This window comes from Chiloscyllium plagiosum, unplaced genomic scaffold (assembly GCF_037043375.1).
Source record: "Chiloscyllium plagiosum isolate Xiang-an unplaced genomic scaffold, Cpla_swu_hap1 HiC_scaffold_36, whole genome shotgun sequence".
In the NCBI taxonomy this organism is placed as follows: domain Eukaryota; kingdom Metazoa; phylum Chordata; class Chondrichthyes; order Orectolobiformes; family Hemiscylliidae; genus Chiloscyllium; species Chiloscyllium plagiosum.
In genome coordinates this window covers 38,654,290-38,798,468 of record NW_028270174.1, presented here as the reverse complement: position 1 = coordinate 38,798,468, position 144,179 = coordinate 38,654,290, and the positions used below count along the sequence as shown (strand labels likewise).

Below are 144,179 nucleotides of genomic sequence, written 5' to 3'. Positions count from 1 at the left end.
ATGAACCCATTTACGACACAAATTAGAAAAGTGCAAATGTGGCAGAACATAATAAAGCTTTCAATTCTCTCCTGGATCTTGAATATTGAGGATAAAGACTGAAGGACTTGATTGCTTTTGAGACACTTTAATTCTCTGGATTGTGAGGATTAGATATATTTTATTTGGAAATATAAACTGGGAAATAGAAGTTTAGATTGCTTGTTGTCTATTTTACACTCAAAGGAAAAGTGGATTTGGGTTATGTTCACTTACTGTTTTCACAAGATCCGGTAACTTTTGGAGAAGCTGGATTTGATTGTCCTGTGAAGCTTACACAAAGTGTCTTTGGGTTGGAAACAAAACAGATGAGCAACAGCTTCTGGACTGACGTCTGGTTGATATTTGCCAAAGACCTGAAGGGTAACTGCACTCAGACCTTCAAAAGCCTGCAAGCCAGCCAAACCGCACTCTCTCCTGTAAGTGCATGAAGGCCGGCAGTAAAAGACCCACAAACGAAGCATTTCTAACTCAAGCCAAAACTTAAGTCAAATTGACAGACTATTGAATTGGGGAAACATTGTGGATGATATTTAATCATCACGAGAAAGGCATCTCATTCCATACTTATGATTTGGAGTTTTAATTGACAGCATTTATTCTTTTTCTTCCATCCCTAATATTTCTAAAAGCTTTCTGTCTTGCGTATCTTGTCCATCCAATTTGTCAAAAAATGTAGGTGTTTGAATTTAAAGGGGTATACGTTAAGTTTGCATATTTGTAATGAATAATCAGTCTTTGCCATTTGTCAAAGAACATATAGCACAGGAAAGGACCCTTCGGCCCACAGTGTGGACACTGAATTTAATCTCTTCAGCCTGCCCTTGGTCCATATCCCTCCATTCCTTGCATATTCACGTGCTTATCTAAAAGTCTCCTAAAGGCCCCTATAGTATCTGCCTCTACCACCATCCTTGGCAGTGTGCTCCAGACTCCTACCACTCTCTGTGTAAAAAAAACTGCCCCTCACATCTCCTTTGAACTTTCACCTCTCACTGTAAGTGCATGCCCCCTGGTATTAGATATTTCAACTCTGGGAAAAAGATTCTGACCATCAGTCCTATTTATGTATCTCATTATGTTATAGACTTCTATCAAGTCTCCCCGTTAGCCTCCGCCACTCCAGAGAAAGCAACCTGAGTTTTTCTAGCCTCCTCTTATAGCTCATACCCTCTAATCCAGGCATCATCCTGGTAAACTTCTTCTGCATCCTCTCCAAAGCCTCCAAATCCTTCTTGTAATGCGGCAACAAGAATCTCTGAACAATAAAGGCAAATATGCCACACACTTTCTTTACTTGAAACCCAAGAGCCTTCTGTACATCAAAGCTGTTCAGAGCCCTGCCATTAACTGTATACTTTTCCTTAACACCTGATCTCACAAATTGCAGCACCTCACACTTACTCAAATTAAACTCTATCTGTCATTTCTCTACCCATATCTGCAACTGATCTATATCCCACTTTATCCTTTGACAACCTTCTTCACTGTCCACCAATCTTTGTATCAGCTGCAAATTTGCTAACGCACTCATCCACATTTTCATCCAAGTTATTTATATATTTACAAACAGCAGAGATCCCAGTACAGATCCCTGCAGAATACCACTAGTCACAGACCACCAGCCTGAAAATCACCTTTCACCACTACCCTCTGCCTTCTATGGTCAAACCAATTTTGAATTCATGTGGCCAACTCACCATGGACCCCATGCATTTTAATCTTCTGCTTGACCTGACTATGAGGGAACTTGTCGAATGCTTTACTAGAATTCGTGTAAACGATATCCACTGCTCTAGCTTCATCGATCACCTTCGTCACCCCCTCAAAAATTTCAGTCAGGTTAGTAAGACATGAACTGTCCAGCACAAAGCCATGCCGACTGTCCCTTGGCTTTTCCAGATGTGTGTAAATCCTATCTATAAGAATGCTGTCCAATAGCTTCCCAACCACCGATGTTAGGAACAGAGGAACAACATTAGCGACTGGCCAGTCCTCCAGAACCTCTCCAGTGGCAAGGCTATAAAGATCTTGGTCAAGACCCCAGCAATCTCCTCTCTTGCCTCTCCCAATAACCTCTCTCGTGCCTTGGGGACTTATCCACTTCAATGCTCTTCAAGACATCTAACACCACTTCTTTCTTGATCTCAAAATGCAGAAATATATTAACATGCCCCGCATAAATCTCACTATCTTTCATATCTGTCTCCTGGGTGAATGCCTATGCAAAATACTCATCTCACCCACATCCTCTGCCTCCAAGCACATGTTCCCAAATTTATCTTTGAGTGGTCGTACCTTCTCCCTAATTATCCTCTTGTTTTTAGTGTATGTTTAGAATGCCTTGGAATTCATTTTAACGCAACTTGCCAAGGTCAAGGTCATTTCATGGCCTCTTCTTGCTCTCTTAATTTCCTGCTTGATATCTTTCTTGCTTTCTTATATTCCTTACGGTCTCTGTCTGATTTTAGCTTCCTAAACCTCATATATGCTTCTTTTTCCCTTTTGACAAAATTCACAACCTCCCTCATTATCCAAGGGTCCCTTACTTTGCCATCCATGTCCTTCCTCCTTACTGGAACGTGCTGGTCCTGAACTCTAATCAGCAGGTCTTTAAACAATTCCCACATGGCAAATGTGAACTTGTCTGGTAAAAACTCCTCGCAATTAACACTCCCTAGCTCTTGCCTAATACTGATGTAATTTGCCTTCCCCCAAATTAGAGTTGAAGAGAATAGTGCTGAAAAAGCACAGCTAGTCAGGCGGCATTAGAGGAGTAGGAGAGTAGACATTTCGATCATAAGGAACAGGAGGGGTGGCCCAAAGGGACTGAGAGATAAATGGGAGGGGTGTGGGGCTGGGGGGAAGGTAGCTGGGAATGTGATAGGTAGATGAAGGTGGGGCGGGGGGGGGTGAAAGTGATAGGTCGGAGAGGAGGGTGGAGCTGATAAATAGGAAAGAAGATGGCCAGGTCAAGAGAATTGGAAGGTTGGATTTGGGATAAGGTGGGGAAAGGGGAAATGAGGAAACTGATGAAATCCACACTGATCCCGTGTGGTTGGAGGGTCCCAAGGCAGAAGATGAGGCATTCTTCCTTCAGGCTTCGGGTGCCTAGAGTTTGGCAGTGGAAGAGGCCCAGTACCTGCATGTCCTTGGTGGAAAGGGAGGGGGAGTTAAAGTGTTTGGCCACGGGGCAGTGCCGTGTTCAGAGATGTTCTCTGAAATGTTTCACAAGTTGGTGTCTTGTCTCTCCCAATCTACAGAAGACCACATTGGGAAGAACGGGTACAGTAGATGACGTGGGTGGAAGTTACAGGTAAATTTCTGTTGCATATGGAAGGATCCTTTGGAGCTTTGGACAGAGGTGAGGCTGGAGGTGTGAGCACAAGTTTTGCACTTCTTGCTGTTGCAGGGGAAGGTGCTGGGAGTGGAGGGTGGGTTAGTGGCAGATGTGGACCTAACAAGGGAGTCGCAGAGGGAATGGTCTCTGGGGAATGCAGATAGTGGTGGGGAGGGAAATATATCTCTGGTGGTGGGGTCTGTTAATAGGTGGCAGAAATGGTAGAGGATGGTGTGATGTTGGTGGGGTGGAAGGTGAGGACCAGGGGGCTTTTGTCCTTTTGTGATTGGAGGGGTAGGATTTAAGGGTGGAGGTGTAGGAGGTGGAGAAGACATGTTGGAGGGCATTGTTGATCATGTGAGAGGGAAATTTGTATGATTTGAAGAAGGATCTGTGATCCTTGCCTTCACAATCACTGCCAAGACAACTGTCTCCGCGATTGTCAGCAAGATCCACCGCCGCTGAAAACACCACAAAGCCTACCCAGCACATGGTCTACTTCTGCTGCCCCCCCACCCCATCGTTGCCTCAGCCACTTCTGCTCCCAACGACATTACTCATCGGGACACCGTTGACAACATTGCGAACGTCATGTATTACGTCACTTCCGCCCCCACGGATGCCACCAAAGGCACCACTTCCGCCCCCCGACCCTCAGGGTGCGTGTCACTTCCATTGGTAATGACACTCCCGAACCCATAGCCACTCCTACTCTAGTAACAGTCTTCGCCCCCCACTCCCAGCTCCAGCCCCACACCAGGTCCTAGCTCCCAGCCCTGCCATGTTTTTACCATCATCACCGCCCCCCCCAGACCTGCCCTTCACTGAGGATGAACGATCAGACTTCAGTAAAGGCTTCACCTTCATCCCTCTATGTTGCTGATCAATGAATTCAACATGCCTTGTGGCATTGAACTTTTCTTCCGCTGCTTGCTTTTTCCATCAGGACCCCCACCCACCTGGACACCCCTTGTTGATCTGTTACCTGCCCTTAATCTCTTCATTTCCAATTGCTGCAGTGACATTGACCACCTCAATCTGTCCACCCCCTCACCCACTCCAACCTCTCACCCTCACAACGTGCAGCCCTCCACTCCCACCAGACCAACCCCTCACCTCACCATCAAACCAGCGGACGGGGTGGGGTGGGCACAGTGTTAGTTTGGTGCACTGACCTCTACACCGCTAATGCAAGGCGGCAACTTGAGGACACCTCCTCCTACTGCCCCCTCGACCACGGCCTCACCTCCCATCACCAAATCACCATCTCCCAGTGCATCCACAACCTCATCACCAACATGGGGATCTCCCACCAACAGCCTCCAACCTCATAGTCCGGGTTGGTCAGTGAAAGCAGAGTGTAGACTTAGGTACTGGTTCACGGAGCATCTGGGCTCTACACGCATTAACCAATCCGACCTTCTGGTTACCATCCACTTACAGCCCAATGGCCTCACTGTGGCCTCCTTCTTCCTCTAGCCTTATCCCATGTCTAGCCCCACCCCTCCTCCTCGCCTACCTGACCCAACCTGCCCATCTTCCTACTCACCTATCTACTCCATCCTTCCTACTGACCAATCACAATAACATCCTACCTGCATCCGCTTATTACCATCCCACCCATGCTACCCACCCCAACCCTCTCCCTCTGCATACTTCTGGGCACCCTCCCCCTCCCCACTCCTGGGTGAAGGGTTTCAGCCTGAAAGGTTGACTCTCCTGCTGCTCGGATGCTGCCTGACCTGCTACACTCTTCCACATTATACACACGTGTGATGGATTATGGAGTAGTGGAGCTTGATTTCTGGTGCATTCTTCCAACCAGGGTCATGACAGGAGCTGGTTAATCAGGATCACACATATACAGAGGAAGACAATCACTATCCTCATCAGTAACAATACACTGCGTTGGCATCAGCTCTTACACAAGGGAGAAGAGGAGAGGAGCTGACATGACAGGAGGGGTTACCCATGTTACATGAGCCTCAGATGTGAACCCCGCTTCCTTAACAACTGACAAGAGCAGTGCTTCAACAGACTGAGATTGTCACATTAGGTAATGACTGACATACTTTCTCTTGACTCTATTGAAAGCCATTTTATCGGTTTCCCATTCTTGTTCCATATCATTACATGCCCACTTCGCGATCCATTTTATTTCATCCATTTATAACCTGGTCTTTTTTATTGGTCATGTTATTCTGAATAATTACTTAAATACCATTATATTATGTCCACTGTTCTCCTGCTTTTATATTGACACCAGAATATAAGAGCAGGAGAGGCCATTTAATCTTTAAGCCTGTTTTACAATTCAATCACATCATAGCTGATCCGTGGCCTAATTGCCCCGTACCTATTAATATCTTCATCGAATAACAATCAATCATTCTCAGATTTAAAATTAAGCACCACCTAATGCGATGATGTAATATGAACTTGGGTGACAAAAGAACTAAGATTTCGAAGGAGATAGATGTGGCCTCTAGGTTTCCCTCATCATCTTAATAACAATGCGCATCAAATCAATGTAATTTATATCTGTTTGCCATTATGCTGGAAACAATGCCATATTTAAGTCAAAAGCCTTTTCTCATTAAATTACCAAGTGTTTATCTGATAATGGATTCGGCAGTCAGGCTTATTAGAACCCAACATAAAAGGAGGCTGGTGGTAATAAACTGGCTCGATGTACCTTTTACCAAGTGACTGTGTTTCGATCCATGCGCAAGCATGACCCTGACCTTCCCGCAGCCAGTCATTTTAACACAGTGCCCTGCTCACATGCCCATGTATCTGACCTTGGCTTGCTGCAGTGCTCCAGTGAATGACAGCACAAACTGGAGGAACGAAATCTCATCTTCAGACTGGGCACTTTACAGCCTTCTGAACTCGACATTGAGTTCAACACCTTCAGATTGTGAACTCACTCCCATTTCTCTTCTTTCCTTTAGTTTGACTTGGTGCATCCTCTGTCACCATGTCCTCCCTCCCCTCCCCCAACTCCAGGGGGATTATCTGTTCTTTCTGCTCTTGCAGTTTTTGCCATTCTCACATTCTGATCGCTTAACCTGCACTATCAGCAGCCTTTCTCTCCCAGCATTCCACCCTCCCACTATTGCAAAAACGCTGCTCCCTCCATATTTCATATCAGCTCTGATGAACAGTCATCTGGACTCAAAATGTTAGCTTGCTTGCTCTCCACAGATGCTGCCTGACTCACTATAATTTTCAGCACTTTTTGTTTCCAGTGACTGTTGTGGACCCAGCAAACAACGTGGTGAGCAGAGATAAGGACTTGTTTGGACTGGCCATCCAACATGGTGAGTGTTGGTGCAGATTCCAAAGGCACAACTTTAAGAATGTAACTTGTGTTGGCAGTCAAAACTGGAAAGCTGAATATTCACTCTGACATTGGGATACAACTCAGCCAATGTCTTAACCAGATCAAAATCTGCCTTCAATTCCATGACGTCTAGCTTTAGCAACTGTTCTCTTTTCAGGAGCCTTAGTAATTGCTTTCTGAAAGGCAATAATGTAACATTTCCTCTCAAATCTTGATCTCTCCTTTCCTACTGCTAGATTCAGTAGTTGATCATCCTTTATTGCTCAAAGGAGTCCTGTGCATTTTCTAAACTCCGTCTCCTGAAGAGGTCCGCATCACTTGTCTCTACAGTATGAGATAATTCCTATGATGTGTTCTGTCCCATGCCATTCCCCAGTCTGAACTTGTTTTTTTGAGGCATTCAGCTCAGAAAGGGTTTCACAATACTTAATTAGCAAAGTAATCTGCTTATTTCCAAGAAGTACAATAGAATTGTAGTAGAGGTTAACTTTAACTCAGCTTTATGAGGACAATCAGTTTTAGGGAGGCTACTTGGTCGTACAAATACAAAGATTGCAAATCCTTCAGTTGGCATAGTAGGTAAACGTAGAGAGCACGAAAGGAAGAAAGACACAGGTTTGAGCTAATCTGTGGAATGTGGAGCCACTGCTCGGGTCTCATTATCTTCACAAGCATTTGTTTTCACTTCTGGCATACAGCAGTTCCTGCAAAATATTCCCAACGTTTGTTATACGCTGACTCTGACTTCAGTGTGTCTTGTCCTGCCAAGTGTTTGGAAAATATAACTTCTCAGTGAATGTCTTGTAGCTTGTGTACAGGTGATAACAGCTGCCTCACCATGTGAACATTTAGATTAGATTGCTTACAGTGTGGATACAGGCCCTTCTGCCCAACAAGTCCACACCGCCCCGCCAAAGCATAACCCACCCATTCCCGTACTTTTACCCCTTTACCTAACACTACGGGCAATTTAGCATGGCCAATTCACCTGACGTGCACATCTTTGGACTGTGGGAGAAAACCGGAGCACCCGGAGGAAACCCACGCAGACACGGGGAGAATGTGCAAACTCCACACAGTCAGTCGCCTGAGGCGGGAATTGAACCCGGGTCTCTAGCGCTGTGAGGCAGCAGTGCTAACCACTGTGCCACTGTGCCGCCCACATGGTGAGAACATGTGAGACCAGTGGAAGAAGAGTGATTGGCTGTTTGAAATGGGGAAGTAAACCAGATAAGATTTATTTTGTTAATGCTGCTTAACACTGAAGAACAGTAAGAATGGTGAACATTATCTACAATTTAGAGCTAACACAGAATTCAAATGTTTTTCCTTTGGTTAACTTATAGTTGATGATAACATGTAGATTTAGTTCAATGAAAATATATCATAGGATCAAAAGCACAATGATCACTAAAGGCTATAGTTTAGTGGGATATTTTCTTTGGGAAATTTGTTTGGCTAGGCACTTATTGGATGGCCACTTAACTCCATCTCTTTTGCTACTCTTTTCAAGTGCGATGATGCCTTGCTGTGGGTTTTGACTCTTCACTTGGATTTCCATCTGTTTCAGAAAGAAGCAGGGCCAGGAAAGTTAAGAAAACAACATTGGGTTATTTTTGTCTCGCTGTTGGTGCTGTTACATTGCATTGCGACTTAGAGTCATAGAGTCATAGAGATGTACAGCACGGAAACAGACCCTTCAGTCCAACCCGTCCATGCCGACCACATATCCCAACCCAATCTAGTCCCACCTGCCAGCACCCGGCCCATATCCCTCCAAACCCTTCCTATTCATATACCCATCTAAATGCCTTTTAAATGTTGCAATTGTCCCAGCCTCCACCACTTCCTCTGGCTGCTCATTCCATGCATGTGAAAAATATTGCTTCTTAGATCTCTTTTTATATCTTTCCCCTCTCACCCTAAACCAATGCCCTCTAGTTCTGGACTTCCCCCACTCCAGGGAAAGGACCTTGTCTATTTATCCTATCCATGTTCCTCATGATTTTATAAACCTCTATAAGGTCACCCCTCAGTTCCAGGGAAAACAGCCCCAACCTGTTCAGCCTTTCCCTAAAGCTCAAATCCTCTAACCCTGGTAACATACATGCAAAACTTTTTCTGAACCCTTTCAAGATTCACAGCATCCCTCCAATAGAAAGGAGACCAGAGTTGCACATGATATTCCAAACGTGACCTGACCAATGTCTTGTATAACCAGAAAATGACCTCCCAACTCCTATACTTCTACTATGATGTTAGAGCAGTTCACAAGAGAAGTGTGCCAAACATTTTTGAATATAGTACCAGTTTTGCTAAAACAGCAACGATATATTCCAAAAATCCCAAATCTGCTGCTGTCCCTATACTTACAAATAATGAATTGTTGCATGAATTGGAAGAGTCCCCCAGTATGAGTCAGTATCAAGAGGTAAGAAGGTCTAAGGACAAACACTTTCAAAAAAAGCTTAAATAGAAGAAAAATATTTTGGATGCAGGAAACTTGCGAGAAAAGCAGAAAGTTCCGAAGACTGTTTGGAAGGAGAGTCATATTAAAATCATAGGGGCATTTGTGGAGCTCTTGAGAAATGGAAATAAATCTGAAGGGATATTTATTAGAGTCAAACAAAAACGTGAGCTTCCCGACAATGGAATGAAAGTTGCTTATTAAGTTGGTGACAGGTGGCAGGTGGATTGAACTTCCCATTATCAAGCAGTGACAAACTATCTTTAATATACTAGAAGTTTCAGTAAAATGCAACTCTTTCAGATGAGTTTCAATCTTTGGAGTTAAGAATCCAGCAAATGGTAAACATGTCTTCAGATTCATGACTGGTTAAAGGTGGTGTGCAGCAGGTGAGGTAGTTTTCCTGGTGGATTTGGACTGAGTATGAATTGCTTTGCTTTCATATTGAACCAGGGAAGAGGAGACATTGACGTATGATGTTGGCTGGCAGCTGTGAAAGGAGAACAAGTGATAATGGACTGAGAAAGGAAGGGAGATAGGAGTCCTTTGAAGGCTCTTGGTCGGATAGGGGAAGATGCTGGACTGAACAGGGAAGATCAATGTCTACGGCTGTTAGATCAAGCATGATTGTGGGGAGATTGATTGAATTGTAAACTCCATTTCTCTCTCTACAGATATTACCAGACCTTCTGTGTTTCTCCATTAAGTTTTGTTTATATTTCAAATCTGCAGCCTCTGCAATATTTTGCTTTTACATAAAAGAAGTGCAGCGTTGCAGTGCCTTCACCATCACTTGGTCAGACTCATGTGAGTAACTGAGCTTGTATTGACACTCTCTAGATTTTAGAGACTTTATCTGATGAATCATCAATGAGTGACAATTCACTGGGACACAAGTGCACAGGACCCTGAAGTGCACTGGACCAGGGCATGTTTGGTATAATGAGAAACCTACCAGAAAGATTGCACGTAAGGGTGAAGTTTCTTTTCAACTTGCCTCAAGGTTTTGCATACAACATGCTGACCATTCATTCCAATATAAACCAAATGGTCCATCAGCACTGTAGTGAAACTCTCTATAATAGAATATCTTATGACTTAACTGCAAGTTGGCGTTCAGCTCTGGTCTTACAAAAAAGAACTACAGTCTGGTCATTGACTGTGATTAATGTCGAATGCAGTTAGTACTATGTTAATCTAAAAAGAATGGGTATGAGTTTTATTCAGTCATAACCATTCAAAATGCGAATTAATATCCTTAAAGCCACACTCTTAATTTTTTAAGCAACTGAAAATATCGCAAACAATATAAGCTCCAGAATGTATGGTGTTACAGAATCTAAAGAGTTAAAGGAGGTACAGTTATACACAAGAGCTGGATGATTGCTTATCATATTCAGTGAGGTGATTGTTATATATCTCATGCCTCAACACTTACATTAAGCAGCCCTCTAATGTATGACCATTAATAATTCATCCTCTTCCATCTCCCTCCTCACTCTGGGTTTGTTTTCAACATTCCTCAGCTGAGCCTAGAAAAGCACAACTGAGTTTTACACCTGCTGCAGCTCATACCGTCTGAGGACTGGAGTATGTCATGGACAGTGGAAGGGAGGAGAGAGAGAGTGTGGGGTGGGGGGGGGGGGGGGGGGGGGTTGGGGGGGATGCTGTGTCAGGGTCAGAATCTCTGTTCTGGAGATTTATTCGGCACTGTTGCTTCCTATGTTTACGTTTAATTGGCAATTTGTTAATCTCAAATATGCTTCCCACTGCTTTAAAGGCAAGACATTAGTTGTCAGGTTCTGAATATGAAAAGCCCAAAGGATTAGGGAGCAAGGTTAAATTCTGGATCTGTGACACGTTCCAACAGGATAAGGGATAAGAGAAATTTTGCCATGGTACTGGGGTATTCAAGCTCACCTCTCTATTACTTGGGTGGCTAACCAGTAATTTAGACTGTTGAGTGGATTATAAGGTTAGCAATTCGGGGATCTGAAAAAATAATCAAGCTTCGGGGTCCTCTTGAGTGGTAGTGTCCCCACCTCATGGATTAGGAGGCTCAAGTTCAATTAGGCAGAAGTGGGTACTGGAGATGCTGGAGATTAAAGTCACGATTAGAGTGGTGCTAGAAAAGCACAGCAGGTCAGGCAGCACTCAAGGAGCAGGAAACCTGATTCCTGATGAAGGGCTTTTGCCCAAAACATCAATTTTCCTACGCATCGGATACTGCCTGACCTACTGTGCTTTTCCAGCACCACTCTAATCCAGGCTCAAGTTCAAGTCCACCTGGTCATGATTTGGAGATGCAGGTGTTGGACCGGGGTGTACAAAGTTAAAAATCACACAACACCAGGTTATAGTCTAACAGGTTTAGTGGGGTGTACTTGCAGAGTTACATTGCACTTTGCTCAAAAACTGCATGAATCCATAAAAGATTCTGTTAACTCATATTTGAGATTAGAATCGGTCTAAACATTATGGCACAGACAGCAGCACACAGGGAGCTAACACCTTCAACACATTATCTGGGCTGACACCAATTATTAAAGTTACCCTGAGAATGTAACTTTTAAAAAAAAGTTTTGTGATTTACATATGAAAGTAATGAAACTAACATGATGAGTGACTTAACAAACAGTCAAGGTAATTTTCAATGTATAAGTTTGGTTACATCACACTGTAAACTTTTGCTATAAATTCTGTCTCTTACAATTGTGTCCTCCACAACCACCTGATGAAGGAGCGTCGCTCCGAAAGCTAGTGCTTCCAATTAAACCTGTTGGACTATAAGCCGGTGTTGTGTGATTTTTAACTTTGCTCCAGAGGTGCATGATAATATCCCTGAACAAGTTGCTTAGAAAAAAATAGGTTAATAAAGTGTAAATAAATAAACATTTGGAGTTTCAGATATGGCATAATTGCCCCATTAAGCAGTTTGACTGTTTTTTCAGCAATTCTCTGCAGAATTGCTGCCTCAAAGTCTCTTCGCCACTTTCACAAGCACTGGGCTTTTGACACAGCACATCTCAAGGGATTCTATAGCATTACCCCTCACCCCACCATATCTACCCAAGTCACTCTCTATTCCAACCAGCTCCATTAATTGCCTCCCATCATTTTAAGCGATGACCTTTCATAAAGGATATATTATGCTGCTGGACAGAAGTCATCAAGTAGTGTGAAGGAGATAGAGGAGACAGATATTAAAAATGTAGTGCTTATGGATGGTGACATTGTAAAGGACAATGACGTCAAGGAATTCCTGAAATGAATCCAAGAGAATTTTTGTTTGATCGGTATACAATATTTCTAAACAGAGACGGAATGAAAATGTGCAGGATCCAGTTCCAAGGAATGAAATGGAGCAAACAGAACATATTTCAGTCAGACAGAATATGTAGAGCAATGAACATAATACCATTGTATTTAGACTAATGTTACAAAATGATACATAGATTAAAATGGGAAGTGATAATTCAATTCAGCGTGTGAATTTGTTGGTTAAGAACATGTCTAAATCTTTAATTTTTACAAACTTACTTCAGCCTAATTTAGTTTGTAATTTGCATTTGGGATTAAAGTAAAAATCTGTAGTTTAAAATTCTGTAGTTGTAGGCTTTGAGCAGGTTTATTTTCTAAGTAGTATATTACAACAGCAATCTACTTAAGAACTGGCTAAAACTGGATCCAAATTAAATGAGGGAGATAGGCCCATTGTTTTGGAAGCATATAAATTCAGTGAGCAATTTCAATTTTGCCTTCGTCTAAGTGAGTGCATTTAGAGTCATAGAGTCATAGCTGGGGCTGTTTTCCCTGGAGTGTCAGAGGCTGAGGGGGGACCTGATAGAGGTTTATAAAAGCATGAGGGATATGAGTAGGATAAATAGACCAGGTCTTTTCCCTGGGATGGGGGAGTGCAGAACTAGAGGGCGTAGGATTAGGGTGAGAGGGGAATGATATAAAAGCGACCTCAGGGGCTACTTTTTCATACAGAGGGTGGTGTGTGTATGGAATGAACTGCCAGAGGAAATGGTGGAGACTGGTACAATTACAACATTTAAAAGGCATCTGGATGGATATATGAATAGGAAGGGTTTGGAGGGATATAGGCCATGTGCTGACAAATGGGACTAAATTGGTTTGGGATATTTGGTTGGCATGGATGAGTTGGCTTGGTAATAATTTTCCAGATCTTAAATCTTGCAAACCTAATTTAGATTTATTTAGATTGTAACTTGTAATTGCCATTAGAATGAAATCTCTAGTTTAAAATTCTGTATATTATGGGATTTATGCAGATTTATTTTCGAAAGGTATGTTGAAAGAGCAGCATAATTAAAAATTGACAGAAACTGGATATTCTTTAACTGATTGATCTAGGCTCTTTCTGTTGGGAGTGTATGTAAATAGCCAATTTAGTGAGACTTAGCATATGAACATGACTTATAATAGGATGACAGAGTTAAGCAATTCAAGAACTTCAGTGGAGGCATGAGAGTAGTGTTTGGTTGCTTTTGTCTAAACACAGCAGCTAGTTGGTGAGTATTTCTAGTTTTAATAAAAACAGCTGGTTAAGTAAGATAAAGTCATCATAGTCTTACCAGATCATTGACCATTAAAGAGACAGACAACTGATTGTGGTTTAACTTGAAGGTCACCATGTCTCGGGTGAGGAGAGCAGTTGCGAAGGATAGTCTTTCATGGTAACGTCAGTTGGTGTGGGAATTGTCTCACACTGTTGGCATCACCTTCACTACAAACCAGTCATCTAGCCAACTGAGCTAACCAGTTCTTTGTTAGGTAAATGATTTATACTAATATGTAAAAAGGAAGTAAAAATATGCAAGCTATTTAGTGCGTGAATTCTTTGAGAGTACATGAGTGAAAAAAAAACAAGGATAAAAGATGATTTTATTAATAAATTAAATAAGAAATGATGCAGTTGACAGGGAATGTGATGTTTTCCAGCACATGGGAGCTGCTGCACATTAAAGTCATCCACAATGAACACAACTGTGGTAAGTGTTTTTAAGCTCGAGCAACTTTGAATCCGAGTTGAAGAACTGGAACTCAAACCGTGGAGATTGTGCCACATCAGGGAAGGGGAACATCTCCTGGACACTTTGCTCCAGAGGTAGTCATGCTTTTTGATTAGGGAATTTAAATTTGGTCTGTTATCAAGGACAGGAGGGAGTGGTGGTAGCGGAGGCCAATCTGGGGATTCTGGGGGCAGCTCTCAAGAAACCGCAATTATCCAGCAGTTCCGAGGGTCTTACAAAAGGTATGGATGCGAATAGGGACTGCTGGGAAGATGAGTGAACTGGCCATTGCGCTATGATATTGGGAACCATTCATATAGGTGGAGGAAATAGGAATTTAGCAGTAGCTGATGACAGTATTAATTACTGGGATAGGTACTGTTGTTTGTAGCTGTGAGTGTGAGTCCCAAAAACTATGTTGTCTGTCTCATATCAGATTAAGGATGTCCCCTCAAGACTGGAGAAGAACTTTATTGTTATTCATTTATGGGATGTGGGCATCGCTGGCTGGCCAGCACTGATTTGCACATGGCTAGTTGCTCTTCAGATGGTGGTGGTGAACTGCCTTCTTGAACCAATGCAGTTCAACTTTGATAAAAGAACACGATTAGATTACTTACAGCGTGGAAACAGGTCCTTCAGCCCAACAAGTCCACACCGAACCTCCGAAGAGCAACCCACCCAGACCCATTCCCCTACATCTAACACTACAGGCAATTTAGTGTAGCCAATTCATCTAACCTGTGGGAGAAGACCAGAGCATCCAGAGGAAAACCCGGGGAGAATGTGCAAACTCCACACAGACAGTTGCCGAGGTGGGAATTGAACGCTGTGAGACAGCAGTGCTAACCACTATGCCAGCCTGCCGCCCCAAAGCCTACCTATTGCCATCATATTGGCATTAATGACATTCATAGGATTGAAAAGGTGGTGCTGCTGAAAGATTTTGTTTATTTAGAAGCTAAAGGAAAGCATAGAACTTCAAATGTAAGAAACTCAGGATTACTACTTGTACCTGAGCAAACTGTCACAGGGTAAATCAAGTCAATGAATTAAACGCGTGGTTAAAGAGTCCTGTGGTAGGAATGGGTTTTACTTTATATGGCAAAGGTAGCAGTACTGGGAAAGAAGAGAGCTGTTCTAGTGTGACAGGTTTTGTTTGAATTGTGTTGGCAACAGTGTCCTGGTTAATTGAATATGTCAGCAATGAGGGAGTCACAATTGCAAGATGGTGAGCAAGAGAACAAGGAGTAAGATGAGGAGAAACTTCTGTACACAGAGAGTTGTTTAGGATTTGGAATATGTTGCCTGGGAGAGTGGTGGAGGTAGTTTCCATAGGTTTCAAAGCTGGATATATATTTGAAAGTGAAGTTTGAGTGCTACAGGTATGGGGCCAGAGAGTGACACTAGCTGGGTAGCTTTTTCGGGAGCTGGTACAGACATGATGGGTCGAATGGCCTTCATCTGGACTGTAAAATTCTATGATTCTCTATTATCCAGGGCTGGTGAGAAGGCTTTAAACTAATTACTGGGGGAGACGGTTCAGGAGGGCAGATACTTAGATTTACAAAACAAAAAGATATGGTGGCACTGCAGGGCAACTAGTTTGATGATGACAACCAGAGTGGGACAGGAAGAGACAGCGTGTACAAACAGTTAAACATGTAGCATGTAGGGTCAAAAGGGAAGAAAAAAACAGGAAAAAAAGGCAAAAATTTAGTGACTTAAATTATGGAGTGTTTGAAACAAAACAAATGAATTAGCACCACAAATGCAGGCTAATTGGTATGATCTAAGTCGGTGACTGAATATCCACTGGTATCAAATTTTTCAAAAGGATAAGCAGGAGGGGTAAGATGGTTGTGTCGCTATGTTAATATTAAATATATAAATACAATTGCAAGAAATGATCTTGGATCGGTTGGCGTTGAATAAATATCGATGGAGCTAAGAAATAATAGAGGCAAGACGACACTGGTGGGGCTTGTCTTTAGGCCCCCTAACAGTAGCTGTTCTGTAGGACAGAGAATAAATCAGGATACAATGAGGGCATGTAAAGTGTCAGTGCATGGATCATGGGTGACTTTAACCTTCATGTATATTGAAAAAAAATCAAATTGGCAAAGTTTGCCTCAAGGAAGAAATCATAGAGTATGTTCAGGACAGTTTCCTAGAGTAATATGTTGTGGGTCCAAACAGGGACCAGGCTATTTTAGATCGGGAAATGTGTAGAGAGGCAGGTTTAATAAACTAATTCAGATTAAAAAGTCTCCTGGGGAACAGTAAAATATAACATGATAGAATTTAGAATTCAGTTTGAGAGTGAAAATCTTGAGTCAGAAACAACCATGCTAATGCTAAGTAAGGATAATTATGAAGTGATGAGAGCAGATTTGGCTGAAGTTGACTGGAAAACAAAATGGTTAGCAGAAAAGAGGAGGTGGAGGAACAATTGCATATGTTTAAGCAAAGATATATCCCGGTGAAAAAGAATGATCCATGGATCAATTGATCATGGTTGACCAATGAAGTTAAGGATAGTATCAAATTTAAAGAAAAAACAATGTGGAAAATATTAATGGGAAACCCGAAGATTCGGGATGTTTTAAAAGTAAAATAAAATTGACCAACAAAAATTAAAGAGGGAGAAATAAACTGAGGGCAAATAGTAAATAACAAAAACATACAGTAAGAGCTTCTTTTCATTTATAAAGAGCAAGAGAGAGGTCAAAATAAACATAGGAATGTGAGAAAATGAGTTGAACTAATTTGATAGTAAAGGCACTAATAATATTTCAAAAATGCTAAATAATTAAGGGGTAAAGAAGGGGGTGAAATAAAGGCCATAACAATCACTAGTGAAAAAGTATAATAATAATAAATGTGACTAAAAAGCAGTAACTACCCTAAACCAGATGAGTTGCATCCTAGAATGTTAGAAGTAATAACTATAGAGGTCGTGTAATCTTCCCAAGAATCCTTTGATTCTGGAGAGGTTCCAGATAATAGGAAAAATGAAGGAGATAAAACAAAAACAAATTCAGCCCATAATAGAGAAAACAAATGGCCTTTTTCCAAAGGGCATTGAGTGTAAAAACCAGGAAGTCTTACTAAAACTGTACATCAGAATTGTCAGACTATGAATAGTTTTGGACCCCTTATCCAAGGAAAAATATTCTGACGTTGTAAGAAGTCCAACCATGATTCACTAGGTTGCTTTTGAAAGTGGAGAGATGTTGCTCTGAGGAGAACTTGCATAGCTCGGCCTTGAACCCACTGGAATTTAGAAGAACCAGAGAGGACTCTGAGCATGCTTCACAGGGTAAATGTGGTGAGGCTGTTTCCGCTTGTGGGAGAGTCCAGAACCAAAAGGGATCATTTCAGAGTAAGGGGCTCCCATTGAAAACAGATGAGGATACATTTCTTCTTTCACGGCATAGTGAATGGCAGAGTACACTCCATGGTCTGAATGGCCTACCTTCCCCTTATGTTTTATGATAAAATGAAGCTTCTGAATTCACTGGAGGGCAAAGGTGAATGCAAAAAGCACAATTAAGAATTGAGAAATGAAATAAGAGTGGTAAAGAAGGTCCATGTGAATAGATTAGTGAGTAGCATGGCCTGTTAGAACATAGAACATAGACATAGAACATAGACGAATACAGCGCAGTACAGGCCCTTTGGCCCTCGATGTTGCGCCGATCCAAGCCCACCTAACCTACACTAGCCCACTATCCTCCATATGCCTATCCAATGCCCGTTTAAATGCCCATAAAGAGGGAGAGTCCACCACTGCTACTGGCAGGGCATTCCATGAACTCTCGACTCGCTGAGTAAAGAACCTACCCCTAACATCTGTCCTATACCTACCACCCCTTAATTTAAAGCTATGCCCCCTCGTAATAGCTGACTCCATACATGGAAAAAGGTTCTCATGGTCAACCCTATCTAAACCCCTAATCATCTTGTACACCTCTATCAAGTCACCCCTAAACCTTCTTTTCTCCAATGAAAACAGCCCCAAGTGCCTCAGCCTTTCCTCATACAATCTTCCTACCATACCAGGTAACATCCTGGTAAAGCTCCTCTGCACCCGTTCCAGTGCCTCCACATCCTTCCTATAGTATGGTGACCTTTTGGGCGGCACGGTGGCACAGTGGTTAGCACTGCTGCCTCACAGCGCCAGAGACCCGGGTTCAATTCCCGACTCAGGTGACTGACTGTGTGGAGTTTGCACATTCTCCCCGTGTCTGTGTGGGTTTCCTCCGGGTGCTCCGGTTTCCTCCCACAGTCCAGAGATGTGCAGGTCAGGTGAATTGGCCATGCTAAATTGCCCGTAGTGTTAGGTAAAGGGGTAAATGTAGGGGAATGGGTGGGTTACGCTTCGGCGGGTCGGTGTGGACTTGTTGGGCCGAAGGGCCTGTTTCCACACTGGAAGTAATCTAATCTAATCTAAAACTGCACACAATACTCCGGATGCGGCCGCACCAGAGTCTTATACAACTGCAACATGATTAGAGTTCCAATGAAATGTAATACAGGCTTGAGTTAACACCATTTTTCCTCATCTTTTGACACAGCTCTCTGCAGCCTTCTGGACTCATTACAGAGTTAACTAATTTTAGAATATTACCCCACTTCCATTTTGATTTTAGTTGGTGGCTTGTTTCTCCATCTATTTCTTTATTTCTTTTCATTGAGTCAACTGCTAACCTGCGATCGACACCTCACTTGGAAATTTTTGTTTCTTTACTTTATCCATTGCAACTATGCTTGGCTTTTGTCACAACCCATTTTATATTTACAAAGCCACATGTATTTGAATTGGTAAATAACAGAGAGTGAGGCTTTGAAAGCACAAGGAATACGTTTATTGTTAGTTTTCAGTTGAAACTTTCGTCACGTGAGAAGTTGAATTAAAATAAACAGTTTTATCAAGTTCAATAGCTTGATTAAAATCAGGTAGGTGACTTTTTTTGCAAATTGAAGTGAGGGAACAAAAGATCTCTAATGTTTGTGAATTTTAATCAGATGTATCAAACAATCAGTGCAGAATTGAGCATCCAAAGTGCTTTATTTAGGCAGAGAGAGACATTTTCTCTGCATCAATCTGATTTTTCTCAATGCCGGTCGTCATTGTAGCATTCTAAATGTTGCACATGGTTGGGTTTTGCAGTTTGGGTCAAAATTGAGTTAGCAACATTGAACATGCACTGCTCCAGTGGGTTCAAGGCCAACTTATGCAAGTTCTCCTCAGAGCAACATCTCTCCACTTTCAAAGGATGGGATTTCCATCCCAACAGTTTGCATTCGGCTTGAATCAAGCTCACTGAGGTGAAATGACACTGGTAATCCACTGTGCCACCCAATCATTCGTCTTGTACTAGTTTATATTTAACTAAGGATTATTGATGCTTTGGGAAAAGGACAGCCAAGTAGCGTTCACTATCATTTATCATAATATTGTGTACATGTGACACATTGCCGGTTTCACAGTGCTATAACCCTTTTAGGATATGAATAACTGGCAAAAAAAGAAACACAGATTGGAGGGTAGTTAATGTACCCTCACTATTTATGAAAGGAAGGTAGAGTGAAAATAGGAATTATAGTCCAGTGAATCTGCTGTCAGCAGCGGGGAAGAGGTTAAAGTCCATTATCAAGAATTTTATAGCTGAGCACTTGGTAAACATTGGTAGAATCAGGCAGATCTAACATGAATTTCACAAAAGTGAAATAGTGCTTGACAAATGTATGATGTTTTTCAAGGATGTAACTATTATAGAGTGACTACTGGGGGAGCCAGTGGATGTGGTTTATTTGGACTTTCAGAAGGCTTTCAACAAAGTCCCACATAAGAGATTAATTAGTTAAATTAAGGCACATGGGATTAGGATAGTACTTTGAGATGGATAGAAAATCAGTTCGCAGACAGGAAACAAAGAGTAGGAATAAATGTCTCTCTTTCTGAAAGGCAGGCACTGACTCGTGGAGTATCACAGGAATCAGTACTGGGACCCCAACTATTTAGATGAGGGGACTAAACATAAGATTTCAAAATTTGTAGGTGATATAAAGCTGGGTGGAAGGGCGAGCTGTGATGAGATGCAGATATGTTGCAGTGTGAGCTGGACAGGCTGCGTGAGTGGGTAAAGAAACGTTGTATAACATGGATAAATGCGAGGTTAAGCCATTTGGTAGCAAAAATAAGAAGGCAGATTATCACTAGAATGGCTGTAAATTGAGAGAGAGAAATGTTCAACAAGACCTGAGTGTCTTGTGCATCACTCACTGGAAGTAATTCTCCAGGTGCAGTAGGCAAAAAAGAAATCAAATTGAATGTTCCCGCGAGAATTTGAGTATAGGAACAAGGATGTCTTGCTGCAATTATATAGGACATTGGTGAGGCCATGCCTGGAGTATTATGTGCAGTTATGTCTACTTATTTGAGAGAGGATTTTCTAGCTATGCAGGGAGTGCAACAAAGGTTTACCAGACTGATCTCTGGTTTGACAAAATGACCTATGAAGAGAGACAGGATTAGTTAGGACAATATTCACTGAGGTTGAAAAGAATGTGGGGGATCTCATAGAAACTCAAAATTCTAACAGGACTAGACAGGGCTTGCAGGAAAGATGTTCCTGATGGTGGGGGAGTCCAGACCCAGGGGTCATAGTTTAAGGATAAGGGATAAACCTTTTAGGACTGAGCTGGGGAGAAATCTTTCACCCGGAGAGTGGTGAGTCTGCGGAATTCATTACCACAGAAAGTGGTTGTGGTCAAACATTTTCAAGGAGGTAGATTTAGCTCTTGTACCTAAAGACATCGGGAAAATGGGGGAGGGCAGGATTGATGATCAGCTGTGGTCATATTGGGTAGTGGAGCAGGTTGGAGGGGGAGGGGTGTCGAATAGCATACTCCTGCTTCTGTCTCTTAAAGCGACTTCACCAACTGTGCAAAGGGATAACTTCCCCTGAAAGAAAATGAATAATAATATTTTTGGAAAACTCTTCTCAAAACATCGTCATACATCCATCCTGAAACAAATAGAAGCATACTAAATATGCTCATGCATACATAATAGATGCATACATGAACAGAGAAGTAGCATCATGTTATTTCCCTATGAAAGCGTATTGTTGTCTCGTGGGAAAGCACTTCCAAGAATTTCAATATCAGTGTCCACTGCCGTAGCAAGCATTCCTGAACTTTCTCAAAGTGGACTATTCTTTTGCAGAAACATTGGAGGTGCTGTCTTTTGGATGACATTTTAAACATTCTATTTGAATGAAATAATAAACCTTATGTCTGCACTAGTAATGCAAATGATCCCATAGCACTATTTTGAAGAAGAGCAGATTACAATGGGATCTTGACTAGATGGGCCAATGGGCTGAGAAGTGGCAGATGGAGTTTAATTTAGATAAATGTAAACTGCTGCATTTTGGGAAAGCAGATCTTAGCAGGACTTATACACTTAATGGTAAGGTCCTAGGGAGTGTTGCTGAACAAAGACACCTTGGAGTGCAGGTTCGTAGCTCCTTGATAGTGGAATCGTAGGTAGATAGGATAGTGAAGAAGGCATTTGGTATGCTTTCCTTTATTGATCAGAGTGTTGAGTACAGGATTTGGGAGGTCATGTTGAGGCTGTACAGGACATTGGTTAGGCCATTGTTGGAATATTACGTGCAATTCTAATCTCCTTCTTTTTGGAAGGATGCTGTGAAACTTGAAAGGGTTCAGAAAAGATTTACAAGAATATTGCCAGGATTGGAGGATTTGAGCTATAGGGAGAGGCTGAACAGATATCCCAACCCAATCTAGAACCACCTACCAGTGCCCGGCCCTTATCCCTCCAAACCCTTCCAATTCATATGCCCATCCAGATGCCTTTTAAATGTTGCAATTGTACCAGCTTCCACCACTTCCTCTGGCAGCTCATTCCATACATGTACCACCCTCTGCGTGAAAAAGTTGCCTCTTCAGTTCCTTTTATATCTTTCCCCTCTCACCCTTAACCTATGCCCTCTAGTTCTGGACTCTCCCACCCCAGGGAAAAGAATTTGTCTATTTACCCTATCCATGCCCCTCATGATTTTATAAACCTCTATAAGGTCACCCCTCAGCCTCCGACGCTCCAGGGAAAACAACCCCAGCCTGTTCAGCCTCTCTGTATAGCTCAAATCCTCCAACCCTGGCAACATCCTTTGAAATCCGAGGAGGGGACATGAATAGGATAGGATCAAGGAAATCTCTAAGGCTTTCTATAGGTATTTCAGGAATAAAAGAATGACTAGAGTAAGATTAGGGCCAATCAAGGATAGTAGTGGGAAGTTGTGTGTAGAGTCAGAGGAGATAGAGGAAGTGCTAAATGAATACGTTTGTCAGTATTCACACAAGAAAAAGACAATGCTATCGAGGAGAATACTGAGATACAGGCCACTAGACTAGATGGGATTGAGGTGCATAATGTGGAGGGAATAGCAATTCTGGAAAGTTTAAAAATAGATAAGTCCCCTGGGCCGGATGGGAATTATCCTAGGATTCTCTGGGAAGCCAGGGAGGAGATAGCCGAGCCTTTGGCTTTGATCTTTATGTCATCATTGTGTATAGGAATAATGTCAGAAGACTGGAGGATAGTAAATGTTGTTCCCTTTTTCAAGAAGGGGAGTAGAGACAACCCTGGTAATTATAGACATGTGAGCCTTACTTCGGTTGTGGGTAAAGTGTTGGAAAAGGTTATAAGATTTAGAATTTATAAACATCTAGAAAGGAATAAGTTGATTAGGGATAGCCAACACGGTTTTGTGAAGGGTAGATCTTCCCTCACAAACCCTATTGAGTTCTTTGAGAAGGTGCCCAAACAGGTGGATGAGGGTAAAGCAGTTGATGTGGTATATATGGAATCCAGTAAAGCATTTGATAAGGTTCCACATGGTAGACTATTGCACAAAATACAGAGGCATGGAGTTGAGGGTAATTTAGCGGTTGGATCAGAAATTGGCTAGCTGAAAGAAAACAGAGGGTGGTTGTTGATGGGAAATACGCATCCTGGAGTTCAGTTACTCGGGGTGTACCGCAAGGATCTGTTTTGGGTCCACTGTTATTTGTCATTTTTATAAATGACTTGGATAAGGGCACAGAAGGATAGGTTAGTAAATTTGCGGTTGACGCTAAGGTTGCTGGAGTGATGAAGGATATCGTAGGTTACAGACAGACATCGATAAGCTGCAGAGCCAGGCTGAGAGATGGCAAATGGAGTTTAATATGGAAATGTGTGGGGATTCACTGTGGAAGGGGTAACAGGAATACAGAGTACTTGACTAATGGTAAGATTCTTGGTAGATGAGCAGAGAGATCTTGGTGTCCAGGTACATAGATTCCTGAAAGTTGCCATCCAGGTTGATAGGGTTGTTATGAAGACATATGGTGTGTTGGCTTTTATTGGTAGAAGGATTGAGTTTCGGAACCATGAGGTCATGCTGCAGCTATACAAAACTCTGGTGCGGCCACATTTGGAGTATTGCACACAGTTCTGGTCACTGCATTAGAGGAAGGATGTGGAAGTTTCGGAAAGGGTTCAGAGGAGATTTACCAGGATGTGACACAGTATGGAGGGAAGATCTTCTGAGGAAAGGCTGGGGTTTAGCGAGAAGAAGGTTGAGAGGTGACTTAATTGAGACATATAAGATAATCAGAGGGTTAGGTAGGGTGGACAGTGAGAGCCTTTTTCCTTGGATGGTGATGGCTAGCATGAGGGGACATAGCTTTAAATTAAGGGGTGAGAGAGATAGGACAGATGTCAGAGATAGTTTATTTATTTGAAAGTAGTAAGGGTATGGAATGCCCTGCCTGCAACAGTAGTAGACTCGCCAAGTTTAAGGGCATTTAAATGGTCATTAGAGAAACACATGGATGAATGTGGAATAGTGTAGGTTAGATTGGCTTCTGATTGGTTTCACAGGTCGGTGCAACATTGAGGGCTGAAGGACCTGTGCTATGCTGCAATGTTCTATGTTCTTTGTTCTAAATCTTTTCTGAATCCTTTCAAGTTTCACAACATCCTTCCGATAGGAAGGACACCAGAATTGCACATCGTATTCCAAAAGTGGCCTAACCAACATTCTGTACAGCCACAACATGACCTCCCAACTCCTATACTCAATGTTCTGACCAATAAAAGAAAGCATAGCAAATGCTTTCTTCACTATCTTATCTACTTGCGACTCTGCTTTCAAGGAACTGTGAACCTGCACTCCAAGGTCTCTTTGTTCAGCAACACCTCCCAGGGCCTTACCATTAAATGTATAAGGGAGTAAAAGTCCAGTCCTAATTTGCTTTTCTAAAATGCAGCACCTCGTGTTGATCTAAATTAAACTCCATTAAGTGTTTTAGTCCTGCTAAGATTTGCTTTCCCAAAATGCAGCACCTCGCTTTTATCTAAATGAAACTCCATCAGCCAATTCTCAGCCCATTGGCCCATCTGATCAAGATCTCATTGTAGTCTGAGGTAGCCTTCTTTGCTCTCCACTACATGTCCAATTTTGGTCTCATCTGCAAGTTACTAACTATACATCCAAATAATTTATGTAAATGACAAGAAGCAGTGGACCCAACACCGACCCTTGTGGCACACCACTGATCACAGGCCTCCAGCCTGAAAAGCAACCCTCCACCACCACCCTCTGTCATGATTAATGGTTAACAATATTGCTGTGGGTCTGAAGCTTCATGTCGGTCGGACCAAGTAAGGATGTTAGATTTCCTTTCTGAACCAGATGGATTATTATGAGAATTGACAGTGGTTACATTGTCACCATTGGATTAGCTTTTTATTCCAGGTTTTAATCGAATTAAAATTTTTCCCGTAGTGGGATTCAAACCTTAGAGCAATAATTTCAGATTGGTGGATTACTAGTCCTGATCTTTGGTGTGAAGCCTTCTGAGAGGAGCCACTCAGTTCATCTCTTTGCCATCTTACTGAAAAAACCCTTTCGGTACCCTGCATGTGAACTGGCAAAGAGACTGATACAGTCATTCTCCTGGGAAGTTTTCAGAAGACTTTCTCTCAACATTCCCTGAACAAACTGCTGCTGGAAAGATCTCTGTGACAACTGCATGTGTCGAGTGATCTATTCACAGGGTGCCTGACTGAAAACCATTTGGAACATTTTATCTTATCCTTTACTCCTTCAAGAAAAAATAATTATTAAGCCAGTGTCTTTTCTCCTAAAGTTGCAAAATGTTTCTTTTGTTTTATTTACTGAGACTGCACATAGGTGTTAAGCTATTTAATATATAAATATATGATTTTTTGACGTCATATTTAAAGCTCTATATTATAATATTAATCTTTATTGAAAAATTGATTTGTTGTTTATCTGGTGGACAGAACTTTTTTCTTTTTTTTTTCTTTTCTTTTTTTCCTTTTTCTTTTTTCCTTTATCATTTTTCCTTTATTTCTTCCATAACATAGAGACAGGCCCTTTGGCTCAAACTGATCCATGCCGACCAAAATGTCCATCAACGCTAACCCTATTTCCCTGCACTTGGCCCATGTCCTTCTAAACCTTTCCTTCTAAATCCATGTATTTGTTCAAATGCCTTTTAAGTGTTGTTGACGTACCCGCCTCAACCACTTCCACTGGCAGCTCATTCCATATGCGTATTACCCTCTGTGTAAAAAAAGATGCCCCTCGAGTTCTCTTTTATTCTTTCCCTTTTAACCTTAAACTGATGCCCTCTAGTCTCCCAAACCTCAGAAAAAGACTGTGTGCATTCACCCTATCTATGCTCCTCATGATCTTATACATTTCTATAAGTTTCTCTCTCAGTCTCCTACGCTCTAAAGAAAAAGTCCTAGCTTGTCCAACCTCTCCCTATAACTCAGACGCTTGAGTCCTGGCAACATCCATGTAAATTTCTTCCGCACTGTTCCCAGTTTAATAACATCCTTCCTATAGCAAGGTGACCAAAACTGAAAACAATACTCCAAGTGCGGCCTCACCAATGTCCTGTACAACTGCAACATAGCTTCTCAACTTTCATACTCAATGCTTTGACTGATGAAGGTCAGTGTGCCAAAAGCGTTCTTCACTGACCTGTCTCCCTGTGACTCCACTTTCAGAGAACCGTGCACCTGAACTCCAAGGTCCCTCCATTCCACTATACTCCTTAAGGCCCTACCATTCACTATGAAACTCCTACCTTGATTTGACTTTCCAAAATGCAAGACCTCTCTATCTATATTTCTTGGCCCACTTCCCCAGATGACCAAGGTCCTGCTGCAATTTCTAATAACTTTCCTCACTGTTCACTAGGCCTTCTATTTTAGTGTCACCTGCAAACTTACTATTCATGCCTTGTACATTCTCATCCAAATTATTGATATAGATAACAAATGGCAATGGGCCCAGCACTAACCTCCTGAGGCACCCCACTAGTCACAGGCCTCCAGTTCTAACAAGCATCCTTCTACTATTACCCTCTGCTTCCTACTATCAAGCCAATTGTGTATCCAACTTGCCAACTCCTCATGTATTCCATGTGATCTTTCCTTCCAGAGCAGCCTACCATGTGGAACCTTATCAAAGGCCTTAATGAAATCCAAATAGACTACATCTGCTGCCCTGCCCTCATCAAACGTCCTGGTCACTCCATCAAAGAACTTTAACAAATTTGTGAGGCATGATCTCCCACACACAAGGTCTACTAATCAAACCCTGTCTTTCCAAATACATGCATTTCTTATCTCTTAGGATTTTCTCGAGTAACTTTCCTACCACAGATGTTAAGCTTACTGGTCTATAGTTCCCAGGTTTTTCTTTGCAGCCCTTCTTGAATAAGGGCACAACATCCAATACCCTCCAGTCTCCCTGGACCTCACCCGTGGTGAAGGATGGTGCAAAAGTATCAGCCAGGACCCCTGCAGTTTCTTCGCTAGCCTCTTGCAGTGTTCTTGGATATATCTGGTCAGGACCAGGAGATTTATCCAACTTCATACATTCTAATACATATAACACTTCCTCTTCTGTGATAAGGACTGCCCCCAAGATATGACCACTAACTTCCCCAAGTTCCCAAGTCTTCATGTCTTTCTCCACGGTTAACACAGAGGAGAAATATTCATTGAGTACCTCGCCCATCTCCTGTGGTTCTACATGTACATGTCCACTTTGGTTCTGGAGGGTTTATATTGTCCCTCTAGCTATTCTTTTACCTTAAAATACTTAAAGAACCTCTTTGGATTTACCCTAATCTTCTCAGCCATGGCTATCTTGTGCCACTTTTCACCGTCCTAATTTCCTTCTTCAGTAAACCCCTGTATTTCTTGTACACCTTCAGGGATTCCCTTGATCCCAGCTGCCTGTGCCTGAGCCATACCTCCTTTTTTCTGGTCTTCTTGTCATCCAGGGTTCCCTATTCCTGCCAACCTTGCCTTTCACCCTCGCAGGAACATAGAGACCTTGAACTCCAGCTATCTCACTTTTAAAGGTCTCCCACTTGCTGGAGGTCCCTTTGCCTGCAAACAAACTACTCCAATCAACCCATGCAAGCTCATGTCTAATTCCATCAAAATTCACCTTTCCTCACTTTAGAACTTGACCTTGTGGACCAGTTTTGTGCCTCTCCGTAGCAATTCTAAAATTTGTATTCTGAAACTGATTATTGGCCATATTGATAGCTGGTAAACCATTTTCTCACACATGTATTATGACCAGTGGATGAATGTGTCTGTAGAAAGAGAAAGCGGCACAGTGGCTCAGTGGTTAGCACTGCTGCCTCACAATACCAGGGCCCCAGGTTCAATTCCAACCTTGGGCGACTCTCTGTGTGGAGTTTGCACATTCTCCCCGTGTCTGCGTGGGTTTCCTCCGGGTGCTCCGCTTTCCTCCCACAGTCCAAAAGATGTGCAGGCCAGGTGAATTGGCCATGTTAAATTGCCTATAGTGTTAGGTGCATTAGTCAGAGGGAAATGGGTCTGGGTGGGTTTCGTCTTTGGAGGGTTGGTGTGGACTTGTTGGGCCGAAGGGCCAGTTTCCACACTGTAGGTAATCTAAAGCACTCATCCCACCTCCATTGTCACACTCCACAACACGTATATTGGCACAGTGCCATCTAGCACAATATGGAAATAAATAGTCAGAAATATTAGACAAGGACAGTTTCCATGTTAACTTGGTTTAAGTTTAAACAAAGCTACATTGCCATTTGAGGTGTTCCTAAAAATATTGGTGTTCCGAAAAACATTGGTGTGTAACAATGTGAAGGACATTGTGGTAGTTAGCAGCCTGGATTGGGATAGGGATAAAGTGAAAATAACAGTAACTTCAGAAAAGGTAGCAGCTAGTTGATAAAAGAGGTGAGTATGAATGAGATGGACATGCCATGAATAGATCTATCACCCAAAATGTTTAGTTTCTCTTTGAGTTAGTCCATAATAAAGATTTGCCTACTCCATAAATAAAACATTTTGTCCCAGAAGGTGATTGCAACTCCTACTCTGTTGCATTTAAAAGGTTGCACTATGAACTGCTATCTGATAGAATTTGCAACAGGAAGTGCTGTCTCTAGACACAGGGCCTCATTTATTCTTTGGCTGTCTGTTTTCTGTGTGTTTGTTTGTCTGACAGTCTAATGACAGCTCATTGGCGCCAGTTTCCTTCCATTTTTAGCTTGAATCAGCTGTAGGATCCTAAGACTCCATAGAAGAGCATCAATCATGAAGTCAGAACAAACACTGGGAGAAAGAGAAAGAGAATTGGAGGTACTGTGGACGTGTAACTGTTCTGTCGCGTTGTTGTTTTGATGACCCCTGTGAGTAACTGGATATTTGAACATGCAGATAACAGCCTGCACTGATAGAGCAAAAGCAGGTAATATTATGGATAGCTGAAAGCCTCAGTGCAGGAGAAACAAGTATTAGAAGCTCATTGTTAAACTCTCTCTAGCCTTATCAAGATGGTGATTCACACCCTGTTGAAAGTGCACCATTAAACCTGGATTTGTTACAGAGCAGCAGTGATTCATAATTAAACAAAAATCCAGAATAATCAGTACAGAAGTTATTTATTCCGGTGTTAAATTCGTTTACACGGCCCATTACAGCTGAATCACTTTCACATTCCTTCTACGTTCGAGATTGTTTACATGATAAGTGCAGAAACTGATGGAACAAATGGAGTTGTGCATATGTAAAGGGGATAGAGGGGAGATTCCAAGAGCAATTACAGCAAGTGCTAATTTTTGAGGTCTGCTGCCCATGATATTCTGATCCTCTTAGTTTTGTTGAGTACCTTGCTGCATACAAGGTGTTAGTTTTTCAGATTATTACATTTTGCTACGTTGAAAGCAGATGTTGGTAGAATCCTTGGGCTATAGTTTTCCCTTTTTGTAGACTATTTCACAGAGCCTGCTGGGAGTGACATGCAAGTGTGACAAAATAGAGGAATTTTAATCACAACATCTGTTGCCATAGGATATCCGGATTAGAAAGAGCTTCATTTTCTCCTGGATGCAAAGAAATGCCAAAATGACAGAAGAAGTTTAAAAAATGACCATAACTTTCCATAAATCTTTGGAAACTGGTATTGTGCCAGAAGTCTGGAGACTGGGTACGTTTTGGAAAGGGAAAGATACAAGTCCAGAAATTGTAGCCATTTTATTGAACTATCTTCATTCCTTCATTCATTACCCTCATAACACCACAGAAGTGGTGCATGGTGGCACAGTGGTTAGCACTGCTGCCTCACAGCGCAAGAGACCGGGTTCAATTCCCACCTCAGGCTACTGACTGTGTGGAGTTTGCACATTCTCCTCGTGTCTGCATGGGTTTCCTCCAGGTGCTTGGTTTCCTTCCACAGTCCAAAAATGTGCAGGCTAGGTGAATTGGCCATGCTAAAAAAAAATTGCCCATAGTGTTAGGTGAAGGGGTAAATGTAGGGGAATGGGTCTGGCTGGGTTGTGCTTCGGTGAGTCGGTGTGGACTTGTTGGGCCGAAGGGCCTGTTTCCACACTGTAAATAATCTAACTCTAAAGTCTGAATTAAAATTGCCATCAGACAATGGGGGACTGGAGACCCGACTGAAGTAGATGTCTGGTGGCGAAACCTGCAGACTTACCTTGCAATTATTCTGCTCTGTAAACCACAGTAAGCATCACATGCACTAAAGAGAATCTGAGGAACATTGAGAGAACTCCAAACAGTTCAACACTAGCCTTAGGGTTTGGTTATTCACTGACAGAGAGGTCGCTGGATCTAAAGCGGATGCTTTGACCACATCACTTCAGGCTTTATGAGAGATTAATGGAAAATATCTTCTGAGGGGTAACATGGGGTAATCATCTCTAATCATTAGAAGTTTCACTACACACGAGGCCATTTAAAAAAACAAATAAAGCACAAGGTTTTATTTCAAGAGGGGATACTGGGGAAAAGTAGGAAAATTATGGCAAGCTCATATTGAACCTTGATTCGACCACATTTCAAGTAGTGTGCACAGTTCTGATTGCTAAATTATAGAACGAGTGTAAAGGCAATGTTGATGATGTAGAGTGGGTTTAAAATATCGTCCTAGAGATAAGTGGGTATAGGTACAGGCTATACTTATTCTCTCTTGGGAAGACAGGATCACAGAGTGACCAAATAGAGTGTGTTAAAATTATGTTAGAATTTTGATAGAATGGATATGGAAATAATGTTTCCACATGTGGGGAACAGCATGCCTGGAGCCCATTAATATAAAATATTCAACAAGAAATCCGATTGAGAATTCAGAATACATTTCTTCATCCAAAGATGTGGAACATAATTTCATCGAGAATAAATGAAGTGAAAAGTTGCATGATTCACAGAGATACTGCACTGGAAATGAAGCCCACTGTGCCTGGAGTTATCACTAATGTGAAAAGAATTCATGAAACTATCCAAAGTCCCCAATTTACTTGACCGATGAACTCAAATTTAAAGAAAATGCTCACCAGTTTCTGTGTTTAACAATTATATAACTGTTTATCATGAACAAATTGTCTTTAACTAACTGCAATAAGGAAATATGAACTGGTAATTTATAATTCTATGACTTAAACACTACCTGTTTTAAATTCTCAATTCCGCTTCCCCCACACAAACAAACATACAAAGACAGATAAGGCATGGTTATTAAGGTTAGAAAAGGAAAAAGATCAGAGAACCACAGTTCAATAGCATTGATCTAGACCACAAGATTTAATGAGTAATTTTCAATATCTTCCTTTCAATTCTTTCTACATCTTTGGCATGGATACAAGGTTGTTTGCACCTGATTCTCTTTACTATTCACTTTATTAGTTATTTCACTGTCTTTTCAGGTGCTTTATTCCCCATTTAATGGATATTTGCAGAGGAATGTGAGTGGAAGACAGCTAGCTGTTACTGGAGACTTCCTGACATATCCACAGAGAGCGCAATAGAAAGAGATGGAAATGCAGAGTGAGGGGGAGAAAGAGACACAGAGAGAGAGAGAGAGAGACAGAAAGATGAAGAAGGAGAGAGATTTTTATGATGCTTTCTCTTTGCAGGTTACGTGGTTCTCAACAGCAATAGCTCCCCACAAGCCAAGGACACCTGGTCAGAAGCCAATTAAAACATTATTGTCAAGTAACTGTGCCTTAGTTCACAACCCATCAGCTCTGTGGCATCTGCTTTTGTTATCACCATTCCAAAAAAATACACAACATTGTGCACAACATGTGCTCCAATAAATGTGAAACCTGAATTGTCCAAAGGCTTCTGAAGCCTAGATTGGAGATCCGCATGGGAACCTCGCATATCCTCAGTGTATTGAAGATTCTGCTGGGCAATTCCCTTATGTCTCTGAAAGTATCCCTTCAAACAAAGTGCTTGTTTATGTAAACATTACTAGGAAAAGTTGAACTATTAAATACCTTGTCTTGAGTAGCTATTCAACTGACCCCAACTTTGATCATACATCTTCAACCACACCTGTCCCAGACCCGTTACACTCCTAAGACTCTGACCCGACACCTTTCTCTCTTTCCTTGGGACTAAACAACCTGTTCCTGAAGTCAGAGCCAACACTAGTGCCTCACACCCAACCCCTCACACCCCGTCACTCTGGAGCAGGCATCTCCTGTCACTCCTTGGCACCTGACACCCCACTTTACTGCTGTCAGCTCCGATGATATCCCTTGTTCCACTCCTCTTGCACCCAACACTGCATGCCCACCCCAGACCAGGCTCAACCCCCATCATGACTAGACACAACCTTCCTTCCACTCCATCAGATCTGACATACTTTAAACACTCCAATACTTACAATGGCCTCTTTTTTGCCTTGTGCCCTGGCACTATATTCACCTGACAACTACTATTCTATTACCCTACCCCGGCACCTTATTCTCTGCCTACATGGAACCATACTCACTGAGCACACCTCTTACCTCCTGCCCAGCTGGTACCCTGCACCTCCCCAATGCCCTACCTCTCCTGGTACTGTATCCTTTAGTCATCCTACCTGCCTGGCACACTAAATAGCTGGCACCCAATTTACCTGGCACTCTGTCCCACCTGGCATATTATCTACCTGGTGCCCTATCTGCACCGACCTGGCACCCTATTTTACTGGCACTTTGTTCCTTACCCAACTGGCACCACAGCCTCCTGACAGCCTAACCTCATACTTAGCTTGCACCCTTACCCTTTCATAAGAGCTGGCAAAGTCGCTGTTGGTGATGCTGCACCTTAAACTGCCGGAGTAAGGGAAATGCCTGCTGTGAAAAGGGGTTTGATGAGAATGTGTACTGAGGAAACTATCAGAATGAAGGTACCGCTCCACATTTCTGAAGGAATGATTGAAATTTCCTGTCAGGAATGTGAAGCTCTTTTGTTGGATAAGAAAAGAGTAGAGTGGCAATCTGTGCGTGTGATTGCCACCCCTTGGTTAACTTGGCCTATGGCTTTTATAGTGGCATAGACCTCTTTGCACAGTCTCCTTTTTTTAAGGCAATATTAATCCACATGTTAAAAAAAAGTTAAAGAAAATTTTAAAATGTGGTCTTTACGATAATATGGATGCATTTAAAGGGAACCTAGACAAACATGCAAGGGTGAATGGAATAAAGGGTTAACATCATAGATTTAGATAAGGCCAAATGTGTGGAATCTTGAGTGGAGCAAAAATGCTGGAATAGATTGGCAGCATGAGGCAGAATGGTCTCTTTCTGGGCTGTATATTTGATGTGTGCGCTCCCTCTGATCACCTATACATAGGACCCACCACACAATCGGACACATCCCTGCAATGCATATTTAGGTTTTATAGCCAGCTCCCACAAATGCCAGCACTCAAAAGTCACAGGGTTATCTGACTAGGATTTCCATAGTGTGGCATTGCAACTTCCTGGAATTCAGAAGCTCTGAACTCAGGCCCATGTCTGCCTCAAAAGTCTGATTATACCAGAATCGTCAAAAATCGCTGGTGTCCTTGGTCACAAGCATTGCCTTGATACTGTAAAACAAACTACAGAGAGAAGCAAACAACATTAAACAGCACATTGTCAATATTTACGAGAACAATCAAACTATTTCACTCTTTGTGCTTGCCAGGATGTTTGGAAGTCAGTTTACAGTCATGTTATAATCGCCATGGAGACCAATAAACTAAAATAACTGAATTTACAGAACAACCCCAATGAGAAAACAATTGGAAAAATGTCCACGTTTTATAACTGGTAGTTTAACAATCAAACCAGAATCAACACTTATTAAACATGAGTTGACATGTAAATTGCAGATAATATAATCTATAAATTACATTTCAAACAAGGATAGATCTCACAGATTCACAAAGTAATCTACTTCAATATATAACATAATTTCCAGTGACACAGCCCATCAAAAATCTAAACCTCTTCTGGCCATATTCCAACTCCTATCCTTTATGCAATTTTCACCATCAATTCCATTCCGACATCAGCTTTACTCTGTAGCTATTGTTTTACACATTGTCTCAGATCTGCTCTTGGATTCAGCTCCCTTGGGTCTTCTTTCCAGCTATACCACAAAGCTCCAGGCCTTTCTGTGCTGAACCACCTGGATCATCTCATGCCTCTGTCTTTGTCCTTGTTTCAACCTATTTCCAGTTCCCTAGCAATGAAGTTACAGTGCATTCATCAAAAAACCAATCTTCACTACCAGGATGAGTAGCTCAAGTTGGGAAGTTTCCCTGACTGGAAGAACTTGGTATCCAGAGAGAAGAAACAGGAAAAGTTATCAGGAATACTTGGAAATGAATAGACTGCCTGTACAGAAGGTCCATTTAAAAGATACGAGAAGAGTTGGACGAGGATGTATAATTCCCAAGGTTTGGTTTTCCCTTTTTGGTAGAATTCATCCTGTTACATATCATTTCAGCTCTTATGAATATATTGGGGAGAAGTGGGAGCACATTGAATTGGGTTTGTCAATCTTGGAAGTAGATTAGAAGTAGTCCCTGATGAGGAGGATTGATCTCCCCCAGACCCAATATAAAGGACTGCCCAAAACGCTGTTCCCGCTGTGAGGGAGGAAGTTGGTCGAGTATTGCAGGTTTATGGGATGAGACATCTGTTTGTAATTAGGTGGTTGAGAGTTGTTCTTGCGGTTAGTTACCCTGGAAAGGATGGCCCTCCAGGATCCTGCTAAAGGAAACTGTCATGTTTAATGCTGCCTATTGACTTGGCTTAATGAAGGACCGCACAGTTATAACTTAATGTTAGCAACACTTTCCGAGGTTCAGGCATGCAAAGGCTGCATCTCGGCAGGATCATCAGGTCCAGGCATACTACAGTAAGTGATATTATCATATGCCTCAAGGTCTGATGATTAGATACTCCAAGCGGGACCTTTGCCTTTCATATTCTCCTTTCACTATCTGTCATGAACAGAGGATAATGGCATAAGACGTCTTTTAAAAAAAAATCTGACCCTCACCAGCAGAACAGAGTAAAATGAAATGGCTGCAAAAGTCACCTGGCTATACAGCTACAATGTCTAAGTGGATTTTAACCAGACTCTTGAAATTTCAAGGATTTGCAAGAGACAGTGGAGATGTGAGAGTCCCAGTTTTGGAGAAAAGCAGCCAATGGTAGGAAGAGCCTCAAAAGGACGCAACATAATTGACTTATTTGCTTTGTGGGACATTTAATTTACAAAATCAACAATTCAATTTTGACCTTTTGAACTTTGTACTGAATATTGACTAAGAAAGGCACAGTGTGCAGAACTCTAATATGATGACTTTGAGAATCACTCTCAGAAGAGAGTTGAGATCAGAGGTGGACAAAGAGAAAAAGATATACAGGAACCTGATAGTGTTCTGTTGAAGGAAAGGTAGGAAGTGTAAAACAACCCAAACCACACAAGAAGGAGACAATTAGACATTAAAACTATAACTTATAGAATCAGGTGAGGTCATTCAGCAGTTGAGTTTGTTCTGCCATTCGATCATGGCAGATAGGTTTTTCGAACTCATTCCCCTGCCTTCTCCCCATAATCCTTGAACCCCTTACTAATCAAGAACCTAGCTATCTTTATCTTAAATGCACTCAATGACTTGGCCTCCACAGCCCTCTACAGCAATGAGCTCCACAGACTCACCATCCTCTGGAGGAAGAAATTCCTTCTCATTTCAGTTCTGAAGTGTCTTCCCTTCACCCTGAGGCTATGCCTCCAGATCTTAGTCTCGCTGACTCGTAGAAATATCTTCTCCACATCCATTCTATCTTAGTATCGCGAAGATTTTAATCAGATTCCTCTCATTCTTCTAAACTCTGCATATGGACCCAGAGTCCTTCACCGCTCCTCATCTGACAACACCTTCATTCCGAGGATCACTTGTAAACCTCCGCTGGATCCCCTATAATGTCAGTATATCTTTCCTTAGATACGGGGCTCAAAATTGCTCACATAATTCCAAATGTAGTCTGACCAGCGCCTTATACTGCCTCAGCAGCATATCTCTGCTCTTGTATTCTAGCCCCTTTGAAATGAATGCCAACATTACATTTGCCTTCCTAACTGCCAACTGAACCCGGATGTTAACCTTAACAATTTCCTGAACTAGGATTCCTAAGTCCATTTGTCCCTCAGATTTCTGAAGCCTCTCCCTGTTTAGAAAATAAACTCTGAATCTACTCTTCCTCTCATTTTGTCACATTGTATTCCATCTGCCATTCCTTTGCCCACTTATCCAGCATGTCCAGTCCTCCCCACTGCCTGTCGCTCCTACTATCATTTAGTCTTCTGCAAACCTAACAGCAATTCTTTCAAGCAGATTGTTAATGTATAACATGAATAGTTGTGGTCATAACACTGATCCTTGCAGAACTCCACCAGTCTCTGATTGCCATCCTGAAAAGGCTGTCATCCCTTTTATATCTACTCTCTGCCTTTTGCCAGTTTGCCAATTCTCTATCCATGCCAGTACCTTGCCCCTAACACCATGGCCTCTTATTATATTTAGCAGCCTCCTGTGTAGCATCTTATCAAAGGCTGTCTGGAAATCCAAATAGATACTGTTAACTGGCTCTCCTTAGTCTAACTTACTTGTTACTTCCTCAAAGAACTCAAACAGATTTGTCAGGCATGACCTCCCTTGACAAGGTCATGCTGATTCTGCCCTATTTTATTATGTACTTCCAAATATCCTGCAATCTTGTCCTAAATGCAGACTAAAATCTTACCAAAATTAAGATCAGGCCAACCAGCCTATAGTTTTCTGCCTTCCTCCCTCCCTCCTTAAACAAGGGTGTTACATTTTCCATTTCCCAGTCCTCTGAGACTGTCTCTGACTCCAGTGATTCCTTAAAGATTTCAATCAACACCTCCACAATCTCTGAGGAGAAAGTGAGGTCTGCAGATGCTGGAGATCAGAGCTGAAAATGTGTTGCTGGAAAAGCGCAGCAGGTCAGGCAGCATCCAGGGAACAGGAGAATAGACGTTTCGGGCATTCCTGAAGAAGGGCTTATGCCCGAAACGTCGATTCTCCTGTTCCCTGGATGCTGCCTGACCTGCTGCGCTTTTCCAGAAACACATTTTCACCTCTACAATCTCCTCAACTATCTCCTTGAGAACTCTGGAATGTAATCCATCTGGCCCAGGTACTTTATCTACCTTGAGACCTTTCAGCTTCCCCAGCACCTTCTCCTTAGTGATTGCCAATGCTCACACCTCTGTCCCCTGGCTGTCTTAAAGTTCTAGTATGCTGCTGGTATCTTCCACTAGGAAAACTGATGCAAAGTATCTATTCAGTTCCTCCACCATTTCCTTATTCCCCATTACTATGTCTCCAGACTCATTTTCCAGTGGTCCAATGTTTATACATGCTTCTCCCTTACATTTTAGATATCTAAAAAATAACTCTTGCAATCTTCTTTGATATTACTAGCTAGCCTACTCTCATTTCATCTTCTCCCCTCTTATTGCTTTCTTTTGGTTATCCTAAGTTGTTTTTTAAAGGCTTCTCACTCCTCCGGCATCCTACTAATCTTCACCACATTGTCTGTTTTTTCTTTTGCTTTTATGCTGTCCCTGATTTCCCTTTTCAGCCATGTTTGGCTCATCCTCCCCTTAATGTGCTTTTCCTTCCTTGGGATGCATTTCTACTGTGCATCCTGAATTATCCATAGAAATTTCTGCTATTATTGCTCCACCATCTTCCTTGCTAGGCTCCCCTTCCAAGTACCTCTGGTCAGATCTTTCTTCATGTCTTTGTAGCTACCTTTACTCAATTCAAACTTTTCCTCAGATCTAATACTGTTACACCTGATTCAAGTGTCTCCCACACAAACTGCAGGGTGAATTCTCTCATATTATGGTCATTGCCCTCGGGAGTTCTTTCCCTTAAGCCTTCTAATCACGTCTGCCTCATTACACATCACCAAATCCAGAATTGTCAGTTCTCTAATAGACCCTACCACAAGTTGCTCTAAAAGACCAGCTCGTTGACTTGACACAAATCTTGGGTTCTGCTATCAACCTGGCTTTCCAAGTCCACCTGCATATTGAAGTCCCCCATGATTATTTTAATAATGCAATTCCGACACACCTTTTCTATCTCTTGATGTATTTCCTTCCTCACATCTTGACTACTGCTTGGAGGCTTGCCCACAACTCTCATCTTCTTTGCAATTCCTCAACCCTACCCTCACAAATTCTATGCCTTTTGAATCTATATCACTTCTTGCTATTGATTTAATTTCATTCTTACTAACAGGGCAATCCTGCTCCCTCGATAGCAGGATTCCTGGATATTCCTGGATATTTAGTTCTCAGCCCTTATCCCCTTGCAGCCCTGTCTCTGTGATACCCACAACATCATAGCTGCCTTCTCTCTCTCTCAATATCTACTGGTTTACTGGTGTACTTTAACAGAAAACACCAAGGATCAGACTTTAAGTTCTCGTTTCTTTGTGGGCAACACAAGCAATGGCCACAGAACTTTATTGGGGCTCTTCTGAGTGTATTATTTTCATTTAACTGCTTTTAATTTTGGTAGCTGCAATTTCTTGTTCCAAACATTATCTTTTTAGCATTAAGGAACCTACAGTAATTAACATGATAATTTAACTCATAACCTGTTTCAATAAGAGCTTGACTGCTCATTTATTTTAACTTGAATAATTACAAATTAAGAGGGAACATGTTATCTATTACTTTATATCTATCAGTAGTATATTAATCTATAGTTCATTGACCACAGAGTGGACTTACCAGGTGACGTTGACACCATCCATTTATCAAGGTGTGGATAACCAAATTTGAATGATCTATTATCCTCACAGCAACACACTGTCATTGCAGGAGCATGACCTGTTGCAGCAGCTCAATCACCTGGGCTCAATTCATAACAGAATGTGCGATCTCACGAAGTGTATAAGGACTCCATATTTTCATGTTATTTTTGATTGTGGAGAAAGGAACTGAGGAAAGGATTGTTGTACTTTTAAAAAGCACGTTACTGAAACTAACTGTGAGTTGTGTTCATACAATTGCTTTGAAACAATGGGGTAAAGTGGAAATAGCAGATCCTTGGGGTATATATACAAAGTGACAATTGAGTTGCAAAACGTACCTGCATGGTTTGCCCAGTTATGGATGCCAAAGGTAATCGGCCTGATGGCAACTCGCTGCTTGATCCCTGGGTAGCAGAACAGCTTGTGAATGCAATATTGCAGGAGGAAACCTTTGGACCTCTGGAAGAGAAGCTGGTGTGTCTCTGCAATAAAAATACCTGCAAGTGAAAGAAAGGGCCATCTGTTTCCTCCCACCAGTTTCAAATGTTGTGTTTAGTAATAAGTCAGAGACTTTATAATTTGCAAACCAATTACTCTGTGCCTGTTGTAGAGAAGTGAAAGAACCTGAAGGAAAAGCTCAGAAACCTGAAGGACTTGGGGAACAAAAGGAACACCTCCATTGCATTTTTGTGCAATCGAACTGTTTCCCCAAATATTTTCTCCTCCATCCACAACACCGATGTTTTATTGTCTTTCTTTGTTTCTCTGTGTGTGTGTGTGTGTGTGTGTGTGCATGTAGGATTTTTGAAGGGGGTTAGAAATTAGCTAGTAGTGTTAAGAGTTGAGTATTTATAATTTGTTTATTTCTGCCTCGAATCTATTTATTTGTAACAATGGTAGTTCTTGTTACCTTGCTGAAACCTGGTCCACGTCTTCTGTTAATGTGAGTCTGTGTGAGAGGTAAACTTGGAAATTTGTGTACTTTAATAAACTTGTGAATTTTTGTGATGGGAAGAGTGGAGCTTGATTTTCATTGTGCTGCCCTAGTGAAGTTTAACAAGAGGCGCATGCAGCATCATAGTGAAGCCCTGCAAAGATATCACTCAGGGGATGCTGTTCAGGCTATTCAAAGTTTCATTTCCACAGAGTACATGAGAATCTAGGTCCCCGTAACAGGATGTCTATGGTGACTAGAAGAGCCACCTATTTCACTAGACCAGAATTTCACCTGTGTAATCCAATCTAGTTCTATTGAGGTGGGTGAGAGCATGAGGGGTCAGTAAACATTAGCAGCCTCATCTCCCACTACCATGCGCAACCCCTCCAACAAAACCATCCATTTTGGTACCATCCATTCCCAATGATATGAGAAGTGCACAGCCTGCAGACTCAGGTAAGTCCCCACCAGTTTTAAGCAACAATGAGAGCTGGCCACCATGTGCCTCAATGTGCAGGCAGAAAGGTGAACATGCTGCTACCACCTCCCTGAGACAACACCAGGACCATTACATAGGAACATTCAAAAGCACAGTGCACCATGTTGCTTCAATCATTAAAGGGTTCTCTGTTGTGAAATTTACTATCACTCTGTAAATAGTTACATTATCACGTGTTGTAAGTAAACTACGTACTCTGTAATAGAAGTGATGATCTGCCATTTTATTTTAGTAATAAGGAGCAGCAAGTTCTTACTGGTGACAGTGGAGATTGCAGCCAGTGGTCCATCTATCAGTGATGGTCTCAGTGTTGCAGCCAGTGGTCCATCTATCAGTGATGGTCTCAGTGTGAAGACTCTGGCCGTGCATGTTCTGCAATGGAAAATAGGATCATCATTCAGATGGTTCAGAAAAGGTACTACTCCACCAAAAGGGTGTGGATGTCCTGAACCATCCCAACGTTTTGGTAGACTTCATTGGAGCTGTTGTGGAGGTCATGATGATTCAACGTCCAGTCTACCTGGAGTGGTAGCATCCTGAGTCGTGTGCGGAAAATGCTGAAGTGTTCCACAGTGATGGTACAAATGTTCCTCATCAGATCAGGATATTATGCATCGTTGAGTGAAGCATGGGAACTCCCAAACAATTAAAGCTTTGTCCTTATCAGTGGCAGGAGCTGTGAGTTGTCAGGGAGTTGCAGAATTGCATGTTGTAGAAGTTTCGCACTGCTGTTACTGTGCACCATTGGTAGATGGTGAATGTTGAAGGAAGTGGCTGGTATAGCCATCACATCTGTGGCTTTGTCCTGCAGTCTCCAGTCTCTGCCGTTCTATTGGTTTATACACTCTTACCTGCAAGTCCTGTGTCTCAGCTTGCCCTGCATAAATACCCTGGTGGTCAGCATGGCATTGTCTTCAGTCATCTGACAGCTTCTAACAAAAAAATTTCAGGGACAGTTTTAAAAGAAAACATTAACATAAGCAGGTATTTAGTGTGATTTGTAATAACGTCTTCAACTGTTTATGAAAGATACCTTGCTGTGTGCAAGTTGTAAGATTAATAAAATTAAGAGTGTTAGTGAAAGCTGTGTAAAGAGATTGGATAAAAAGATAAAATTACATAATCTTCAGCATTGTCATGGTGCTTTCAAACTGAAAGCTGGATGTGCAGCAACTTATATTCATTTACTAAAAAACCTCTTGCTATGATTAAAGATATTCACTCAACCCTCAAAGTCAGATGATGCCTGTTTGCAGTAACTATGTATAACATTGTTCCCCGACACAAACCAGTGTAGGATGAAATAATTTTCGGGTAATTATGGGCTTGGCAAAAGACAGCAGCAGTGAACCAAACAGACTAGCTGAGTTGAACCTACTGTAATGCTTAGCAGATGGAGCTATGTGAATTGTGATTCACAGAGTATGCCAACAAATGGGTGTCAGTTTGACCAGTTATAAGTCAAAGTTAGCCCCGGACATGTTTTACCTATCTTGCAACACACTGCAAATGTGGTACATTATCTGGAACAGTTCCTTTTGCAGAGATATAAACAATGGGGATAAAAGGTCAATAGCTTCCTTCTGTGTCTGTAGCTTGTCTTCCAATTGTATCCTTCCCTTATTTTGGTGTTATTGGCAGTCTCTCCATCTTACAAAATTTGTTTATTCTGTAGATGCAGAGATAACAGTAAATAAATGATCTTGAACCACGAATGTATCAAATTAATAACTGGTTTTGATTGATTCTGTCAGCTTGACTGAGGCAAGCGCATTGAAAAGTAACAGCACCGATGTTGAGTTCGTAACCTAAGGATCCTCTCCTTTTTTTTAATGTCTGCTTTACAAATATTGGGAATGAAGAGAAAACCAATGGCAAACTCATTCCTCTGCTGTTTTTAATCTTGGCAGTATATAAATTATTGTGTCTGTAACCACATCAAAAGGGGAGTTAACAAAACAGTGCTGAAGAGGATTTGCTGTTTGTTATTTAGGTTTTGGATGAAAAAAAAATCAACAGTGGATGAGTTTCTGTTTCATAGCAGCATGACTCCTTCTCATTTGAAGCCAAAGCTCTCTGAGTCATTGCAATGTGCCTTGGCAAGGGTACAACACTGATAAATAGTTACATCCTCATGACCATCCACAAAGAAACAGACCATTCTGTTGGCACAGCTACCCTTAGAGCCATTTTGAATACAGCTCTATATACAAAGATTGTGAATGAGAAGTAATTGATCCATGAACAGTGGGGCCTTTTTCTTCGAGGAGGTTGCAGCTGCGCAGATGGCTGGTCTGCATAATCCATCCTGTTTGTCTCCCTTCGCCTCTTCACACGAGCTTGATTTGTTTCTCAAGTACCCTAGAGATCCTGACAGTTGCGGAGCAATATGCGCCCAACTGGGCATGTCTGAGGATGTAAAAGCAGAATGTTAATGAGAGCCTTCTGCCTATCTTCAAGCTTGTAGTCACAGGATGCAACAAATTAGTAAAAGCATCAACTTATTACTAGGTGCAGTCAGTTCCACCTTCGTATTATCAGCCAGAATTGAAAATCAAAATGAAATTATGGTTAGGTTAGATGTTAATTATATTACATGATTAATACATTATATTACATTTAAAGCAAATGCAAATCACTAAGCTGACTTTCGTTTCCTATTGAGTTATTAGTTAATGAGAAGGAAGGAGTACTGCTTGGAGAACACAGATCAAAGAATTCACAGATCTTCAGAAAGGGAGAGAAGAGCTAGTAAAAAGTTATGAAAAATAGTTCAAATTTTCGTGTTAATCTATAGCTAAATGTCATTAGCAACACATTTGCAGAACGTTCCTCAGTTGCAGAGTCAAATTTAAAATAATCATTTTACTTCAGTCTTAACCAAAGAAGATATTGATCCAATACCATCATAGTGGAAGGAGAGATCAGCACAGAGCAGTGCCTTTAGCAGTGAGGTTGGAAATTGTGACTCGTGGTAAATATATTGCATTGGAGCAGGAAGTGGTGGCTCAAAGTGGAAACAAAAGGTGCCTGATCTGTATCAGGCTTTGAGGAGTTGGTGTTCTGTAGAGTCACCTATCTGTCATGGTAGAGGATGAGTATATTCGGAGGTTCAGGATCATCAGGAAGTCTGTAACAGATATATTTATGAAGAACAGCAGTGAAGTTAACCTATGGAAAGAAAGACACAAATTGATGGAGAAACTCAGCAGGTCTGGTAGCATATGTGCAAAGAAAACAGAGTTAACTATCTGGTCCGGTGACCTTTCTTCAGAACACCTGTTAAACCGTGGCCTTGGTGTAATTGCAGCTACGACTGTCCAGTTGACAACAGGCAAATTTCAGGAGTCACTTTGCCAACTTAAATTTGGACATCTGAGACCTCTGAAATGTGAGTGATCACCAACTGGAGTGAATTGTTCTGTATACTGCAAAGGTCGTGGTCCATGTGTAGATTTGCAATGATTGCCCAAGTTTCTTGTTCAGGTTTATAATATTCTTTTAATATTCCACATGTCGTTTTCTTTTCTTGTGGTATGGTCCTTTGGATCTTCACATTTATTTGGACCAGACTTTTAGGTTACTTTTAAGCAATGCTTTATAACTGTCTGTACGTATTTGTTGTTCTTTAGAGAAGCATGCTCTGATGTTGTAAAGGTTCCAGTCTTCTAGCAGAGAACTAGCACATGACTGCAGAAGTCATAGTTACATCACACCTTACCTCAGAGGCTTATCTACATCGGCATTTAACCTCACCTCTGCAGTTTATAGAATAATTCCCCAAAATGAATGGACTTAAACGAAAAGGAGAGGAATGGATTTCAAGGAGAAATCTAAGAATTTTCTAAAACAGACTGCACCTAGGTAGCAAGGAATGAAGGTAATAAAGATTATTAAGGAAGTACAGAATTATTATTAGTAACTAAATCAGAATAACAAGAACTTGCTACTTTGTATATGCAAAACTTAAAATAAGTTCTGGCTTGTCCTTAGAAACATAAGCGTAAAAATTCCCTTCACATATTTCATAGTACTTTGATGGAAACCAAGAGGGACATTGTTGGAAAATGTCAGTGGGAGGTCATTTCACACTGTTGAGGTTCATCATAATTGAAGAAGAGTATCATCTATCATCAGAAACCAACATAGATGACGAAAAAATGTGGCGAAGCAAGTAAAGAAGCAAACATAATGACGACATATTTAGCCATTGAGTCTGACACATATTGGAGTTGGTGCAGAGAAAAAAAACCTTGATTCATGAACTTAAAAGAAAGAGAAGCTTAGGTTCTGTAGTTTTAAAGTAAGATGTGTCTGAATTCTGGTTTCTGTCATCGGTGTTCTGATGGGTATTAATAATTTTTACAAGTGATTTGAGTTCTAACATTTTGGGGATAAATCCATATTAAAGTATCAAAGGTTACCTCAGATTACAAAAGGATTGTGACCAGATGGGCTAATGACTGAGAAGTGGCAGATGGAGTTTAATTCAGATAAATGTGAGGTGCTGCATTTTGGGAAAGCAAATCTTAGCAGGACTTATACACGTAATGGTAAGGTCCTAGGGAGTGTTGCTGAACAAAGAGACCTTGGAGTGCAGGTTTATGACAACCGACTTGACACCGACATTTTTTACAAACCCACTGGCTCCCACAGCTACCTGGATTACACCTTTTCCCACCCTACCTCCTGAAAAAATGCCATCCCGTATTCCCAATTCCTCCGCCTCCACCGTATCTGCTCCCAGGAGGACCAGTTCCACCACAGAACACACCAATTGGCCTCCTTGTTTAGAGACCGCAATTTCCCTTCCCACGTGGTTAAAGATGCCCTCCAACGCATCTCATCCACATCCCGCACCTCCGCCCTCAGACCCCACCCCTCCAACCGTAACAAGGACACAGCCCCCTGGTGCTCACCTTCCACCCTACCAACCTTCGCATAAACCAAATCATCCGCCGACATTTCCGCCACCTCCAAACGGACCCCACCACCAGGAATATATTTCCCTCCCCACCGCTTTCTGCCTTCCACAAAGACCGTTCCCTCCATGACTACCTGGTCAGGTCCACGGCCCCCTACAATCTCCCATCCTGGCACTTTCCCCTGCCACCGCAGGAATTACAAAACCTGTGCCCACACCTCCTCCCTCACCTCCATCCAAGGCCCTAAAGGAGCCTTCCACATCCATCAAAGTTTTACCTGCACATCCACCAATATCATTTATTGTATCTGTTGTTCCCGATGTGGTCTCCTCTACATTGGGGAGACTGGACGCCTCCTAGCAGAGCGCTTTAGGGAACATCTCTGGGACACCCGCACCAATCAACCACACTGCCCTGTGGCCCAACATTTCAACTCCCCCTCCCACTCAGCTGAGGACATGGAGGTCCTGGGCCTCCTTCACTGCCGCTCCCTCACCACCCAACGTCTGGAGGAAGAACGCCTCATCTTCCGCCTCAGAACACTTCAACCCCAGGGCATCAATGTGGACTTCAACAGTTTCCTCATTTCCCCTTCACCCACCTCACCCCAGTTCCAAACTTCCAGCTCAGCACTGTCCCCATGACTTGTCTTACCTGCCTATCTTCCTTTCCACCTATCCACTCCATCCTCTTCTCTGACCGATCACCTTCATCCCCACCCCCACTCACATATTGTACCTTATGCTACTTTCTCCCCACCCCCACCCTCCTCTCATTTATCTCTCCACCCTTCAGGCACTCTGCCTGTATTCCTGATGAAGGGCTTTTGCCCGCAACATCGATTTTACTGCTCCTCGGAAGCTGCCTGAACTGCTGTGCTTTTCCAGCACCACTCTAATCCAGAATCTGGTTTCCAGAATCTGCAGTCATTGTTTTTATCTAGTGCAGGTTCATAGCTCCTTGAAAGTGGAGTTGCAGGTTGATAGGATAGTGAAGAAGGCATTTGGTATGCTTTCCTTTATTGGTCAGAATATTGAGTACAGGAGTTGCAGCTGTACAGAACATTGGTTAGGTCACTGTTGGAATATTGTCTGCAATTCTGGTCTTTTTCATATCGGAAAGATGTTGTGAAACTTGAAAGGGTTCTGAAAATATTTACAAGGATGTTGCCAGGGTTGGAGGGTTTGAGCTATAGGGAGAGGCTGAATAGGCTGGGGCTGTTTTCTCTGGAGCATCGGAGGCTGAGGGGTGACCTTATAGAGGTTTATAAAATCATGAGGGGAATGGATAGGGTAAATAGACAAAGTCTTTTCCCTGGGGTCGGGGAGTCCAGACCTAGAGGGCATAGGCTTCAGGTGAGAGGGGAAGATATAGAAGAGACCTAAGGGGCAATGTTTCCAAAGAGAGGGTGGTACGTGTATGGAATGAGCTGCCAGAGGAAGTTGTGGAGACTAGTACAATTGCAACATTCAAAAGGCATCTGGATGGGTATATGAATAGGAAGAGTTTGGAGGGATATGGGCCAGGTGCTGGCAGGTGGGACGAGATTGGGTTGGGATATCTGGTCGGCATGGACAAGTTGGACCCAAGGGTCTGTTTCCGTGCTGTACAACTCTATAACTTGATGACTCTAATTTAATATTATTGTTATAAATTTCACTATATGAAACATAACATCCAGGGATAACAATGGTACTCCAGTGGGATTTGGACCTGCATTGTTATGGATGCAAGTTTGCTTGGTGCTAATCTTATTCTGATGTAACTTCAGTAAAGGGGTCCCAATATCCATGGTTGAGGGCAGTGGAAGGAGTAATGAATAACAAGCCTGGAATTATAAGACAATGTCTCACTTTTTTAAAATTATAAGATACATTTTATTGTTTTTCCCAGGTTTCCGACTTGACAACCATCGCATTTTTCTAAATTCTGTCTGATACATGCCCAATCAGTTTAAAAAAAAGGTTACAATACAATGCACGGAGCGGTGAAATCTTCACATGTAAGGAGCAGGAATGTTCAAGTAATTGCTTACGGAATTAAATGAAATCATCATCATTCATCATTGGTGGTCCCTCGCAGATGAGGATAGCTGTCCTCTACTCTCAGGGTGATTCCACCAGATGAGTCTACAAACTGATGCGGTTACCACAGTTTCGGTTACGTTTGGGGCTGTTGGTGGTCATGGGAAGGGCTGGGTGGGGTGTTGGTGTGGCAGCGTGTTCCATATGCTGTTTTTGCCTGTCTTCCACTTTTCCCCGACAGCAAGTGTCGAGGTGCTCGAACCCTTCCTGGATGCTCCTCCTCCACTTTGGAAGGCCTCGAGCCAGAGTTTCCCAGGTGTCTGTGGGAATGCTGCACTTTTCCACTGAAGTCTTGAGGGTATCTCTGAAACATTTTTTCTGTCTACCTGGGGCTCGCCTGCCGTTTCAGAGCTGGGTATAGAGTAACTGTAACAATAGAGTAGCTGGGAATAAGTGAAATATGGTATTGGTGGCAGCACAGGTGATGTGTTGCTGCTGCAGCATGTGGCAGCTACTGAATGCCAAAGTGTTTTGAACAAACATATCTGCAGCTTTGCATTTGAATTGAACAGTTTGTGGCTGAACTGCAAACATTGCACCATATCACAGAGGGGGCAAGTTACCTGGAAACATTACTACAGGAGGTGGTCGCTCCCCCCCACCTCAAATTAGGCAATTTAAATTTGTTTGTTGTTCAAGGATAAGAGAGTGGGTATGCAGGTGAGGTTGTTATGATACCCACAGGATCATGTTCAAGGAGCTTCAGCCATTACAATTGTCTGACAGTTGTGAACCTCTGAAAGCTATGTCAATGAGAACAGCAAGTATGAGCAAGCTGACCACAGCATGATGTTATAGGTCGCTGTTTAAGTTGGATGGGTGGGGTGGGGGTGGTGGGGGAGGAAATAGGAATGGAAATTGGAATGTAGTTATTGTAGGGGGCAGTATAATTGGGGCATAGAAACTGTTTTCACCTGACTCACAGGAAATGACATCACCAACCCAAGGAAACCCAAACTCATAAATAGAAAGTGGGTCATAACACCAGCGCTTCACCGGAGGCTCACTGATGATGTTACCTCGTCATGGTGACGAACCTTTTAAAAAGAACCTTCCAGCTCAGCGAGCAAACTTAATACCAGAACCTCCACCGGAGCGACAAATCTTCTCAAAACTTGCAAATTGTTTTCACCTGTTATCAGTGTGAATTCCAAAGCCTGTGTTGCTTGTCCAGTGTCAGGGCTCCTTAGCACTGGAGAGGAAGTTAGAGTGGGAGGGGAGGGATCCAGTTGTCACCATCTATGTTGGTATCAACGACATTGATGGGATTTGAAAGAAGATTCTGTTGAAAGAATTTGAACAGTTGAAGCTAGACTGAAGAACATGGGCATGGTCGAATTTATCATTCAGTTTGAGAATAAGGAACCTGGGGTGATGACAATTATGAGAGACTTAAATAAGGGTAATTATGAAGGAGTTGATTGAGAGAGGAGTTTAACCCAACAAATGATTGATGAGCAATAGCAAACGTTTAAGAAAATAGATCATGACTCATCACAAAGATGCATCTCAGTGAGAAAGAGGGATTCTAAGACATGGATAAACCTAACATGGTTAACCAAGGAAGTTAAAGATAGTATCAAATTGAAAGAATAAATATACACTGTGGCAAAACTTCGTGGTAAGCCAGAGGATTGGGGAAGCTTTAAAACCCAAGCAGAGATGACAAAGCAAGGGAGAAAATAAACTATAATGGAAAACCAGTAAGTAGCATAAAAATTGACAGTAGCGGCTTTTCTAACACATATAAAAAAGAAGACAGAGTCCAAAATGAACATAAGTCCCATGGAGTATGAGGATGGGGAAATAATAATGTGGAACCATAAAATATCAGAGAAGTTGAATCAATATTTTGCATCCATCTTTACAGTACAAGACATGAATAGCCTTTTAAAAATTCTAAATAATCAAGGCATAAGGAAATAGTTACATTAAATGTCACTGAAGAAAATATACTCAGACAACTAATGGAGAATTTATTTCCCTCTTTGCTGATCATCAACAATCCCTTTGTTTACCTCCTCTGTTTTCACTTTTTCTCTGGATACCATCTGCATGTATTCTACTCATTTGTTCCCCTCCCATTCAAACCCTATCCTATGTCAGTAGCATAAATACTACCATTTGCCAGCTTCTTTCAGTTCTGCCAAAGTGTCACTGAACCAGAGATGTTAACCCTGGTTTTGTTTCATTACGCCAGCATCTGCAGCTCTTTGTTTTCTGCATGTTCAGTGATAACTTGCTAACTGGCACCTAGCTTGAGTTCTGCCATCTCCACTCAACTCCTGACCTCATTACAACTTTGGCTCAAACAAGAACCAAAGAGCTGAATTCTAGAGGTGAGCTGAGAGTGATTGGCATTGACATTATGGCAGCATTTGACTAAAGTAGTCCGAGGAAATCTAGAGTTAATGTGAATAAGGCAGAAAACTCTCTCCGGTTGGAGTTATACATGACACAAAGGAAAATGGTTGTCATTGTCAGAGGTTGATTATTTCAGTTCCAGGAAATTTCTACAGGAGTTCCTTAGGGTAGTATTCTAGGCTCATCCATCTTCATCAATGACCTTCCCTCTATCAGAAGATCAGAAATGGGGATGTTCACTGATAATTATGCAATGTTCAGCACCATTTATGACTCCTCAGATACTGAAGGGGTCCATGTTCAAATAAAACTAGATCAGGAAGGTATCCAGGCTTGGATTGAAGGGTGGCAAGTAACATTGATGCCACATGAATGTCAGGCAATGACCATCTCCATTATTAGACAATCTAACCATCCAATGGTATTATCATCACTGAATTCCCCATTATCAATATCCTGAGGGTTAACACTGACTAGAAACTGAAATAGATCCGCTATATAAATACAGCACTTATAAGAGCAGGTCAGAGGTGAGGAATACTGCAACGGGTAACTCAACTCATGACTCCCCAAAGCCTGTCCAAAACCCATAAGGCACAAGACAGGAGTGTGATGGAACTCCCTTCTTGCTAGGATGGGTGGAGCTCCAACAACACTCATGAAGCTTGACACCATCCAGCAAAAAGCAGCCCACTTGATTAGCACCACTCCCTCCACCATTGACACTTAGTGTGTATCATTTATGAAATGCACTATAAAAATTCACTACTGTTCTTTAGACAATGCCTTCCAAACACAACTACCAGCAAATTCCTCTCCAAGCCACTTGCCACCCTGACTCGGAAATACATTGCCACTCCTTAAATGTCACTGGGTCAATATCCTGGAACTGCCTCCTTAACAGCATTATGGGGTTTACCTCCAGCACACGGACTGCAGGGTTTCAAAAAGGCAGCTCACCATTACCTTCTTAAGGGCAATGCAGGATGGTCAATGTGTGCTGGCCCAATCCACGAATGAATTTAATATAAAAGGAACCAGTAGGAAAAAAGTAGTGGATTTGTTCCTTTTATTCTCGTCACAAATCTCGAGAACCTGGTTTTTCTGGTTCTGACTCATTGCCCAACTAATAAACAATTCCTGTTGATTATCTTCACTTTGGTGGATATAACTAAACACCATAAATATTATAAAGATAATAATTAATTAATATTTTTTTGTCTATTCATTTCCACAAATTTCAAATAGGCAAGTGTTGAATAATATGCTATTCAAACAATTGGTTTCAGACCCTGTAGTTCAAAGCAGTATGACATGACAATGTCATTGATAATGTTTTGCTATCTTTTCACACCAGATTTTGAGATAATCAACTACACCACCACAGTAGGATGGTTATCTAACAATGAGGAGTCAAAATACAAGAGGGTGAGAGAGGGCTTGGTGACGTGGTGCACAACCTCGCTCTCAATGTCGACAAAACTAATGAACTGATCATTGGCTTCAGAAAGAAAGGAGGAAAACACACCCCCATCTACGACAATGGAGCTGCGTTTGAGAGGGTGGAGAACGTCAAGTTCCTCAGAGTGACAATAACCGACAACCTGTCCTGAACTTTCCACGTGGATGTGACAGTCAAGAAGGCACAACAACGCATCTTCTTCCTCAGGCGGTTCAGGAAATTTGGCATGTCCATAAGGACCCTGAAAAACTTCCCCATTTAAAGCGCACTGTCTGGGTGCATACCGGCCTGGTATGGCAACTGCGCTGCCCAGGACCATAAGAAACTGCAGAAGACCAGACCATCATAGAAGCCAACCTTTCATCCATGGACTCCATTTACATGGCTCACTGCAGAATGGCTGCCAACATTATCAAAGACCCATCACAACCCAGTAATGATCTCCTACAACTTCTTTCACCAGGAAGATGATACAGAAGCTTGAACAAATGCATCAGCAGGTTCAGAAACAGCTTCTTCCCAGCCATTATTAGACTGATGAATAGACTCTCTAGCCTCAGTAAACAATGTAATCTCTATACCTCTGTTTAAGTAGTTTTGATCTGTACATCCTTGCTTACTATAATCTGACTGAACTGCTCGTAAACAAAGATTTTCAGTGTAGTTCAGTACATGTGACAAGAAATAAATCAATCAGTCAAAATGGAAATGGTACAATCCTGCTGCTAAACTGCAGATGAATAAATGGTATACTTAATGCCCATCTGCATTTGCTGTTAGGGATAAATGGCTGGAATGCTCCCTTTTTCAGACTAAATATGGGGGAGGGGGTAATAGGCATTCATTAACTCACTGTCCTCATGACTGTCCAAGCTTGCTGGATCACATGCTGATCAGCTTGTGGACAGCTGACCGCCAAGTTTTGCCATGTCTCTTGCTAAATTACAGGCTGCAACAGTAACTCATCAGTTCACCTAAAGTTACCAGATAATCATAAATTGGCAGTTTCTTAATCCTAAAGCCTAGCAATCAAGGTTTACCCTTCTGGGGGTCCAGTGGTGACAAAATCATTTTTTTTGCATTGGTTCTCACATGGGAAGGGGAGCAGTGAGGGGAATGGAGGCATGGTCAGTGGCAAGGGCAAGGCTGAGCTTTCAAAGTTCAACACCTTGTTCCCCTATCCATTCCTCTGATTACCCTCAGATTGAGTCAAATGGAGGGTCCCTCATAATTTGGCAGATAGCCATTCCTTGTTACTGAATTAGATAACCTGCTTTCTTGCTGGGAGCACCTTTTTTGCCCAACATTTAATTGCGAGGTGGCAAGATATGGGTAAGGGGCTTTCCAGGGCCACCTTGCCCAATGAGTTTCCATACTCACCATAACTCTCAGCACTTTCAGGAAGATTGTGTGCTATATTTTGAAACATGTTATTTCTTAACAAGACCCTAATCCAATTACAGTCAGTTGTTATTTCTTTGTTCATTCATTTAGGTAAGGCCAAGGGCCGAAGGGCCTGTACTGCACTGGAATGTTCTATGTTCTATTTTCATCCCAAGAATAGTCTTGCTGTACAGTATAATAATTCATGGGAGCTTTTAACTCCCTTACCCATACACCAACAGTATACTGGGGAAATATCTTTATTAACTCACTCAACCTTAGAATGTTTGTAAACTTAATTAAAACATCAAATTTCTTTATAGTTAAATTGTGGATATTTTATGGGGTTGATCAGATGTTTCAGCATTTGGACGCCATGATGCCAGGCCATGTGTTCCATGTGTCTGCTTGAGTAATTTAAAAGTAATGTCAGTCCTGGCGTTTGAATGTATGATGGCAGGCTATTGGAGAACGTAAGAAGATAGAATCAAACAAATGGCATTCACTTCATCCGATATGCTTGAATCACAATTCAGGACCTTCTCAGAACATCTCAGCTCCCTCGCAGTTGGATGAATGGGTGAGTGGGAAAGTACAAGATATTGCAGAGGCTGAAAACTTGGAAGTAAAATCTGAAAAAGCTGGAATTTATGTTTTTGATACTCAATGGAAATGTTTTGCATATGGTTAGATTGGGTTTTCATATTCAGTTTGGTGTTATATTAGCATCTTGTGAACTTCTCTTAAAATTGACTCTTAAAAGTACAGAAGTTATTTTCCTATATGCTTGTATTTGGGAACATTTATGCAGTGGGAATTTATTTCATGGGGGATGGCAAAATACCTCAAATGGATTCACTATAAATTGATGTATTCTTAGTTTGTCCAGGCCAGACGTAATGTGAATTTGCTATCAGACAGTTAATATTTAATTTGCAGAAAATTGCTGAGCATGTGTTACGGCCCATGTTCAAATGCTGTGCAGAATTCTTTTTTCAATCCTGTGTTCTGAACAAGGATAGAAAAATGAGAAATGGTTAGGTTCATTTTATAAGTTTTTCTTTGGCTGTCAGCACAAAGGAAGTTAATCTTACATTTAATGCAATTCAGGGATTAATGATGTTTTCTTTTCCTACTAGCGCAATGTTTTCTGTTGGCTGATTTCTGATTTCCTTCTCTTGAACAGTAGAATTTAATATTTAAAATGTTAACCCATTAGAAATTGTGACTTTTCTTAAGTGTGTTGGTAACATTTTTAGCATCAGGAATCTATGTGGTTTTTACTTATGAAGTCTTATCTGCAGAAACATAACAGTTCAGGAAAAATAGACCTTTCCTAAACCATACAGCTCACATCAGTGACTGAGCTACATTATAGATACGGTGCCAAAGCTTGACCTGAAGTTGCAATGAAGAGTCAGTGTCCCTGAAATTTGCACTATTCCTTCTAAGTCAACTTAGGCATTTGACACTTAGTTCATGCTCTGACCTTAGTGTTGGTACAAAGTCCCTTTGGCATTTCATCAAACTTGTGGAGGGTTAGTACTAAGTTCGTGAAGTGCTGTCCACTGGACCCTCTGGTTTGGTGCAGCAAACTTATTGGTCTGCAAATAATGCTTCTAGCTCGACTGATGTCACTAGTGAATGATGATATGCAACATCCTCGGGAGGGAAACATTCCAAGTAGTAGGGGTGGTCTCATTGCATCATCAGGAAGTCATGGTAACCAACCTGTTAAAGCATTCCCAGCTGGTTTATATTCAGTGTTGGCTATGCTGCCAAGTTGCTGTGTGTGATGCTGCTCACTGCAGCTGAACTTGAGCAGATTTGTGTCGTGGGCACTTGCTGGATAGACAATGAGTTTGAGAATGTCCAAACCATTTTCAGAATGGATCATTGCAATAAGCCGAGGGGATATAACCTTTTGTCTTTTTTTGCAGTTATCAGAAACAACGTCACACTTACTCAGAAAGATCATGTTGCCAATTTCAGTGTTAAATTGATTAATCTGCATGCTTTCGAACCATATTTCACTTTTTGACTTAATGTACTTCTGATGAGGGAAGGCAATGGCCCAGTAGTAATCTGATTGGACTAGTAATGGAGAGGGCCAGGACTTGAGGACAATAATTGAAATCCCACCATGGCAGCTGGTTGAAATTAAATTCAGTCAATAAATCAGGGTGTTAAACCTAATCTCAGTGGTAGTGACATGAAGCTCCCATCAATCGACACAAAAATAAAACTTCATCCATTATGTCCTTCAAAGGTAGAATTTGACATCTTTGTTTGGTCTACATGGGACTCCAGTCCCACAGCAATATGATTAATACTTAATTACCTGCACAAAGAGGTCTTTTACAATACAAAAATAGCAAAAATAGCAAAAATAGCAAATAGTGCATGACAAGGTCTCACAAACAGCAATAGAATCATGAACAGCTAACCTGTTCTAGTCATGTTGATTGGGTGTTAAATATTGCTCAGTGCACTTGGGCAAACTTCCCTATGTTACTTTGAAATACAGCAATGGGAGTATTTACGTCCACCTGATGCTGCATTCTTTGCCTCAATTTGAAGAGTTAACCAACTGCTGATTCCTTGTTGCTTAATTCCACAGAGTACACCTTTAACCACGGAATTGAGACTTACACCAAAAAGGGTTAAATTATGAGAGCACAATATGGGAAGTAGCCTTATTTTCCTTTGCATGTAGGAGATTAAGAGGTGATCTAATTGATGTGCTTAAGATGATTGGAGGATTTGTGTAGCATATTGGAGGAATTTCTTTGGTGGGAACAAAGTGGATAACTTTAAAATAAAGATGAGGTCATTTGGATTTCGTGTCAGGATGCATTCCTTCAGAGAAAAAGGAGTGAAATCATGAAACCCTCACCCTGACAAAGCTGTTGAGCTGAATCAATTGAAAGTTTCAAACTTGTGTCTGATTTTCTTTAAAGCAAGCTTATTGAAGGATATGGGGCCAGCGTCAGTGGAGCTAACATGCAGATCAGCCATGACCTAGTGAAATGGTGGAAGAGGCTCAAAGGCTGGGCTTATCATCTGAGGAAGCCCGCAGCTTAATGATTTAGGTGTTCGACCAATCACGTCAAGGTTGACACTCATGATCCAAAATATTGTGGTAATACTTTGATTTTAAGGTGTTAATAATGTCAAAAAACAATTATTGCTTACAAATGAAAACAAAGCATAGCGACAGATTGCAAGTGAGTCATAGATGTTGCGGAGTACACACTTTCTGTATGTTTCTGTGAGGAATCAGCTTCTATATATTCTTATGGCACGCAGCTCGACCTCTCCACCACTCCTTTTTACTTCTTCTTGGTCTTTGTGTTTTCAGAACATAATAGGAGGTGGAGTTTCCCCCAGTAAACCTTGTCTTTGCACACCTGCACCTCTGTTATAATCTCTGAAATCACCAAATCTCTACTGGCCACTTCTTAGTCTGAGTGAGATTGTTAACATCCTGGCTCTTCTACTTGAGACCACATATGGAATTAAAAGCATGCTAAAGCAAATCCCTGTATATCCTCCTGAGTCATCCTTGAAGGTTGGTGAGAAACCCTGTATAACCACCATCTGATTTCTCCCGGTCAACCAGTGACATGGTCCATTTAAAAATATTTTGACTTTTCCTACTTTCCTTATTTTCAGAAGCTGGTTTTCCAGAGGATATTTCTGAAATACAAGAGCATCACATCCATTGTCTTACCCCGACAAACTCTTTGTCATTATTGAAAGCGTACCATTGTTAGTTAATGTTTTGGTTATGGAGCTAACTTAGTTATTTTTTATACTGGTAATGCTATCCAGGTGCTTCATGATCTTGTCTTTTATAACGTTTTCCTGAACTGTACCCACCATGGACAACAATTGTATTCATCTTGAGATCTCTGGATAATTTTTATTAAAAGAAATAGGACAACATTTGCCTTGATCAGCCCTATATATCTTTGAAGTATGCAATGATTTCTGGGCATTTGTTGAACCATATTCATAAAAATTTGAATCTTTTAAACAATGAATATAAGTATGTATCCGTCTCTATTCCATTGATTTCAATCATTCAACAATGACTCTGTGGTGAGAATTACCTCGAATCTGTTAATAACTTCAAGATCTTCCATTTTCCATGTTTTATTTGACAGATTTTATGGATTAGAGCATAAGAAGATCAGAGTTGGAGTATTCAGCCCATGATGCTTGCTCCACCATTCAATGTCATCATGACTGATCTTTGGTTTCAACTCTATTTTTCTACCACTGCTTAGATCTTTGATTCCCAGAAAGACCAAGATTCTGTCTATCACAGCCTACAAGATATTCAATGATGGTAGTTCCAGAACTCTCTGTGCTCAAGAAACTCAAAGATTCCCAACTCCCTGAGTGAAGAAGTTTCACTTCACTTGGTACTTAATGACCTTCTTTAATAAGGTGCTGTTTGGCTTGAGTCTTGACTACTAGAAAAGATCAGAATGTGCACTGATTCTATTGGTTGGACTGTGAGCTCATGTGTCTGAGCTACAGTCCAATGATATCAAATATGACAATTCATCCTACTGCCACCCATGTTCTTTTAATGTAATCCGAGTTCTAAACGCTCAATATTACAGGCTTTTATAAGGTAATGTATACAAAGAATAGCTTTATAAAACTGATGAGCAATCCAGCGCCGACGAACCATTCAAGTTTTTGATCAGAAGTCAATTTACATTGTTTTATTCTAACGTACAAATGTTTTTAATATTTTGGCAGCAAGTAAATTCTGGATTGTAATGTAGTTCTGAATTGTGGTGCACTACCTTGATAACAGGAAATCGTTGATATATCTGATAACACATGTGCAAGAAAGAAATTCATATTCTAATACTTTAAAAAAAGGAAAAAATGGCAAGTTCAACAGAATTTTGCAAACATGAGATAAAGTGAAAAAATAAACCCATTCAAAATCTGTGCATTGTATGAAAGGTGGTTATCGCATTCTATTTCCTTTTAAATCATTAATCACCTATTTTTATTCAAACATAACTTAAACACCAAACTTGAAACATGACATGAAGTGAATAAGCTCTCAAAGCAATAATTAAGACCCATTTCTACAATGGACGGTGAGTTTATACAGGATGCTCCTTAGTTGCAACATCTAATCAAAGCAAGTGAGTTAGCGTCAACACTATTGCACATTATCCTTTATGTGGATACAAGTGACTCCTTGGTTTTTTTGCCGTGCAACGCTTGTCTGGTTGAATGTAAGTTGTTAAGCCATCAATCACAATGACAGAGTGCAGATGAAAGAAGGAAATGCAGGAAGTCAGTTGTGACTTTACCTTTCCATTCCTGTGCCTTTGCTACTCAGCAGACAGACAATAATCCCGGTGGGCCTACAGATCGAATGACTTGCTGCTGATGGATTAGGAGCAACTCTATCCCCTTGGCACAGCCTTTGGAATTTTCATTACAATGACCTTGGGTGTGGTGATAAAGGAATTTTATGTGCATTATTGATCAGGAGCATAGGAGCCTGACAAAAATGCTGAACTCTTGCAGACACACATCTCTTGAACTATAACCTTGTAACGACACTTCAATGTTACACAAATAATTTAATGTTAATTTTCGCCTAATTGATATGACTTGGAAACACCTTTCCTATTGTATCACTGATTCTGAGAAAGACTTAGCCATACCCCTGAAGTTACATATGGAACACAATTTAAGTGCCACTTACTTTTCAACAACAAAGACGCCACTGTTCAGGCATCTGTTTGGCTGGAAGAAACACAGTCAGTTGCCATACTGAAAGGACATTTCTTCCAACAATAACTGGACATGACAGCTTTCGAAATAAGCCGCAGCATTTCACTCTCCACTCGGTTTTAACCATAGTTAGCAATGAGCCGTCAGAGTGGATTGTCACCTCGACTAAAGGTCTTTTCTTAATCTGCAGCTTGGAAAATCACACAGGCCAGAGGTTCACTGGGAGAAAAGCAGACAGCAATGGAGGCTGGAAGGGCCATAAAATCCCGTGAATTGGCGTCAGATTGGGCCCCAACATCGTCTTGCTGGAACACAATTTCACGAGCAGCAGATGGCAAGCTGTGCGGTGACTTTGCTAGTGTTTTGAAAACAAGCAATTAAGAGGTCATTTGGATGAGTAAGAAGGCAATTGAAGTGGATTTTATAGGCCACAATGAATTTTTGAGTACTGTATTGGAGAGGGAGGAAGGAGAGAGGAGCCTCGACAGCTTTTAAAGGGTGGCAGTGGAGCCTGGAATTAGGATGAGAATTAGATTTTATTGTGACATGTACTCAAATATAGAAATACTGGAAAGTGTACAAAGTCACCATTCCCTGGCTCCATCTTGATTTCAAAATTGGAATTAAACATAGAGAAATAAAGGAAACAAAGCCGAAAGGAATGAGAAATGCACAGAAATTAAAGTCGTATTTAAGACTTATCTCCAGGCAGGGGCCTAGGCCAAGCCACAGCCTGAAGTCTTAGGACAGGCTGAGTGCTTGCTGCTTCTGGCACTCCTGCTGCCTACACTGCCGACTCTATAATGACTGGTGCTGCAAGCGGGTCCTGGAACATGATAGAGAAGGGTCTGCTTGCAACTTCCGATTGCTGGATCTCGGAATAGACTCGGGCAGGGCCTGTTTGCAACCTCTGAGCGTCGGATCCCGGAATAGACTTGGGCAGGGCCTGTTCACAACCGCCGAGCATTGGATAGGCTCAGGTTGGGCCTGCTCACAATTCCTGATCACCAGATTCTGGAATATACTAGGGCAGGGTCTGCTCACAATCCCCAATTGCCAGATTCCAGAATATGCTAGGGCAGGGCCCACTCACCATTGTCAAATTCCGGAATATGCTGGTGCAGGGACCGATTGCTGGATCCCCCACTGGATTCTGGAACACGCTTGGGCAGAGTCCACTCACAGACTGGGATCACTGGATCCTTCGCTGGATCCCAAACACACTTGGGCAGAGCCTGCTCCCAGTCTCCATTCGCCGGGATTCCTCTCCAGATCCCAGAGCATGTTTGGGTAAGGCCCATCACCAATGTCTCGCCGAAGCAAAAGTCTTTCAGGAAAAGGAAAAAAAAACTGGTAAAATTAAAAAGAAAGAGAAAGAAAGGAAGAAGAGTAGATGGAAGTGAATGAGATCAGGAGCTTGAATACAGCGCTGCTACTCTACTGCCATCTTTAATCTTGGCAACGGTGCAGTGACGTTTTTCAAGTTTATTACAAGGAACAAGCAGGGAGACCATTTTCTTGGGGTCATCACCTTCTTGAGGAGTTATTTCTCCTGGCAGGGTCTCATTGGAGTATGCCCTACAGGGTGCAGTCATTTCAGTTCCCAAAGGAAGAGATCCCCATTATAGCAGCAATGCCCAGGTAGTATAGGCGTCATGCATTACAGAGTCATAGAGTCACGGAAACAGATCCTTCAGTCCATGCCAACCAAGTTTCCCAAACTGAACTAATCCCACTTGCCTGCATTTGTTCTATATCCGCCTAAACCTTCCCTATTCATCTACCTGTCCAAATGTCTTTTAAACTGTACCTGCACCCACCACTTCCTCTGGAGGTTCATTCCATGTATAAACCACCTTCTTTGTGAGAAAGTTACCCCTCAGGTCCCTTTTAAATCTTTCTCTTCTTACCTTAAAAATTTGTCCCTCTGGTTTTGAACTCACCCACCCTCGGGAAATGACCTTTGCTAGTCACCTTATCTACGCTACTGATGATTTTATAAACCTCAATAAGGTCACCCCTCAACCCCTAATACACCAATGGACAAAGTCCTTGCCTATCCGGTTTATCCTGCATATAATTCCTGACCGTTTGTCAAACCCAGGGCAGCGGCCCTCCGGTGGGGTCCAAGTTTGGTCATCCCTCTACGGATCCCTGGGATGACTGTTTCGGTTCCTTGGTGGGATCACTGGGATTACTGCTGGCATCTTGAATGAATTCCTGGAGTCTTATTCATCTGATGACTTCTTCCATGTTTGTTGCAAGACCCATGGGGTCCATTTTGGTGGTGGGGCAGAAATTGAGAGCCCTGCTAAGAACTTCAATATCTTCCAGTCTTTCCTTATAACAATCAGATTCAGGCTCTGAGATCATTCAGGTGCAGCACTTCAATATTTGTCAACACCAGTTTCCAGGCTGCACTCTACACAACCTAGTCCTGCAAAACAGTTTGCCCTGGTTGTTGAAGACAACAGAATGAGATCCCGTCAGACTAAGAGGAAGATGTGGAAACTGATGGAGAACCATAGAATCCTAGGTAAAAGCAAGGACTCCAGATGCTGGAAACCAGAGTCTAGATGAAGGGCTTTTGCCCGAAACGTCGATTTTCCTGCTCCTTGGATGCTGCCTGACCTGCTGCGCTTTTCCAGCTCCACTCTAATCTAAACCATAGAATCCTGTCAGAAATGAAGATCCAGTTGGAGGATGCAAAGGAACAGAGAAAGGGAGACTGCGGAGGGACTTCTATTCATGCCAATCAACGTGGAAGTGAAAGCCTTCATAACTGTAGAACACGACTGGCTGTTCTCTCAGTACAGAGAGATGACTGGTACTGGGTTTAGCCTGACTGTCATCACTTCTCACATAACGGCGAGCGCTGAGAAGCTGATCACACCAAAGCCACTCACCTCTGCTGGAAGTCCAGGTACCTTCAGCTACCAGCGTCTGACACTGCTGCTACATGTGGGTGATGATCATACCAGTCATGCTGCTCCTATTTAGCCCCTGGGTAAATGCACAAGTGCCAGGCAACAAGAAAGAAGCTAACCATTGCCTTCGATGTTCAATGCCATTGCCATTACCAAATCCCCCACTGTCAACATTCTGGAGGAAGTCACACGTGAAGACCACAGGAAATTCACAGCAATCCTCCATTACTTGAGGCAGGGTGCTGATACCCTCCGTCATCTCCTCCATCATATCGTCCCCAGCCCACACTGGAATTCTGGCCTTTGCCACCTCCAAGACAACTGGGGATGGAGTGAGGTTCACAATGGCCCTGACTACCCTATGCTGGTCAGGTACTGACACCAACTTGTAACTCTGAATCCACTTGCAAGCTTATTCTGGAGCTGGTGGCGGGTCGGGGGCATTTGTGTGATATCACATTCTTGGAGTTTCCCTCCTACCCCTCCAAAGTGGCAAAGGAGATGGTAAATCTTTGCTTCTGGTAGAGAGAACAACAGGCTCACTCCTGTCACAAGATCTGCTTGTCACTCCAGCCAGGTACCTACTGAATTGTCTGCAGCTTAAACTGTTGTCTGTCCATGCAAGGACACAACCATCCTTGCAATGACCAATCTCCATGTCGGAAACCAGGCATCAAAACCTAAGGGTACATTCCATGCACATCACCCATACGCATGCACATCCACAGGCATTGGTATCTAACATGTGCCAGCCTCTATGAATCCTTGTGGCACATCTCCCATCTTCTTACAGGAACATTCTGCCCTTCAGTGCTTGATATAGAATTGCTATGGGAACTATCATTGTAATGTTTCAACAAGGGCACTGTGTGCTCAGAGATAAACACCCAGCTCATGGACTGGACCAGGCTATACCTCTGGGTTCTTCATCGCTGCCATAATCCTCATTAACTCTGAGCCTACCAGGGTGCTCACAGCATCTCGGCTGTACATTGCTTTGCCTTGCCTATTTGTGCTTTGATACCAGTGGAGATACCAGGCTCATTTAACTGCTGTCTTGCCTTGCTGTTTCGCACAGACACAAGGCCAGGAAACTTGGCATGGTTGTCAACGGGCCTCATACACATGCAGATAGACACACAGACAGACAGACACACACATACGCACTCACACACACAAACTTTCTCACACACAAACATGCAGATACAGACAGACACACACATGCACTTTCTTTCTCACACACATACAGACACACAAACACACAGACAGACACAAACAGGTACAGATACATGCACACAGATACACACGCAAACACACAGACACAAGAACACGCACACACAGAGATGCACACAGACACATGCACGTATACACACTCACGCTCACAAACTCTCTCACACAGACACATGTAAACACATGGGCAAAAGTACATACACACAGACAGACAGACAGACAGACACCCACTCATACATATGCACGCGGCACACAAACACACTCACACACAAACTGTTCTCCTATGCCTGTTTCTTTGCTATATTCCTCCCATTTGCAAACTCTGTAATTTCCTTTTTCGTCCTCCAATCTATCTTTCACTTCTGCTGTCTCTCCTGACCCACATGCACACATATATTTTGTGGGGTGAATTTGTATTTTCAGGGTTACATTGTACTTTGCTCAAAAACTGCATGCATTCATGTAAACCCCTGTTATCTCACTTTTTAGATTAGAATCAATCTAAACATCATAGCATAGACAGAGAACATAGGGAGCTAACACCTTCAACATATTGTCTAGCTATCACCATTGTTACAGCTAACCTGAGAATGCAACTTTTAAAAAAAGGTTTTGTGATTTACACATGAAAGAAGTGAAACTATCATGGTATTCAAACAGATGAAAGACTTAACAATCAATTTTCAATGTATAATTTCAGTTACATCACATTGTAAATTTTTGCTATAAATTCTGTGTGTTAGGTTTGAGCCCTCCACTACCACCTGATGAAGGAGCGGCGCTCCGAAAGCTAGTGTGCTTCCAACTAAACCTGTTGGACTATAACCTGGTGTTGTGTGATTTTTAACTTTGTCCACCCCAGTCCAACACCGGCATCTCCAAGTCATGTCTCTACTTGGTCGCCTTTGTGTTTGATTCAATATGCCTCTTCTCTCCTTTGTGTATCCTTTACTGTATTCATCACATCTCATTAAGATGATCTGAAATTCTGCTTATATAGTCAGTGGGCCATTAGGATCTTAGATAAACAACACATTTTCCAATAAACAAAGAAACATTGCCAAAGAACATTACAATGGAGAGATAAATATTTATTCTCTGGAAACCATTGCACACAATGACTCTCATGCTAGGTTAATCATTGCTCTGTCTCAGATCGGATTCCGTTCCCCCATACCTGCCAATGTATGCTCTCGCCACAGTACTCTACCCACTTAAAAGGTTCAAGACGTCTTAAAACTTCCGAAAGCATTGACATGATGCAGAGATAATGGAAATGATCCAATGCTTAAAGTTGTAATACTGCCTACATTGCAATCAATGTATATGTGTTATTAACTATATTTATTGTTAGCTTGGTTCATATTTCCTGGTGCTATCCAAGTTCATTGTGTCACATAGCACAATAGGAGATCTTTGGGAGGTGGAGAATATTGAGAGAGTAGTGTTATAAGTGTTTCAATTCAATTAAAGGGAGGATTTAGTAATGACGAACGTCTTTAAGTGTAACTTGAAAAATTATATTGCATTATAAAATGTCATGATCAAGATTACACATTTCAAACTTCACATCCTTCAAACAATAAGAAAAGCCTGGAGTTGATGTCAATGCTTTCTGTGAAGCTTAATGCCAGTAAAATTGAAAGTACTGCACTTGCTCCAGGGAAAGTCCATTGTACCAGTGAAAAAAAACATTGAGTCTTCATTTCTGGGATCTGAATTTGAATACATCTCATTTAGGGATTAAGACTTTGTTTATTTTAAGGCTGTGAGGGAATGCTGCAAAATTCATTTTGACAGCCTCTATCCCCATGGCAAGCAGCCATCGTAAAAAGTTACTTATAATTCTGTTTGATTAACAATCTCACTTCCAAGCAAAGGATGACAATTGTGAGTGAACCAGGACAAGTGAATACAAAGCAGCCTTGCATTATACCTTACCCCACAATTCCAGGTACCACAGACTGCACTTCCATTGACCTGCACACTCCCCCACCACTATATTGATATCTCTCTAAGGAGAAAAAGTTCTAATCCCTTCATGGCTATTTATTTGTTGCCATGGGCACATCAAGCAGATCTGTGCCTGACTTTCTGATGATTATTGTCCATTCATCCTGCACCTATGCACTGTCGATGTTTCCAGTTTCAGGCCTGTTTGTGAGAAACTTTATAATCAAGCCATGACTGAGTATTCAGATTTGTGTTTTTTTGTTACATATTGCAATGGTCTCTGTGAATCCCAGACACAAACTAAAGCTTGAAGGATGCTCTGAGGAAAATGCACGTGCGTTCTCTGACGGGATCTGAGTTGGCCTAATCTTACCTGGTTTATGTCGATCAGCTTTTAGTTTTGGTAGTCTCTTGCTGGCCTTGAAGTCTGCGTTAGAGTCCTCTGCAGCAGTTCTAGTCTCTGATCTCACCCTCGAGGGAACTAGAACCCATGGCTTCTGATTCCCCGACCCAGCTCATGCATGCTTTTACCTGGGAACATATGACAGGAAAATTCCCTCTTCTAACCGAGTCTATGCATAGTGTCAGTGTCTGATCTGGCGTTTGCTAGGATCTGATTCCTTTGCATGAGAACCGAAGAGTACATTTTAGCAATAGAATTGCAAATCTTACTTTGAGTTCACACATATTTATTATTTAAAAAATGATTAGCAGTAGAAATATTAATTCTGCTTAAATCCAAACATATAGTTCATCCTGTGACAGCCGTATTATTTCTCAGCTAACATCACGCTTGGTGTAATGTATTACCATGATAAAAGTATTAATTCAAGTCTGGCAGAACACACTGTTGTTCTTATTGTGATTATTCACATTACATTTTCAAGTTTAAAAAATAACAGATGCTGTCTAAGATGTGCACAGATACAGTTGTCTTCATTGAAGTCCAGATGTATACAGCTGCCCATCCATTCAGCACAAAAATGAGAATCATTTCCACTGCAAGATGTTTGTTGCTGATTGCAAAATTCACTGAATCAGACCAAACAGCAGGACAGGGCAAGGTCAACACAGCAACAGAAGACTGCTTTATACCAAACTTCTGTTTTATTTCATTAATACTACTTTGGTGTTAGGTTTGTTTTGAAAGGGGCTGGCCTTCATTTGTTTATCCCCTTCTTTCTGAAAAGAATTGCAGCCAGAAAAATGATTAAGTTAATCAGCCATGAGTGACACAAATGCACCAGCTTTAATGTGATTGAGCTGAGAAACTGTTCATGAGTTTCTTTCAGTTCAGCTCCATTCTGATCTTCTTGTTCAGGCAATCGTTCGTGGTATGGCCATTGTGAATGGCTCGTTATCACATCTATTGGAAATGGATTGAATTTGGGCTAAGAGTTTATGTTCACTTCCTGAAGTTAAAGCATGACGGATAATCTAACCAATCTGCATCATACAGGTCAGGCCCACTTATCAGTTGGGGGGACTTGTCATGGACTACTAGCTACATATGATCTCAATTTCTCAAAGACAATTTGGTGAATGAGGCTCCTGCTAACATCCTGGACCTATAAACTTAGTGCTTCAATATTAACTAAAGTTAAGATTCTTGGAAAATATTTTTGCACAGCCTGCCCGTGGCACATTTGAAAAAAATGGACTCGATCCCTGTCGGCCAGCACAGCTCCAATGTCTGGTCCTTGTGTTACTGACAAATTTCAGTTAGAACTGGGGTTGAGGACAGCACGTTTGATTTCCTTAACCATTATGAAAAGGCAGAAGAAACTCAGCCATTGATATTTTCATTGATACCTGAAGAGTTTTGAATTTAAGAACACCCATGTGGGTAAAGCCCTGAAGGGACTAGTTTATTCTAGTTTTCAGGAGAGAAATCCCCTCTTTCATTTTTCATAATCTTTGTGCACAACATCTAGCTGGCAGAGTAGGTTGGTTTAAGGCTCAATGTCACACTTCTCCTTATTGAGCTGCTACATGATTGTTGTTCCTTGTGGAGTAGTATCTATGTTTCTGCTCGGTACCACTGTCAGATGTCAAAACTGGAGGATCACATGCAAACTCAATTCCTACTCAACCCAAGTGTAACATGTACACTTACAAGATTCTGTGTCTCTGAGTTGCCGTGGTTTTAAATGAATTCAAATCATGTCATGCTTGTGTGCAAAATAGCTACATTCAAATCGTGCTTCTTCACATTGCAAAAGTCCTTTTTAAAGAGCAAGAGCCACATTTGATATATAATTCCATAACATATAATACACAACTTGCAAAATTTAATCTGAACCAGCATTTTACAATAATATTTACAAAGATAAAAATAAATTGAAAGAATGAAACACATTTGTTCTTATCTAGCAACGTTGTGGAGAAATCCACACAGTTTAAGCCAGGCAAAATGCACAGTTTACCAAAAATTGGAGCCGGAATCATAAATATTATTCGTTTTGGTTTAACCTGAAGTTGCAGTATCCTCTAATACAACATGTTCATTTACTTGTAAATTAATGTCACAAACACATGGCCTGGTTTAGTGCATGATACAGCCTAACAGGACGATGGGCAGTTCGATAGATTTTATGGGTTCTGGTCAGTGAAATTAAAAGTTACTTCCAAACCTGAAGTTGCTTGTTTCATTGACTTTATCACCGCAGTGTCCTTTTACTTTGTGGCTTTTTACAGACAGAACGGTCAGCACATTTGTATTCCCTGGTATGGGAATTGTTGTGTTGGTGAGCCATTGGAAACCAAACAGAAGTGGATCATCAGATTTGTATTAAATTGTATCGGTTTGAGGTGGGGATGGAGGAAAAGTGGCTGGCTTTCACCATGAATCCAACAAAATAGTTTACAGTGTGGGACTGTTAGGGGAGGTAAGTTCCGAGAGATATCGAGTTGTTAAATAGCATTATCCAAGCGGTGTAAATAAAAATTGTTTTAGGTGGGGACGGAGGGGGTACTGGTACCTGGTCAAGCTTGTCCACATCCAGATTAGAAACTCCTGGAGCAATGTTTGTACCGAGCTCAGGACATTCCTTTTACATGAGTTAGAGTCAAAGGATTTACACACAGCAAACTCAAACCAGGAGAAACGTTTGTCTCTCCTGGACTGAGAGGCAGCTAATTATTGAAGACCATAGCCCAATGAGCTGGAACTTGCACTGTCTCTGTCTCTATCTCTCTCTCTCTCCAGAGATACTGCCTGACCTGATGAGAATTTGCAGCACCCACATACAGATTTTTTCTTACTGCTGCACGTTCTTGTGTCTGTTGCAGGGACTGCTCCCAGACCCCAGTCTCGCATCTCAGCTGGGTTAGTTAAAGAGGTGGCATGGTGGCTCAGTGGTTAGCACTGCTGCCTCACAGCGCCAGCGACCCGGTTTTGAATCCAGCCTCAGGTGACTGTCTGTGTGGAGTTTGCACATTCTCCCTGTGGGTTTCCCCTGGGTACTCCTCCCACAGTGCAAAGATGTCCATGCTAAATTGTCCATAATGTACAGGTATGTGTAGGTTAGGTGCATTAGTCACAAGTAAATGTAGGGGAATGGGTCTGAGTAGGTTACTCTTCAGAGGATTGGTGTTGGCTGAAGGGCCTGTTTCCACACTGTAAGGATTCTATTCCAAAACCATCAGTATCAGAACAGTCTATCAGGATAATTTGCCTCATTTTTTTGTTCATGGGCTTGGCTGCTTACTGCTCTGTTTCCTAACCAATGAACAGTAGACTGCATTTCCTAGGTAATACACGAGCTGTGAAATATTTTGGCATGCCCTGAAGATGATATTGCTGCTATATGAATGCATTTGTTTTTATATATGTAAGTGATACAGACAACAGGTAACAGAATTCTCTGGTGCTGGTGAAGCCTCATTTGGAGTATTGTGTACAGTTCTGGTCACCCTGTTATAAGAAGAATAATATTAAATTGGACAGAGTTCAGCAAAGATTTATCAGGATGTTGCCAGGATTGGAGGGTTAGAGTTATAACAAAAGTCTGGTTGACTGGAAGATTTTTCATTGGAGCATAGGAGGTTGACCTTATAGAAGTTGATAAAATCATAAGGGGCATAGATAAGGTGAATAAAAAAGATATTTTCCCTAGAATAAAGGAGTTCAAACTTAAGGGCATAATTTTCCAGTGAGAGGAGAAAGATTTGAAAGGGGCTTTTGGAGTAATCTTAACACACAGAGGGTGGTTCGTATCTGGAATGAACTGCCAGAGGAAGTGGTGGAGGAGACGACAATTGCAACATTTAAAAGACATCTGGATAGGTGCATGAATAGACAAGGTTTAAAGGAATGTGGGCCAAACACAAGCAAATAGGACTAGTTTAGTTTGGAATGTGTGGACAGCATGGACAAGTTGGACTGAAGGGTCTGTTTCCATGCTGTATGACTCTGTGATTCTATGACCATATGACAGCTAAATGCCAGAAGCCATATATAGATACCCAAACACACTAGGAGCCTTTCTGCTTTAAGCCACAGAAAATTGATAATGTGTAATCCTTAGATCCATGGAATGTGTAATTCTGTGCTCTGGATCTTTAGATACGTGGAATGTGTAATTCTGTGCTCTGGATCCTGAGAATCGTGGAATGCAATGTGCTGTAAGATGATCCATCACTCTTGAAGTAATAATATATTTTACAGGACTTGTAGACAAACTAAATTATTCAATTTCATCGTAAACGTTGATACAAATAGGATGACATGGGCATTAGTATGCCCCTCAGTAAAGTTGCTAGCTGCAGTGCTTTAACAGTGTCAAACCAATAGCATTGATTGCTAGATAAAAACAGAATTGAATTCACGGATGTTTTCTCGAGAGGGAAATCGATCACCTTTACTTGACTGCAATATGTGTGACTCCAGACTTACAACAATATGGTTGATCGTTCTCAAGGACAAGGAGTAATGGACAACAAATGCTGGCCTTGGCTTTGATGGCCACGTCACATCAACAAATATAGAAACAACATCCATTTGTTTTTAATGCTGGTGTCTTGAAGTTAAACATAGAGAAACAAAATAAGAGTGAGAGGTCAGTAAACAAAATGAACCATAATTTGATATTTGAGCTACCAATCGGACAAAAGATTCCTTATTAGTTTTCGCTGTTTGTATGCACAATGTGTTAAAAACTGGATGTGGAGAATCATATTGGATCCAATAGTTTACATAGAACAATGTTAATCCTTCTCTCTATTCTTCTTTAAAGGCTAGTAAACCATCGATTGAAAGAGAGATTAAGCAATGTCATGCATCTCTGTGCCTGTTAAATTGACATCAACTGCCTGAGTGACATTTCATCGAAGCATGCCTTTCCCTGCTCTAACTCACATTCATAGATTATCTGTTATTTGCGTGACACAGAATACAAGACCACATAATAGAAAGGATTATCATAACAAACAATTTTTGCTTTATTTTTAGTATCTTTGTGTGGGATAAAAACACCAAATCAGATTCAGCTGGATATGTGCTCACAGTAATCCACCCTAAACTTTGATAGTTCATTTGAGTTTGCCTTCCGAACATCTCTGTGGCTCCTGTGGATTATTTCCCTGTAACGCTTGGAGAAACATCAATTAGCGGAAATCAAAACTTTTCCATTGCTGCACTTACCAACATGATGCAAGACAAAAAAAATCACATTCAGATGAAGAACAAAACATGTTTGGAAAGTAGCTGCAGGCAGGAGCAGTCAAAGATGGTCCACAGTAATTCTGTCTGTGTTTTCTTTGGAACATTTCCCTAGGGTTGGGGATTTCAAGATGATAAGGCACAATTTTAGGGTGAGAGGAGAAAGATGTAAAAAATATATGAGGGGCAACCGTTTTGCACAGAGTGATTCGTGTGGGAATGAACTTTCAGGGAAAGTGGTGGATACAGTTACAACATTTAAAAGACATTTCGATAAGTGCATGAATAAGAAACTATTTTGGGGGGACTATGGGCCAAGTGCAGGCAGGTGGGACTAGTTTAGTTTTGGATTATGGTTTGACATAGACTAGTTGGACTGAAGGGTCTGTTTCCATGGTGTATGACTCTGACTGTATGATTCCATATGGAAGTTATGTAGGTATAGATAACTTTCCAAATCCTATGCCTTTTTAGTTTTTTTATTCTTTCATGGAATGTGGGTGTTTGCTTGCTAGGCTAGCAAACATTGTCATTTCGTACTTCCACTTGAGAGTATGATGGTGAGCTAGTTGCTTGGACTGTTGCAATTTAATGGAGGTAAGTACATCCATAGTGCTGTTAGAAAGGGAGTTCCATTCATTTCCATTTGTGCAAAGGAAGGATAGCCAATAAGGTAGACTTCAGAGATCTATGCACAGCACTTAAAATGCAATTGAAAGAAATAGGACTAAGTTAGATTGATGGTGATTAATTTTTGTGTTGGAATGGTACCAGATAAATTCTTGATGCAAACAAAAAGGAAAAACACAACATTCTCATCAATTGCAGGCTGCCATATTTAATCTATTGTAGTTAAATCAAGAGGAAAGCTTTAGTTGCACCTTGGCAGCCATTTCATATTGGAAACTGTAGGAAAAGTAGATGTTGTCCTCAAGATACCTAAATATTCTTAAAAAAAAAACATGCCAAGTTAACTGTATTTCCAAAAGTTTTGTGTTGTGAAAGACCTTCATTTTTTTTCTTTTGATGGGTAAGGAAAAAGCCCATTGCTGAAGTAAACATGCACTGAACAGATGGCGATCACCTTTTTCAACTAAAAATACCAAAAGACAATTCCTCCAAATTTGCCACGCAGAAACATTCAAGGCACATATAATACACAGCCAACTTGGCTTTGCTTATTGAGACCAGACTGCAGTGAGTTCTTTCCAGAATGAAGCCATAACTCGTGCTTAATGCACACACAGCCAGCATATGTATTGGCTTCATTTCACCCCATGGTACTTATGTCAAATAACCGGGAAACTCAGTGCAATGTGCCAGAGTTGTGGTTATGTAAATTGGACTTGCAAGATAAAACGAAAAGGTGTAAGTCAATGCGGCCATGTATTCGTAACCAGTGAACCTGGTAACATGGAGATTTGGGAACTGTGAAACATTGTGGTGGGGGAAGGGGCAGTGTGGGTCAGAATAGAATGCAGGAGGATCAGGAGAGAATGTGTGGGAGTAGGTCAGCTAATTGTAGCAGATAGTTTGCTTCAGTTTATGGAGGATCACTGCCAGTCCCTTAGCTACTGGATCAATTACCCTCACCTCAGTTTTCCTGTGACGCTAGTTGCCTGCCTGACTCAGAATTCAAATGGTTTCTAAAATTTGAGCAATACAAGTTTAATTATTGTCATGAAATCACAGTCCACAAGATTAAAAGTCAAAGGAGCAAGAGTTGTCCATTCAGTCCATTGACTCTGCAATTTAATGAATCTTGACAGATACAATAATCCTCCATTCCACTTTCCTGGCTTTTCTCTCTAACTCTTCATTCCCTTGCTGATTAAAAATGTCTATCTGTACCTTGGTTTGGCAAAAGCAGCCCTCGTAGTAAGGAGTTCTCCAGATTCACCACCTACCGAGAGCAGAAATTGTCTTCATCTCTGTCTTACCCGGGCGACCCCTTACTTCGAGATTTTCACCCTCTCGTACTAGATCTTCCCGCAAGGGGAAACAACCTCTTCACATCTACCCTGTCAAATCCCCGACGTAACTTAGTATTTCAATAAGGTCAGTTCTCAGTCTTATAAATTCCAATTTGTAGAGGTCAGCCTGCTCATCCCCTCTTCATAAGAGAGTCCCTCAAGACCTGGAATTAATCCAATGAACAGCTCTGGACTGCCTCCAGTGCCAGTATATCTTCCCTTTGTTTAGCTGACCAAAGGTGTTCGTGGCATTGCAGATTGGTCTGACTAGTTCTTTGTATAGTTTTAACAAGGCTTCCTTACTCTTATGGGAGAAAGTGAGGTCTGCAGATGCTGGAGATCAGAGCTGAAAATGTGTTTGCTGGAAAAGCGCAGCAGGTCAGGCAGCATCCAGGGAACAGGAGAATCGACATTTCGGGCATAAGCCCTTCTTCAGGAATGAGGAAAGTTTATCCAGCAGGGTAAGATAAAAGGTAGGGAGGAGGGACTTGGGGGAGGGGCGTCGGAAATGCGATAGGTGGAAAGAGGTCAAGGTGAGGGTGATAGGTCAGACTGGGGTGGGGGCGGAGAGGTCAGGAAGAAGATTGCAGGTTAGGAAGGCGGTGCTGAGTTTGATGGATTTGACTGAGACAAGGTGGGGGGAGGGGAAATGAGGAAACTGGTGAAATCCGAGTTCATCCCTTGTGGTTGGAGGGTTCCTAGGCGGAAGATGAGGCACTCTTCCTCCAACCATCGTGTTGTTGTGGTGGTTGGAGGAAGAGCGCCTCATCCTCCGCCTAGAAACCCTCCAACCACAAGGGATGAACTCGGATTTCACCAGTTTCCTCATTTCCCCTCCCCCCCACCTTGTCTCAGTCAAATCCATCGAACTCAGCACCGCCTTCCTAACCTGCAATCTTCTTCCTGACCTCTCCGCCCCCACCCCAGTCTGACCTATCACCCTCACCTTGACCTCTTTCCACCTATCGCATTTCCGACGCCCCTCCCCCAAGTCCCTCCTCCCTACCTTTTATCTGAGCCTGCTGGACAAACTTTCCTCATTCCTGAAGAAGGGCTTATGCCTGAAACGTCGATTCTCCTGTTCCCTGGATGCTGCCTGACCTGCTGCGCTTTTCCAGCAACACATTTTCAGCTTCCTTACTCTTATATCCCATTCTCTTTGAAAGAAAGTTGAATATTCCATTTGTCTTCCGTTATTCTTAAATGCTAGATTTTTAGTAATTTATGCATGAGGATTTATAAATCCCTCTGAAGTCTATCGCCAGTTAAACTCTATTCGTTAGTGAGTTTTGAGAAGAACCTTCCAGCTCAGCGAGCAAACCTATATCCAGAAACTCTATTCGTTTCCAGTCTTCCTAGCAGAATGCATAACTTTACATTTTCCCATATTACATTCCATCTGGCAATTTTTTGCTCATTCGCTTAACCTGTCTATGTCCTTTGCATACGTTTGTATCGTTTTCCATGTTTTTCCACTCATTTTCCACAGTTTTCACCTAATTTATATAATCTGTAAACTGGCTATGTTACATTCACTTTCCCCATCCAATTATGACCCAATACTGATCACAATGGCACTCCATGATCACAGGTTGCCATTTTGAAAAGGACCACTATCTTCCAACTCACTGTCTTCTATTAATTAGCCAATTCTCTATCTATTCTACAATATTATCCTCAACACGATTGGCTTTTACCTTATTAAATAGCGAAATATGTGGCTACCCTCTGAAATGCCTTCATGAAATCCAAATATGTTACATCCATTGACTCCCTTTTGTCTATCCTGTTTGTTACCTACTGAAAGAATCCTAATCAATTTGTTGGGCATGATCTCACCTTTATGAAGTCATGCTGACTCAGCCTGATTATGTAATGTATCTCCAAATAATCTGTTATTGCATCCTTTGTAATAGACTCCAATATGTTCCCAATAACAGATGTTAAGCTAGCTGGTCTATAGTTACCCAATTTTTGTCTCTTTAATATTTTGAATAAATGTGTAACCTATATTCGAAGCAGTTATCCAACCTTGCAGCACTTTTCCAGAATATAAGGTTTCTTGAAGATTGCCATGACTACTGCATCCATTATCTCTGTAACAACCTTTCTTAATATCCTAGGATGCATCAAGGAGACATAGCAGTCTATCCCCCTGTTAGTTTCCTGGGTACTTTCTGTGATAATCATTCTATCTATTTCTTCTGGTATATGATATATAACTGATATATGTCAGTTTTGGGTTTCAATGAGTTCTGCAGTGCACTTGCTTTCCTTAACCCACTGAGGTGTCAGCATAGCATGTGACCTTGTAACATTTAGAAAGACGAGTATAAAATGCTTTTTAATTGCCTCAAATGGCTTCTCATCCCAGCTGCAAAGGTTTGAATGTCGTTACACTCACAACTCTGGGAGTCAGAAACATCTGGGGGCCCCAGCTCTTCCAGTAGCAGGAAGTAAGAATACAGTTGGCAGGGTGGGGGGGAAATATTACACTGTTACTGTTCAGTTCCATTCCCATGTAGTAAACAAAGAGCAACTCATTGGGCTTGTTAATGATTCAATTCCAGGAAAGAGTTAGAAGCAAGGAGGGTGGGGGGAAACCAGGAGGTCTCACCAAATTTAGCAGCAGCACCTGGTTTAAACCTTTTTGCACCAGCTGAAGAGTGGGTGTCAGGCCAGTGGGGTAGGGGTTTGAGTGAATCATAGAATCCCCACTATGTGAAAGCAGGCCATCAGCCCATCAACCTTCTGAAGAGCCCCCCACCCTGCTGTAGTACAGGATTTCAACCATGTTTAATACTCACTTGAAGAATAGTATACCAATCTTTTGATTACAGCCTTTAGACACAGCATTGCTGCAAGAAATTAGATTAGATTACTTACAGTGTGGAAACAGGCCCTTCGGCCCAACAAGTTCACACCGACCCGCCGAAGCGCAACCCACCCATACCCCTACATTTACCCCTTACCTAACACTACGGGCAATTTAGCATGACCAATTCACCTGACCTGCACATCTTTGGATTGTGGGAGGAAACCGGAGCACCCGGAGGAAACCCACGCAGACACGGGGAGAACGTGCAAACTCCACACAGTCAATCGCCTGAGGCGGGAACTGAACCCGGGTCTCCGGCGCTGTGAGGCAGCAGTGCTAACCACTGTGCCACCGTGCCGCCCACAAATGGTTTGTCCCAACTTTGTTTCATTTCTCATTGCCGCTATTTCTTCTTGACATTGTCCTAAATCTTCTAAACTGCAGCAATCAGAAGTGTCACTGGATCATAACTTTTCCTGACCAAACGTTTCACATTTCTTTCAAGAACTTCCAATCCCAGGTTTCACAAAAATGCACAGCACGGTTTCAAGATCCATCGGTAGAGAGTCAGTGGAAGACAGGACGTGCCTTGTTTTCACAGAACTAGGCGTTCTGCAACTAGCAGAAGTGAGTACTGCAGATGCTGGCGATCAGAGTCAAGAGTGTGGTGCTGGAAAAACACAGCAGGTCAGTCAGCATCCGAGGAGCAGGAGATTTGACGTTTCGGGCAAAAGCCCTTCATCAGGAATATGGTGGGGGAAGGGACCTGAGAGACAAATTGGGAGTGGGGGTGGTGCTGGGGGAAGGTAGCTGGGACAGTGATAGTGGATGCAGGTGGGGGTAATAGTGATAGGTTGGTGAGGAGGTTGGAGCAGATAGGTGGGAAGTACAGGTAGGACAGGTCAAGAGGGTGATGTTGAGTTGGAGGGTTAGATCTGGGATGAGATGGGGGGAGGGGAGATGAGAAAACTGTTGAAATCGACATTGATGCTGTATGGTTGGAGGGTCCCAAGGCAGAAGCTGAGATGTTCTTCCTCCAGGGGTCGGGTGGCTAGAATTTGGCAGTGGAGGAGGCCCAGCGCTTGTATGTCCTTGAGGGAATGGAGGCGGGAGTTGGAATGGTTGGCCACAGGGGGGCGGTGGGATTGTTTAGTGCTTGTGTCCCAGAGATGTTCCCTGAATGCTCCGCGAGTTGGCGGCCTGTCTCCCCAGTGTATAGGAGACCACATTAAGAGCAAAGAATGTGATAGATGAGGTGGGTGGATGTGCAAAAAAATCTCTGCCGGATGTGGAATGATCCTTTGGGGCCTTGGATGGAGAAGTGGCAAGGGAAGATGCTGGGTGTGGAGAGTGGGTTGATGGTAGTGGGCGTGGACTCAATGAGGGAGTCATGGAGGGAATGGTCTCTACAGAATGCTGGTAGGGGTGGGGAGGGAAATATATCCTTGGTGGTGGAGTCTGTCAGTAGGTGGCAGAGGACGATTTGCTGTATCTGGAGATTATTGGGGTGGAAGGTGAGGAATAGGGTGGTTCTACCCTTGTTGTAGTAGAAGTGGTGGTGCAGGAAGTGAAAGAAATGTGCTGGCGGGCAGTGTTGATCATGTTGGAGGGGAAATTGCCGTCCTTGAAATAGGAGATCATCTGGGATGTTTCTCCTGGGACCAGATAGGGTGGAATCATTGGGAGTAAGGGATCATGTTTTTACAGGAGGTGGGGTAGGAGGAGGTATAGTCAAGGTAGTTGTGGGAATCAATGGGTTTGAAAAAGATGTCCAATGAGAACTGGTCACCGGAGATGGAAGTAGAGAGCCAACTCGCGAAGCATTTCAGAGAACATCTCTGGGACACACACACTAAACCACCTCACTCCCCTTCCCACTTCCCTCAGGACATGCAAGTCCTGGGCCTCCTCCACTATCAAGCCACCTGACAACTGGAAGAAGAACGCCTCATCTTCTGCCTTGGGACCCTCCAACCACACAACATCAACGTCAACTTCACTACTTTCCAAATCTCCCCTTTCCCCATCTCATCCCAGATCGAACCCTCCAACTCGGCAAGCCCGTAAAGATTGAGGCTGCCAGCGACATTAAATGCCATTCATGATTGAGTGCAGATAGTTGCCTATTCTGACGGGTCTTTCTATTCTTGATGGGACTCCTCAGTTATAGCCTCCTTGATGACCTGAAGCTTCTCAATTACCAGTTCCTGATAATTGTCATCACATAACCTCTGCCTGTGAGTCAACTCTATGACATTGTTCTGAAATTGATTTGCTGATCTTTAATAAATTTAGGCAAATTCATGTGAGGCATAACATTTTTGAAGCTGAAAAGGATTTGTACTTACAAAAGATATCCTAAAGAGCTTCATAGCTAGATGGGGTGCATGTCACACTATCACACTTTCTACCCAATAAAAACCCAGTAACATAAATGAGACCGCTAGCTGAATAATTTGGTTTAGTGATTTGGCTAATTATGCCAGTTGCATACTAATATCCCAGTGAGAAATCAGCAGAATTCTTGTCAGAATTCCAGGCTAATATGGCTCATTCTTGGATTGGGACCTCAACACATAACCTTTTTATAAGTTATGTGTTGTTTATTTATTGTCACATAGAACTAGAAAGATACAGCGAGAAGTGCTTTGTTGCCATAAAATGAAATTACATAAATAGAATGCATTTTCTGTACAAGGGGTCTTCGAACACATTGCTACTATTGAGCAAAGCTGACATCCAACCCTCAATGATACATAGTGGTGGATGGCCCAGTTTTGGACGAGGAGCATCCTGAATGCAATGTTAAAAACTAACAAATAGCCATATTTCAATCAGTTTTACTTCATTAATAGGTTTTACAGGAAGAAGTTTTAGTAAATATTAAGTATTTAGTAAGAGAATTAATAACTATGTCAAATTCTCTGAAAAATAAAGGAAGTTCCTTTCAAAGTATTTCACTGCATGTTGTAAACCTATCCGTCAATATATGACTTTTGATATGTAAAAGCAATTGGAAGCAGAAATTTGCACAGAATCTCCTCTGGTTGTGGCTACATACAGCATCCCCGAGGTCAGTTGTGCAATCCTGCAATGTCATAGTCTGAGTAGGAAGAATGAAGAATGAGTGTATTAAAGGTCTGTCTCCGAAGAACATTAAAAGTATAAAGCTCACCATCAAGAACTCAGGCATTAACGAAGGTGAACAGTGTTCACATTACCTCCATTTTAAACATTTAAGGAAAGTGTAACAATTCAGGGGAATATAATTTCTATCTTTACCAACTGAACATTAAATATCATCTGAGGTAGATTGCAGATGGGAAGAATTACCTGCCATTTACATAAACCACTAAAGGTCATTGCATTCATTTCAATGGGTTCTGTAAACTTCCTTGTGAGATTTTCCTTCTTACGTTATCTTAATGACAATGCTTAAAGCTCTGGCAATTAAAGGAATGTCTAACTCAACATCTTCATGGCATTCTATACAGTGATATCCTGTGAGTACATTTTCTGACTCGTCAACGTTGTCAAAGATTGAATTAGGTACTATCTATGCGGCTGGATTTTCAGAAACTTATTGAAAAATGTTGACATAAAAATATCAACATCCAGCAGCACTTATTGAACATGAACGATGTGATGTGAATTTGACCTTAATTTTTTGCGTATACTAATGAATGTGGAATTTAAGTTGTTGGTCGGCTAGCTCAGATGGATAAAGCGTGTTGCTGATAACGTCAAGGTCATGGGTTCGATCTCCATACTGGTCAGGTCTGTGGTCACGATAAGGGTGGCAGGATGGCTCAGTGGTTAGCACTGCTGCCTCACAGGTTCGATCCCAGCCTTGAGCGACTGCCTGTGTGGAGTTTGCACATTCTCCTCGTGTCTGCGTGGGTTTCCTCCGGGTGCTCCGGTTTCCTCCCACAGTCCAAAGATGTGCAGGTTAGGTGCATTGGCCATGCCAAATTGTCCAGAGTGTTCAGGGATGTGTAGGTTAGGTGCATTAGTCAGGGCTAAATGTAGAGGAATAGGTTTGGGTGGGTCACCCCTCAGACACTTGGTGTGGACTGGTTGGGTCAAATGGTCTCTTTGCACGCTGTTGAAATTCTATGAACTAGTGTACAGGATTCTGGGCCATTAAAGCCAGGTTCTCTTGGTTTAAAGTGAAGGCATGTGAGGAAGTTAAACTATGATAAAAGGGAAGATAGAAATAAAATTAATGACACTCTATAAATAAACTAATACTGAGTAACTGCATTGTCAAGGCACATCACAAAATTCCATTTTAATTCAAATTCCATTTAATTTAAGACAGCCTTTTCAGTGTCAATGGCTCTTTGGCAAACATGAAACGTTGAACTCCTGAAGGGTTTGGAACTGTAAATGAAATAAAACAGAAATATTGAAAACCTTCAGCCGATCAGTCAGCATCATGGACAGAGCTGACATGTTTCAGGGATAACTCTTATTCAGATTTGGGTTTTGTAAATGTGTGAGAGGAACGTGCTTAGAGCCATTCCATCACAACAACTTCCAAGTCTCATCCATTCACAGATGCAGCACAGCCAAAACCCACAGCTGTCAAGTATTTTCAACAGATTCCACAGTTCCTCGATGAGGTTTTGAGAAATTCCTTTGTCCTTACACATCAGCTAAAAGGAATTACCGTAACATCTGATATTGTGGAAGTGGGAAACTTGCCATCTTGACCTTGCCCAAAGCATTCCGGAACTCTGGGTCACAGATTTATTGTCTCATGTGTCTTCAAAAGGTCATGAAGGCCTTTTGTGGCTCTCTGAAAATCTAAGCAACCAATCTGCCATTGATTTTTCTGCAATGCAGCTTTGTATGGCAGATGGACACATGTTAGTGTAGTTCCATAGATCTTTGTCATTGGAAAGGCATGTTCGACTGGGGCAGCTTCCAGCTGTTAGTACTACACTGATCCCCACAACCAATCACCAGACTTCCTACAAATGGAACCATTCTGTTTAGATTGTCTCATGTTTACATGTAATGCCTGCATTTTTTAATAGGTTAGAACAGCTGTGATTGAATGAGTAATTAAAAATCGCTAATTTCATTTTCTTTTCTCCATTTAATCACTTTGTTTATGGATGTAAGCCAAGGTGGGGAAGGCAGTGCTGGAGAATGGGAGATTCTTTAACCTTGCTCTAATGGAGCCATTGTCATCCTACTTTCTAAATGTGCTGCAGATCTTCCTGTTCAATACCTTTGCAATATATCCCTGGCAAAATGTTGCAAAAACACATCTTCATATTTCACACACTGAAGACTTGTCTACGATAAATCTTCAACTTGGTGCCCTGGTGTAAAACTATTGCTATGGATAATGAAAGTCAAATGGCAGCTAGTCCACAATGTTATATTTTATGTTTTTGTAGCAGTAATAAAATGAATATCTATCCCTAAGGCATATTAACATTCTAAATAGCGGGCAGAATATCTGTTCCCAACCACACAATGTAAGGGCATACAAGAGGTATCCTTTCCCAATGCATGAGGTAGTCATTAATCTCTCTGCAAATGTAGATAATGATGATGAAGGTCTTAGCATCCCCTCATCGTGGGCTAGCAACCTTGGGTTCAAGCTCCACTTCAGGACTTGAAGGCTCAGGAAGTTTGTATCACAATGTGACAAAATGATTGATTGGTTTATTTGTTGCCATGCGTATTTTGTTACAAAATGCAGTGAAAAAGTATTGCATAGTGTCGCCATTTTCCAGTGCCATCTTAAAACACAAAAATAAACCAAAATATAGCATACAAAGGAAGAAAAATAAAGAAATGGGAAATATTACTCAACTTTACCATATTTCTTGGTAATAGCTCAGCCAAGGGTCTCAGGCCTGGTGGCCAGTCAGACGGCCCAAAGTTAACTCCACGAGTCTGCCTCGGGCCCACCTTACTGCAGCAGCTGCTGCCAATGCTGCTGGGTCTCAGACTGGGCCCAAACTCACTTGCGCCACTGGCTCAGTGTGTGTCAGCATTGGATGCAGACACTGCCGGAACCCAAACTCACCTCCATCGCAGTAGCCATGAGTCAGAGCAAGGATCACCATGCCTGAAGCCACCAGGAACCTAAACTCACCTCTGACATTCCCGCCACTGGTCTGCACTGCTGGGCACACTCGAGTCCATGCTTGGCTCACTCAGTCACCACAATCAAACACTTCCAAAGAGATAAGTACTGGAAAAGAAAGCAAAAAAGTGAGATAAAGGGAATAAATAAGGAAAGAAACTAAGAGAAAAGTGGACAAAGTGAGCGTGCCCTGGACTCAGGAGCCCTACACCACCTCAATTTTAGTAAACTGGTTAATTATCAATCTAGAAAACCTGCTGAAATGCCCACTGCAGCCAGTAAGGGTGGGAGAGTGCCCTCATCAATCTCACTGATGCGCAACAGCCAGGTTATATCACCATGCAAGCTGTTTGTGTGAGCAAGCAGGGTCTTTGCTCTGAGGGACTAACACACACACACACAAACTATCTCTCACAACACTTATACACACACACACTCACAAACTCACTCACACAGACACACACAGACATATACACACACACACTCACTCACACACATACAGTCTCATACTCTCGCACACTCACACTCACCCTCTCACTCACATGCACACACACACTCTCACTCACTCACACACAAACACACGCACACAAAATCACGCACACTTTCACATATACACACTTCAACACATACACTCACACACTCACATACACTCACACACACTCTCTCTCTCACACACATTCTCACACACATACACTCACACATTCTCTCTCTCAAACACGCACATACTCACACACATACACTCACACATATACACACAAACACAGTTTCACACAAGGACACACACTCTCTCACACATACTCACACTCAAGCACACACACACTCACCATGCTGTACATCTCTATGACTCTATATACTCACATTCTTTGACACACACACAGATACTCACATACACAAAAACACTCACCGTCTCACACAGTCACACACACATACACACACTGACACACTTACATACACTCACACACAAACACTGACACACACGCACAAACTCACTGTCTCTCACAAACACGTTTGAACACACACAAACACTCACACAGACACACAGACACATACTCACTTTCTCACACAGTCACACACATATACACTCGCACACATACTCTCTCTCACACACACACTGATACACTCACACACACTCACTGTCTCATACACACACTCTCACACAAACTCACACAAACACACACAATCACACATACACTCACACATAGACACACACTCTCTCATACACACTCTCCCACACTCACAAACACACGCTCACATGCACACACACTGTCACACATGCACATGCAAACACATACACACTCGACACTCGCACACACTCTCACACACACATTGTCCAACACTCTCACACAAACTCTCACACACTCACACACTCTCTCACACACACACTCATACAAACACACACTGTCTCATACTCATACAAACACACACACACTCACACCCTTTCTCTCTCTCTCTCACACTTACACACAATATTACGTACTTTCACACACAAACTCTCACACACTGGCCCACACACAGTCACACTCGCTCACACACACATACAGATACACTCACACACACTGTCTAATACTCTCACACACTCACACACACCCTTTCTCACACACACAAACACACAAACACACTGTCACATACACACTCACTCACACACACTTACACACACTCACACATACAAATACTCACAAAATCACATAAACACACACAATCACACATACACTCACACATAGACACACACACATTCTCACATACACACTCTCCCACACTCACACTCACACAAACACACACTCAAATGCACACACACTGTCACAAACACACATGCACACACATACACACTCACACACACTCTCATACACACATTGTCCAACACTCTTACACAAACTCTCATACATTCACACGCACACAAACACACACTGTCTCACACTCAGACAAACATGCACACTCACACACCCACACTCATGCCCTTTCTCTCTCTCTCTCTCACACACACACAATCATACACATTCTCACACACAAACTCTCACACACTGACTCACACACAGACACACTCGCTCACGCACACTCACATACAGATACACTCACACTCACATATACATGCTGTCGTATACTCACACACTCACACACACCCTTTCTCACACGCACTCACACACACACAGTCTCACATGCACATAGATACACACATACACTCACACACACATATACACACACAAACTCACACACACATAGGAACACTCACACAAACACAAATTCACATACACACACACACTCAAACACAAACACTCACACTCTCACAACAAACACTCATACAATACAAACTCACAATCACATACACACACACAAACACTCACTCACACACACAATCACACACTCACATACACACAGACACTCATGCACACACACACTCAAACTCAAATACACACACAGATGCACTCACATACACACACACTCACATACTCAAATACATGCACACAAACTCTCACATACTCACACATATACACACAGTCACACACATGTACTCACACTCTCTCTCAGACACATACACACTTGCACAGTCTATCATACACACACCCACTCACACACTCTCTCATAGACTCACACACACACACATACTCACAAACACTCACAATCACATACACATACTGTCTTAAACTCTCACATGTACACAAATGTATACACACGTGCGCACACACACACTCTCTCGGGCACACACATACTTGCACACTCTCACACATGCACGCACAATTAAACACAGACACACACTGTCACGCACTCTCTCTCACACACACACTCACACACACACTTTCACACACTCACAGACACACACACACACAAGCTCACACACCCTCTCACACAATCACTCACATACGCACGCACTGTCTCACAATCTCACACAAACACATACACACTCTCATATGCATACACTCACATGCACACATTGTCTCACACTCTCACACAAATGCTCACACGCACATAAACACAACGTCTCACACATGCACACACACACACTCACACACACACACACAATCATACACATACACACTCACACAAACACTCACACATAAACACTCACGCATACACACTCATACTCACTCACATTCACAAACACTCTCACACACACATACACTCACTCTCTCTCTTACACACACACATTCTCTCTCACACACTCTCAAACATACGCTCACACACATGCTGTCTCACACTCTCACACATACACACATACACCCTCTCTCTCTCTCACACACACACACACACAAATACACATAAACTCGCACACACACACTAATACACATACTCACATACATTCACACACTATCTCACACACACACACATATATACATATACATACACATGCACACATACACTCACACACTCTCTCACACACACATACACATGCTCACACACACACCCCCTCACACACAACGCATTCTCACACACAAACATTCGCACGCACAAACACACACATTGTCACACACTTGCACACACCCACACAAACACTCAAATTGCCTCACATTCTCATACACACACCCACTCTCACACACACATTGTCCCACACTCACACACACATTTTTATACAAGCACACACTCTCTCTCTCTCACACACATACACACACGCTCTCAGACATCCACACTCAAACACATACACAAATCACACATACATATACTTACACTCTCTGACGCACACACTCACACAAAAAACCTCACACAAACACACACACAAACACACAGACACTCACATACACGCCAACAAACACACACAAACTCACACAGTCACACTGTCTCACACAGTTACACACACATACACACACACACACTCAGATACACACACACATACACTCACACACTCTCACACTGACACACTCACACACACATTCATTGTCTCACACACACAATCTCACACACGCGCACGCACAAACATACTCTCTCAGACACACTCACACAAATACACACACTCTCCCTCACATACACACACAGGCTCTCACACAGTCATACATGCACATACACAAACTCATACACACATACGCACACTCTCACACACACCCACAATCACACACACTCACACACACACATATAGACACACACACTCTCCCACACAACACACACACAACACACACTCTCCCACACTTTCGCACACACAGTCTCACACTCTCAAACGCTCTTGCACACACACATGCATATTCACACGCACACTCTCACAAAAGCACACACACACTCTTACACACATACACGCACTCACACATACACACACACGCACATTGCCCAACACTCTCATACTAACTCTCACACACACTCTCTCTCATACACACAGTCTCACACTCACACCACACACATTCACACACTGTCTCATACTCTCACACACTCACACATACCCTTTTTCACACACACTCAGACACACAATGTCTCACACACACTCACACAACACACACACTCACACTCACATACACATAATCACACATTCACATACACACAAACACTCACACTCACACTCTCAAACTCAAATGCACACACAAATGCACTCACACACCCACACTCTCTCACACACTCACATACACACACAGGCACACACATTCTGTAACACAAACACTCACACGTACTCACACACTCAAACACATGCACACAAACTCTCACATACTCACACATACACACATACACACACAGTCACACACATGTACTCACACTCTCTCTCAGACACACACACACTTGCATACTCTCTCACATACACATCCACTCACACACACTCACAGACTTACACACACATCCTCACACACACTCACAATCACATACACATACTGTCTCAAACTCTCACACGTACACACACACATATATACACACATTCTCAAACACAAACACTCACACACACTCACACACACTCAAACACATGCACACAAATTCTCACATACTCACACATACACACACATGTACTCACACTCTCTCTCAGACACACAAACACACACACACTCACATATACATACACAATCACATACATACACACACTCTCACATATAAACGATCACACATACACACCCTCACACTCACTCACATTCACAAACACTCTCACACACATACTCACATACACTCACTCACTCTCTCTCTCACACACACACAATCTCTCTCACACACTCTCAAACATACCCTCACGCACATGCTGTCTCACACTCTCGCACATACTCACATACACCTTCTCTCAAACACACAGGCTCACACACAAAAAAACACACACAAACTCACACACACTCATACACTGACACACATACTCACATACATACACTGTCTCACACACACACACTCATATACACATACATAAACACATATGCACATACACTCACACACTCTCTCACACACACATTCACACACAAACACACACTCTCACTCACAAACACTTGTACACACAAACACACACATTGTCACACACTCGCACACCACCCACACAAACACAGACACACACGCTGCCTCACATTCTCATACACACACACTCTTACACACTCACCCACAAACACACACCCATTCTCACACACACATTGTCCCACACCCACACACACATTTTCACACACGCACACGCACTTACTCTCACACACAAACACAAACACATATGCTTGCACACATCCACGCTCAAACACATACATATACTCACACTCTCTGACACACACACTCACACACAAAAACTCACACACACAGACACTCACATACACACCAACAAACACACACAAACTCACACACAGTCACACACACATATACTCACACACACACACTCAGACACACACACTCACATATACTCACACACTCTCACACTGACACACACACACATTCGCTGTCTCACACGCACAATTTCATACACACACTCACAAACATACTCTCTCAGACACACTCACACAAACACACACACTCTCCCTCACATACACACACACGCTCTCACACAGTCAGACATGCACATACACAAACACACACCCACACACACAATCACACACAGTCGCATACACTCACACATAGACACACACACTTTCCCACACTCACACACACAACACACACACACTCTCCCACACTTTCCCACACACAGTCTCACACTCACACACTCTTGCGCACACATACATACATATTCACACACACTCTCACAAAAACACACGCACACTGTCACACACATACACACACACACATTGACGGACACTCTCATACTAACTCACACACACACACACACACTCTCTTACTCATTCTCTTTCTCTCTCACACACACTCTGTCTCACATTCACACCACACAAGTTCACACACAAACACACACACCCTCACACACTCACGTACACTCACACCCTCTCTCACACGCGCACACAATCACACACACACTGATTCACATACAGACACACTCGCTCACACACAGTCACATATACACACATTCTCATACACTCTCTCACACACACAGACACACGCACCAACACAGCCTCACACAATCACACACTCTCTCTCACACACAGACTCACACATACACACACACATGCACATACACACACAGTCACACTCTCTCTGACACACTCGCTCACACACACATACACAATCACATACTCTCTCAAACACACACACAGACACACACGCTCTCAAACACAATCACACATCCAGACACACAATCACGCTGTCTATCTCTAACACACACACACACACCCTTATTGTGGGCACCTCTCTAACATTTGTTTGATCTTCAGCAGAATACCATCAGCAAAGAAACTGAATGACCTACGACCCCATCAGACCTGAGATTCCTACGGCCTCCACTCCCCAGCTCCTGTTATTGCTGAGTTCCTAAGCCCTGGCCTCAGTAACTGCCAATTTCCTATCATCACCACCATTCTTTTCTGGTAGGCCCAAGGCTTATTGAGATAAATTACCCCCAGGAGTGTGCAGGTTAGGTGGAAATCCTTTCGGTATGAGTTGCTGGCAAAGCATTGCCTACTGTTATACTGGCAATATGCCCACTAGAGATTCAGGATTGTTAAAGGGTCTAGGCAGCAGCTGAGTGAGTGTGAACTGGGCATTGTAGGGGGGAACTCCATGATTGATTGGGAGGTGACCAGAAGAAAGGGCAGGGATGGCTTTCTGCTGATTTTGTTTTTCTCAATACCAGGGCCCTCAAACAGGAAGCTGAATCACAAATTCACAGAAGTGTTACAGAGTGCTGAAGGATGCCATGATTACCAGGCACAGCAGAACGAGGCTGTTATGTCAGAATTTATTTCTCATTGAAGGGCACCAATGAGTATCAAGGTGAGAGGTCACCTATGAGCCTCACACACTGGTTTAATGGGGTTGGAGTTGAGAAATGTTCCTCACACCTACCTGCCCATTTAAATGGGCCTGCTCCTCCAGACTCACCACGAGGGGAACATTAAATTCTGCCCAAGGACATCTTTCGAGTTGGGGCTTTAATTATTATAACTCTTAAAGAGTTTTATTTTGTTAAAAGCTAAAATAGTTCCACTGCAGTTTTTTGAAGGGGACAATTTTCGGGGTGAGGTATCAAAGCCACATCACCTGCTCTCTTTCAGTCCAGGCATGGTGGCTCAGTGGTTAGCACTGCTACCTCACAGTGCTACACACCAGGGTTCAATTCTAGCCTTGGGTGACTGTCTGTGTGGAGCTTGCACATTCTCTGTGTCTCTGTATGGATTTCTGCTGGGTGCTCCATTTTCGTCCCATAATCCAAAGGTGTGAGGGTTCGGTGGATTGACCATGCTAAATTGCCCACAGTGTTCAGGGATGTGCAGGCTCGATGGGTTAGCCAAAGGAGATATGGGAACTGGGGACTGGATGAGATGTTCTTTGGCGAGTTGGTTTGGAGCAGTTGGGCCAAATGGCCAGTTTCCACACTGTTGGGGTTCTATGAACATTCATAAAACGATAGGCTTCAATATGAAATAAAATCATGCCCACGGTGTTTATAATAAAGTGTTCAGTGCAAACTTACTTCTCTATTTACTTGCACAGCAACATCGAAGTGCTTTTAATGGTGTTGAAAAGACTATGACATTGCAATAACCTCCATCCAGTGTTGTTTTCTTTGTTTTCTGACAGAGATTTCGAACTCTTTGCTGCTGCTAGCAGGTGAATGTTGGTGTGCTCCAGTCCTTGGATGCAGTGCTTGTGGGATGAACTATTTCAGACCCCCGCCCCGGTTCTGATCAAGTTGGGCAGTGTGTAAACTGGGTGCTCTCACTGCAGCTGTTGAATTGTTGCTCGTGACTGACAAAGTTTCCTTGGATGTTGAGCTCATGGAGTGAGTTCAGGACAGTTTCTTCCAGCAGCGTGGTCTACAGTTAACAAGAGAGCAATCAGTACTAGATCAGGCAATATGCAATGAGGCAGGATTAAAAAGCGGCTGCTGAAATATTTGATGCATTGCTTTTCATTTTCCAAAAACCCTGAGGTTCTCCACAAATGCTGCCAGACCTGCTGAACTTTTACAGAACTTTCTGTTTACATTAAATATACCAGCACCGGAGACAGTCCAGAGAAGATCCACGGGATTTATTCCCATCATGGAGGCGTTTTCTCATGAGGTGAGGTTAAACTTACATATATCGGAAGAAGATTCAGAAGAGACCTCACTGAAACAGTGGGATAGTCGACGATCTGAGTGTGTATCTCAGTGTAAGCGAGGTGTCGTTTTAAAACCAAAGTTAAGGAAGCATTTTTTTAATCTCTGAGGGTGGTGCATCTGTGGAATTCTTCACTGCAGAAGGTTGTTGAGGCGGTGTTATTGAGTATATTCATGGGTAATATAGATTATTCAGGAGTTTGGGAATCAAGGGTTGTGGGAATAAGGCAGAAACATGGAGTTGAGGGTTATGGGATTACTCATGATCTAGTTAATGGCAGTGTCGCCTCACTTTGCTGAATGGCCTATTTATGCTCCAAGGTCACATGGTCCATTACTCAGGAGCTCCAAAGACCAATCTAGTTGGACTCAAAATCTTAACTCTATCTCTCCCTCCCTCTCTCTCTCTCCCTCTCCCTCTCTCTCTGTCTCTATTTCTCTCTGTCTCTATCTCTCTCTATATATATCTATTGCTCTGTTTCTCTCTTTCTCTCTCTCTATCTTCTCTCTATCTCACTCTGTCTCTCTCTGTCTCTCTCTATCTATCTCTCCCTATCTCTCTCTCTGTCTCTGTCTCTCTATCTATCTCTCTGTATATCTCTCTCTTTCTCTCTCTCTCTCTCTATCTCACTCTGTTCTCTCTGCCTCTCTATCTCTATCTCTCTCCCTAATTCTCTATTGCCCTCTCTCTGTCTCTCTGTCTATCTCTGTCTATTTCTCTATCTTACTCTGGCTCTCTTTGTCCCTCTCTATCTCTTTCTCTCTATTTATCTCTCTCCTTATCTCTCTCTTCTCTATCTCTCGCTATGTCTCTCTCTCTTTCTTTCTGTCTCTCTATCTTTCTCTTTCTTTATCTCTCTCTCTCTATCTCTCTCTCTCTGTCTCTCTGTCTCTCTCTCTCTCTGTCTCTCTATCTCTGTCTGTCTCACTCTCTCTCTATCTCTCTCTCTCTATCTCTCTCTCTCGCTCTCACTCTCTCTCTCTCCACAGATATTGCTGACTGAATTTCTCCTGCACTTCCAGCTTTAAAAAGCAGCTGCTGAAATTGGAGTTGCATTGGTTGTTATGTTCCAAAATTCCCTCGCTCTGGAAAGATCCCATCAGATTGCAAAGGAGCAAATTTCAGAAAAACGAGGTGAAACAGAACGCAGGAAATTACAGGTTAGTTAGGTTCACATCTGCCATAGGGAAATTGTTGGAATCTATTATTAAGAATGCGTCACTTAAAACATGTCAATGCCTCTAGGTAGAGTTCATATGATTTTGCAAAAGCGAAATCACATTTTACTAACTTATTTAAGTTTTTTGAGGAAGTAACAATGGACTTTGCCAAAAAAAGGAACTTTTGAATGTACTGTACTCAGATTTCCAGAAGACATTTGACAAGGTGCCTGATGAAAGGTTACTCTGTAAAGTAGGGTTCATGATATCAGGGAGAAAATGACAGCATGGGTAGAGTTGGTTAACTAACTGGAATCAGAATGGGCATAAAAGAGTCATTTTAAGTTGGCAGGATGTGGAATGCTACAGGATCAATGCTGGAGCCTCAACTAATTACAATTTATTCAACTAGGATGATGGAACCAAATGTTTATTTACCAGATTTGCTGATGACACAAAGATAGGTCAAAATGTAAGCTATGAAAAGGAAAAAGAAGACTGCAAAGGGATTATGTTAATTGATTGGCAAAAAATAAATTGGCAGATGGAGGGTAATATAGGAAAATGTAAACTTTCTAAAGTTGGCAAGAAATATAGATATCCAGCATATTATTTTAAAAGGAGAGAAATTGCAGGACTCAGACTCAGAGGGACTTGCGTCTCCTAGTATATGAATCACATAATTGAAGACCATAAAACCATACGATCATAAAACATAGGAGCAGAATTAGGCTATTTGGCTCATCATGTCTATGCTGCCATTCCAGCATGGCTAATATGTTTCTCAACCCCACTCTCCTGTCTACTCCCTGTAACCCTTGATCCCCTTACTGACCATGAACCTAATAAGGCCATAGTATACAGGTATACCAAGTGAATATGAAAGCAAGTGGAATGTTCTCTCTCACTGCTCGGAGCATTACTCCCCCATAACTCACCAAGCAGCACTCCGTAGCACACAAGACTCACAACTGACATTCAAATCATCCACCTTCCCTCAGTCACCAATTAATGCTGCAGCCCTTGCTGCAGCTACATGCCTTCAGCTATTCAACACCAACATAATCGCTGTCCTCCCTCTTGTCAGAGAAGATGTCACACAATGTAAAGGTGGACATCTCCTGAGCCCTGTGTGGGAGATGGTTTTCGGACGTAACACAGTCAGTGCCATCTGACACCACTGAGAATATTGAGGATGAGGGCATTTTCTTGCCTTAATGCCTCTTCTTGACATCCACCCCCACCTCCCCATGGCCCTGTCCTGACACCTGACCTGTTGTGAACGTTGTAAATGATGTGACTATGGCTCCTTTGTTCCTTTTCCCTCCCTTGAACCTTCCAAAGGAGGAAGGGAGGCAGCAACAGCAATAATAGAGAGGGCTCCATCATGTAATCTCACATTCATCGCTAACAGCTCAGATGCCAACACTGCACGTACTTTGGAGGCAATTATAGAGTTGGAAACAGCAGTTGGTGAATCATCAGGCATGTGTGGACTGTAGCCAAGCCAGAAGGAAAGGATGACTCATTTGCCAGCTCCACCATAGTGGGAAAAAAAAACAATCATTTATCTCATTTGCTGTGTGTCACACAGAGGGTGAGGTCGCAGATGAATCCTGCTTCGTGAGACTCAGACCAGCCCCTCATGCTGGTGATGCACATTAGAATGCTGGCTGCATTGCTTGCCCTCCCAGACTACCTTCTGTCTCTGTCAAACAGCAAGGAGGAGTCTGAGATCGACTTGACAGAGGTTAACGCCCAGAGCTTGCCAGCTCCACAGCTTGTCCTCCATCTCGCTAACATCTAGCAGATCAACAGGCCCTGCCACTAGTTCCCGGTTATGTGTTGCAGCCCTGCGTGGGCAGTATCAATCCTGTGAAGTAGCAACACCTTTTGACAAATGCAGGAACTCACAACAGCTCCTAAAACAGAAAAAAAAAGAACATTGCTATCCAATTAGTGATAGCAGAGTTTCCTCCCAAATGACTTTATCTGAAATTGGTACCTCTGCTTGTACAAGAACTTTTGGGCTAAGCCCATCTTCCAACTTCATGCTTGTTGTGTGCTAAGTGTTTGAAGGAGGCCATCTGGTGTATTCTGTAGTGGAACTGGTCCTCCTGGGAGCAGATACGGTGGAGGCGGAAGAATTGGGAATATGGGATGGCATTTTTGCAGGAGGTTGGGTGGGAGGAGGTGTAATCCAGGTAGATGCCCCCCAACAAATCACCCTCCCATCCTGGCACCTTCCCCTGCCACCGCAGGAATTGTAAAACCTGCGCCCACACCTCCTCCCTCACCTCCATCCAAGGTCCCAAAGGAGCCTCCCACATCCATCAAAGTTTTATCTGCACATCCACCAATATCATTTATTGTATTCATTGCTCCTGATGTGGTCTCCTCTACATTGGGGCAACTGGATGCCTCCTAGCAGAGCGCTTTAGGGAACATCTCTGGGACACCCGCACCAATCAACCCCACTGCCCTGTGGCCCAACGCCTCGGAAGCCTTCAACTCCATGGCATAATGTGGATTTCACCAGTTTCCTCATTTCCCCTTCCCTCACCTTACCCCTGCTCCAACCTTCCAGCTCAGCACTGTCCCCATGACCTGTCCTACCTGCCTATCTTCCTTTCCACCTATCCACTCCACCCTCCTCTCTGACCTATCACCTTCATCCCCAGCCCCATTCACCCATTGTACTCTTTGCTACCTTCCCCCACCCTGCTCTCTGACCTATCACCTCCATCCACACCCCCATTTACCTATAATATTCTATGTTACTTTGTGTGGAGCCGCAGGAAATGGGGGAGACACTAAATGAGTATTTTGCATCAGTATTTACTGTGGAAAAGGACATGCAAGATATAGAATGTAGGGAAATAGATGGTGACATCTTGAAAAATGTCCAGATTCCAGAGGAGGAAGTGCTAGATGACTTGAAACACATAAAGGTGGATAAATCTCCAGGACCTGATCAGGTGTACCCGAGAACTCTGTGGGAAGCTAGGGAAGTGATTGCTGGGCCTCTTGCTGAGATATTTGTATCATCGATAGTCACATGTGAGGTGCTGGAAGACTGGAGATTGGCAAAGGTGGTGCCACTGTTTAAGAAGGGTGGTAAAGACAAGCCAAGGAACTATAGACCGGTGAGCCTGACCTCGGTGGTGGGCAAGTTGTTGGAGGGAATCCTGAGGGACAGGACGTACATGTACTTGGAAAGGCAAGGACTCATTAGGGATAGTCAACATGGCTTTGTGCGTGGGAAATCATGTCTCACAAACTTGATTGAGTTTTTTGAAGAAGTAACAAAGAGGATTGATGAGGGCAGAGTGGTAGATGTGATCTATATGGACTTCAGTAAGGCATTCAATAAGGTTCCCCATGGAAGACTGGTTAACAAGGTTAGATCTCACGGAATACAGGGAGAACTAGCAATTTGGATACAGAACTGGCTCAAAGGTAGAAGACAGAGGGTGGTGGTGGAGGGTTGTTTTTCAGACTGGAGGCCTGTGACCAGTGGAGTGCCACAAGGATCGGTGCTGGGTCCTCTATTTTTTGTCATTTACATAAATGATTTGGATGCGAGCATAAGAGGTACAGTTAATAATTTGCAGATGACACCAAAATTGGAGGTGTAGTGGACAGCGAAGAGGGTTACCTCAGATTACAACAGGATCTTGATCAGATGGGCAAATGGGCTGACAAGTGGCAGATTGAGTTTAATTCAGATAGATGTGAGGTGCTGCATTTTGGGAAAGTAAATTTTAGCAGGACTTATACACTTAATGGTAAGGTCCTAGGGAGTGTTGCTGAACAAAGAGACCTTGGAGTGCAGGTTCATAGCTCCTTGAAAGTGGAGTCGCAGGTAGATAGGATAGTGAAGAAGGCGTTTGGTATGCTTTCCTTTATTGGTCAGAGTATTGAGCACGGGAGTAGGGAGGTCATGTTGCGGCTATACAGGACATTGGTTAGGCCACTGTTGGAATATCATGTGCAATTCTGGTCTCCTTCTTATCGGAAAGATGTTGTGAAACTTGAAAGGGTTCAGAAAAGATTTACAAGAATGTCACCAGGGTTGGGGATTTGAGCTATAGGGAGAAGCTGAACAGGCTGGGGCTGTTTTCCCTGGAGCGTCGGAGGATGAGGGGTGACCTTATAGAGGTTTACAAAATTATGAGGGGCATGGATAGAATAAATAGACAAAGTATTTTTCCTGAGGTGGGGGAGTCCAGAACTAGATGGCATAGGTTTAAGGTGAGAGTGGAAAGATATAAAAGAGACCTAAGGGGCAACTTTTTCACACAAAGGGTGGTACGTGTATGGAATGAGCTGCCAGAGGATGTGGTGGAGGCTGGTACAATTGTAACATTTAAGAGGCATTTGGATGGGTATATGAATAGGAAGGGTTTGGAGGGATATGGGCCGGGTGCTGGCAGGTGGGACTAGATTGGGTTGGGATATCTGGTCGGCATGGACGGGTTGGACCGAAGGGTCTGTTTCCATGCTGTACATCTCTATGACTTAATGACTCTATATGAGTGGGAAGTGGGCACTGTGTGGGTGACCCTGGCACATATAAAGCACTGGCCTTCTGCAAGGCCCATTAGAGAGGTTGTTTGTCAGTGATATACTTCCTGAGCCTCAGAGGAGAAGTCATTGATATATCAAATGAGTGCCAAAGTCGTACGTGACGCGCAGTTGTTAAATGGATAGGATGGTTTATCCTGTGCTTTCCCTTTAGGGAATTGTCAACATTGCTGCCTAATCAATGCACACAACACCAGGTTATAATCCAGCAGGTTTATGTGGAAATACTAACTTTCAGAGCGCTGCTCCATCATCATGTAACTCGTGGGGCAGGATCATAAGACACAGAATGTATAGCAACAGATCACAGTGTCATGCAACTGAAATGATATACTGAACAAACCTAGATTGCTGTAAGTCTTTCATCTTTTGGAATGTGTTGCAGGTTTTGGTTCATTAATTTGTAAATCCCAGAATTTCTTTTAAGTCACATTCTCGAGATAACTTAAAGCTTTTTTTCAAAAAAGTAACATCTCAGCTCAGACAATGTGTTAAAGGTGTGAGGTTAGTGTCTGTCTGTATCCTAGTCTTGAGTCAGACTGGTTCTATTTCCAAAGTGGGAGAAAGTAATGACTGCAGATGCTGGAGATTAGAGTTGGCAGTACGGTGCTGGAAAAGCATCCGAGGAGCAGAAGAGTCAGCGTTTCGGGCATCAGCCCTTCACCAGTCTGCTATCATGCCTTACGACACTGATCCTGAATATCAAGAGCCATGGTGAGCCTTTGGACAATGTAGATCAATTCTCATACTTTAGGCTCCCCCTCACAGTGAGAACAGTCAATGGTGATGAACAGTCAATATTGCCTCATGTGTGTCAGGGTAGACAGACTGGAGGCTGAAAGAATACAGCAGGTCAGGCAGCATCAGGGGGTGGAGAAGTCAATGTTTCAGGATTGGGTGTAGGGGTAAGGGGAGCGGCAAATAAGGGGGGGTAAGGGGGGGAGCAGAGTGGCGAGGCAGGGATAGGTGAATATGGGTAGAGGGTACGACCTGGTTGGTCGATGGGAGGAATTATCCAGTTGGTAGCTGGAAGATAAAGTCGATCAGAGGAATGGAAGGGAGGGAGTGGGGCTGGAAAGGGAGTTGGGGAATGGGAAGGGAGGTTATTTGAAATTGGAGAACTCAATATTGCCCATGTGATCATCTCTTTCTTATTTCTCAGTTCAACCCAAATAACTTCCCTGGATGTATTTCCGGGAATATCCTCCCTGCAGTCCTCACTTTCTCCTCTAGGTTGGGAGAGAGGCAGGTGAACCTCTTCTCACCTGGAAGGACTGTTTGGGGCCATGGATGGAGTGAGGGGGGTGGTGTGCAGGTGGGCTTTGCGTCTTTTCCGGTTGCAGGGGAAGGTACCTGGGGGTTCGGAGGGGGGGAGGTGGTTGAAGGGGACAGTTGCATGAACCAAGGATTGGTGAAGGGAACCGTGCCTCCGGAAGGCAGAGAGGGGTGAGGGGGGGAAGGTATTGGTGGTGGGTTCTAATTGGAGTTGGCCGAAGTGTTTAGGATGATACATTGGATGCGGAGAGTGGTGAGATGGTAGAGGAGGACATGGGGGACTCTGTCTTTATTGCATTGAGAGGGTGGCGGTTCAGAGCAGTGGAACGGTGAGTGGAGGAGGTGTGGTGGAAGGCTGTTTGGATGTCAGGAGAGGAAAGGACGTTGTTCAAAGTAGGTGGATATCTAGGTTGTTTGGAATTGGAATGTCTCCTTGTCTGAGTAGATGTGGCAGAGATGGAGGAATTGGGAGAACGGGATGAAGTTCTTGCAGGGTACTGGATGGGAGGAGGAGTAGTTCAGGTAGTTGTGAGAGTCGGTGGGTTTATAGTAAACATCCATCTGGAGTCTGTCACCGGAGATGGAAATGGAGAGGTCAAGTCAGGGGAGGGACCAAGTGAATTTGAGGGTGGGGTGCCAGGGCAGCCTTCAGTCTTCTGAGGAAACATGTTTTTCATGACAAGGACCACAAAGGGGGCACCGAGCTCATGGACTGTGGGGCAGCAGTAAGTCCTTTTCTCTTATATGGTATGGAGCTCACTTCCAATCCCGATAGCAATATTACCATCAATATTTCTATAAAACCCTGCAAGTCCAATGGAAAGCTAGATGCTCTAGTATCAGTGTCCTTTCAAAGCAATATCTCCGGCATCAAGGCACAGATTATAGCTGTGGTGAGTGGACCACACAGAAGATTTCCAAAATAAGCTCTTTATTCATCATCACTAGAAGCGGTTAACAGGAGAGCGTAGAAAATACCTCAAGGACATCCAAAGTAGGAATTTATAAAATGTTATATGGATTAACTGCCTGCACTGTATCTGCAAATGCAATTCTGCAAATGCAAATTCACCCCATAGACTTCTGTGTGTGCATGTGAGAGAGAGGGAGAGAGAAAGGAAGAGAGAGACAGCGAGAGAGAGACAGCGAGAGAGAGAGAGTGTGTGTGCATGTGAACATGTGCATGTGAGTGTGGGTGAGAGAGTGTGTGTTTGCATGAGTGCGTGCTTGGTAGAGTGTGTGTGTGTGAGTGTGATGGAATATAAGCCTGTGAGAGAGTGTGTATGTGGGCATGAGTGGGGGAGTGTTGGTGCGTGTGTGTTTGAGACAGCATGTGTATGAGGGTCTGCGTGAGTATATGAGTATGTAACAGTGTGTGAGTATACATGCCTGTGTGTGTGTGTTTGTATCTGTGTATCTTTGTGTGTGTGTGTGTAGTGTAGTGGGGTCACCTGTAGTGTGACATGAACTCAAGGTCTCGGTTGAGGCCATACTCATGGGTACCGAACTTGGTTATCAGCCTTTGCTCGGCCACTCTGCATTGGTGACCCCACTATACACAAACACACACACAAACAGACCCACTCCCATACACATGCTCTCTCTCAGACATGCACACATACACCCCTCACACTCACACTCTCTCACTGGCTTACACTACATCACACTCATGCACACACACACTCTACCAGGGCATGCATGCATGCAAACACACACTCTTTCACGTGCACCCACACTCACTTGCACACACACACTCACTCTCTCATCATAATTAAAACATGTAGAGGATGCTGAAGACAAGGCCACAGAGGTTGTATTGCCTTGCTCTCACTACCTGGTGCAGATATTTGGCAGTTCTACAGTTAGTTACCAAGACTCAGCTGATTGATGATGCACAGTGCCATTCTTATTAACCCATCCAGTTGCCCTCTTCTAACCTTCAATCAAGGTAAACCCACACGGTCAACCGAACTTGACTGGGTGCCTCACATCTGAACACTGTCATGGTATAACTGTGCGATAAGAGGGAGGAAATAAATAGACTATCAGGGAATGTTGAGCACAGTGGGACATCCTGGAGCAATAGGAAAAACACACATAGCATTTTATCTTCGAGCCATTCTGTGCACAACCTTTCAAGGGTTTGAAATAGAATTTGAGCACGCTACAGTGACCATTCTTTCAGCTTGCTGCTGTTAAGTCAGAGAATGATTGACCTACACACATTAAGGTCTGTGGACACAGATCTTCAGATGCATGGTCAATCTGCTACCAAATGGGATCACAAATGAGGAGCAGCCATTGGGAGGAAGCAAAGCTTTCCACGACTCAATAAAAATATTGAGCCAAGCCTCTCAGAGAGTGTTGACACAGTGCTCCAAGATAAGAAAGATAAAAAAATGTTCGACAGGAATTCCCAATTATTCAGTGGCTTACACAAATCAAAACAAATTACTATAGAGAAAGATGCTAAGCCTATCAGCCTACACTCTCCAAGGGAAATTCCTCATTCAGTATTGGAAAAGGCAAAATCTCAGTAAGATAACCTGATAAAAAGCGAGGTAATTTCACCACGTGGCAGCGACTGGAGGAGTACAGAGAGTGAAGTCTACAGAGAGGAAAGATGAAGCTGTTTCAGCTTTAATAATTTACTTTAACATTAATTTAGTCAGTATTTTAACATGTGTACAATTTATTCTGTAATTTATTCTGCAGTCCAACATAGTGCTGGAATGTGATGTTATCCACTTTTCACTGTACCTAGGTACAAGTGACAATATATTAAATAAACAAACAAACAATTATGCTCACATATGGCAACAATTCTCAAAACCAAGTTTATAAAATCATGAGGGGCATGGATAGGGTAAATAGACAAGGTCTTTTCCCTGCATTGGGGGAGTAGAGAAATAAAGGGCATAGGTTTAGGGTGAGAGGCGAAAGATTTAAAAGGGAGCTAAGGGGCAACTTTTTCACACAGAGGGTGGTACGTGTATGGAATTAGCTTCCAGAGGAAGTAATGGAGGCTGGTACAATTATAACATTTAAAAGGCATCTGGATGGGTATATGAATAGGAGAGGGATATGGGGCAAGTGTTGGCAAATGGGACTAGATTAATTTAGGATATCTGGTTGGTATGGACGAGTTGGACCGAAGCATCTGTTTCTGTGCTGTACACCTCTATGTCTCCAATTGTAGAATTAAGATTGTGTGCAGATCTCACTCATTTGAATAAAGGAGTTCAAGCAAAGTCCACCCAATTTTGTCAGTTGATGACAAGTTGGAAAAATTTGAAAGACTAATTTCTTTACTAAATTAGATGCAATCATTGGATTTACACAGATAAGCTGAGACCATGTTGCAAGACTGCTAACTACTTTCATCATCATTTTTTAAAATTGTCGAATTTTGGAACTTTGTCTGCACCGGAATGATTTCAGAATGCGATACCAAGGATTTTGAAAGGAAATCAAGAGACTATTTATCAACTATGGTTGATATTCTGGTGCATAATCAGTCAGAACAGGACTGTGACCACAGTATTAGACAGGTATTACGAGCAAATGCAGGCCTTACACTCAACAAGAAATGTCAATTTTTAAAAACACCAACCACATTTTTGGGGGCACGCAATACAAAAACAAGGTTCTCACTCTGGATCCCAAAAAGATGACAACTGTAAGTGAATTACCAGGGTCAGAGTGGATAACAAGCATGATGAACCAAATGGGAAAGTTCATCCCTAACTTAACCAGGCCCACTCAACCCATAAGAGAGCTTTTGAAGAAAGACCAGTAACAGTGCTGAAGTTGGGAAGGGTCTACAGCTATTCAGCTGATTAATAAAAGGTCATTTTCAGCAAATGTATAAGTTCACTGTAACCTCGACCCGTTTACTATAGTAGCTCCAGATGACTTGTCTCTAGAATTAGGAGAATTTATCATTCAGATTGAGCTTGATGCACTATGCAAACCTATTACTTCATGTTGAGAGCATTGATAGAAACTGAATGAGATGTGCTCCAGTTAATAACAAAGCATTGGCTCTTTATTGAGGATGTGAAACATTTATAGATTATCTAATGGGATTCCAGGTCAATAAGATACAACAACATGATAGTCTGTGTTCCATAAATGCACATACAAAGGTTGATACGCTATCCAGGACAATCATTGATCAGGATGACGCATTTTCATTCAACAAATGGAACCATATTCTAATGTTACTAGCACATTACCAGCCACTGAGAGATAGCTCAGAGAAAGTCAAGAGTCCATGTGCATATTTAAGACTGAGATAAGTTCTTGATCAGTAGGGGAATTGAGGGTTATCAGGCAAACACAGGAGAGTAGATGTGAGGAATGCTGGGTCATCCATGATTCTATTGAATAGCAGAACAGTCTCGAGAGGATGAACAGCCGACTTCTTTTCCTACTTGGTATGGTCAGCTCAGTGAGCACAAAGATCAGGCAGCTCTGGCTGGAAGGCTGGTCAAAATGCGATCCAGCAGGTCCCATACTGACAAGGCATCACACATGGAAATAGCACAGGTTGTGAGAACAAATTGGTGTACGACCATTGAATAGATATACCAAAGAAAATGAGGCAGGAATCCAGAGCAGCTTCACATTTAGAAAATCACAAGACTATCAGGAAATGTTTTAAGTGGCAGGTAGGCATTGTGGCACCCACTTCAAAAACAGGACCATTGCCTGGAATGGATGCAGTGGATGTTAATTCAAAGAATTGTAATTGCACGGGTGAGGGTTCATCATAGACACGATAACCTTATCCATATGTCTGAAATCCTACCATTATGTTTTAAGATTTTAAATCCAAAGTCATCTTACTTTCCACATTGTGGGCATAGTTTGATTATGGACAAGTGGGCAGCCTGGGCACATCACTTACAATTACTGCCATGGGCTCAGGGCATGAAAGTCTTATTGCCACGAGTATAATGATAAGAGCTACAGATAGTCAAATGAGGCTGAGTCAAACTCATTAATGTCGATTGTGTCTCTTGTATGGGATGGAGTAATTGTGACATCAATCTACTATCAATCTACAATATGGAAGCATGTCACCAGCAATTAACTGCTGGAAATGATGGTATTGGAGGCTCTGAGTCAGGCTGTGCAATCTTGAAAAATAAATGCAATCTCAATCCATGGTGGTACGTGTGCAGTTGATAATTCAGCACTGTACCTATTCCTGTACAATATACCTGGCATTTTACAGACATTTTCGATATGGTCCAACATGGTTACTGTTTTATAGTGATGGTACCACATTTTGTGAGTGCCTAATCTGACCACAATTGCTCAAATTTTTTTAAAAATAAAAAACTTATTTACTATTTCTTCTAAGGAACTGCACAGTAGAATGTCTAAATTAATTATCTGAGCAAAATAAAAGACTCAAAATATTACATATTTCAGAATAGTATTTTCCTACTATCCCAGTACCACCATTACTCCCATTACAGTCTTTGGCCCAGATTTTCTGTTTGGTTGCATTGGTTTGTATCAATACAATTTCCTCAACAATGGTAAAATTGGCACAAAAGGCATGTGACATGTGACATGTAAATTGTACTCAATGTTACCCAAGCTTCTGCAACATATTGCAATATCTTTAATCACACTGCACTAGAAACAGCTCCCATTCACAAAGCTGACCACACTTCCCAGGGTGAATCAATTACCACGAGGAGTTTCTGCCAACTGAAAACTTCCACAAGTCTCGAAAGATGGATCTTTTGAGCAGAAGAACACAAATGTTTACATTTTGATGAGTTTTGTGCTTTCTTTCTTTCATTAATTAAGAAACTGAAGATTCTAACTGGAAAAGTTTACATTTCTCACAAGTCAAATGCAATCAATTAAAATTGGGTCACTTAGAGGCAATGGATTGATCATATGATAGAAATTTTTACATTTTTGTGAGAACACATTGGCAGTTGTGTTAATTAAACTTTACTCATTCAGCACTTAAATGTATCATGGAGCAAATTGAAAGGAATATTGTATTTTGCATTGAAAATGCTGCTGGACTGTTTTGGTCCATGCTGCATTTGGTGATAAGCAAATGGATTTTGGTGAAACTTCAGGGAAAGCAAAATCACTTTTCAAACAGGCACAATTTGTACTTACTAGTTGCACTCAAACAGAAATCTCTTTCCCTTTATTTATAGTCCTCTGCCTTTCCTAAAAATAAAGAGCTTTGAACTGCATTGTGAACTGAAGTGGGATTGTGCTGTCTGCGGAGTAATTATTTTATACATTGTCATTCAGTTAGAATAGAATCCTTACAATGTGGAAGCAAGCCATTCAGCCCATACCAACCCTCCCATTCCCCATGGCTAACCCACCTGGCCTATACATCCCTGGACACTGTGAACAATTCAGCATGGCCAATCCACCAAACTCTTTGGACTGTGGGAAGAAACCCATACAGACACCAGGAGAACATGCAAACTCCACACAGACAGTCACCCCAAGGGTGGAATCAAACCCAGGTCCCTGGCGCTGTGAGGCAGTAGTGCTAACCACTGAGCCACCATGCCATCCTGGACTTGATGAGATATTTTTCTTTCATTTCCAGCAATTTCAGCCCAACAGGTTTTCGAAAGTAATTTTAAAAGCAAGTACTCTGATATTCCTTAGACCTTTTGCTGCTGTATAGCAAAACCTTTTGCAAACACATGGGAGAACCTTTAATTCTGTCCAGAAGCAAGGTTTTTTACTGCACTTTCGGCAACATTACAGATATGATATAACAAGTCTGAGGGCATTTTGGACCAAGCGGGCGAACTTCAAGAAAATTGCCTTTTTAAAATATAATAATCAAATCTTTAAAATGTTTCAGTGTCTCAGTTAGAGAATCTTGTAAAATGACACTATACTGACTCCCCATGCTGTAGCTTTTACTCGGGGTGGAAAGCTCTTAATATGGAAGATACATGAGCTTTGCATCATTTCTGGGTTGCAGCAATAATGGCGTCCAAGTCCTCCCTAACTGTGCAATCTTTCCAAAGATGGCAAATTAATAGCCACCTCCAGGATTTGAATCCACTCTTTGGTAGCAGGTAGTCTTGCCCGGCTGAGGAGCCATTTGGAATGTTTGATGCTGCAGGTGCCAGGCACACCCACCCTGGCGAGGTGAGTCATTTGATACCATTGGGAGATGGTGAAGGGGCCTCAAGGTGAAGTCATCTCAGAAGAAAATTAGCACAAGTAAGTGTGACCCACAGCGGCCAAGCCACCACTGTATATAGGGAGCCTCTCCACAGATTGTCTGTGACAGCAGCTACTAACTGGCATCCACAGCTTGGGCTTGGAGATATTAAACGAGGCTTTACTGGCCAGCGGACTGTCTGTGGGGGATGGCCTCTGGTTTCCAGCAATAGAGGCCCTGTCTAGCATTGGGAAGATCCTCCTGGTACCTCTAATTTGCTTCCAATTGCTGTTAATTGCAACCAATCAGTGCTGAGTAGAGAGTCTGTGCTAGTCTGACCCTGCCTTTGGCGAGAGCGCTTGGAAGTGGAAATGTGAAGAATGGACATCAGTTTTTAAAAGTTCACTGGGCTCTTGCATCCAGAGCCATTTCTTGTAACTGAGAAGATCTATGTCATGTGAATTGAAATCCATTCAGTTGCGTCGTTCAGTTGGTTCAGGGGATATTAATCCTAGTCAAAGAAAAGTCGATTTTTAAAGTCACTTAAATCCCTTTGTTTCAACGATTCAAAAGTGTAATTAATTTATACTGCTTTCAACCAGCTGAACTGACAAAAGCTGTTGAAAATGCTGGAGATGATCAGAGTTGACTGGAGAGATAAAATAACAATTGTCATTGTATAAATGGGACAGATTATTCCAATCAGTACTTTTTAACCTCTTGTAACTGGGCATAGGGTGAGAAAAGGACATCTGGTACCATCATTGTTCCTTAACATCTTGACAAAAATAAACACTAGCACATGGTCTGTGAACAGGTTAATATTCTGGTTAATGCCAGTATTCAAGCACCACTTAATCAGACTTTAAAACAATAATTCAAAGGCATTATTTGCAGCTTAAATTAAGTCAATAAGAGAGCTGATTAGCTCAATTCAATTCAATTCAATGTCACTTTATAGCCCACATTGAAGTTTATTTTGGATATATTGGTCATTCATTAAGCAAAATACAAGTGAATAATAGCAATTAAGAAAGAAAATCACCCTATTAATTAAATAAACCTTGATCAGCAACTTTAATATTATTGTTTCAGACCATTAAATATTTTTAACAAGTTTGGCGATTTTGCACAGCAAACTGTCTGGTTATTTTCACTATTTTTGTGCACAGCAAATATTGGCCTTGTAGTCATGCCCAGTTGATAAGCAAGTTTATAAAAAGTATAGAGATGTCCCAAAGAAAGAGGTCAATTGTTGAAGGTAGTCAGATTTGCAGACTTGGTCTAGAAGTGAGCACTGCTGGGGATTGACAGGTACTGATGGCTAGAATGAACAATGTGGTGAAAACTTACAGAATGAAAATTAATGGTCCAATACCCCAAAGTTCCCGGTGGCTCCTGCATTGATGAGGCAGTCCTAGAATCCACTCATGGCTGCTGTGAAAGAAGTGAGTTTAGTTCCCAGCTGGATTAATGGAGGCAGTGGTGGAGAGGGGAGGGGGTTGGGCTGCATCGGTGAGGTGGGCCCAAGGTGGATCATGCAGGTGCTGCAGTCGGGTTTGGCCTGCCAGCAGCATAGATGGTGTCTGCATTGGCAATGTCCATTGAGGTCTCATAATGGCAAGGATGTCATTGGAGGTGAGATGGCACCAAAGAGTGGGGACTTCCATTACAGCAGCGGGCAAAGGGCACTTGTACCTGGTTACCAGGGCCCATGATGGAGCACCTAATAAGAAGAACTGTAAAGTTAAGCACATTTTCTTTCTTCCTTAATTTTTCTGCCTTTATATTCTAAGTTTTGGTTTGTTTTTCTGTATTTTATGTTGGCGCTTGAGAGTGGCAACACTGTACAAAACTTTTCACTGTATTTTGTAACAAAATATATGGTAACAAATAAATCAAATCAAATCATTCTTCTAAACTCCACTGAGTACAAAGCCAGAATCCTTAATCCTTCCTCATATGACAAACCCTGCATTCTTGTGATTATTCTTGTAAACCTCCTCTGGACCTCCTCCATTACAGCGCATCCTTCCTTAGATACAGGCCCAAAACTATTCACAAGGTTCCAAAGATGATCTAACTAGAGTCTAATACAGCTTCGGAAGTACATCTTTGCTTTGGTATTCTAGCCCTCTTGAAATGAATGCTATCATTGCATTTGCCTTCCTAACTACTAACTGAACCTGCATGGTAAATTGAAGAAAATCCAGAATTAAGACTTTTAAGTCCTTTTGTGCTTCCGATTCTCAAAGCCTTTCACCATGTGAGAACCAGTCTACACGTCTATTCTTCTTACCCAAGTGCATAGCCTCACACTTTCCCACATTGCATTCCATCTGCTGCTTCTTTGCTCACTCTCCTAGCCAGTCCAAGTCCTTCTGAAGTCTCCCCACTTCCTCAATACTAATTGTCCCTCCACCTATGTTTGCGTTATCTGCAAACTTAGCATTAATGTCCTCAGTTCCTATGTCCTGATCGTGATATATAATGTGAATAGTTGTAGTCTCAAAACTGACCCCTACAGAACTCAATAGGTATTGGCTGCCATCCAGAAAAAGAACCCCTTTATCTCTACTCTCTCTCTTCTGCCAGTCAATAAATCCTTCATCCATGCCAGTACCTTGCCCCAACACTGTGGGCTTTTATCTTATTTAGTAGTCTCCTGTGCAGCTACCTGTCAAAGGCATTCTGGAAATCCAACTGGATCATGTACACTGGCTCTCCTTTGTTTAACTTGATTATTATCTCCTCAAAGAATTCTGACAGATTTGTCCAGCATGACCTTAATGAAGCCGTGTTGACTCTGCCCTATTTTATCATGCATTCCAAGTACTTTGCAATCTCATCCTTAATAATCGACACTGAAACCTGACTCTGAAATCAAGTTCTGAAAGCAGCTTAGTTTCCTGTCTTCCACCTCCCTCCCTTCTTAAATAGAGGTGTTACATTAGCCATTTTCCAGTCCTCTGGGACCCTCCCTGACACCTGAAAGTGATGCTTGAAATCAAAGCCAATACCTCTCCAATTTCCTCATCCATCTCCTTCAGAATTCTGGAGTGTAGTCCATCTGGTTCAGGGGATTTATACACCTTTGAACTTTTCAGCTTCCCCAGCACCTTCTCCTTAGTGATGGCTACTACACTCGCCTCTGCACCCTGACTCTCTTGAAGTTCTGGTATGCTGTTGGTGTCTTCCACTAGGAAAACTGATGCAAAATACCTATTCAGTTCTTCTTTGTTCCCTATGACTACTTCACCAACCTCATTTCCCTCTACATTTTACATATCTAAAAAAAACCTCTTTTATATTACTAGCTAACTTTCTCCCATATTTAATCTTCTCCTCTCTTATTGCTTATTTTTGGTTATCCTCTGCTTGTTTTTAAAAGCTTCCCAACCATTTCGCTTCCTACTAATTTTCATCATATTGGCTGCTTTTTCTTTTGTTTTTAGGCTTTCTCTAACTTCCCTTGTCAGGAATGGTTGCCTCATCCTCCGCTTGAAATGCTTGTTTCTCCTTAGGAGGAATTTCTGCTCTGCATCCTGAAATACCCATAGAAACTTCTGCCATTACTGCTCCACCACCTTCCCTGCTCGGCTCCCCTTCCAATCTGGCCAACTCCTCCCTCATGTCTTTGTAGTTAGCTTTACTCAATTGTAATAGGCAAAAATTGAGGACTGCAGATGCTGGAGATCAGAGTCAAGATCTTTCCTATCGGAAAGATGTTGTGAAACTTGAAAGGGTTCAGAAAAGATTTACAAGGATGTTGCCAGGGTTGGAGGATTTGAGCTATAGGGAGAGGCTGAACAGGCTGGGGCTGTTTTCACTGGAGCGTCAGAGGATGAGGGGTGACCTTATAGAGGTTTACAAAATTATGAGGGGCATGAATAGGGTAAATAGGCAAAGTCTTTTCCCTGGGGTTGGGGAGTCCAGGACTAGAGGGCATAGGTTTAGGGTGAGAGGGGAAAGATATAAAAGAGACCTAAGGGGCAACTTTTTCACACAGAGGGTGGTGTGTGTATGGAATGAGCTGCGAGAGGATGTGGTGGAGGCTAGTCCAATTGCAACATTTAAAAGGCATTTGGATGGGTATTTGAATAGGAAGGGTTTGGAGGGACATGGGCCAGGTGCTGGCAGGTGGGACTAGATTGGGTTGGGATGTCTGGTTGGCATGGATGGGTTGGACTGAAGGGTCTGTTTCCATGCTGTACATCTCTATGACTCTATGACTCTATGGTGCTGGAAAAGCACAGCATGTCAGGCAGCATCTGAGGAGTAGGAAAATCAACATTTCGGGCAAACGCCCTAACTAATTTAAACATCTCCCACACAAATTGCAGTGTGAATTCTATTGTGTTATGATCACTGTCTCCAGGAATTCCTTCCCCTTAAGCTCCCTAATCAAGTCTGCCACACTACGCATCACCAAATGCAGAATTGCCTATTCCTGGTGGGCTCTACCACAAGCTGGTCCAAAAAGAATCTCACAGACATTCCAAGAATTCTTGTTCTCGGGATCTGGTGTCAACCTGATTTATCCAGTCCACCTGCATACTGAAGCCCCCGCCCCCCCATGATTATTGTAACAATGCCTTTCTTACATGCTTTTTCTATCTCCTGATTTATTTTCTTCCCCCTGACCCCTGATAGGAGACTAGTACATAACTCCCATCAGGGTCTTTTCCCCTTTTCAGATCCACAACTCTACCCACACAAACTCTACACCTTCTGACTCTATATTATTTCTTGCTATCGATTTAATTTCATTTCTTACTAACAAGGAAACTTTGCCCCCACTGCCAACCTACCTATCCATTTGGTAGGTTGTGTTATTTAGTTTCTTTGGATATTTAGTTCCATTCCCTGATTCCCTTCCAAACACGTCTCTGTGATACCAAAAACCTGCAAATTCCAGTCTGCTCTACAAGCTCATTTACTGTATGATGCATATTTAAGTGCGACACCCTCAGTCCTGCATTGATTGCCCCCTTTCTCGTAGTTGTCCCCTTATCTGCTGTGTTTAAAGTTAGATTCTCGACCATTTCCATTCTCTCTGTCCTATTACTTGCTTTGGAAACTTTAATAACCACTGCTGACCCCTTCCCTCCCTTGAACATTTTCTAGAATATTTCATACAACTGAATCCACCCCACATCCCAAACACCACCCCCACCCCACCGCCCCGGACCCCCACCACCTGCACCTATTTAATTTGACTCCTTATCTACAGCCCTAGGTATGCGATTCACTAGGCCTCTGTTTCCAGGCTGATTCAGGCGGAGCCTGTCCCATTGGAACAGCTCCCTCCTTCCCCAGTACTGGTGCCAAAGATGCATGAATTCAAACTTGTTTCTCCCACACAAATTTATGAACAACATGTTTACCTCTTTTATCTTGTTGGCCCTGTGCCAATTAGCTTATGGCTCAGGTAGTAATTTGGAGATTATTACCTTTTTCGGTTCTGCTGTTTCTGTAGATGCTCATGTTCCCTCAGCGGATACCTCTCTCCTCTTTCTACTTATATCATTGTAGCCTAAGTGGACCATAACAACTGGATCTTTCCCCTCCCACTTCAAGTTCCTTTACAACCCAGGTGAGATATCCTGAACCCAGGCACCAGACAGACAACATAACCTTCAGAATTCTTGATCTTGGCCACAGAGAACAGAGTCTATTCTCCTGACTATACTATCTCCGATTACTGCTCCTCGGATGCTGCCTGAACTGCTGTGCTCTTCCAGCACCACTAATCCTAGTCCCTATTACAATTACATTTCTCTTTTCTCCCTATTCTTGAATGGCTGTCTGTACCGTGGTGCTATTACCATTTTGCTCATATTCTCTACAGGCCTAGCTTCCATCCACACAGGGAGCAAGAATCTCAAACCCCACCCTGTTAGACATGTTCAAGGGCTGAGGCTGCCTCATTGTCCATAGTCACACCCTCCTGTCTCTGACCACTGCCTGAATTGGAGATAGTTAATCTAAGAGGTATGAATGCCTCCTGAAACATAGGCAGTTAGGTAGCTCTCTGCCTCCCTGATGTGTTGCAGTTTCCGAAGCTTAAAATCCAGCTCAGCAACTCTGAGCTGAATTTCCTCAAGCAACCGACCCTTGTTACAAATGTGGTCACAATGAACCACAATGGAGTCTACCAGCTCCCACATCATTCAGTTACAACACATTGCCTGGCCCTGCAACTTTATTTTATTTACTCAGTCCTTAATTTGAATTTTTAAAAATATCCTGCTGGCCTTTCAATATTCTCCTATTTATGTTGAATCTGAAAGTAACCTATGATAGATAGTCAAATTAGCAGCTATTACCAGCCAATTAGCTTTTAGTTGTCCTGTGATGTCACTCTTCCTTTTGTGCGGGCCTCCTGATGCTGGGCTTCACTTTATCCTGTAAAAAGAGTTTACAAACTATAAACCAAAAAAGGCAGGCAAAAAGCACTTCTGTCCCTTTGCACCAAATTCCTATGATGCTTCCAAACTCCCCTAACCGTAGATTTACTCAGGCAGTGTCTCACTCTGGGTATAATGGCTCCTTCCTCACTTATGCACACCTTGCTCTTCAGATGACTGCTCTCATTTCCCCAGTTCCTCAGCACCCAGCACATTACCTTATTGCCTGTTCTAATTGTGCAGAGTACTGCACACCAGGAAGATGTGGCACACTCAGTCTAGACTATGCAGGAAGGCTCTCCCTTCTCAGACCAGTCCACACCATGATACTGCATCTGTAGCAGCTCCATAGTCTGCCCATCATGGCCCTGGTAGCAGCATGGGCACACCGGCTGATTGACCAACCCATTATATCAAAAATAAATGTCTGCCTCATTCTGACTTCCATCTCCTCCCTGACTTCCATCAATCTTTCAATCGTTATGTTCAGGAGTCCATCATCATACTTACATGGTGTAAAATGGAGTATTTCACCCCTCCTCCCTCCCACAGCACCATTGAAAGTGTTACAGATGTTAGAGCGCTTCTATTCTGCCTCCACTTCATTTTAAGTCAATGCCATTAACTCCTGCACCATTGAGATGCCAATGTTAGATTTGCAAGCAACTATGGCATCATGCAGCAATGTGAACCCTAAGCATGTTACTTCTGTATTTATTGTAAATTGCAAATAGATGAAGGAATGACTGGAATCAAAATGTAGCTGAAGACCATGTATTTGCCCCCTCAGTGTCCTCATGTCCAGTAGAAGTGAATTTCACATTTTTACCCAACAAACTGATAGTGGCTCCACCCTCCCTGGGTCTTGTCCCAGCCATATTTTAGTTGTGTATTCCAGCTAAAGAACTAAAGTGATGGCAGGGAACACAGCTTGTGGTGGACACTGTTAACCCTGTCACCAGGTATCCCCCTCTGCCTCCAAAACCCCCACCCCCTCCGCCCTCTCACCCTCCCCCCGAAGAGCAGCCGTATACCCTTCTACCTCACACTACTCCGACAGTCCAATGCCCCCATGTGGAGAACTATCACATTAAACTTTGCCTCCGACTGTCCTTTGTGCCCTCTGAACCCTGGCATTACACATTAATGGAGGATCTATGGAGGATGCAGGTGATGTCACTGCCAGCAACCTCCCTTCCACAGCCAATCAGGCCATGCAATGCCATTTCACCTATTCCTTGATATGTTGAGGTTCCCTGTTGCCACTCCTGTCTCCACCCAAATAGCTGCCTCTGCTGTCACTCACCCCCACCCCACCCCCACCACCTCGTTTGTTGCATACGTTTAGTAAGGTAGGAAACTGAATAGTACTGAGGCAAGATGTGACAGTAATAAGGTGATTCACATGCAGTCATTCCCCTTAATTGATAACTCATCACTGTCTTGTGAGAAACCGCCTCACCTCTTGGTAGATGCATAAAACACTACAAGTGAATGGATCCTGATGCTGAGACAAGCCTTACTGGATGTCTCACTGGATTCTGCCACAAATCTCACCATAACCCATGGAGTTCAAACTCCTGGAAGAATCTGTCCATGAATTTTAAGAGACTACTGCTCAACAAAGAAGTATAAATTCAGTGGCTGTTTGGAGGGTGTGATCATCGAATGTCATACCTGATAAGGTATCATAGAATGTTCAAAGGAATGGACTTAAGAGGGAGAAATGTAATATAAACTGAACTGCAACCTCCTGGGTGCTATCTCAGACTGTAAACATAAAGGGAGAAAGGACTCTCGGCAAAGGAAATGTTACATGTCTTCCTCTTTCAAGGATACTCAAGGACAGATGTTCAAAGCGAGTATAACTCTGGTCTGTGTGTACTAATGAAAGATGTGTTAGTGATCTGAGATGCTGATTTGTGAATCTGAACTGAGATTAACAGGTGTACTAGCCATGGTATGAGTACGAGTGTACTCTGAAGGTTAATCTAAAAAAACACACTTAATCACCCTTGTATTGCAGGTAAAGATGTCCCTTGCTCTGAATGTTAGAAGCCAGCTTGCCTACAGATGTACCAAAAGGAAACATGATAAAAGGAGGGCTCTCTCATTCTCAGTGTTTCCAAACAACCACCAACAAAGGGTAAGACGTAAAAGGATTTTAACCAATCTGCAAAGCCATCTATTCCAAAATCGGCTATTCAACTATTAATGTTCAACCATCTACTTCATGGATAAGGCACAGAGACTGAGCCATAAATCCTCTAACTCTTATTTTCGAACTTATTTCTCAGTTCTGATGTGTATGTATGTGCACTGTATTGTTACTTCTTCTCGTGCTTAGTAACTAATAACTTCACTCTTTTGTTAACTCAAGAACTCTTTTCAAACATAAATTCATTTGTTCCGGAGAAAGGTATCCACGAGGGAGCGTATCATTGTAAACTAACCTTGTTGCAACCAACACAGGGTGGGTGAATAAAGAAGGGGAGCTATTTTAATCCCCTTCACCCAAGAGTTTAAAATCTTTTGGTCTATCCTGCCTGTTACTGTAATAAATTAGGGAACTGTGCCCAGTTGTAACAGGACCAAGAAGGAGAAAGAGATAGGGAACCTGAAATTGAAAATAAGAAACTCCCAAGAGCAACTCGAGAGGAAAGCATCAAAGTATGAGCCAAAGAGAAATTAATAGAGACAATTGGATACACCTGTGTATGTGTGTCTGTGAGAGAGGACTTTCATGTTAACTTCCAAAAAAGGGAAAAAGCAGCTCAGTTTTGAAGCCAACCTATTTTCCCACAGTGTTTTGTTAACGATTAGAAAGAATACAATGATTTGTTTGCAGCTGGGAGGCACAGATCCTAATTTATTCTACCGATGGTGCAGAGAGATACAAAGGCAAGGAGACCGGCTGTTTCTTTGCCGGTTCTATTTTGATTTCTTTCAAAGATAACAAATTGAATTTTGAAAGCAAACAAAAGTTCACAGAGGGGACCAGACAAGAAACCAGAGAAAGAAAGGAATGGGAAGGGAGGCTGCTTAAGGAGGAGTTGGTTTTCTATCCTCTTGCCACACACCCTCAGAGAAAGCCATTGAGAATGAAAAGAATTGGACAGTGAGTTAAGGATGCATTGACAGAAAGCTGAGTAGGGAGATGGGAAGGTTAAGAACATTAGAATATAACAGATGGGGGCAGTAGATCTAATATTTAATAGGATCATGGATGAGTCTGAACCTTAACTCCCTTCTCGTCTATTCCCAAAGCTCTTTAGAGCTCAACAATCTATCTTAAACCTGATTAAGCTCAATGATTGAACACCCATATTACTCTCTAGTAGAGAACTCTGATAATTCAGAATGTTTGGAACAAAGTCGTTTCTCCATATCTCCATCCTAAATGGCTGCTTTCTTATTTTAAAATGATGTATTTGACTCTTCACCACTGGCACCTATCCTGAAAAGTTCTCATCGAAGGGCAACACTTAAATCTCTCCTCATATGGCAACTCTCTGATCCCAGGAATAGGTCAAATGAAATAAAGCACTCAGATAAAAGCAAAATACTGCAGACGCTGGGAATTTGAAACCAAAATCAAAAATGCTGGAGAAACTCAACCAATATGGCAGCTCCTGTGGATAGAGAAACAGAGTTAATGTTTCAAGTCTGATAAGACTCTCCTCCAGACTGGCGGTTGGTAGGACAGGGTATTATATGGCTACCATATGTGAGAATCCTTAGTTCAGAAGGGCCAGTTGAACTCAGTGCTGGATTGGTGCCAACAATTTTCAGTAATATTCAAGTTCTGTGCGATGAAGCAAGTCCTTTCATCAAAAGTAGTTGCTTGTAAGGGAATCGTCAAGCTGTGGAACAATGGATGAGTGAACTGAAATGTTGACCACTGAAGATATTGAAGGCAGCACTTTAAAACTGTGTCCATTCATTGGTACATGTTTACTAAGGTAAAATTAATAAAATATGCCTATTTCCTCATATGTTAGTATAAATGACTCCGTCAACTTAAAGAGGAAAGTATCAGCATGCACCTTTCCTCCATTCATTAACACTCTTGTATTCAGATGGTAGAGAAAGATATTATGTTATCTCATGTCAATTGCAAACTTGAATGTACAACTCTTTATTTCTTCATCCAAGGTATCAGTAGATTTATATACAGCCATGAGGATAGGCCCCGGGATAGATCCCTGGAAGACTGCCACTTGTCACATCCTTTAAACAGATCATTGTTGGCAGCAAACTCTCCGGCCTTCAGGACAGCATCGACCACAACACCATACAACCCTGTCATGGCAACCACTGCAAGACGTGTCAGAATTTCAACATGGACAATACCATTACACTTGGGGACACCACCCACCACATGCGTGACAGGAACTCATGTGACTTGACCAATGTTGTCTATCTCATACACAGCAGCCAGGGATGCCCCAAGGGATAATATATTGGCAAAACCATGCAGATACTATGACAACGGATGAATGGACACCATGCAACAATGGCTAGAAAGGGATGTTCCCTCCCTGTCAGGGAACACTTCAGCGGTCAGGGGCATTCGGTCTCGAATCTTCGTGTGACCATCCTCCAAGGCGGACTTCGGGACAGGCAATAACACAGAGTGGCCAAGCAGAGGCTGATAGCCAAGTTTGATAACCAAGGGGGTGACCTCAACCGGGACCTTGGGTTCACGTCACACTACAGGTGACCCCACCACACCATACACTCTCTCAGTCTCACACACACACACACATACACACGCACACACACACACACTTCTCAGGCATATACTCCGTCACACTCACACAAGCACGCTAACAAGCATGCAGACACGTTCGCACACACACTCTCACAACGAACCAAATTCCTTGAAATCAAGCTTATAATAATGTCTGAATGTGGAATGTGGAATGTTGATTAACTGGTTAGTGAGGGCTTTAGATTTGGTAATCTTGGGTACAGCTCAGCAAACATGCCCAACTCCCAGTTGGGACAAAGAGAATGAATGTGGAATCTGGGTATTTGGTTGTCCTGGTTTTGTATCATTCTCTCCTATTGAACTTTTTTTAGATTAGATTCCCTACAGTGTGGAAACAGGCCCTTCAGCCCAACAAGTCCACGCTGACCCTCCGAAGAGTAACCCACCCAGACCCATTCCCCTACACTTAACACTATGGGCAATTTAGCACAGCCACCTGCACATCTTTGGACTGTGAGAGGAAACCAGAGCACCCAGAGGAAACCTGCACAGACATGGGGAGAATGTGCAAACTCCACACAGACAGTTGCCTGAGGCGGGAATTGAACACGGGTCCCTGGCGCTGTGAGGCAGCAGTGCCAACCACTGAGCCACCGTGCTGCCTCATACTTGGAAGGGAAAGCTCAGTCATTAACCAACGCTCACATCTATTTGTCTAGGTAGGGAGGAGTTATAATCAAACTGAAGAGAGCCTGTCAATATTCAATATTCCTGATGAAGGGCTTTTGCCCGAAACATTGATTTTCCTGCTCCTCGGATGCTGCCTGACCGTCTGTGCTTTTCCAGCACCACACTAATCTAGATATTCAACTTCCACCATTTGACTTTAATACCTGAGACTTTTGTAGACTAAAATGGTTTTAGAAAGGACACTGCTGATCTAAGATGGCTGCTGTGATCACCTGACAGGCTGAGGAACCCAAATGGAATATACAAAACAGGTTGCAGCATAGTTACCATTCTATTCAAGCAGCACTGAAAGTCAATGAGATATCAAGAAATTTTGCTTTCCTCACATGTGCACGATTAATTGGCAAAGTGGGAAATGAAAAGTTGCCTACAACTAACCAATTTGGAATGAAACAATGACCCAGATACCAGAATCTGCAAAGGAACTGTGTGTCAACAGCATCCTTTAAGCAATAATGAAGGAAGAAGGCAAAATGGTCTGATGGCATCAAGGATACTGAAAGATGTTCTCTTCCTCTCTCCCAATCTCAGAAAACAGTGCTGGTTGAAAGAAGTAATTTGGAAAACCACCATTTGATCACTTGAGAAACATAAGAGCATAGGAAGTAGGAGCAGGAGTAGGCCATCTGGCCCATTGAGCCTGTTCTGCCTTTCAATAAGATCATGGCTGATCTTTTCGTCCGCTCACCACAATTCCCTCATTAAAATCAAAAATCTATCTATCTTTGTCTTAAAATCATTCAATGAGATAACCTCTACTGCTTCCCTGGGCAGGGAATTCCACAGATCCACATCCCTTTGGGTGAAGAAGTTCCTCCTCAACTCAATCCGAAATCGACTCCCCCTTATTTTGAGGCTACGCCCCCCCCTAGTTCTAGTTTCATCCACCAGCGGAAACAAGCTCCCTTCTTCTATCTTATCTGTTCTCTTCATAATTTTATGTTTCTATGAGATCCCCCCCTCATGCTTCTAAGTTCCAATGAGTATAGTCCCAGTCTACTCAATCTCTCCTCATAAGACAACTCCTTCAAGCAAGGTTACTGGCAAACTTTTCCACTCTTGAGGGAACAGGACAACAGCTCAGCAGTGAGGAGTGAGAAAATACTCTCACAAATCGTGTACCCTAAAATCTTTAAACTGCAACTACCTTTACTTTCTTGTCTGTATGTACACCCTCTCTCGTTTTAACTGGAGTACCTGCCTTTGTGTTTGATGTCAACGCTGCTTTCAGGGTTGTAAAATAAAATTCATATTCTTTAATTCCAGAAAACCTTGGAATTTCCTGCTTCATTCTAATCTGTTTAACTCAGTTTGAAATGAAATATGATAGCTACATGCTAAACAAGAAAAATAAAAAAAAACTTTGTCATGGCCAACCAAGGATGGATTAAAAAGAAAGGAACTAATCACCCCTTTTCATCTCGTCGTAACAGCACATTAAAGCTGCCACTGTTTTCGTGAAGGTTTGTAGGACTCTGTGTAAACACTTGTCAACAAAGAGTTAATATTTGCCAAAGAGAAAATGTTGATGAGAAAAATATTCCAGTTTATAATATCATAAATGAATCTTTACAAAATGTGGAATAAATATAACTTATGTTGTGCCTGCAAAGAACATTGCTTTTCTGTCTTACTTCCACTGACAAAACTATCAAAGCATTACTTAAACTGCACTACATGAAAAATGAATAACTGCAATGTTTTCTGACCTAGACTTTGCATTCTAAGCATGCGACTTCTTAAAAATGCCCCAGTAGGGTACCCAAGATTACTGTGGAAAACTGTTCAGAATGATTTTCATCAGTTCCAGGCCAATCTAAAGCATTTTACAGCTGGTTTATTGCTATTCTTCTGTTGTTTAAATTGTCTTTCATGTCAAAAGTCTTTTCCTGCTTACAAATCATCAGGAAGGATTCTGGCGACCGTACTGTTCGTCTAAGCTACTCCAGGGGTTCCTGCCTTTGATCAGTTGTATCATTTGCAATCGAGTTAAAAATAGGAAGCTGCTGGGATAAGCTTACTCCCTCACCATATCCTGGGTTTCCCTTGTGCTTAGACTGAATTTTTTTTTTTAATATGCTGCTTTGTTGTTTTTCTTTGGTGCCTGTGAATACAAAGTACAGCACAGGAGGTGGGTAGGATTGTGGAAGTGCCCCTGCTTGCAAATCTACTGTTCAGCCCATGTTGAATGGGGTCTCTTGATAAACGCAGTGGATGGTTAATCCCTTCAGGAAGTGTTAGTTATAGAACATGTACATGGGGTCAGTCTTCCCTCCCCATGAAAAAGATGTGTACCATGTTTGAAAAGCCAATCGCTGAGTTATGTGGCCCTTCCCTTTAAGATCGTTACATGTAAAAGGAAAATATTAGAGTAAGACTCGCTTCAGCCAGACTTGAAAACCTTGTCCTAATTAGTCATAAGATTGGAGGCAAGCAATTGAGTTTGTTAGCACCAGTTTCCAGGGTGCAATGAGTGGTTCTAGAGCTTGGAAAAAGCATTGACAACAGGAGCATAGACTTGTGGGGTGTATTTGTATGGGCGTTAATATGAACTCAGTGAACTTCTGCCAAAAGTTTACAGAATGGAAAGATCACAATATTAATTAGCGACCATCACCGACTTTAATGGTGCAAGACCATTTTGGATCTCAACTTTTTAATCAATTTGTCCTTAACTTCGCAAAGTTAAATATGCATTCAGCAGGAGGAAGGGGTCTCCACCAGTAAGTGCTATTTAAAGGATCCATCATTCATCAACAGCTTACAGGTTATTTTCTGGCTGATTAATTTTTGCCTTTGCTTTAATTATTTAACTTTTTGTTGCTTTCCGTAGTTGCTTCGATTTGCAAACAGTTACAAGGGATCAACGTGTCAGACATTGAAGGACGTTTGAGTTCTGTAGAAGAGTCATACCAGACTTGAAACATCAATTCTCTTTCTCTCTTTCCACAGATGCTGCCAGACTTGCTGAGTTTCTCCAGCATTCTCTGTGTTTGTTACTGAAGGACATGTTGCTGACTTCAGATTTTATTTACTCAGCATTTGCCCAAATACATAATTGTGCAGTTCAACATTCCCCTAGAAACTTCACAAAGCATGTAGAATGATGACAGGCCATAAAGAGTAGTGTGTAGTAAAGCAGTTAGGACCAACAAAGTTAACTGATATCATGCAATATCCTTTAGGATAGACCAGGGCAGTTTCCTCTATTTCCAATTTCTGTGTTTGTTACCAAAGCTGTACGAGAATGTTTCAGGAGTAGCAATGTGAACTTACTCTTAATTGATCTTGATTTCTCACACAGACCATCATGTGTGTCAAATGTTATATAACTAGCTATCAAATATTACATAATGAATAAATTCCGTTTATCAAATACTTACCTTCTTCACATATCGACATTTGATTGTTGGCAATTGTAGTGTCGAATGATCCCAATAAGATGAAGTGGTTGCTGTGAATCTACATAAGAAATCCCAGATAATTTCAGCAGAAAACAATTTACAATAAATACAGTACAGGAAATCAAAACATACGGGAGGGGGAGGAGTGGCTTTGTAACAGGCTTTAACCATACAATGTGCTTGGGGACTAATTCTCCCCCCTGAACTGTTTGTACACTTCAGCCTCCTGAAACCTGCTCTAAGATCATGGCTGATCTGTTTGCGTTTTGATCTCTATATTCCAATCTACCCTTGATAACTCATTATTTCCCTTGCCCAGGATCTATCCACTTCTGTCTTACATCATCACCCTGCCTCCACTGCCTTTTGAGGGAGTGAGTTCTAAAGTCACACAGCCATCTGAGGCAGAAAGAGAATCTTCTCATCCGTGTTCTCAACGGTGACCCTTAATGTTAAAACAGTGCCCCCACGTTCTGGACTGACCCACAAGAGGAGATGACCCTTCTGTGACAATGTCGTCAACCTTTCTATGACAACTTTGTCAAGATTCAGGGTTGTATTCAGGATGACCCTAAAATTTGCCACCTATTTCAACCACAATTGCAACCTCAATGCAGAGCAAAGGTCACTTTGCCAATGGCTGTGATTGTGACTGAAGTTTGGACTTTAATATCTGTGGGTCCTATGAGGCATGAGCTAGCTTGACTTCCAACATCTTACCACCTGCCATTCCTGTTATGTGAGGGGGTCACCAAAAATCTATAATCAAAAAGAGCTAACCAAATTTCAGTTACTCTTGCCAAAGACATTGTTGTCCATGCTTTGGACATTTCGACCAGCTTATATATTAAAATATTTCATGCAAGCGGCCTTGTCAGTAAGGCAGACAAAAGGACACAGAATTCAGTTTGTGGTCCAGCTCAATTTTATTAACAAAATATTCCTTGTTAAAGCATCATGTGAGCATTTCCCAAATTCCCACAATATTTATGCTCTATCTAGCTCTATCCATCTGAGAAAGGATATTACCTGCAATGATTCGTGTGTTTGAGCTGGGCCATTGGAATAGCCTTCTTCTCTGACATAGGGCTGGCTTTCTTCCACGAGGCCAATCTCTCAGGTCAGGGTAGATCCTCTCTCTCTTTCTCTGTTTCCAGATGGTCAGAGCTCCACTGCTGGGCCATGTCGAGTCTTCACTGAAGGGATAGCTCTCGAGTATATGTCTATATTCCCCCTCAGCCCTGACTTTCTAGAATGCTCTGTGGCCTTTGTCCAATGGGGTCATGAGTTGGGTTGAAATCATTCAATGGGGTGTGCCAACACTCTTCACTGTTGCCATACTGGTGAGGTGTAAAGTGCACATCTCTGGATTCTGGATGGAAATAAAATGCCAGAAAGTCTGATCGATGTAGGGCTGTGTGTATCTTGGTGGAAGTGAGGACTGCAGATGTTGGGGATCAGAGCTTAAAAATGTGTTGCTGGAAAAGCGCAGCAGGTCAGGCAGCATCCAAGGAGAAGGAGAATCGATGTTTCGGGCATAAGCCCTTCTTCAGGAATGAGGAGGGTGTGCCAAGCAGGCTAAGATAAAAGGTAGGGAGGAGGGACTTGGGGGAGGAGCGTTGGGAATGCGATAGGTGGAAGGAGGTTAAGTGAGGGTGATAGGCTGGAGAAAGGATGGGGGCGGAGAGGTCGGGAAGAAGATTGCAGGTCAAGAAGGCGGTGCTGAGTCTGAGGGCTGGGACTGAGAAAAGGTGGGGGGAGGGGAAATGAGGAAGCTGGAGAAATCCGCATTCATCCCCTGTGGCTGGAGGGTTCCTAGGCATGTCGTTGGCAGAGTGGGAGGGGGAGTTAAAGTGTTCAGCCACGGGGCGGTTGGGTTGGTTGGTGCGGGTGTCCCAGAGGTGTTCTCTGAAACGTTCCGCAAGTAGGCGGCCTGTCTCCCCAATGTAGAGGAGGCCACATCGGGTGCAGCGGATGCAGTAAATGATGTGTGTGGAGGTGCAGGTGAATTTGTGACGGATATGGAAGGATCCCTTGGGGCCTTGGAGGGAAGTGAGGGGGGAGGTGTGGGCGCAAGTTTTGCATTTTTTGCGGTTGCAGGGGAAGGTGCCGGGAGTGGAGGTTGGGTTGGTGGGGGAGTGTGGATCTGACAAGGGAGTCGCGGAGGGAATGGTCTTTCCGGAACGCTGATAGGGGTGGGGAGGGAAATATATCCCTGGTGGTGGGGTCCATTTGGAGGTGGTGGAAATGACGAAGGATGATACGCTATATATGGAGGTTGGTGGGGTGGTAGGTGAGGACCAGTGCGGTTCTGTCCTGGTAGCGGTTGGAGGGGCGGGGCTCAAGGGCGGAAGAGCGGGAAGTGGAGGAGATGCGGTGGAGAGCATCGTCAACCACGTCTGAAGGGAAATTGCAGTCTTTGAAGAAGGAGGCCATCTGGGTTGTTCGGTATTGGAATTGGTTCTCCTGGGAGCAGATGCGGCGGAGACGAAGGAATTGGGAATATGGGATGGCATTTTTACAGGGGGCAAGGTGTGAGGAGGTGTAGTCTAGGTAGCTGTGGGAGTCAGTCGGTTTATAGTAAATGTCTGTGTTGATTCGGTCGCCCGAAATAGGGATGGAGAGGCCTAGGAAGGGGAGGGAGGAGTCTGAGACGGTCCAGGTAAATTTGAGGTCGGGGTGGAAGGTGTTAGTAAAGTGGATGAACTGTTCAACCTCCTCATGGGAGCACGAGGTAACGCCGATACAGTCATCAATGTAGTGGAGGAAAAGGTGGGGGGTGGTGCCAGTGTAGCTGTGGAAGATGGACTGTTCCACATATCCTATGAAGAGGCAGGCATAGCTAGGGCCCATGAGGGTGCCCATGGCTACTCCTTTGGTTTGGAGGAAGTTGGAGGATTGGAAAGAGAAGTTGTTCAGAGTGAGGACCAGTTCAGTCAGTCAAAGGAGGGTGTCGGTGGAAGGGTACTGGTCGGTACGGCAGGAAAGGAAGAAGCGGAGAGCTTTGAGGCCTTCGTGATGGGGGATGGAGGTGTACAGGGACTGGATGTCCATGGTGAAGATAAGGCGTTGGTGGCCGGGGAAGCGAAAATCATGGAGGAGGTGGAGGGCGTGGGTGGTTCCCGAACATAGGTGAGGAGTTCTTGGACTAAGGGGGACAGGACCGTGTCAAGGTATGCAGAGATGAGGTCGGTGGGGCAGGAGCAGGCTGAGACAATGGGTCGGCCGGGGCAGTCAGGTTTGTGAATTTTGGGCAGAGGTAGAAACAGGCAGTGCGGGGTTGTGAGGTTGGAGGCGGTGGATGGGAGATCCCCTGAGGTGATGAGGTTATGGATGGTCTGGGAGATGACGGTTTGGTGGTGGGAGGTGGGGTCATGGTCAAGGGGGCAGTAGGAGGAGATGTCCACGAGCTGGCGTTTATCCTCAGCGGTGTAAAGTTCGGTGTGCCAAACTACCACCGCGCCTCCCTTGTATCTTGGTTCCCAATGTTCTCTGCAGCCGATAGCTGCTGACTGTCTGGCCAATTTTCTGTCAGGCCTGATTTCTCTAGTTGTGGGTCAATTTAGAATGCCCAATTTTGGGACTGTGGTCACTTGACCATACCAGGTATATCGAGCAAGTGCATTTTATACTAGGATTGCAGATCAGTTGTTTGGGCACACAACCCATTCTGCTACGTACTGGAACTGAAAGAGATTCCTTTTCCTCAGTGTACAGTTGGTGTGAAACCATAGGCAGCAAAGCATGCAGGTCAGCACCAGCATCCTGCCAGCAGTCATTGTCCACTTAGGGTGGAATCTTGTCGGGATCTGAGCAATGTGGACAGGGCAGAGATTTGTAGCGGATATGGATGAGACATCCGGTGAGATCCACCTTGACTTTGGCAACATCTTGCACATCTTTCATGCTGTTGCTGAGCTGTGAGGCGAGTTGCTCACTAAGCAGCAGCACTTTGCCAGTTAAGGGGCTGATAACTTGGAAAGCACCTTATTAATATTCCAACTTGCCTCATTAATATCTAGCCTCCAACGTGCCAAACAAGTTCAATGTCAAGAATGCTCCATATGGAAGTCAGAGTGAGTACCTGACAATTTTAGCTCGTCTCTTGATCTGAGGGATCTCTACGTTGTTTAGGATTAAACAGCATCCCATGGCACAACCCATGTGTACCAGCCACAAGCATTCCGCGCACAGTGGCATTAGAGTCTGACATTTGCCAACTTCTCATGAGTATCATGGCACCTCTTTGATCCGTTTGCAGGGTGTTTCAGAAGTACAGATATGCATTGCAGGATGCTGTGGTAGCTAGCATTGAAAAGCTGCAAAAAACACACTTGGCTTGTTGAGCAGGCACTCAGCTCACTGACTGGACCAGGTCACATCTCTGGGCTGCTCACTCACTTTGTTAGTTCTCAATCTCTCGCTTAGCAACTGCCCCCATGCTCATGGCATCTATGCCTTGCCTGCCAATGTCATGGCAGCTAGCATATTTGTGCTTCAGGTAGAGCCAAAGGTTATTGGCACTGCCCTATTAAAAAGCAGAGACATAGACAAGCTTTTTATGTTTGTCAGCAGGGGTTTGTCTGGTAGGGAGGTAGGAAATCCTGTTGCATGGCAAATTAAGGCATTAACATCAACAGCACATGCCAGTTGCCTGCATGGCAATTGTACCATGCATTTATTCAACAAATGGTGAAGGCTAGTTCTCAGTGCAGTCAAAAGGGTATGGGAATGCTGCTGTTAGTTAGGGCATCCCGGTACAATTAGTGTCACAGCACACACACAATCCGGGATCTTAGTCATGGTCAGTTGTCAGCTTGATGCTCAACATCCAGGGAATCTGTCCAGCTACAGACTGCAGAGTGAGCAACAGTCCATCCTATAGTGTTAGCACCAGCAGTCAGTGGAGTCACATATCATCAGTTAGGGAGCTGAAAAGGCAGCAATCCGGGTCTAGGGGCTGCTGGTCAAAGTTGGTCAGTGATCCAGGGTGAAGACAGTCCTGGGGGTTCATCCATTGATGACTAAAGAGGGTACGAGGGGGGTACTTGTAGGGGCAGTGATATAAATCGTTGCCATAAGGGTTTCTGTGTCAGGGTTAGCGTGGTGGAAGGAAACAAAGATGTTTATGCAGGTGGAGCAGATGGTGGGACTGAAGATGTGTTTCTGCATCTTAGAATGGTCATGCTGGGGATTGGAGGGGTGGAGGGGGCGGTTCATCATTCTGCGTAGTCTGGACACAGTTTGCTTCATGCTCCTGATGTGCTGTGCTCCGCACAACTGGAACAGGCAACAATTCATGTGGTGGACGCTGAGGGGACGAAGCATTGAGAGCAGTTGTCTGAGGGGAAGATGATGACAGTCTGCTGGTGGAAGCTATCCTTGTGAGTGACAGAGTTCAGCCACACTGAGCTCTACAAGGCAGTCAGGACTTGGTTGACACATGGCTCCAGGAGATGAGTGCTGGGTACGGAAGGGCACAATAGACTAGCAAATATTTGGTTAGCATTGATGGCCAGACTGCAGGTTCCTTTGTGTTCAATTCCTTTGTGTTCTCTTACTGGCTGCAAATGAAAGCTTCATCGTTAGACTTGTCTGAATACTTGCCTCTATGTGATGTTTCCATACTAGGCAATGACAAGGATTGGGTGACCACTTGGCAGTGGGGAAAGAGTAGTCGGGACTCAGAGACTGTTGTCAGACAGAATATATCTAAGGAAAGGTAAAGTATGTAGCATGGCAGTTAAAGTAGCCCGGGTGAGAGAATGGGACTGTATTTGCGAGGGAGTGTCAGCCATGGCCAGTGTGGTTGTATGATCTCTTTGCCATTATGCTGCTAGTGAGAGGCAATGCCATGCTGCCATGCTTATCAGGTGCACAATAGCCTCTCAAAAATGGCGCAAAAGCAAGAGATTGTGGCCTTATGGCCGATATCTGTTGCGTAGCCAGTTCCAAGAACAATGCTTGGGTAAGAATTGGAAGTGAGCAGTGCCACTGAGATGGGTAAGCAGCTAATGAGGGGCGCTTGATAAAATACAGTGAGAAATCTCGCTGGGCCTTGGTGTGCGAATCTCTCCAAAAAGCTTAACACAAAATGCACTTAGCCAAAAAAACAGTAAGATCTGGCCCATTGATTTTATTTGGTGACAATTTGCAGTTCTAGCTGTATTTCAGTAACCACAAAAACTAAAGTGTATGCATTAGTGATTAGATCAATTGGCTCATGACATGGCTGATGATTTTAATGGACAACCACACACAAGTGAATGTAAGACTGCTTCTGTAAGAAATATAACGGAACAACTATTTGTATGATGAAAATTCCTATTACCTGGAACATGCTAGAAAACTTCCAGAGTACCACAGTACCTGGCACTGTATGGCTTGAACTTACAAGCCCTTGACTGGGAGCAAAGAATTGGGATGATTCTCGTCTCTGCAAACCCAAAGCCACATAAATTGTTCCTGAGTTCAGTTTTTCATTCCAGAGGGTTGAGTTTTAATGGGAATTGTGCTTGCTGCCCAGGAATGAGTTCGGATAAGCTATAGGACCAGAAGTGGGTTGTGAAAATTGTTCACCACTGTATCACAGCACTGTGAAAAAAAAGGAAAAAAACTCCTCCAGTATCACCTCTCTCATGTCCTCGCCCTCCATACGCTCCCCATACTCTCAATATACCAACACATGCAACCTCATGCCTGCCTCCCACTGATAATGGTCCTTTATACCTCCCATGCCAACTTTGGTCCCTATATCTATTCTCATAACTCCTCATGGCCTTCCTGCCAGCCTATGTCTCCTTACTCAACCCCATAACCATCTATCCCAACCTTTGCCCCATTAACCACCCAATGTCCCTTTCTAGCTTATGTGCCAACTTAGTGCCGACACAAGTCCCAACCATACATTTGGCTTTATCCTTAAACCTTCCTCGCTGACTCACCTAACATTAACTATGGGCAAATTTCAGGACCAGTACAGGGATTAAATGAAGTTCTAATGTATTTTGATTAACTCACTGCTTTTTGTATTTATCTAAAATATTCAAATTATAAATGGGTTTTCAATCAATGAAAGTTTCCCATGATGCCTTAAAAAAAATTGCCATCGGAATTCATAATCCCACTTCAAGGACTTTATAAGCATTTGGAGCTGTCAGTCATATTGCAGAGTGACAGGCACCTCACTGTGATAATGATAGGTTGTTTAGTCAGTTATGGGACATTAATCTTATAATAAGGCTTTTATCAACAAAGTGATTTTTTTAAACAAACAGATTAATTTATCAAATATTTAAAGAGCAAGAGATCTTTTTAAATCCATTAATGAAAAGTGGACATTGATGGCTTAGCAAACATTTTTTGCCATCCTATTTTCCCTTGAAAAGTGATGGTGAACTGTCTTCTTAACCTGCTGCAGCCTGAGATGTATGGACACACAAAGTGCTGTTAAAGAGGGTTCTTAAGGTTTTTATACCAGTGACATGATATATTTCCAACTCAGGATGGTGAGTGGCTTGGAGGGGAACCTGCTGCTGCTGATATTCCCATGGACCTGCTGACTTGCTTCTGCTGGGTAGTAGAGGTTGTAGATTTGGCAGGTCCGGTCAGAGAGCCTTGGTGAGTTACCTCAGTGAATCTTGTAAATGGTACACATTGCTAACATGGTTTGTCAGTACTGAAGGGTGGTGAATGTGATAAGTGGTGGATAGAGTGCCAATCAATTGGACTGCTATGCCTTGGTTGGTGCTGAGATTTGTCAGTGCAACAACATTCCTATTTCAAGGAGCATGAGAGGCATGGATAGAGTGAATAGCCAAGGTTTTTTTCCCCCAAGGTAGGGGAGTCCAAAACTAAAGGACATAGGTTTATGGTGAGAGATGAAACATTTAAAAGGGATTGAAGGGGCAATACTTTTAGCCAGAATGTGGAATGTGTACAGAATGAACTGTCAGAGGAGGTGCTGGGGGCAGCTGAATGGTTACATAATAGGAAGGATTTCGAGAGGTATGGGCCAAATCATGGAAAGTGGTACTGGGTCAGATTGGGATGTCTGGCCAACACAGACGAGTTGAACTGAAAGGTCTGTTTCCACGCTGTATAACTTTATAACGTGACAATTCTGACCTGCCCTTCTCACCACATTATTTCAATGGCTGGTCCAGTTCCATTTCTGAACTGTCTCAGCAGCTCAAGAGCTGCCTTGTCTGCTTACCTTGCAGTTCTATGACAGCACCAGTGAGTTTATCCACTTTCTATGCGCTTTCGTGTCTACATTTGATTATCCCAAAGGGCATCCTGGATATCTCAAAAGACAATTATCCTCTCTCAAAGGTGTCACGTGACCATATCCAAAAGGCTACCTCACTTTTCCAGAAGGATACACTATCTCTTCAAGGTAAGTGTCCATAAAACCTTAAGACTACAAGACATAGGAGCAGAAATTAGGCCATTCAGCTCATCAAACCTGTTTTGCCATTGAGCCATGGCTGGTAAGTTTCTCAACCCCATTCTCCTGCTTTCTCCCCATAACCTTAGTCCCCTTGCTACTCAAGAACCAATCTATCTCAGTCTTAAATATATTCAATGATCTGGCCTCTACAGCCTTCTGTGGCAATGAATTTCATAAATTTACCACTCACAGGCTGAAGAAGTTTCTCCTTATCTCAGTTTTAAAAGGTCTTCCCTTTTCTCTAAGTCTGTGCCCTCGAGTTCTAGACTCTCCTACCAATGGAAACATTTTCCCAATATCTACTCTTTCCAGGCCATTTAGTATTTTGCATGTTTTAATTGGATACCTCTTACCTTCTAAACTCCATCGAGTATAGACCCAGAATCCTCAAATGTTCTTTTAATGTTAATCGTTTCATTTCTGGGACCATTCTAGTGAACCTCCTCCAAATATGCTCCCGGCCAGTACATCCTTCCTGAGATATAGGGCCCTAAACTGCGCACAATACTTCAAATGTAGTCTTGCTTTTAAGTGAGAAAGAATGCAACATATGAGAAAGAATGTGACACGGTGGCTCAGTGGTTAGCACTGCTGCCTCACAGTACCAGGGACCTGGGTTCAATTCCCATCTCAGGCAACTGTCTGTGTGGAGTTTGCATGTTCTTCCCGTGTCTGTGTGGGTTTCCTCCAGGTGCTCCGGTTTCCTCCCACAGTCCAAAGATGTGCAGGTCAGGTGAATTGGCCATGCTAAATTGCCCATAGTGTTAGGTGTAGGGGAATGAGTCTGGGTGGGTTGCTCTTCGGAGTGTCGGTGTTGGGCCAAAGGGCCTGTTTCCACACTGTAAGTAATCTAATGTGATATTCCCAGCACCCCCTGCATATTGAAATCCCCTGTGATCACTGTAACTTTGCCTTTCTTACACACCTTTTCTATTTCCTGGTGTATCCTGCACCCCAGCCCCTGATTATTGTTTGGAGACCTGTACATAACTCCAACTATGGGTTGTTTTACCTTTGGGGTTCCTCAATTCTACCCACACAGATTCTCCACAAGCTGACCCTACTCCGTTTCTTACCATTGATTTCATTTCATTTCTTACTAATAAGGTCATCTCACTCCCTGTGCCCACCTGCCTTTCTTGTAGTTGACCTTTTCACCCTGGGAAAAGCCTCTGACTATCCTCCCTATCTATGCCTCTCACAATTTTGTAGACCTCTATCAGGTCGCAGCTCAGCTTCGTCTTTCCTGTGAAAACAGTTTGAGTTTATTCAACCTCTACTCATAACTAAAACCCTCCAGACCAGGCAACGTCCTGGTAAACCTTCTCTGTAACCTTTCCAAAGCATCCATGTTCTTCTGGTAGTTTAGTGAACAGAACTGCATGCAATGTTCTAAATGTGGTCTAACTAAAGTTTTGTACACCTATAAAATAACGTGCCAATTTTTATATTCTAACAAAATAATTTTTTTTTGAAGAGTTTTATTTAATACCTGTTAATCTTGTGAAGAGAAGGGTGCAGCCTTGATGTTTGCATATGTGCCCTGGAGGGTAGGCCCAAACATGAACTGCTACAGTTAGTTACCACCCACTTTCTGTATTGCTTCAGCTGCAGGGAGAATAAGACATGAACTTACATATGGTCAGAGACATGGGTTACCAAGTTTAAGATTGTGTTAGAGGGTTTGATGCAAATCCCCTGCTCACTGGTCTAGCTTAGATCTTGAACTTTAGAATGAGGTTTTGAAGACTTGCATTTTGGTTCAGAAGTCTAAATGCTGCACTTTTCAACCTTAATGCAGAACTCATGGGTCTCAGGTCAAGATTTGTTCACACCATCAAAAAAATGTAAGATCATCATTGACAGTTTATTGATCTTGTTAACTTCATAGAAGCAAAATAAAATGTGGAATAGCTTTGAGCCTTAAAATGGTTCCTCAGCCTTTAACTTATGCCTATCTGGAACCTATTATCTTTTGTTTTTAAAAGCAACCTTGTAATTCCCAGTTCACTTGCAACTTATTTACCCATGGTAACCTTAGACATGTTTACAAGACTCTAAATTTAGACACAAGAAAGCTTACAAATGGATGGATGTAGGGAGCACATATATAAAAATCACAGGCAAACAATCCTAGAGACCTATGTTGTTTTCACTGAGTTTCTGCTGATCTGCTAATTTAAAGATCCTGGCCTTGTGATACATAGTGTACATTTTTCTGTTCTCGGGGTGCTGTTTTGCCCCCAGCACTTTGTCCTTCTCTGTGTTACCTCTACCTATTCTCCCACCATGTTGTTGGTCAAAGGAGATATAAACTACTTCATGGGTTATGGGCTGAGGGTGCAGAGTAGGTACATCATCATGTGAGCTGATGGCTAGTGCCAATTGGACACCAATGGTGCCACTTTGGAGCTCAATACTCCAGCTAACATTGGTCCAAACATACCCACATGTCAAAAGGGATCTGACGTAACTTATGTTACTAATGTGCTTTGGGATTCTGAGGAAATATTGGAGCACACACAACTGTAGTGCTTAAGCGGGAAGTTTAGATTTCCAACTGCCAGTTTTACTCAGAGAGCCATACAGCCATAAAGTCATACAGCACGGAAACGGATCCTTCGGTCCAACCAGTCCATGCTGAACATAGTCTCCACCTGCCTGCTCCTGACCCATAACCCTCTAAACCTTTCCTATTCATGTACTTACCTAAATGTCTTTTAATCGTTGTAATTCTACCCACAATCCACCATTCCTCAGAAAGTTCATTCCTCACGCGAACCACCCTCTGTGTAAAATATTTGCCCTCTTGTCTTTTTTAAATCTCTCTCCTCTCACTTTAAACATATGCCCTCTAATCTCAAAATTCTCCATCCTCGGGAAAAGACAACAACCATTAACCCTATCGATATCTCTTATTATTTTATAAAGTTTGATTGCCTCTCAATCTCTTATGCTCCACTGACTGCTCCTTGATTACAATGACAATGTGGTCAAATGTCCAGAACCACCGAAACTTCAGCTATACTTACATGATTTGACTCTGGGCTTTTCATAGTGGCGGTTAAACCAGCATAACTCGAAGGAACTCAGCTGAGGTGTCAAAGAACTCCAGCACCCAAAGCTATGTTCAAGCCCTGTTCCAGCAAACTTCACTGAAGTCACTCCTCCTACTGGACAATCCTCACCATCCCCCGCAACTCCACACCCATCCCCCTACCCTGGCACAGACAGTGTTAGCCCCAGGCTGTGCTCTCTGTCCCCAGTGGTTAGTGCAAACTCCTCCTACACCTCCTTGCCTGTCCCACCATCACGAGCTCATGGCTCCTGTCTAACCAATATAAAAGGGTCATCATTTTTTAGGGATGGAAGGGGATGGTGGAGTTTGAACATTTTGATGGGTTCTGAGGGGTAAGGAGCTGCTGATAGTGAGGTAGAATTAGCACTGTCAGTGAGACGTTGACAGTTCCTGGCAATTTTTAATGCACGAGGCTTTTTCTCAAGTCTGTTCTGTTTAATCAAAGGTTGCTAACCGAAGAATTGCAAATAATTTGATTCAGGAATGCCACCGATGAGATAGTTAAAAATTATAAATAATATTTCTTAAAAATCACACTTGTTCCTGTCAAACTGAGTTGCAAATAATACAATTAGCACAAATAGCATTAGGATGTTTAAACATACCAGAATATAACAATTATTGCTATAAAAATGGACATGGTTTTGGCACAAATTCTCTCTGTTGTTCTCTCTGAGGATTTCTGCAGTGTGCGAGTTTGGACCCCACCACCAGAGAGTAATTTTCCTCCCCACCCCATCCGCATTCCACAGAGACCATCTCCTCCCTGAACACCTCGTCAGGTCCATGTCACCTACCAACCCACCCTCCACTCCCCACACCTTCCCTTGCTGCTGCAAGAGATGTCAACTCTGCGCCCACACCTCCCTGCTCATCTCCACCCAAGGCCCCAAAGGATCTTTCCACATCCGGCAGAGATTTTCTTGCACATCCAACCACCTCATCTACTGTGTCCGTTGCTCTCGATGTGGTCTCCTCTACATCGGGGAAACAGACTGCCAACTTGTAGAGCATTTCCAGGAATATCTCTGGGAAACATGCACTAAACTACCCCACTGCCTTGATGACAAACACTTCAACTCCCCCTCCCCCATGGACATGCAAGACCTGGATTACGTCCACCACCAAATCCAAGCCACCCGGCAACTGGAGGAAGAACACCCCATCTTCTGCCTTGGGACCCTACAACCACATGGCATCAACACTGACTTCACTAGTTTCCAAATCTCCCTGCCACCCCACCTCATTCTAGATCCAACCCTTCAACTCGGCATCACTCTCTTGACCCACTCTATCTGTCTAATTTCCTTCCCACCTATCTGCTCCACCCTCCCCACCCGGCCTATCACTGTCACCTCCCTCGCCCACCTGCATCTACCTATCGCCTTCCCAGCTACCTTCCCACCAGCCTCACCCACACCCTCCTATTTACTTCTCAGCCCCCTTCTCCCCTCACATTCCTGATGAAGGGCTTATGCCCAAACCATGGACTCTCCTGCTCCTCGGATGCTGCTTGACCTGCTGTGCTTTTCCAGCTCCACACTTTTCGACTCTGAGTTTGGAAAAAGTTTGTTATATCAATCAGTGAAGGTGGAACAAAGTGGGTTGGTCATTTTATGGTCAATGATGGAAAGATGGCTTCTTTAGACTAATTAGAAGATTTTGTCCATTCTCTCTTCGCCTCACACATTTGAACATGCACTCAGCAGTAGGAAAGGCTCCATGGCCTCATTAATACTTCAAATGAATCAACCACTTGCAGGTTAGCTATTAGTTGAGATTGACTGGCTCTTCTGCAATTGAAGAAGTGTTTGACGGTTTAGAGATTTTAGAGTTGCTAAAGTCCACAGCAAAATAGTGTGGACGGACATGTTGAAGGACTTTGTCCAACCTCAAGGTTTCTACATAAGCCATCGACTCTCAGAGGTGGGTGACGTAACTTCCATTTCCCCTTGACCCATAGAAAGACTGGGAGAGTCAGCAAGAGGCAGCACAAAGCAGAACCAATTTTTTGCAAGAGGGAGGCAGAGAAGGGTTCTCAGCAGGAATCATACCAATCCATAAAGTCAAGCGAAAAATTCTCCTACCATAATCTTGGTGAAGAACAAAATATCAGATGCCAACACTTGGCGAAGGATGTGCTTACTGAGATGTACCACCTCCGAGAAAGTTACAAGCAACCTTGCCAATGCATATGGCAATGAACTTTTATGTACCCACTTCCTTCAAGGCTAGAGTAATAGAAATGTGAGACATCTCCCAATTCACCAATCAGTGCTGCATTTGGAAGGACAATGAGGCTCGCTTTGCAAATGGAACTCGGTATGATTCATTCTTTGTTGACAGAGGGAAGCAGGTAGAGGAAGCAGATAACTTGATGAGTTTGCAGATTTCCTCATGGTATAAGGTGCCATTGACTGCATGTAAATCACATTGTGAGGAAGTTTTGCCATTTCTGGGACATACCACAACGGGAAGGGGTTTGACTTCCTCAATGTCTGGGTAATGAAGTGAATCTTGAAAGTGAACGCCGGCATCCTTGCTGCATATGGGTTGTTTTAATTCTGCAACAATCTGAACTTCAGCCACCACAGCAAACCAGCTAGTGGCTATGGGGTGATAAGGGCTTTTCACTGACTACTTGGCTAATGACTCAGATGGGTACCAATAATGAACATATAGACAGGAAGCATATAACGAAAGCTTTGCTGCCACACAAAATGAGTTCACGGAGACCTTTGGGGTGGTTATCAACGGTTTCATCAATGGCACCCCGACTGGCCAAGTATGACTGGTACTGAGATAGAGAGAATAAACTTTTTTGAACAATGGAAGTGGAAACACAGATCAGTCAGAAACTGAAAAAGTCAAGGTAATAGCTGGAGTCACTCTCTATCTCAGTGGATTGGGATGATTTGTAGAAGAGGGATTTTGATGATAATGTTGCTGAAAATGTCATTTTCTTGAAGATATGACATCACTGTTGGACCTGTCAGTTTGTGGCACATTGTACCTATTTAGTAATTTAAAGAGAAGGGCAATACTAACAGCACTTCAGGGAGGTGTAAACAAAACATTGACACTAATCCAAACTTTCAGATGAAGGAGTAGGTTGTAAGGGTGGTCCAAAAGGAAGAGGGGGAGGTAAGGAAGTGGGACATTTAAACACAAGGATGAGAAGATGAGAATTTTAAATTCCAGAAATGGGAATAAGGAAGGACAATGGAATGGTACTGAGTGTATTGAGCATCTGGTAGCAGAGATGAGCTGTGGTTTTACTGGTTGGCAAAAGTGAGGACTGCAGATGCTGGACATCAGGGTCTAGATTAGAGTGGTGCTGAAAAAGCACAGCAGGTCAGGCAGCATCCGAGGAGCAGGAAAGTCGATGTTTCGGGCAAAAGCCATTCATCAGGAATGAAGGCAGGGAGCCTCTGGGGGGACAGATAAATGGGAGGGGAATGGAGTTGGGGAGAAGGTAGCTAAGAGTGGATGGGGGTGGGGATGAAGGTGATAGGTCAGAGAAGAAGGTGGAGTGGATAGATGGGAAGGAAGATTGGCAGGTAGGACAGGTCATGAGGATGGTGCTGAGTTGGCAGGTTGGAACTGGGGTAAGGTGGGGGGAAGGGAAATGAGGAAACTGGTGAAGTCCACGTTGATGCCCTCGGGTTGAAGTGTTCTGAGGCAGACGATGAGGCGTTCTTCCTCCAGGCATTGGATGGTGAGGGAGTGGCGGTGGAGGAGGCCCAGGACCTCCATGTCTTCAGCAGAGTGGGAGGGGGAGTTGAAATGTTCGGTCATGGGGCAGTGGGATTGATTGGTGCGAGTGTTCCAGAGATGTTCCCTCAAGCGCTCTGCGAGGAGTAGTTTTACTGATGTTTAGCTTTGTGGATTTTCAAGACTGTATGTCAGCACTCTAACAATAATGGAAAGGATCTGCGAGTTAGTGAAGAGGGAGAGCTGAGTGGCCTCTGTGATTTGGGTTTGATGAAGCTGAAAGAGAACTTTGCGAACAAGCTGAGCTCAAAGCAGGAATGAAGAAGGCAGGTGCTCAAAAAAAACTAGAGAGAAATTTGGGTCCAGGCTACGGAGAGCAAATCCTGGCACAAGGTTTAGGTTGTTAGGCAAAGGGAAGTTATGGAAACATTAAGATAGCTGAAGGTTGTTCTCAATCTTATTGACAAAGAGGACCCCGACCTCCTCACAGTTTTTGTTCAAAGTCAGTGTGGAACTAACAGGCAAGAAGGGCTTAGTAACTTCTCCGTCTATGGAGAAATCAAGCTCAGGGTTATCATTGTATCCAGGGTGGTGCTGAAGAACTGGGTGATTTTGGAAGAGGGGAATGAGGTCTGTTGAGAGGTTGTCCAGCTAAACTAGTCAGTTGTGCATCAGAAACTATACAATCTGTGCCTGGCTGTCTTGAAGGAGTGAGATATGGGCTGTAATAGGGGGACAACGAGGGTGGCGAGAACAGAGACTTTGTTAAGCTCAAGAGCATCAAAAGTGGAGGAGAGAGAGTGATTTAGCAAATTGACAGCTACAGAAGTATCCTGATGAATTTGGGGTTAAAGGCCAGACAGTTGGCCGTTTGAAAGTGCCAAAGTGTAAATGACAAATGAGGGAGCATTTTTCCAGGGTCAGGAGAGGAAGTGGTGCTTGAAGGGACAAAAAAAAATCTGCAGTGAGGGATAACGAGCAGTTTAGTAACCAGGACTGGAAAATCCCAAGTATGAGTTTGTGCCTTCAAGTTACTTTAGCAGAACTTATACACAGCTGAATTCAAACTGTTCAGGGTGAATACTTTTGATTACCTCTTCTGTTAGAATATGGCAACATCAATGAAGTGATGAAATGTCATGGTGATCAGGGGACAAGTGAACATTTTGTTGCATTAGACAATTGCATGTCAACTTATTGATGGGCCTTTTACAAGATAAAGTCAGCGGGATTGAAATTGGTTGTCTTCTATGAACTCAGAGCAAGGAATAACCTAATAATGGAATCTTAAACTTATCCCTTCAGAGTGCTTCAGACCTGGCTTCAATTAGTGACTTGCTGACATTGGCTGCATACCCTGAGGTAAAAGTGGACTTCAATTTCAAGCCCTTGTCTTTGAGTCACGGCGAGAGCATGTAGTTGCCTGGGAGTGGGTGTGTGATTGGAATACATCAAGAAGGGGTCTGCATCAGCCTGATGTTGGTTGGGAGGGGCATGCCTTAAAAAGTGCTTTGTAGATTGTAGAAGATTGAATTAATCACATTTTAAAATTTAAATCCCCGGACTTTTATTGCATGCATTGGACTAATAGAGTGGCTTAGAGGTTAGCACTGCTGCCTCATGGTGCCAAGGACCTGCGATTAATTCCAATCTTGGTGACTGTCTGTGTGGGTTTCCTCTGGCTGCTTCAATTTACCTTCCACAGCCCAAAGATGCACAGGTTCAGTGGATTAATTTTACTAAAACAAATAAACTCTGCAGCACGCAGGGATGTGTGGGTTAGCCATAGTTAAAACTCCACACAGGGATAAATCTGGGTGGGATGCTGTTTGGAGGGTTGGAGTGGACTCGATGGGCCAAATGGCTTTTTTCTGCACTGTGTCAGGCTGCTGTGAGAGATGAGGGAGGCAAATACAGGGGCTCTGACCCGAATGTTTATTTCCTGCCTGGCCACAGGATTAAAGGACAGCTCAGATGGGTGGTAGGGAAAAACCAGGAAATTACAAACCATAAATTTCACATCAGTGTCAGGGTAACGGGGTAAAACTGTGGAGAAAAGAATCAATCTCCATTTGGAGAGGCAAGGCCTGATCAGGGATACTCAGCATGGCTTTTTCAGAGGGAGGTCATGCCTACCAAATTTAACTGAACGTTTTGAGGCGGTGGCCAGGAGAATAGATGAGGAGAGTGCAGTTGATGTAGTTTGTATGAATTCCTGCAAAGTCTTTGACAAGCTCCCACACCATAGAGAGCAGATTGATAAAGAAGGTAAAAACTCGAGGGGTCCTGGATAACTTGAAAAGTTGGATCCAAAGTTGGTTAATGAGAGGAGACAGAAGATAGTGGTGGAAGGCTGTTTGTGACCGGAGGCAGGTGTCTGTGGATCAATGCTGGGTCCTTTAATGCTCATGATATATGTATAAACAATATCAAATGTAGGGGGATTGATAAGTCAGTTTGTGAATGACACAAAGATTGGCCAGGTTGTTGACAGGAAGGAAAAACATGACACACTTTGCAAGTAACCAGTTGCCACTCAGGTGGATAGAGCTTGTAAGAAGGCCTATGGTGTATTAGCGTTCATTAGCAGAGGGATTGAATTCAAGAGTCGTGAAGTGATGTTGCAACTGTACAGGACTTTGGTTAGGCCACATTTGGAGTACTGTGTGCAGTTCTGGTCGCCTCACTTTAGGAAAGATGTGGAAGCTTTGGAGAGGGTGCAGAGAAGATTTACCAGGATGTTGCCTGGAATGGAGAATAGGTTGTACGAGGATAGGTTGAGAGTGCGAGGCCTTTTCTCGTTGGAACGGCGAAGGATGAGGGGTGACTTGATAGAGGTTTATAAGATGATCAGGGGAATAGATAGAGTAGACAGTCAGAAACTTTTTCCCTGGGTGCAACAGAGTGTTACAAGGGGACATAAATTTAAGGTGAAGGGTGGAAAGTATAGGGGAGATGTCAGGGGTGGGTTCTTTACCCAGAGAGTGGTGGGGGCATGGAATGCGCTGCCTGTGGGAGTGGTAGAGTCAGAATCTCTGGTGACCTTTAAGCGGCAATTGGATAGGTACATGGATGGGTGCTTAAGCTAGGACAAATGTTCAGCACAACATCGTGGGCCGAAGGGCCTGTTCTGTGCTGTATTGTTCTATGTTCTATGTTCTATGTTTAACCAGATAAAGGAGTACTCAATGAATGGCAAGATACTAGGAAGCTCAGAGGAACAGAGGGATCTTGTATCTTGCTTGTCCATATATCCCTGAAAGCAGCAGGACAGATTATCAGTTTAGTTAAGAAGGCGTACAGAACACATGCCTTTATCAGTCGAGGTGTAGAGTTAGGCATTTATGTTGGAGATGGACAGAGCTTTGGTCAGGGCCACAGTTGGAGTACTATATGTCATTCTGCTCACTGCACTATAGGAAGGATGACATTGCTCTGGAGGGTGTGGGGAGGAGCATTTCAGTGATGAAGACAGTCTGGATAGGCTTGATTTCTTTCTTTAGAGCAGAGGGGAGTTAATTGATGTACATAAGATTATGAGAGTCATAGACAAGGTGAATAGAAAGCAGCTGTTCCCTTTAGTTGTAGGATCAATAACAAGGAGGCATAACTTAACGTGAGGGCAGAGGTTTTTGAGGGAATTCTTCCACCCAGAGGGTGGTGGGAATCTGGAATTCACTATGGGGAAGGTCGTTGAGGTGGAAAACCTCACAAACTGTAAAATGTTCTTGGATGAGCACTTGAAAGGCAATGTGCCAACAGCTGGAAAGTCGGGCTTGTGGAGACTTAGAGCAGCTTTTGTTGCTGCAAGCTTGATGCCTCTTCTGTACTTTATAATTCCATGATTTTGACATCTAAATAACTGTTTCAATCACGATTTATTTAATTTAAAGATTAACAATCAAGTTATACAATTAAATTGAATATTTTTAAAAGCTTTGTTGTCTTCTCAAAAAACATTATTCACGGTATCGCAGAGGTAATATGATGTTGTGCTTCCATATTATGGATTGGATAGTGATTGCTCTCAGTGGTGAGTTGACGTGCTGGACTGGCCGTGTGGTATGTGTTGCTCCTCATGTCATAAGCACTTTTGGTGATGTCACTGATGCGTCAGTTGCTGGTGAAAATGTTGAGGTCACATTGTGTCTTGTTGATGCACTTGATGTTGTCTCACTAGTGAATGATATGGCACCGGATACCTATGCATCTGTTAAACTGATGAACATATAGCTACGGCTCAGGTAGTCCTAATTATTCTAAACGCAGGGGATAGGCTGGGTTCAGCACAGCCCAGTTTTGAGTCCTGGAGTTGGCAGAATGAGTGAGTACCAGATGCTTATGCTTTAACATTTATCGATATGCAAATTGATTCATTTCCTGTGTGGAATGTACAAGGCGAAACTACCTGCCCATATGAGGTGCATCGCTTCATTCTAGGCTGATGTCATTAAAATGAACTAATCTTTCATTTCAGGTAACAATTTGAGCACAAATTAACTGGTGACCTGTTCAAAGTTCCAACATTCAGAACACACTAAGTGGGAAATACAGAAGACAGCACCAATTTCAGTTTGTCATTCTGTTTAAGGCTGTCCTCATAGATATACCTTTGGATCAATTTTAACTGATTTTAAAAAAATGTGTTCTCCTATTCTGCACACGCTTCATTTTGCTTTGCACTCAGTTAGTGATACAGAGCATTGTCAGGAAGCAGTAGATGCCTGCAAAGGATAAAGAGTAACGGCAGAGGCAGTTCTGATGAAACCTGTTGCCGCTTTTCAGAAGAGAGTATATTGGATCGCCAGCAGCCTCACTATATCAAAAAATTATATCAGATGCAGAATAAGAACCCTCAGTGGCAAAATCATTCCATCATGGAAAAGGTTTGTTTAATTGTCTCTGCATTGAACCTGTTGGCTGTGCACAATTGTACACTAGACTATTTGGCCTTTACAATTTACAGTTTGAAATTTGCCTTATTCTGGCCCGTTCTGGCACCTTAACAATATCCTCAAGATTAGCTAATTAGTGTAAAGTCCTGATATTCCCACAACAATGCCCTCACTTTGAAAATTTCAGTGTGTGACAGAGATATTGAAGCACGAGTCATATCATTCAACAGAGCTATTTTCAATATGTGTCCATTCCTGTTTCCACATACACCCACCCCACCCCGAGAGAAAAGAAATGTTCACATTTGGGAAAGCAACATTAAGGTTGACTTCTGCTTTTATTTTCTTTGTGGAGGAAGCATCACTTTGCTCTTGCCACGTCTACTTGGTCTCACCCGCCACCTAGTCATCACTGCCTCAATTCTTCCTGACCAGGTAACTGGGAGGACTAAAGTTGTAAACTCTGTTTGAGATTGTGTTCAATCCAATTATTTGCAACTGCACAATTGGCACAGTCTAATTGTACTTGTAGTAAAGATCAACGTGCTGCTGGAAAAGCACAGCAGGTCAGGCAGCATCCAAGGAGCAGGAAAATCGATGTTTCGGGCAAAAGCCCTTCATCAGGAATACAGGCAGGAAGCCTCCAGGGTGGAGAGATAAATGGGGAGGGGGGGCAGCTGGGGAGAAGGTAGCAAAGAGTACAATAGGTGAATGGGGGTGGGGATGGAGGTGATAGGTCAGAGAGGAGGGTGGAGTGGATAGGTGGGAAGGGCTTCCTGCCTCTATTCCTGATGAAGGGCTTTTGCCCGAAATGTTTATTTTCCTGCTCCTCGGATGCTGCCTGACCTGCTGTGCTTTTCCAGCACCACTCTAATCTAAACTCTGGTTTCCAGCATCTGCAGTCCTCACTTTTTGCCTAATTGTACTTGTACTCTAATTGTGTTGTTATAGATACCAATGTAACTAATAATAATTATCATCATGATTTTTCATGACATAAAACATGATAAGTCATTAATTCATTTTTTAATAGCTCGGGATTGTAGAGAAATTAATTGTGATATCTTCTCATGGGAGATGTAAAAGACTATCCCATTTGAACAACATAAAACAAGGGGTTATATCCTCCACCGCACCCACTTAAAGAGAAAGATTTAGCCTTAATTCTGTCATTTCAGCTCTCAACTGATGAACTGGTATTTAAGGTATTTGATCAAATGTTTCACTCACTCAGTACAGACAGAGGAAACGCAAGCCTGTTTTGGGGCTGTAAAAGCAGTTGGAGAAATTGGGACCTGAGGGTTACCACAGTATTTTTTGTGGCTTATTATAAGGTGAGGGAATTATTGGACACCTCCAGCTGCCATTAATCAGACGTGGAGTCTGACTGGAGCCAAGGAAGGGGCCTGTGGGTGTATTCAGCTAAGTGCTGGGGAAATGCAATGAGACAGAGACAAATGTTTTTTAGCCTAACGGTGCTAAACCATGTACTTTCACCATCTTAGCATGCATGTTAAAATTGATTTTGTCCATTAGCCCCCACTGTCTACTCAACTAACTGGTTTGCAGGCTGACAGTTCTACATTTTTATGTGTTTTCAATGCAATCATTACTCATAGCACAGCCAAGTAAACAAGATTCTCAGGAAAGGCCAACCATCTTAAATAGTTTCATTTTCACTGCATGCACTGACATTTATGAGCAGCACAAACAGTGTTACTATTGTAATACACTGGCTTACTTACAATGTAATAAGAATCCATCTCCACTATAACTTCTGCGCATACAATAGATTGAAGCTTGTCATTGTATATAACATCAGAATTGAAATTTACAAGAGTTAAAGGTAGCAAGGTTCAGAGATTTCTTTTTAAACAAAGCAATTTCAATTTCTAAAGTGCTGTTATCATTATGCGCAGATTGCATTACCAAGTCCTAAAGCATGTGGGAAGATAGATGTGTACCTGGCACACACAGCTCCTGCTCTTTATTATTTTAAACCAAATGTTCCTTGGATAATTTGAAACATCTTCCTGTACACTATCAAAACCTGTGTTATAAATATCATGGAGCATCGCAGTTAGAGTACTATTTTGCAAAACAATGATTAAATGGATACTGCTTCACATTTTGTTATTAATCAATAAGTTATGCCACCATCCTGACAGAACATTTGGAGTTCACTGTTCTTGAATGAACTGTTCTCTTCTGCCAAGGCAGGCTGTCAGTTATTAGTTGTCGGGTGGGTGGGATGGACAAAGACAATTTGAAGCTGGATTTTCCTGCGCATGCAGGAATTTCAGTAGTGTCTGGTCAGCTTTAAATAATGAGAAACATTCGAAGGTCTGTTACTGAAAGCCTGTATGATGTCAAGAAATAAAATTTGGTGTCTGTTTGTCAATGCTAGGCAGACAAACGGCTCCTGATTTACTCCAAGGTTATACTGGTGGGTCATCTTCCTTTCCTGCACTGCCTCTAACCATATAAGGTGAGAGAGGTTGAATCTAGGCTGCCTTTCTTTTTGTTACTTTTTTTAATAGCTTCGAGCCAATTTTTCTCATTGATTGACAAACTGTGTCAGGCAACTTCTTTGACCTTTCTGCTAAAGGCAGCTTATCCAGGATGGTTATCACTCCTTCCATCCACACTGAAAAGTAATGTGACGTAGTTTTCAAGATCACTATAAGCTTCATCCTTGTTGGATGTCGAGTTGAAAAGATAAAAGACAAGTTTTATTTTTACCCACTTTCTCTGATGCTAATGCAATATGTGCTAGTTTTATTGGAACTGCTGACACAAAGTCAAGACACTGAAAACCTGGGGCATAATTCTGCTGCTGATTTCCCAGATTTGCTCGATTTGTTTGAAGTCTATCCCAACCCAATGGTAGTGCCACACACCATGATGCATATTATGAATGTGAAGACAGACCTTCTGTCTCTACAAGGGCTATCTGATGGTCATTCTTACTGGTACTTAAGAATTTAACATATTTATTCCAACTGTTATGTACAAAAATTAGATTCGTTTGGCACATAAATGTCTGGGTTAATATCAATATTTTAGCTTACGACAGAAGATCATTCTTCTGGTAGAGTACCATGTTTCGCGTAATCCAATGTAAGATGGAGATCATTGTAACCTCAGATCACATGACAGCAATGATATCATGAGGATGTACTGACAATGAAACATAACACACCACTGTCCTCTTATCCTGCACCCATTTTCACCCAGGCAGAGTTGAGAATGGGATGAAATGGTTCACTGATGAGGAAGCATATTTAACAGTGCACCTACCTGCAATCAAAAAAATATTTTTAGTCATTGTCACCTCCAGAATTTGGCTCATTTGAAATATGACTGTACAAAAGTTATAAGGCTTGTGAAAACTCTTTGGAAGGGTTAGGTTTTCTTTGACAGTGCTGAAAACATTTCAGCAAAGAGGAAGGAGGCTGTTCCTGATAAAGGGATGAGTGTGCATTTCCACAGGGGAGCCTGGGACTAAGAATCTGGGAGAAGGGCAAAGGCTGAGAATTAGGGGCAACAGAGGTTAGTAAAGGAGCACTGGCATTGAACAGTGCAGTGAGGCAACTCCTCATGGTGGGCAAGAGGGGGCGGATGTTAAGAGTTAGGGAAATTTGAAATCTCTGAGGTCATGAATGTCTTTTAAACTAATGTAGAATCTCGAACTTAATGTTACACATGATCAGGAGTTGCAATGGAGGAAACGTGCAGTGGATCCTATTGTGATGACCGACCTTTTTATAGAACACCTTTCACAGCGATACCAATTTATTTCCTCATTGTTCTCAGTCGTATTCAATTGTATCATCACTTTCTGCCCACCAACAATTTTTCTGTGCTCCCATTTGCAATTTTTTTTTAGCAGAATGCTATTCTTATCAAATAACTATGGCTTCTATGAGCTTAGCCATCTCCAGTGTTGAGTCATTTATAATTATTTACATTTTAATCTCTTTTTTCTATTGGAACATGAATGTTAGTTTGGCAATACATTGGTGCATTGGAAGAACATCCCTTAACTATTGTCAATCTCTTTTCAAATGGCATCATAAACTATTTTCTCAAGTGAACGTAAACTATTCTATAGGTGATGGTCGAGTGGTATTATTGCTGGATTGTTAATCCAGAGGCCCAAGGAATATTTTGAGTTTGAATCTCACTGTGGAAAATGGTGGAATTTTAATTGAACAAAGTTCCAGAATTAAGAGAATGATGATGACCATGAAACCATTGCCAATTGTTAAGAAAAACCTGTCTGGTTCACTCATGTCCTTTAGGGAAGGAAATGGCCATGCTTACCTGGTCTGGCCTACATGTGACTCCAGACCCACAGAAATGTGATTGACTCTTAACTGCCCTCTGGGCAACCAGAGATGGACAATAAATGCCCTCATCCTGTGAATGAATAAAAATCATATGATTTTGAAAAAGAATGGGAGAATATTAGCAGTTCTTTTAACTAATATTATTCTTTAGCCAACATCACAAAAAAAAGTGGTCATTATCCTACTGCTTTTTTGGGGCTGACTATGTGCAGTTTAATTTCTGCACATCTTCCATTACAAGAGTCACCACACCTCAAGAATTTGACTGATGCACTCTATCATTGTAGACGGTGTGACATTAACGCAAGTCTGTCTTTTATTTAGCAAAGCTGATTCTGAAAGCCTGATTATTTAAAATCTCTATTTGTTTATTTTATGCCTATGCACACAATGAGGCCAGAGTGAAAAGTGATCCATATTTTGCGGCTTTACATCTCACTGATCGGAAAAACAAATGGTTTATAAACTAATTGAAAAAAATAAATAAAAATGCAGACAGAAAACAAAACAAAGGCTTTTTGAAATGCATTG

The 144,179-nt window shown here is 42.6% G+C and overlaps 1 long non-coding RNA gene across 1 annotated transcript; it reads left to right on the top strand.

The window, feature by feature from the left end:
• The first annotated feature begins 28,857 nt into the window (after positions 1–28,857).
• On the top strand, positions 28,858–117,335 carry LOC148139929 (uncharacterized). The gene is made up of 3 exons (XR_015753342.1): positions 28,858–28,998; positions 112,315–112,434; positions 117,019–117,335. It is a non-coding gene; the product is annotated as an uncharacterized LOC148139929 (long non-coding RNA).
• Positions 117,336–144,179: the final 26,844 nt, after the last annotated feature.